At 43.4% G+C, this 144,179-nt stretch overlaps 1 protein-coding gene across 1 annotated transcript; it reads left to right on the top strand.

The window, feature by feature from the left end:
• The first annotated feature begins 32,368 nt into the window (after window positions 1-32,368).
• On the top strand, window positions 32,369-111,527 carry kif6 (kinesin family member 6). Its single transcript, XM_038969533.1, has 13 exons — window positions 32,369-32,428; window positions 40,350-40,459; window positions 44,089-44,163; window positions 50,951-51,098; window positions 52,902-53,011; window positions 60,571-60,700; window positions 72,094-72,300; window positions 72,661-72,804; window positions 74,141-74,227; window positions 88,555-88,658; window positions 92,439-92,544; window positions 109,173-109,332; window positions 111,019-111,527. The coding sequence occupies exons 1-13, from the start codon at window positions 32,369-32,371 to the stop codon at window positions 111,525-111,527; spliced, it is 1,950 nt and encodes a 649-aa protein (XP_038825461.1).
• The last annotated feature ends 32,652 nt before the right edge of the window (window positions 111,528-144,179 follow it).

The raw sequence follows: 144,179 nt of genomic DNA, 5'->3' as shown, positions 1-144,179 counted from the left end.
ATACTTGTTATCACCATCACAATCGTCATTATTTACAGAATTTCTATTTTAGCTTTTTATGCATTTGCTTCACAAAATATGAGCCCACATTTGTATTAAGAAGGTAACTTTACAGTTTTAAAATGTACACTTGCATGCAATTGAATTTGAATGAAAAATACCCTGTATGGGTCATTGACTGGGTTTAAACGGAACATTCAGAGCTGGTGGCAGAGCTATGATTTTTTAACAATTGGTAAATATTAATCTGTAGCCCCCCTCAGTTCCAAACCAAAATGGACTTTCCAGACTCACTCACCAAGATAAAGTGAAATATCATTTTATTCTCTTTAACACACTGAACCCGTAAACCACACTGTTTTTGCACGCAGATGCTCATACGACACAAATGTCACAAGCCGAGTCCCCAAACAGTACAACTCAAGCCATACCGGGTTAGGGTAGTGGGGAATGTGCTGATGAGACAACCTTGTTAAAAACACGACATAAGCCTCTCATTTGAGCCAGTCCTTTTCGTGTAACCACCCCACAATGACAAAACTGCCCTTACAACTTAAGTAACCACAAAAGTCTATTGGGCCTGTTTCCTGGGTACAGATAAATCTAGTCCAGGACCAAAGAACATGCTAGGCTTAATTTGTGTCCGGGAAACTGCCCCATAGACTGAACTACAGTCTATCTCTTACTGAATGTACTGGTCTTATTTTGCAGGAACTGTACAATTCAAGGATATGTTGATTGTACATATTGTTCTGCCCTATGTATAATTAACAGAAATTAAAACGCAACAAGCAATTATTTCAAAGATTTTATAAGTTACAGTTCATATAAGGAAATCAGTCAATTTAAATAAATTCATTAGGTCCTAATCTATGGATTTCACATGACTGGGCAGGGGTCAGCCATGGGTGGGCCTGGGAGGACATAGGCCCACCCACTTGGCAGCCAGGTCCACCCACTGGGGACAGGCCCAGCAAATCAGAATGAGTTTTCCCACAAAGGGACTTTATTACAGACAGAAATACTCCTCAGCATTGTGTTGCGTGACAAAACTGCAAATTTTAATGTGTCCTTTTATTGTCCCCAGCACAAGGTGCACCTGTGTAATGACCGTGCTTCTTGATATGCCACACCTGTCAGGTGTATGAATTATCTTGGCAAAGAAGAAATGCTCACTAACAGGGATATAAACAAATTTGTGCAAAAACATTTGGAGAAATAAGCTTTTTGTGCATATGGAAAATCTGGGATTTTTTGATTCAGCTCATGAAACATGGGGCCAACAATGTTGCTTTTACATTTTTGTTCAGTGTAGTTGCAGAGAGAGGGTGACCAAAGTGGATGTGGCTGTGTGCGCACTCGTGCATGTTTGTATGTGACGTATGCCTCAAGGAGACAGCCTCTAATGGTCAACCATGAAAACAGATGCGCAGCCTGGCAGTGCATACTGTACATCTCTACATCCCTGTGGCCACCCTTAGTCCACGGACAACTATGACACAATGTTGGGAGAAACATGAATGTGTTACTTATTTGCATAGTTAACTTACTCACAGCTCTGACACACACATGCCACCAGGGGTCTTTTCAGTCCCCAAATCCAGAACAAATTAAAGAAAGCGTACGGTATTATATAGAGCCATTATTGCATGGAACTCCCTTCCGTCTCATATTGCTCAAATGAACAGGAAACTTTGTAAAAAAAACAAATAAAGCAAAACCTCATGGCACAATGCCTCTCCCCTATTTGACCAAGATAGTTTGTGTGTATGTATTGATATGTAGGTGTAACGTATATGCTGGGAGTCAGAAAGCAAGGGCAGGTGGTGAGTTTAAAAGTAAATGGAATATTGAACAATTTAACAAACACAACAAGCATATAGACATGAAACACGTACACAATACTGACTGGGGAAAGAACCTAAGGGAGTGCCAGAAATAGGGGAGGTAATAAGTGAGGTAATGGAGTCCAGGTGTGTCTGATGACGTGCGGCTCCAACCACAGAATGATGCCGACCAGAGGGACGGCCCCGAGGAGAAGGAGCGGGGCGGTCGGCGAAGGTGGAAATCACAGACGATGTTGGGATCCAAAATGTCCTCCAACGGAACCCAACACCGCTGCTCTGGGCTATACCTCACCCAGTCCACCAGAAACTGGAGCCGTCCGCCACATCAAGAGTCTAGTAGAGATCTGATGGCATAGGCTGGGCCCCCCTCGATGTCCAGGGGGGTGGAGGGGTGTTGTGGGGGACAGCATCAGCTAGGGGACCGGGGACCACCGGCCTGAGAAGGGAGACATGAAAAGAAGGTGAGATACGGTAGTCACTGGGAAGCTGTAAGGTATATGTAACCTTGTTGACCCTCCGCAGAACCTTGAACGGCCCCACAAACCGGGGGCTCAGCTTCTTGTAGCGCAGGTGGAGTGGGAGGTTCCTGGTAGAAAGTCACATGATCCCCAGGGTGGTACAAACGGGTCTCACTGAGGTGGCAGTCTACCTGCTCCTTTTGACTATGGATGGCGAGCTGAAGTCTCACGTGAGCGTCGCTCCATACTTCTGCATGCCTGAACCACTCATCAACCGCAGGAGCTTTGATCTGGCCTGGGATCCACGGAGCCAGGTCCAGCTGAAAACCCAGAACACACTGGAAGGGGTCAACACAGTGGAGGAGTGGCATAGCGAGTTCTGGGCGTACTCCGCTCATGACAGGAATTGAGCCCAATCTCCCTGCCAGTCCTGACAGTGACTCATCAGGAACCTACCCAGCTTCTGGTTCATCCTCTACATCTGCCAATTGGACTGAGGCCTAAACCCGGAAGTGAGGCCGACCGTGACCCCAAGCTTCTCCATAAAGGCTCTCCATACCTGTGATGTGAATTGGGGGCCACGATCGAGAGACGGTGTCCTCCGGAAAGCCATATTGCTGGAGGACCTGCTGGAATAGTGCCTCAGCAACCTGGAGTGTAGTAGAGAGACAAGAGAGGGATTAAAATGACAGGATTTTGAAAATATATCCACAACCACCAACATGGTGGTAAAACCATCAGAGGAGGGGAAATCAGTAACAAAGTCAATGGAGGCACAGGAAGGGGAAGGAGTTTCCCTGCTGGAGCATTCCGAGGGGGGGGGGGGGGGGGGGGGGGGGTTGGTTTGGGCACATACGGACCAGGAGTTGACGTAACGAGTGACGTCCTGCACCAAGGTGTGCCACCAGTAATTCTCAGAGATGGATTGGGTAGTGTGAGAAATACCTGGATGTCCAGCGATGACAGCTGTGTGTCCAGGTGAACAAGCCGATCCCTTATCCCGGTGGGAATGTAGATGCGCTCGGGAGGACAGTTAGTGGGTGCGGGCTCCCTCTCCAGAGCCTGGCGAATGTCCACATCTACGTCCCAGACCACATGAGCTACTCGGGAGGGCGGGATTATAGGTGCATTCTGGACAGGACCCTCTCCCGAAACAGAGATGGGACAGGGCATCAGCCTTTGTGTTTTTTTTTAACCTGAGCCATAGGTCAGCATGAAGTCGAACCTTGTGAAGGGCCCGGTGAACCTCAAATATGTTCCTTTGACTTCTAACAGAGATTTTGGAAAGCTTGTTATAACCAAACAAGAATGACTTGAATCTTGAGTCTTCATTGGCGCAAATTCCGCCTCCTCGCTGTCCGTATGTACGCCAGGTTCCGATGGTTGGTGAGGATGACGAATGGTTCCTTGGCGCCCTCCAGCCGGTGTCTCCACTCCTCTAATGCCAACTTTCCCACCAGGAGCTCTCCATCATCGTAATTCCTCTGCAGGAGACAGTTTCTTAGTAATATGCACACGGATACAATTTCTGTGGATTACCCTGTCGTTGAGACAGAACTACCCCCACGCCCACCTCTGAAGCTTCCACCAAAGGAGATCGTGGGCTCTGGGTGGTTGAGCAATGGGGTGGAGGTGAAACGTCCCTTGAGTAGACGGAAGGTCCCGTCGGCTGCTGAGCTCCACACCAATCTACGGGGATCACCCTTGAGGAGAGAGTTGAGGCGACTGAGCTGAAGTTCCTGATGAAACAGCGGTAGAAGTTGGCAAACCCCAAAAACATTGTAACCCCTTTATGGTGTTTGGAACTGGCCATGACCTGACCGCATCTAGCTTATTGTCTTCCATCCTCACTCCCTGTGGGCTGATTTGGTAGCCTAAAGAGACAGTCTTCTGATGAAATTGGCACTTCTCAGCCTTGTCAAACAGGTGGTTAGCCAGGAGGCGTTCCAGGACTACTCGAACACGAGTGATTTGATCCTCCAGGGTAGCCGAGTAGACCAGGATGTCATTGATATACACGACCACCTGGCGTCCGAGCATGTCCCTGAACACCTCGGTAACTAATGCCTGGAACACTGACGGAGCATTGGCTAAGCCAAATGGCATCACCAAGTACTCATAGTGACCAGACAACATGCTAAATGCAGTCTTCCATTCATCCTCCTCCAGATCCGGATGAGATTGTATGCACTCCGCAGGTCCAGTTTTGTAAAGAACCGGGCCCTGTGGAGCTGTTCTGTGGCTGCCGGCACCAACGGGAGAGGGTAACGGTACTTCGTGGGGATTTCATTGAGTCCTCTAATCTATACATGGACGTAATCCTCCATCTTTCTTGTCCACGAAGAAGAAACCAGCCGACGCAGGAGAAGTGGACGTGCGGATGAAACCTTGTTGGAACGCCTCTTGGATGTAATCCTCCATGGCCTGGGTCTCAGCCGCCGACAGAGGGTAGATGCGTCTGCGCAGAGACGCAGACCCTTCCAACAGAATGATGGCATAGTCCCAGGGGTGATGAGGAGGTAGACAGGTGGCGTGGGTCTTGGAGAATACCTCCCGCAGGTCCTGGTATACCTCTGGGATGTTGGGCTGAAGGGCAGCCATAAGGACTCTCAACTGACGTGGAAGCACAGGGGATGGGTTGCAGGTCCTCCTGCATTCAGGTGACCAGTCTGTGATTCTCATCCTCGACCATGAGATGGTGGGGTTATGGCGTTGAAGCCAAGGAAGGCCGAGGATGATCTTGTGAACTGGTGCACTGGTGATGAAGGGGATGTTCTCCTGATGAATGGGCTCCATGGTGAGGGGGAGTGGTTGGGTGATGTGTGTGATGGTTCCAGATCATAATGGCTGATTATCGAGTGCTTGATCCGGTGAAGGAGAGGAGAGCGGGTATGAGATGTTAAGAGAGGAGGCAATGGTCTGGTGGCACCGGAATCCACTAACGCTGTAGACACAGTACATGAAGGACAGTCAACTAGTGTGATGGACAGCAAAAACAGCTTAGCAGAAAGTGATGAAGATGGAACTCACTCCTGCCCCCAGGAGGTGGGAGATCATGAGACCGTCCCTCTGCTCTTGTGGATCCCAGAGTGGGAAGGCGTGTGACCCTTACCTCCATGGGTTCAGCCTCTGATCCAGAGTGTTCACTGAGGGAGGGAGAGAAGCAATGACAGTACCGACGCTCCCGAAGTAGGTCACTGTTGGAGTTAGTATTCTGTAACGTATACGTTAGGAGTCAGAAAGCAAGTGCAGGTGGTGAGTTTAATAATAAACGTAAACTCGAACAATAGAACAAACACGAGTAGCGTATAGACATGAAACACATAAACAACACTGACTGGGGAATGAATCTAAGGGAGTGACAGATATAGGGGAGGTAATCAGTGAGGTAATGGAGTCCAGGTGTGTCTTGATGTTGACGCGCATGTGCACGTAATGCTTGATGCAGGTGTGCGTAATGATGGGTCCCAGGACCGGCGGTAGTAAACGAACTCCAGTTAGGAGGAGCGGGAGTAGACATGACAGTGACTACGTGTGCCATTTTTAAATTGATAAGGAATAGGATGCCATTTGGGACCATTGATAACAGGCCGTCACAAAGGAACGAATAGGAAGCGCAGCCCAACCGCCAACCCTCTAAAATGCTTCAATCGGAGGCATCATCTTCTCCTAGTCTGTAATAAGAGCAAACTGATGAAGGGCAAATCAAAAACAGCTCTGTTTGAACCAGGAAGCCAATCAGACTTTGTAAGGGATTGATTACGTCTTTTGACCAGGGTCCATGGGAATGTGAGGACTTTGGGATGTAACCTACGTCTGGAGCTTCCCAGGGCACTCTTTGTAATGTAGTGCGGATATGTAGACAGGTGAGTTACAAAGTGATTCAGTACATAATGACAGAGGTGGTATAAGGCACCCTAAACCGAGGTTCATGTGCGAAAGTCACTTTGTCACAAATCTTCCATAGACATCGCTCAATGTCAGATTTTCGGTCATCGTTTCATATGGTATTAAGTACAATTCCAAGATTATTTAAATCAGGGATGGGCAACTTTGATGGGATGGGGGCGACAAAAAAACTGAACTCCTCATGAGTACCCACATCCATACTCACCTTGCGAGTAAAACATTTTAGCGTCCCCACTCGTAAAAGTGATGAGAAAATTGTTCTGTTTTGCAGTTAAATCAAATCAAACAAATTTTATTTGTCACATACACATGGTTAGCAGATGTTAATGCGAGTGTAGCGAAATGCTTGTGCTTCTAGTTACGACAATGCAGTAATAACCAACAAGTAATCTAACCTAACAATTCCACAACTACTACCTTATACACACAAGTGTAAAGGGATAAAGAATATGTACATAAAGATATATGAATGAGTGATGGTACAGAACGGCATAGGCAAGATGCAGTAGATGGTATAGTGTACAGTCTATACATATGAGATGAGTAATGTAGGGTATGTAAACATAAAGTGGCATAGTTTAAAGTGGCTAGTGATACATGTATTACATAAAGATGGCAAGATGCAGTAGATGATATAGAGTACAGTATATACATATTGTCACGGCTGTCCTCGCTGACAGAAGGTGTGGACCAAAACGCAGAGTGGTTAGTGTTCATTCTTTTAATAAAAGTCAACAAAACACTTCAAAATACAAAAACAACCAACGTGATAAAACCGAAACCGTCCTGTGTGGCAACAAAACCTCCACAGGAACAAACACCCACAAAACACAAGTGAAACCCTGGCTGCCTTAGTATGATTCTCAATCAGGGACAACGATTCACAGCTGTCTCTGATTGAGAATCATACCAGGCCGAACACAAAATCCCAACATAGAAAAACACACATAGACAACCCACCCCAACTCACGCCCTGACCAACTAAATAAATAAAAGGAAAAAGGAACAATAGGTCAGGAACGTGACATAACCCCCCCCCTTAAGGTGCGAACTCCGGGCGCACCAGCATAAAGTCTAGGGGAGGGTCTGGGTGGGCGTCTGTCCACGGTGGCGGCTCTGGCGCTGGTCGTGGTCCCCACCCCACCATAGTCAACCCCCGCTTCCGTGGCCTCCTCCCAATATCCACCCTCCATGTCAATCCCACTATTCCAAAGAGCAGTAACAGACTGAGGGGTAGCACCTGACTGAGGGGCAGCACCGGACTGAGGGGCAGTACCGGATTGAGGGGCAGCACCGGATTGAGGGGCAGCACCGGACTGAGGGGCAGCACCGGACTGAGGGGCGGATCCTGGCTGGCTGGCTCTGGCGGATCCTGGCTGGCGGAAGGCTCTGGCGGATCCTGGCTGGCGGAAGGCTCTGGCGGATCCTGGCTGGCGGAAGGCTCTGGCGGATCCTGGCTGGCGGAAGGCTCTGGCGGATCCTGGCTGGCTGGCTCTGGCGGATCCTGGCTGGCTGGCTCCGGCGGATCCTGGCTGGCTGGCTCCGGCAGCTCCTGGCTGGCTGGCAGCTCCTGGCTGGACGGCTCTGGCTGGTCCTGGCTGGACGGCTCTGGCTGGTCCTGGCTGGACGGCTCTGGCTGCTCCTGGCTGGACGGCTCTGGCTGCTCCTGGCTGGACGGCTCTGGCTGGTCCTGGCTGGACGGCTCTGGCTGGTCCTGGCTGGACGGCTCTGGCTGGTCCTGGCTGGACGGCTCTGGCTGGTCCTGGCTGGACGGCACTGGCTGGTCCTGGCTGGACGGCTCTGAAGGCTCGGAACAGACGGGCAGCGCTGGGCAGGCAGACAGTTCAGACCACGCTGGGCAGGCAGACAGTTCAGGCAGCGCTGAGCAGGCAAGCAGCGCAGGCGGCGTTGGGCAGACGGCCGACTCTGACCTGCTGAGGCGCACAGTAAGCCTGGTGCGTGGTGCCGGAACTGGAGGCACTGGGCTGGAGACACGCACCACAGGGAGAGTGCGTGGAGGAGGAACAGGGCTCTGGAAACGCACTGGAAGCCTGGTGCGTGGTGTCGGCACTGATGGTACTGGGCTGGGGTGGGAAGGTGGCGCCGGATATACCGGACCGTGAAGGAGGACACGCGCTCTTGAGCACCGAGCCTCCCCAACCCTACCAGGTTGAATGGTCCCCGTAGCCCTGCCAGTGCGGCGAGGTGGAATAGCCCGCACTGGGCTATGCAGGCGAACCGGGGACACCACCTGTAAGGCTGGTGCCATGTACGCCGGCCCGAGGAGACGTACTGGAGGCCAGATATGTTGGGCCGGCTTCATGGCACCCGGCTCGATGCCCAACCTAGCCCTCCCAGTGCGGCAAGGTGGAATAGCCCGCACTGGGCTAAGCACGCGTACTGGGGACACCGTGCGCTACACCGCATAACACGGTATCTGACCAGTACGACGCCCTCTCACTCCACGGTAAGCCCGGGGAGTTGGCTCAGGTATCCAACCCGGCTTCGCCACACTCCCCTTTAGCTCCCCCCCAAGAAATTTTTGGGTGAGCCTCTCGGGCTTCCGTGCTAGCCGCGTACCCTCATACCTCCGGTTCCTCTCTCCGGTTGCTTCTGCTCTCCTCGCTGCCTCCAGCTGTTCCCATGGGAGGCGATCCTTTCCAGCCAGGATCTCCTCCCATGTGTAGCAACCCTTGCCGTTCAAGACGTCTTCCCATGTCCATTCCTCTGTCTGTCTCTGCTGCTGTCGCTGCCCTTCTCCACTCCGCTTGGTCCGTTTGAGGTGGGCGTTTCTGTCACGGCTGTCCTCGCTGACAGAAGGTGTGGACCAAAACGCAGAGTGGTTAGTGTTCATTCTTTTAATAAAAGTCAACAAAACACTTCAAAATACAAAAACAACCAACGTGACAAAACCGAAACCGTCCTGTGTGGCAACAAAACCTCCACAGGAACAAACACCCACAAAACACAAGTGAAACCCTGGCTGCCTTAGTATGATTCTCAATCAGGGACAACGATTCACAGCTGTCTCTGATTGAGAATCATACCAGGCCGAACACAAAATCCCAACATAGAAAAACACACATAGACAACCCACCCCAACTCACGCCCTGACCAACTAAATAAATAAAAGGAAAAAAAAACAATAGGTCAGGAACGTGACACATATACATATGAGATGAGTAATGTAGGGTATGTAAACATTATATTAAGTGGCATTGTTTAAAGTGGCTAGTGATACATGTTTACATAATTTCCATCAATTCCCATTATTAAAGTGGCTGGAGTTGAGTCAGTATGTTGGCAGCGGCCACTAAATGTTAGTGGTGGCTGTTTAACAGTCTGATGGCCTTGAGATAGAAGCTGTTTTTCAGTCTCTCGGTCCCTGCTTTGATGCACCTGTACTGACCTCGCCTTCTGGATGATAGCGGGGTGAACAGGCAGTGGCTCGGGTGGTTGTTGTCCTTGATGATCTTTATGGCCTTCCTGTGACATCGGGTGGTGTAGGTGTCCTGGAAGGCCGGTAGTTTGCCCCTGGTGATGCGTTGTGCAGACCTCACTACCCTCTGGAGAGCCTTACGGTTGTGGGCGGAGCAGTTGCCGTACCAGGCGGTGATACAGCCCGACAGGATGCTCTCGATTGTGCATCTGTAGAAGTTTGTGAGTGCTTTTGGTGACAAGCCGAATTTCTTCAGCCTCCTGAGGTTGAAGAGGTGCTGCTGCGCCTTCTTCACAACGCTGTCTGTGTGGGTGGACCAATTCAGTTTGTCCGTGATGTGTACACCGAGGCACTTAAAACTTTCCACCTTCTCCACTACTGTCCCGTCGATGTGGATAGTGGGGTGCTCCCTCTGCTGTTTCCTGAAGTCCACAATCATCTCCTTTGTTTTGTTGACATTGAGTGTGAGGTTATTTTCCTGACACCACACTCCGAGGGCCCTCACCTCCTCCCTGTAGGCCGTCTCGTCGTTGTTGGTAATCAAGCCTACCACTCTAGTGTCGTCCGCAAACTTGATGATTCAGTTGGAGGCGTGCATGGCCACGCAGTCGTGGGTGAACAGGGAGTACAGGAGAGGGCTCAGAACGCACCCTTGTGGGGCCCCAGTGTTGAGGATCAGCGGGGTGGAGATGTTGTTACCTACCCTCACCAGCTGGGGGCGGCCCGTCAGGAAGTCCAGGACCCAGTTGCACAGGGCGGGGTCGAGACCCAGGGTCTTGAGCTTGATGACGAGTTTGGAGGGTACTATGGTGTTAAATGCTGAGCTGTAGTCGATGAACAGCATTCTCACATAGGTATTCCTCTTGTCCAGATGGGTTAGGGCAGTGTGCAGTGTGGTTGCGATTGCGTCGTCTGTGGACCTATTGGGTCAGTTACTTTCCTGCATTTCTATACATTTTTTCATGGGGCGGAGAGAACTCTGCAATTTTATAACACATTTCATGCAATTCTACAAATTTTTCCATGGGGTGGAGGAAAATGTTTGCAGTTTTTAATATTATAACTGATGATCAATGGGCCCCACCCCAGTCGGTAATTCGGCCATGCTTACTACAAGTCTAGATAGCTGGTCGCTAGAATAATTTATCAATCAAAAAATGTTAAGCTGACATGGACTAATTAAGTGACTGCTGATGCAAAACCACATTTCCAAATGGCACCTTGTGTATTCTATTATTCTAACTCTCAACAGTAAGTTGAGACCCCACACCTCCCAAAAAAGCGTTTTATTTTTATAGCAATTTTTTTCATTGGTTCGCGGGCCTACAAAAGGGGGTCAGTGGGCCGCATGAGCAAAATATAGAGAAACATGGAGAGTAGCATAGGAGTCAATTCACATTAAGAAACATCATTGATGATAATGATAAAGTAATAATCCTGACTGGCACCATGAACAAATAGACTGTTCATAGCAACATGGGACACATACTGTAAGTCAAATCAAGCTGTATTGAGCTGCCCCGGTTACTACACCATAGTTGCTGGAACCAAAGCATTAGAACAGGGAAGGACAAAGTGAAATTAAAATATGCTAAGCCAGCACAGTTTGGTTTCGGGTCAACACGACAGTGTGAAAAGGTTCAGAGTTGGTTGTAACAATATAACCTCATTCTTTGAAATCAGAAGAAACCTACAGTACAAATATACTGTTTTTCAAATAGTGCTAGTCTCCGTAGGTGAGGGTTTCACAGACTTTCAGCCAAGTTCAATTCCTTTGACGCTGAGCACACTTTTTTGATTGTGTGTATGGCTGTGTGTGTGCATGTCTATTTGTGTCTGTGTGCTTGTGTGTGTGTGCGTTCCTTTGGCTTCGCTGCATTTCTAGGAGCCTTGGTGTTATGCAGTAGGAGGCTGTCTTAAAGAACATTGTATCATGACGAGGACCGCCGCTGACAAGGCCCGCAGTGTGTTTGTGCGCATATGTATTTGTTTGTGCGCATATGTATTTGTTTGTGCGTATTAAAAGCACCTTGATAATTACATGCGTCTGCTCAGTGGGTTCTTTTCATCAGAGCCAGAGCAGAGTGCCAGTCTCCATGTCACATGACTTATTTGTGAACAAAAGCACCAATCATACAAAATTTGACACTGGGTCATGTTTGTACTGGGGAAAGTGTTGCCTAAAGTGTCAGTAATAACGAGTAGCACACTTGCCAAGGGGAGGAATGCAGTCTGCAGTACAACTAGGCATGCAAAACTTTATGTGCATCCCAAAAAGCACCCTATTCCCTATATTGTGCACTACATTTGACCAAGGCCCATAGAGCTTTGGTCAAAAGTAGTGCACTACAAAGGGGATAGGGTGCCATTTGGGTTGCACCCTTATGGTGCTCCAACAAAGAAAAGGCTGACAGACTGTCTATCATTCATTGTTCTGGATGAGACGTTTCATCCTAGTTTGAAATCTACTGATCGTTTAATTGACGGTTGATGTTGCCTTGGTCGAAACCACAGCTATGTCAATGCTTAGCTTAAGACAACATTGAGGCCAAAAAAGGATATAAAAAATGGTAGGGCTTCAAAACAAGCCCTGCGAAGCTGGGAAGAAGTTTACCGGTATTGGGTGAGTTTCACAAAAACATAAAGATCAACTTTAGCAATAAGATTATCTTAAGTGAATGGCGCCGGAGGGAATGCTGGCCATTTTTCGTGCTCCTGAACAATAGTGCTATTTTGTGTATTTTTTCATGCTGATCTTAACATAATGTTTCCGCCATCGTTTCCTATGACCGAAAAGAGCTTCTGGACATCTGAACAGCTATCACTAACTTCGATTTATAGGATTTCTACTTCAATGTGTCGGAAGCGAAATACATATTGATTATCCCGGACCAGGGCCTAATCCCAGACACTCGTAGAAGGTGAAGACTGCGCGGGCACCCTGGTGAGACTACAGTGGCAAATTAATAACTTGCCTCTACCTTCTGTTCTATTGGCGAATGTGCAATCGCTAGAGAATAAACTGGATGAGCTCCGTTCGAGACTATCCTATCAACGGGACATTAAGAACTGTAATATACTATGCTTCTCGGAGTCATGGCTGAACAAGGACATGGATAATATCAATCTAGCTCGTTTTTCTATACATTGGCAGGACAGAACGGCAGACTCCGGTAAGATCAGGGGTGGTGGTGTGTATGTCTTTATTATTTATTAACAGCTGGTGCGCAATCTTTAATATTCATAAGGAAGTCTCAAGGTTCTGCACGCCTGAGTTATAATACCTCATGATAAGCTGCAGACCATACTATTTACCATACCATACCAGACCATACTATTTATTTTTCGTAGGTGTCTATTTACCACCACAAACCAATGCTGGCACTAAGACCGCACTCAATGAGCTGTCTAGGGCCATAAGCAAACAAGAAAATGCTAATCCATAGGCTGTGTTCCTAGTGGTCAGTGATTTTAATGCATGAAAACAAATCCGTTTTACCTCATTTCTACCAGCATGTCACCTGTGCCACTAGAGCAAGAGGGGGGAAAAGTACGGCCCGCCGCACACTTCAATCTGCCCCGCGAGACATTTACAAGAATACATTTTTCTCCCCAATTTCATGATATCCAATTGGTAGTCTTGTCCCATTGCTGCAATTCCGTACAGACTCGAGAGAGAGAAGCGAAGGTCGAGAGCCGTGCGTCCTCCGAAACACGACCCAGCCAAGCAGCACTGCTTCTTGACATAATGCCCTCTTAACCCGAAAGCCAGCCGCACCAATGTGTCGGAAGAAACACCGTACACCTGGAGCTGTGGCAGCATTCATGAGCCTAGCCCGCCACAGGAGTTGCTAGAGCTCGATGGGACAAGGAATTCTCGGCCTGCCAAACCCTCTCCTATCCCGGACGCTGGGCCAATTGTGCGCCACCTCATGAGTCTCCCAGTCACTGCCTGTGACACAGCCTGGGATCTAACTGTCTGTAGTGACACCTCAAGCACTGCAATGCAGTGCCTTAGACTGCTGAACCACTCGGGAGGCCACCGCAAATTGATTTGAACAAACAATTGGTCCCCCCAAAAATGCGGACCCTCCGTTGAATTTCAAAATTCCGATGTGGCCCTCGAGACAAAAAGTTTGCCCACCCCTGCACTAGAGGGTTAAAAACTCTAGAACACCTTTACTCCACACACAGAGACGCATACAAAGCTCTCCCCCACCCTCCAATTGGCAAATCCAACCAAACCTCTATCCTCCTGATTCCTGCTTACAATCAAAAACTCAAACAGGAAGTACCAATTACGCGCTCAATACGGAAGTGGTCCGATGAAGCGGATGCTAAGCTACAGGACTGTTTCGCTGGCTCAGACTGGAATATATTCCGCGATTCATCCGATGGCTTTGAGGAGTTTACCACATCAGTCACCAGCTTCACTAATAAGTGCATCGACAATGTTGTCCCCACAGTGACCATATGTAAATATCCCAACCAGAGGCCATGGATTACAAGCAACATTCGCACTGAGCTAAAGGCTAGAGCTGCCGCTTTCAAGGAGCAGGACACGAACTTATAAGAAATCCTACTACGACCTCCGATGAACCATCAAACAGGCTAAGCATCAGTAGAGGACTAATCGAATAGTACCAGACCGGCTCTGATGCTCATCGGATGTGGCAGGGCTTGCAAACTATCACGGATTACAAAGGGAAACCCAGCCGAGAGCTGCCCAGTGACACAAGTCAACTAGATGAGCTAAATGCCTTCTATACTCAATTCGAGGCAAGCAACACTTAGCAATGCTTGAGATCAACAGCTGTTCCAGGCAACTGTATGATCACACTCTCCATAGTCGATGTGAGTAAGACCTTTAAACAAGTTAACATTCACAAGGTCACAGGGCCAGACGGATTACCAGGACACATACAAAGAGCATGCGCTGACCAGCTGGGATCTTTAACTTCTTCTGGCTGCAAGCCCGAAGCCGGGCACAATATGACAACAGCCACTTCAAGTGCAGGGCGCGAAATTCAAAATATATTTTTTAGAACTATTTAACTTTCACACATTAACAAGTCCAATACAGCATTTGAAAGATAAACATCTTGTGAATCCAGCCAACGTGTCCGATTTTTAAAATGTTTTACAGCGAAAACACCACATATATTTATGTTAGCTCACCACCAAATACAAAAAAGGACAGACATTTTTCACAGCACAGGTAGCATGCACAAAGCCAACCTAACTAACCAAGAACCAACCAAACTAACCAAGAAACAACTTCATCAGATGACAGTCTTATAACATGTTATACAATAAATCTATGTTTTGTTCGAAAAATGTGCATATTTGAGGTATAAATCAGTTTTACATTGCAGCTCCCATCACAGCTACCGTCACAAATAGGACCGAAGCAGCCAGAGTAATTACAGACACCAACGTCAAATACCTAAATACTCATCATAAAACATTTCTGAAAAATCGATGGTGTATAGCAAATTAAAGACAAACATCTTGTGAATCCAGCCAATATTTCCGATTTTTGAAGTGTTTTACAGCGAAAACACAATATAGCATTATATTAGCTTACTACATTAGCCTACCACACTACCGCATTCATTCATCAAGGCACGTTAGCGATAGCAATAGGCACGTTAGCGATAGCGAATAAACCAGCAAAAGATATATAATTTTTGACTAACCTTGATAAGCTTCATCAGATGACAGTCCTATAACATCAGGTTATACATACACTTATGTTTTGTTTGAAAATGTGCATATTTAGAGCTGAAATCAGTGGTTATACATTGTGCTAACGTAGCATCTTTTTCCCAGAATGTGCGGATATTTTTATGGCACTCAACTATTCTGACCAAATAACTATACATAAACGTTACTAAAAAATACATGTTGTATAGGAAATGATAGATACACTAGTTCTTAATGCAATCGCCGTGTTAGAATTCTAAAAATAACTTCATTACGACATCCAGCTTAGGTATAGCGAGAGAGTACCCAAAATCTGGGCGCAAACGACTATTTCACATGTTCGACAGATATTTGAAAAAGCATCATAAAATGGGTCCTACTTTTGATGATCTTTCATCAGAATGTTGTACAAGGGGTCCTTTGTCGGGAACAATCGTTGTTTGGATTTAGAATGTCCTCTTCTCCAGTCAATTAGCACAGAAAGCTAGCAAAGTGGCGCTAAGCTCTCCTTCCTGAACAAAGGCACACAACGCAACACGCCTAACGTCCCGAATAAATTTCAATAATCTAATAAAGCTATATTGAAAAAACATACTTTACGATGATATTGTCACATGTATCAAATAAAATCAAAGCCGGAGATATTAGTCGTCCATAACGACAGCTTATCAGAAGGCAAATCCAGGTCCCTTCACGCGCTCTCCAGAAAACAGGAAACTGGTGACACGTCATGCCGAGAGCTTTTATTCGACCCCAGATCAAGTTACACACTCCATTTCTTCTCTCACTGCCTGTCGACATCTAGTGGAAGACGTATGAAGTGCATCTATACTAATAAATATCAAGGACATTAATAGGCAGGCCCTGGAACAGAGCATCGATTTCAGATTTTCCACTTCCTGTCAGGAAGTTTGCTGCAAAATGAGTTCTGTTTTACTCACAGATATAATTCAAACGGTTTTAGAAACTAGAGAGTGTTTTCTATCCAATAGTAATAATAATATGCACATTGTACGAGCAAGAATTGAGTACGAGGCCGTTTGAAATGGGCACCTTTTATCCGGCTACTCAATACTGCCCCTGCAGCCCAAACAGGTTAATGACATTTTCAACTTGTCTTTGATCCAGTCTGTAATACCTACATGTTTCAAGCAAACCATCCTAGTCCCTGTGCCTTTTAGGGCTCCCGAGTGGCACAGTGATCTAAGGCTCTGCATCTCAGTGCTAGAATTGTAACTACAGACCCTTGTTCGATCCTGGGCTGTATCACAACCAGTCGGGATCGGGAGTCCCATAGGGCGGCGCACAATTGGCCCAGTGTCGTCCGGGAGGGTTTGGCCGAGGTATGCCGTCATTGTAAAATGAGAATGTGTTCTTAACTGACTTACCTAGTTAAGTAAAGGTTAAATAAAAAAAATATGCCAAAGTTAACCTATCTAGATGAACACCTACGTGAGAATGCTGTTCATTGACTACAGCTCAGCGTTCAACACCATAGCGCCCTCCAAGCTCATCACTAAGCTAAGGACACTGGGATTGAACACCTCCCTATGCAACTGGATCCTGGACTTCCTGACAGGCCGTCCCCAGGTGGTGAGGGTAGGCAACAACACTTCCGCTAAGATGACCCTCAACACGGGGGCCTCTCAGCAGTGTGTGCTCAGTCCCCTCACCCATGACTGTGTGGCCACACACCATCATTATGTTTTCTGGCAACACGATGGTGGTAGGCCTGATCACCAACGATGATGAGACAGCCTATAGGGAGGAGGTCAGAGACCTGGCAGTGTGGTGCCAGGACAACAACCTTTCCCTCAACGTGGGCAAGACAAAGAAGCTTATCGTGGACTACAGGAAACAGAGGGCCGAACACCCCCCCATTCACATCGACGGGGCTGTAGTAGAGCAGGAAGTTCCACATCACTAAGGACCATTTCATGGTCCAATCACACCAACACAGTCGTGAAGAGGGCACGACAACGCTTTTTCCACCTCAGGAGGCTGAAAATATTTGGCATGGGACCTCAGATACTCAAAAAGTTACACAGCTGCGTCATTGAGTGCATCTTGACTGGCTGCATCACCGCTTGGTATGGCAACTGCTCAGCATCCGACCACAAGGTAATGCGTACGGCCCAGTACATCACTGGTGCCAAACTCTCTGCCATCTAGAACCTCTATACCAGGTGGTGTCAGAGGAAGGCCCTAAAAATTGTCAAAGACACCAGCCACCCAAGTCTGTGACCAAAAGGCACCTGAACAGCTTCTGCTGTTCAGGTGTCTGCTGTTCAGGAACAGCTTCTGCTGTAAGACTGCTGAACAGTTAATCAAATGACTACCCGGACAATTTACATTGACCCCCTTTATTATTAATTTCTTTATCATAATTGTTTTGCATTGAATCCCTTGCACTGGCTCTATTTGTCAACATGGGCCAGCATCCCATTCGACACCTTGTAGAGACCATGCCCAGACAAACTGAGGCTGTTCTGATGGCAAAAGGGGGTGCAACTCAATATTAGGAAGGTAATCCTATTAGGCCTATGCTCTTAAAATTTATGGCCATCTTATTAATTGGCATTGGACCCCAGAAAGATTAGCTAGCGTTACGGCATCAGCTAATGGGGATCCTAATAAAAATGATAAATGACAAAAATAGGATGAAACTCAGTAAAATAGCAGTAATATAGCAGTAACATCTAAGGCTATACATTACAGCGGGAACATACAAACAATTAAATCGAGTACAGGCTTAACTTTTTTAGGATAGGGGGCAGCATTCGGAATTTTGGATGTAAGGCGTGCCCAAAGTAAACTGCCTGCTGCTCAGGCCCAGAAGCTAGGATATGCATATAATTGGTAGATTTGGATAGAAAACACTCTAAAGTTTCCAAAACTGTTCAAATAATGTCTGTGAGTATAACAGAACCGATATGGCAGGCGAAAACCTGAGGAAAATCCATCCAGTAAGTGCCATTATTTTGAAATGGGTGTTTTTCCATTGAAAGCCCAGCCACCATATAAATGGTTATGACCCAGATTGCGTTCCCTATGGCTTCCACTAGTTGTGAACAGTCTTTAGACATTGTTTCAGGCTTTTATTCTGAAAAATGAGGGAGAATGACCACATTGAGTGAGTGGACCCTGGGATGTCCCCAGAGCTGGTTACTGCGTGCGACCGAGAGTGCGCCTTTCTTGTTTTTCTTGTATATTGACGACGCTATTGTCCGGTTGAAATATTAGCGATTATTTAGGCTAAAAACAACCTGAGGATTGATTATAAAAATCCTTTGACATGTTTCTACGAACTTTACGGATACTATTTGGAATTTTCGTCTGCCCGTTGTGACCGCATTTGAGCCATTGGATTACTGAACAAAACGCGCCAATAAAATGGAGGTTTTTGGATATAAAGAGGGACTTTATCGAACAAAACTAACATTTATTGTGTAACTGGGAGTCATGTGAGTGCAACCATACGAAGATCATCAAAGGTAAGTGATTAATTTTATCGCTATTTCTGACTTTCGTGACTAATCTACTTGGCTGCTAACCGTTTGTAATGTTTTGTGTGCTGAGCGCTGTCCTCCGATAATCGCATGGTTTGCTTTCGCCGTAAAGCCTTTTTGAAATCTGACACGGCAGCTGGATTAACAACAAGTTAAGCTTTATTTTGATGTATTGCACTTGTGATTTCATGAAATCGTTAAATATTTATAGTCATTTAATTTGAATTTGGCGCTCTGCAATTTCACCGGAAGTTGTTGAGGTGGGAAGCTATATGAAGTTTACTGAATGAACAACAAAGACGGAATGCAATATGACATTTTATTAAATAGTTCTGCGAATGGCCTCGTCTTCGAAGATGATGGCAGGTAGCCCTATGTGGGTCTGCTGGCATCAACCCCCAACCCCCCCAATGATGGGCCTTCAGGTTATTAAATCTGGTGGTGGTGGGGATGTAGATTGTTGTCAAACTGTTGCTAAAAACAGCAAGTTAGAGAACAAGAGTAAGTTGAAATATAAATACATGCCAAGATTTACGCCCATTGGTTGGAAAGAGGAAGGAAGGTGATAATTGCAAGAGTGAGCCCATAGGTTAAACAGGAAGGGTGAGGAATGCACATTGTGCCATGCTTATAGTCTATAAGGTAAACGTGAATGACATTCCACACATGGCTAATAGGAAAGAGGAGAAGAAACATGAGGCTATGCTGATGATGATAATGTATGTTGGTATTCACTCCCACTGTCACGTTCCTGACCTGTTTTCTCTTGTTTTGTATTTATTTAGTTGGTCAGGGCGTGAGTTGGGTGGGTTGTCTATGTGTTGTTTTCTATGTTGGGGTTTTGTGCATTCGGCCTGGTATGATTCTCAATCAGAGGCAGCTGTCAATCGTTGTCCCTGATTGAGAATCATACTTAGGCAGCCGGGGTTCACGTGTGTGTTTGTGGGTGTTTGTTCCTGTGTCAGTGTTTGTGCCACAGAGGACTGTTTCGGTTTTGTCACGTTTGTGGTTGTTTTGTATTTTGAAGTGTTTTGTTGACTTTCATTAAATAATGAACACTAACCACTCTGCGTTTTGGTCCTCTCCTTCTGTCAGCGAGGACAGCCGTTACACCCACTATGCCCATGGGATAGGAAACAAAGTATTATTATTTTATGCTCATTGGATGAAGTTTAGCATTCATACCAGCCTTCATGATTTAACCTTGTAAACTACATTTCAATCGAGTACAGGCTTAATAACTGAATGAACATCAAAGATGGAGTGCAATATGACATTTTAGTAAATAGTTAGGGGAATAGCCTCGTCTCCGAGCGAATGGCAGGTGGCCCACTGAGAAGCTGCTGGCATCAAAACCCCCCCAAATAATGTGTTACTTACCATGGAGAAGAGACACAACAAAGCTTCAACAGGATATAAAGATTGAAAACAATGCATAATTACATGTAAAAGAGATGCACGCTAGGAATAGAACAAAAGTGAGATTATGCTGTAATGGAAAGTATTCTATTACATTTTTCAACAAAGCATGGAGTGCTGAACACCAGAATCAAACATTTGCTGATGTTTTGAGATGAAGTGCTATGTATGCTTGTACGTAGAACCCAACCACACATGCTGTAATGCGATGTGTATGATAAAATGAGACATTTGCTTTGGTTCGAACACAGTCATGCATGCTGTCACGATGTTTGTCTGAGGAAGAAGGAGTAGACCAAAGCGCAGTGTGGTACGTGTTCATGATGTTTATTATAACCAGAACACTGAAAGCAAAAAGTGGAACAAAAACACAACAGTTCTGTCAGGTACTCACACAAAACAGAAAACAACTACCCACAAAACCAACATGGAAAATGGCAACCTAAATAGGCTCCCCAATCAGAGACAACGAGAAACAGCTGTCTCTGATTGGAAACCAATTCAGGCCACCATAAACCTACAATCCCCTAGACCATACCAAATCCCCATAGATAGACAAAACCCCTAGACAAGACAAAAACAAAAACTAAACAAACCATCCTTTTCTGACCTAACCAAAAAATAAAGAAAACAAATATAACTAAAGCCAGGGCGTGACACATGCGGTAATACGAAGTGATAGGGACACGTGCCAAAGACTGTCTGACCCAATGCTGGCCTGCCAAGTGCCTCGCGTTGACATTAAAATGCCTAGAGTGATGATTTACATGATGAGCAGTAGTAAGTCTACTGAGCTCATAAAGCATGAATGAAATATATACACTACCATTCAAAAGTTTGGTGTCACTTAGAAATGTCCTTGTTTTTGAAAGAAAAGCAATTTTTTCGTCCATTAAAATAACATAAAATTGATCAGAAATACAGTGCAGACATTGTAAATGTTGTAAATGACTATTGTAGCTGGAAACGGCAGATTTTTTAAATGGAATATCTACATAGGCGTACAGAGGCCAATTATCAGCAACCATCACTCCTGTGTTCCAATGGCACGTTGTGTTAGCTAATGCAAGTTTATCATTTTAAAAAGCTAATTGATCATTAGCAATTGCAATTGTGTTAGCACAGCTGAAAACTGTTGTTCTGATTAAAGAAGCAATAAAACTGGCATTCTTTAGACTAGCTGAGTATCTGGAGCGTCAACATTTGTGGGTTCGATTACAGGCTCAAAATGGCCAGAAACAAAGAACTTTCTTCTGAAACTCGTCAGTCTATTCCTGTTCTGAGAAATGAAGGCTATTCCATGCGAGAAATTGCCAAGAAAGTGAAGATCTCGTACAAAGCTGTGTACTACTGCCTTCACAGAACAGCGCAAACTGGCTCTAACCAGAAAAGAAAGAGGAGTGGGAGGCCCCGGTGCACAACTGAGCAAGAGGACAAGTAAATCAGAGTGTCTAGTTTGAGAAACAGATGCCTCACATGTCCTCAACTGGCAGCTTCATTAAATTGTACCCGCAAAACACCAGTCTCAACGTCAACAGTGAAGAGGCGACTCCGGGATGCTGGCCTTCTAGGCAGAGTTCCTCTGTCCAGTGTCTGTGTTCTTTTTCCCATCTTAATCTTTTCTTTTTATTGGCCAGTCTGAGATATGGCTTTTTCTTTGCAACTCTGCCTAGAAGGCCAGCATCCCTGAGTCGCCTCTTCACTGTTGACGTTGAGACTAGTGTTTTGCGGGTACTATTTAATGAAGCTGCCAGTTGAGGACTCGTGAGGCGTCCCACTCCTCTTTCTATTCTGAATAATCAATTGATAAAATAACCGTGATATTGCAAAGCACTACTTGTGAATAGGCTACAATTATGCATGTAAGCCAATTTTATAATGTCAAATATGAATGACTATGCTTACAGACATGTTGTCTCTGATTATTGTACGATACAAATCCATGATTGCTGGCAATGGAGTGTTGACGAGGCCGTTCGACAAGCTGCTCTTGGGTTCACCTTAGTTTGAGTCCACTCCTATGCAACCATACACTTTTAGACAAAAAGGTGCCATCTAGAACTTAAAAATGGTTCTTTGGCTGTCCCCATAGAAAAACCCTTTTTGGTTCCAGGTAGAACCCTTTTGGTTCCAAGTAGAACTGTTTTGGGTTCCATGTAGAACCCTTTCCACAGAGGGTTCTACATGGAACCCAAAACAGTTCTACTTGGAACCAAAAGGGTTCTACCTGGAACCAAAAAGGGTTATCCTATTGGGACAGCTGAAGAACCCTTTTGGAATGCTTTTTTCTAAGTGTACAGCTGTGAACAGCGCAGCAGCAATCGGCCTGTGTAGACCAGCGACGTTCCATGCATTCTAATATAATTAATAGAGGAAATGTTCTAACTTAATTCATAAATTTGATTGTAAACATTCTAGCATTGGGCATTCTGATGTAATGCATTTCATTGTAAACATAAACATGTGGTGTGGCGAGAACAGAGGATTCCCGTATATATTGCATTTTTTACCACCAGCCAATTTGATTACATCACACCAAGAGAAGAAATCACCATTCAAACTTCCCTGTCACTTCATTGTGAACGCTGTAGCCTATTTTATATCCAGCAAGCCAGAGCAAGCCAGGCGCCAACCCAGACAGGAAGACCACGTCAGTGACTCAACCCACTCAAGTGATGCACCCCTCCTAGGGACGGCATGAAAGAGCACCAGTAAGCCAGTCACTCAGGTTTAGAGGCAGAGAATCCCAGTGGAGAGAGGGGAACCGGCCAGGCAGAGACAGCAAGGGCGGTTCGTTGCTCCAGAGCCTTTCCGTTCACCTTCACACTCCTGGGCCAGACTACACTCAATCATAGGACCCACTGAAGTGATGAGTCTTCAGTAAAGACTTAAAAGTTGAGACCGAGTCTGCGTCTCTCACATGGGTAGGCAGACCATTCCAAAAAAATGGAGCTCTATAGGAGAAAGCCCTGCCTCCAGCTGTTTGCTTAGAAATTCTAGGGACAAGTAGGAGGCCTGCGTCTTGTGACCATAGCGTACGTGTAGGTATGTACGGCAGGACCAAATCGGAAAGATAGGTAGGAGCAAGCCCATGTAATGCTTTGTAGGTTAGCAGTAAAACCTTGAAATCAGCCCTTGCCTTAACAGGAAGCCAGTGTAGGGAGGCTAGCACTGGAGTAATATGATCAAATTGTTTGGTTCTAGTCAGTGTTTAGCACTAACTGAAGTTCATTTAGTGCTTTATCCGGGTTGCCGGAAAGTAGAGCATTGCAGTAGTCTAACCTAGAAGTAACAAAAGCATGGATACATTTTTCTGCATAATTTTTGGACAGAAAGTTTCTGATTTTTGCAATGTTACGTAGATGGAAAAAAGCTGTCCTTGAAACAGTCTTGATATGTTCGTCAAAAGAGAGATCAGGGTCCAGAGTAACACCGAGGGCCTTCACAGTTTTATTTGAGACGACTTTACAACCATCAAGATTAATTGTCAGATTCAAAAGAAGATCTCTTTGTTTCTTGGGACCTAGAATTAGCATCTCTGTTTTGTCCGAGTTTAAAAGTAGAAAGTTTGCAGCCATCCACTTCCTTATGTCTGAAACACAGGCTTCTGGGGCTTCACCATGTTTCATTGAAATGTACAGTGTACATTGTGTCATCCGCATAGCAGTGAAAGTTAACATTATGTTTTCGAATGACATCCTCAAGAGTTAAAATATATTGTGAAAACAATAGTGGTCCTAAAACGGAACCTTGAGGAACACCGAAATGTACAGTTGATTTGTCAGAGGATAAACCATCCACAGAGACAAATTGATATCTTTCCGACAGATAAGATCTAAACCAGGCCAGAACTTGTCCGTGTAAACCAATTTGGGTTTCCAATCTCTCCAAAAGAATGTGGTGATCAATGGTATCAAAAGCAGCACTAAGGTCTAGGAGCATGAGGACAGATGCAGAGCCTCGGTCTGACGCCATTAAAAGGTCATTTACCACCTTCACAAGTGCAGTCTCAGTGCTATGATGGGGTCTAAAACCAGACTGAAGCATGTCGTATACATTGTTTGTCTTCAGGAAGGCAGTGAGTTGCTGCAACAGCTTTTTCTAAAATGTTTGAGAGGAATGGAAGATTCGATATAGGCTGATAGTTTTTTATATTTTCTGGGTCAAGGTTTGGCTTTTTCAAGAGAGGCTTTATTACTGCCACTTTTAGTGAGTTTGGTACACATCCGGTGGATAGAGAGCCGTTTATTACGTTCAACATAGGAGGGCCAAGCACAGGAAGCAGCTCTTTCAGTAGTTTAGTTGGAATAGGGTCCAGTATGCAGCTTGAAGGTTTAGAGGCCATGATTATTTTCATCCACGTGTCAAGATATTTAGTATTTGGGCCTCCCGGGTGGCGCAGTGGTCTAGGGCACTGCATCGCAGTGCTACCTGCGCCACCAGAGTCTCTGGGTTCGCGCCCAGGCTCTGTCGCTGCCGGCCGCGACCGGGAGGTCCGTGGGGCGACGCACAATTGGCCTAGCGTCGTCCGGGTTAGGGAGGGTTTGGCCGGTAGGGATATCCTTGTCTCATCGCGCTCCAGCGAGGCGGGCCAGGCGCAGTGTGCGCTAACCAAGGGGGCCAGGTGCACGGTGTTTCCTCCGACACATTGGTGCGGCTGGCTTCCGGGTTGGAGGCGCGCTGTGTTAAGAAGCAGTGCGGCTTGGTTGGGTTGTTCTTCGGAGGACGCATGGCTTTCGACCTTCGTCTCTCCCGAGCCCGTACGGGAGTTGTAGCAATGAGACAAGATAGTAATTATTAGCGATTGGATACCACGAAAATTGGGGAGAAAAGGGGATACAATTTATAAAAATAAAAAAAAGATATTTAGTATTTAAAAACTTGAGCGTCTCCCTTGATCCTAGGTCCTGGCAGTGTTGTGCAGACTCAGGACAACTGAGCTTTGGTGAAATACGCAGATTAAAGAGGAGTCCGTAATTTGCTTTCTAATGATCATGATCTTTTCCTCAAAGAAGTTCATGAATTTATTACTGCTGAAGTGAAAGCCATCCTCACTTGGGGAATGCTGGCATGTAGGACCTGCCCTGTTGACAGTGCTGTTAAGAAGGTAGAAACTAGGGCCTGTAGCCCAACACCAGGGTTAACACTCCTACTCTTACGATAAGTGTAATGGGATCTTTAGTGACCACTCAGAGTCAGGACACCCGTTTAACGTCCCATCCGACAGATGGCACCCTACAAAGGGCAGATGGCACCCTACAAAGGGCATTGGGATATTATTATTTTTGACCAGAGGAAAGAGTGCCTCCTATAGGACCTCTAACACCTTTTCCAGCAGAACCTGCTTAAATTCAGAGGCAAGCCAGCAGTGGGATACATTGTTGTATGCTCCTGGGTAGGCAGCACCACATCCGCCATGCTGACCCTCAACACATGGTCCCCTCAGGGGTGCAAGCTTAGTCCCCTCCTGTACTCCATGTTCACCCATGACAGTGTGGCCGCTATCCCAGGCGGTGTCAGAGGAAGGCCCTAAAAATTGTCAAAGACTCCAGCCACCAAAGTCATAGACTGTTCTCTTTGCTACTACACGGCAAGCGGTACCGCAGTGCCAGTCTGGGACCAAAAGGATCCTGAACAGCTTCTACCCCCAAGTCATAAGACTGCTGAACAGTTAATCAAATGACTACCCTGACTATTTGCATTAACACCCTTTTTATTTGCACTGACTCTCTTGCACCGGCTCTATGCACACTCACTGGACTCACACATACTACATTGACACTTTTACCCCTACCTACATGTACATATTACCTCAACTACCTCGTACCCCTGCACATTGACTCGGTACCAGTACTCCTTGTATATACTGTAGTCTCGTTGTTATTTCATTGTTTTACCTTTTTTTTGCAAAGGTTTCTTTTTTAATTGAATATTAAAACATACACAATCTACTTGCAGTGAAGCCGCTCAGCATCTACATCACATTCAGTCATCTAACAGACTCCCAAACAGAGTGACCCACAGCAGCAACCAGGGTCAACACCTTGCTCAAGGGCACGTCGACAGCGACCTTTCAGCCATCGGCCAAAGCTCCCAACCACCAGGCCACCAGCCCTCCAAGTCCCCCCCCCCCCCACAAAGGTTTCGTACTTTTTAACTCTGCATTGTTTTTGCGAAAGAGCTCGCGAGTAAGCATTTCACGGTCTTCAAGTCTTCACCTGTTGTATTCATTTGATTTAATGTGATTTTCTCAAAAGCAATCACTTTTGTATGTGAAAACACAGAATCCTACTTATCACTCCAAATGCTTACAGTTTTTTTGTTGTTGCTTTGGTACCATTTTTACAAGTATGTGGGACATTATTTCAATTCTTAGTACAAAACTCCAAATTGGTCACATTGGCAACACAGCCGGTCTTTCATTCAAAACCTGGCATTGTGCATTCCTTTGGATTGTAAACATCTCACCACACAACCATTGATTCAAAATAAGTTTGTGAAATGTAATGAGAACATTGGTTTATTCACCAAAACACAACATAATGCTATATTTTCAATTTAGTAGTTTTAACTACCAGTTAATCCAATAGCAAACAATGCAAGATAAGTGTTTCAAATTGCCCTTAGAAGTGCTAAAAAGTAATATGCTACAGTACCGTAAAGTACAGTTTTCACATTAGGCAATACACTTACATTACTCAACAAAACTGACCGAGAATCAGCCATTTCCATAATATCTATGCAATGTGTAATCGTAGGTGTAATCAAAGAAGACATCCTCAATAATTAATGCAATTTCAAAAAAAAAGAAATTCAGACATAATTGCAACATAGGTGTACTGTCTAATTATCATCCACATCACAGTGAATGTCCTCACTGTTCATGCACTGCAGGAAAAACCTTTTTGCATGCGAATCATATCTTGACATTGGTCTGCATTGATGCCTCACCTATGGCCAGAAGGAGGGTGGCACGATCACCTCCATGCTGAAAAATAATTCCTCAATAGAGTTGAGTAAAGGAGAGTATAGAGGCAGGTATAGGGTCACGAATTGGGGATGGGCCCAAAACCATGCCTGAATTACCTCTGCATGGTGGAACCTGACATTGTTCCACACAATGATATAGGTGACCCCTTCCCCTTGACAAGCATGCTCAATTTCATTGAGAAACACAGCGTTGTAGCGTTGTAGGATCCAAGTAATGGTGAAGTTTCCCCCACGTTGTCCAGGCACTTGGACGGTCACCCGTTGGCCGATGAGGTTCCGAGTCTTGGCCAGGTTGAAGCCTGCTTCATCAACAAAGATATACTTGTGATGGTTCACAGCAGCATCAAGTTATTTTTAGCACACGGCCACGGCCACCACCATGGAGTCTCCTGTCAATTCTGAGGGTACAACAGATATACTGTCAACAGATTATACTAAGAATACTGTAACATATTTGGGGAATTTACATGCATTACAATGTAATTTACTGTAAATGTAATGGTAAAGAATAGTGCATATCCTGCAGACTTAAAGAATTTCTTGGCAAAATGTTCTCTAATTGACAGTTGATCTTTTCAGATTGGGGTGAACTAATCCGGTAAACGGACATGGTAAGGCCTGTTTACCACATGGTCAACGCCGATGGCCCGGACTTCATTAGACACAACAGTTCTCTGCTGTCTGCCTCCCTCTTTCTGATGTCCACCTCTTTGACAGTGCCCATGCCCACCTCTTGACCTCTGATGGGGCCCATCCCGACCTCTTTGATGGGGCCCATGCCCACCTCTGACGGGCCACTTGTCCACGAGCTCTTTCATTTCTTCCTCTCCCCTTCTGTCTATCCTGCTCCATGTTGAGAGAAATTGCAAGTGTTTTATATGGTGACCAGTTGTGGTTACCACTATGTGAAATCAATAAGCAATAACGAGTAGTCTTTATGTATGGTTATCATGTATCATACATTTTATTTCTGTGATTCTCAAAATCCATATATAGTAGACAAACCAGTTAAAAATATATAGGTTTACCAAACGGTTAAGTGATTAACCATTAAGAGCAGTTGGATTAAGTGATAGTCAAATGTAATTAAACAAATGAGAAGAGAATCATATGAAAAGTATTGTGAGCTTTGCATTGTGAAAGGCAATTACTTTATATGAAAAGGTATTTCTAGATGAAACACTGATTAGGTATGGTGAAAAAGTTACTGTGTGAATTTTGATTCTGTTTTGAGTTGTGACATTTTACCACATACAGTACCAGTCAAAAGTCTGGACACACCTACTCATTCAAAGGTTTTTCTTTATTTTTACTATTTTTCTACATTGTTGAATAATATTGAAAACATCAAAACTATGACATAACACATATGGAATCATGTAGTAACCAAAAATGTGTTAAACAAATCAAAATATATTTTATATTTGAGATTCTTCAAAGTAGCATAGGCGCGCACACACACACACACACACACACACACACACACACACACACACACACACACACACACACACACACACACACACACACACACACACACACACACACACACACACACACACACACACACACACACGATAGCATACGCACTATACACACACGTACACATGGATTTTGTACTGTTTATACAGTATGTGGTAGTGGTGGAGTAGGGGAGTTTTTAAAATTTTATAAACTGCCTTAATTTTGCTGGACCCCAGGAAGAGTAGCTGCTGCCTTGGCAGCTAATGGGGATCCATAATAAATACAAATACCTGGAATGCATTTCAATTAACAGCTGTGCCTTGTCAAAAGTTAATTTGTGAAATTGATTTCCTTCTTCATGCATTTGCGCTAATCAATTGTGTTGTGACAAGGTAGGGTGGTATACAGAAGAGTAGGAAGACCCAGAGTTACCTCTGCTGCAGAGGATATGTTCATTAGAGTTACCAGCCTCAGAAATTGCAGCCCAAGTAAATGCTTCACAGAGTTCAAGTAACAGACATCTCAACATCAACTGTTCAGAGGAGACTGTGAAGCAGGCCTTCATGGTCCAATTGCTGCAAAGAAACCACTACTAAAGGACACCAATAAGAAGAGACTTGCTTGGGCCAAGAAACATGAGCAATGGACATTAGACTGGTGGAAATCTGTCTTTTGGTCTTATGAGTCCAAATTTGAGATTTTAGATTGCATCCGTCTTGCCTTCGGGAGATGCAGAGTAGGTGAATAGATGATCTCTGCATGTGTGGTTCCCAACGTGAAGCATGGAGGAGGAGGTGTGATGGTGCTTTTCTGGTTACACTGTCAGTCATTTCAATTTGAATGCAAGGCACACTTAACCAGCATGGCTACCACAGCGCTCTGCAGCGATACACCAAACCATCTGGTTGCTCTTATTGGGACTATCATTTGTTTTTCAACAGGATAATGACCCAACACACCTCCAGGCTATGCAAGGGCTATTTGACCAAGAAGGAGAGTGATGGAGTGCTGCATCAGATGACCTGGCCTCCACAGTCACCCGACCTCAACCTAATTGAGATGGTTTGGGAGGACCGCAGAGTGAAGGAAAAACAGCCAACAAGTGCTCAGCATACATGGTAATTCCTTCAAGACTGTTGGAAAAACATTCCAGGTGAAGTTGGTTGAGAGAATTCCAAGAGTGTGCAAAGCTGTCATCAAGGCAAATAATCTCAAATATATTTTGATTTGTTTAACACTTTTGTGGTTACTACATGATTCCATATGTGTTGTTTCATAGTTTTGACGTCTTCACTATTATTCTACAATGTAGAACATAGTCAAAATAAAGAAAAACCCTTGAATGAGTAGGTGTGTCCAAACTTTTGACTGGTACTGTACATGTGAAAATAGCAAATGTTTTAATTATGTCACTTCTGTTTTGAGCCGACTTTGTCGGCGGTCAGAGTGGGGCTCCTGGCTCAGGCCCAGGAGGCAGCTCTGTTCCAAAAAAACTACACTTCTACACAGATATACACAAACACACACCAATAGTCATTCCCCTCAAATGTCATACTTTAAACAATATACTGTATGAAGTCAAAACAGTCAGACTTACCCTGATTCTAAAACTATATTCTCAACTTTGCACTCTCCCAAAAACGTACAGAAGCAAATCAGGCACAAAGTGTGCAGGAGAACCAGAATGGCTGGTCACGGTTCTGGTCTATGACTGAGTAAGAGGGACTTAATCGTTTGGGTACAAGGCTGCGACCTCATGGTCTCTCTTTGCATTCAACAGAGTATATATTTGTTCAGTGCTCCTCTTAGGTCTATTTCTACACACAAAGGTGGTAAGTAGCCTAGCGGTTAGAGTATTGGGCCAGTAATCATAAGGTTGATGGTTCAAGTACCTGAGCCAACAAGGTGAAAAATCTGTTGATACATCTTTGAACAAGGCTCCCTACTACTATGGCTGACCCTGTAAAACAACACATTTCACTCCACTTATTTGGTGTATGTGCAGGCACCTCACAATCACATGAAATGAAGGAAAACCAGCTCTCTGACCCTCTCTGACCCAGTTCCTGTTACCAGGATGCTTAAATTAGTTCCATTCACAATAACCGAAGCATAGCCCAGGGAGTTGGGTGATGATGAGGTAACAGAGGGGTGGGTTAACATAATGCCACATTTATAATGCACTGAAGATTCATTTAGTATAGAAACCCTGGGGAATGTTTCGAACAACCCCATAACAACAATGTTTAGCCGGTATATTTGTTAAAACAACTAATATACCTATATTTGCACACCACCTGCTGTTTCACTACCAGAAAAACCACACTTTAAAAATGTGTATTACTGAGTGAATACATTGTGAAGTATCAGGTGAGTAATGTTAACACTACGTTATCTCCTCATCATCCATATGCATCATTATCCCTTGAATGAGTCAGTGCAGCCTGTTCACAGACACTAAATAGACGATATCCTCACACATAAACAAAAATAGAAAGTTAGTCTTGTCGCACTATTCTCTTATATCACACAGCTTATCAACATAATGCAGTTTAACATAGTACACTTTGTTTTAACACATTTTACAGGTGTTGCACTCATTCATCGCTGCTTGCTCTATCAGAAAGTAGGATGGCCCTGACTAAACGTAGGTCGAAACACTGCGTTCTATTTATTTATAAAGCCCTTTGCAAAAACCCACATTACTAGACATCTTTACTCACCCATAGAAGTAGAAGTTGCCATACCCAATCACAGGGATGGCTAACTGGAAATGATGTCTGTTGCTACACATTTAGGAAAAACAGCTTTTAGTTTCTTTGCACCCCATGTATGGAACAATCTTCAGAGTTCGCCACACATGTATGTATTAGTGCATTTCGGGCAGTTCAGAGTGTTGATTGAGGACCTCTGCTGAGGAATGTGCTTGTTTTTTTTATTTGTTGTATTCTCTTTAAATTATTATAAAGTTAGGATTGATGAGATACCTTGTAAGAGCTTTTGTGCACAAGCCCCTTCAGTGTCATAAATGTAAAATATTTGGTCATGTGTCAAGTGTGTGCAGAAGGGAAGAGTATCTTATGGAAGTAATGGTAGGAGAGCCACCACGACCAGTGAAGGTTTCTCATCAATCAAGGGATAGTGAAATGCTAAATGTTAAAAAGGTGGACTTTGTATTATTTATTGCAATGGTCATAAACTGTACAGTACAAACGGAGAAGTATAAGAAAATTGTAATTATTGTGAACGCAGCTGTACATTTTTGGCGTCTTCGTGATTTCAGTCGAATGGTCTGCCATCACAGGAGCCTGTGATGGCGTTTTCCCCCAATACAGAAATGGTTTTTATTTTCACATTTAATACCCCGTCCAGCTGGAGGCGGTAATGCACCATTAACATTGGATACCATCCGCCGTTAAACCCATTGAAGAAGATACAGATGACCAATCACATTCCCTGTGTATTGCCCCTCAACATCACGTGACTCCTCACCTGGCAACAACTGCTACAACAAATCCAAAAGGCTTGACTAGAGTGGAGCAGTCATCATAAAAGTTTGTTTACCCAGACGTTATCCAAATGTGAATGCGTTTGCATGAAAACATATGATTCCCAGTTGAAGAGAAAATGGTAAAACAGTGCATCCAGATCTTTGCCCGCGTAAAACCCACAAAGAAAACGACCTCGGTAAGTGCATCTTATTTTGTGCAATGTTAATTTGGGTCACAGCATAGGCTAATTTGTGAAGTAACGCGTTACATCGTGGAGTTGAGTTTAACAGTAATTGACTATGCATAGGTCAGCTTGCTTTATCCCTCTGCGGTATCCACATGGTTAATTAGCCAAGCCAGCTAACGTACTTAGCTAGCAAACAGGTTACCAGTCAGAATTACCTGTTTCTGCTCAACTTCGACTAACATGAATAAAGGCAGGCTAACGTTAGTTAGCTAATTAATTTGCTAGCTATCGTACAGTAGGCGAATATTAATAATTATATATTTAATATAAGTAGACATGCACTCATAATTGACTGTAGCGCACATAAAGAAATCACAAGCTACCGGTGACTGAAAACACAATCATCGCGGGATGAACAAGTGACGAATTTCCGGCCAAGGCTGGTCCATTTAAAAAATAATTCCTTCCCCCTCGCCCCTTGCCCTGCAAGTGTTTTTATTTAATTTTTTATATTAACAACAAATCAATACAGGAAGTACATGTGGGAACAGAAGTGTGTATACTCGCCAGACATCATGAAACGTCATCAGAAGTGTCCAATTAATTTGAGGGCTGAGGGGATAGGGTGTAGTGATGGGCATTCCGGCTCTTTTCAGTGAGCCGGCTCGTTCAACTCAGCTCACCAAAAAGAGCCGGCTCTTTTGGCTCCCAAACGGCTCTTTAAAAAAATAGGTTTTGTATTTTTTCAAGTCAAACATTTTGCGATAGTTTGACTATGATTGGTGTTAAAACAATTCTAATTAAAATATTAAATGAAATCATACTCAACCTTAACCACAATGTATTTAAAAATGCATTGGTTTGTTATGAAAAATAATGCTATTAAACATTTGCATTTAAAGTATAACTTTTTAATGTATATAAACAAAATGCATATAAATCCAACCATTCAAAGTTATTACAATCTGAACAGCATAATAGAGTATTGCACCATATCAAAGAAAAATAAATAACAATGTGCAAAACTGCAGCATCCCACTTAAAACATTAAACTGGCCCCTCTTTTCTCTCTTCTTTATTGCCATGTTATAACCAGCAGCACACAGCAATGCTGTCCATATTTAGCTTTTATGAGAGATTTGCATTCAGAAATACAAGCTGCCTCACTTTCGAGGGGCTGATGCAGTTTCTTCTCTCAGTAATTATTTGTCCTGTTTTCGAGAAGACCCTGTCAGAGGGAACGGATGTGGCCACTATGCAGTCTTCCTTTCATGACTTTAGTAAGGCCTTGTTCTTCCACCAGCTCAGAGGATCTACAGATCTTTGGAGGAGGGGCTCCTCCAAATAGGATCAGACCTCCATTATGGCATCTGCTGAGGGATTCCTTCGTGCTGCGTGCCCAGTTGCTCTCTCGTCAAGCAGCATCCAAACAGTAGACGTTTGTGGCACTACTGCTGGTGCTTCTGCTCCATCTGCTCCCTCTTCTTCCTGTTGCCCTAGTGCCTGAGCCAGCTGACTGCTGGGGCTGTCCCTCCCTGCTGCTGAGGTTATTCTTTGAAGAGCCTCATCAATCGCTCTGGCATCACTGAAGGCTAACTTCTTAAACCTGTGGTCAAGTGCAGCGGTTTCTGATAGCATGTGATTATATTCCATTCTGTGGAACTTTCTGTCCATTGATGAACATAGGGTGTCCATCAACTCTGTCACATGTCCTGTGGTTACATCTGCTTCTCTCTGGTGGCTGGCTGTGATTCGCTGCAGACCCTTACACAACAGTATCATTTTTTGAGGCTGTCACATAGCTGAAAAGAGAGAACAGTAACTTATTAGTTCAGGTTCATGTTTTGTCTACTGATACTACATTCTCATCTACTGCTACATATATAATACTGGATTAAATAATGATGTAGTAATAACTGCTTACTACTCTCCACTGATCTCCACAGTGACCTGCTCAAAGGGTTCCAGGACTCTGCACACCTCCTCCACCACCTCCCATTCCTCTTGGGTCAGAGCATCAACAGGTGCATTGACAATGGCCAGGGTAGAGATGATGGCATCCTTTGACTCAAGAAACCGCTTCAACATATAAAATGTTGAATTTCACCTTGTAGTGCAGTCTTGTTTAGTCCTCAGCTCAGGCATCCCCATCTGGCATTGTGGAGACTTTTTTCAGCACCTACTGTGCTCCTGTGGAAGTATTCCACAGTTGCTTTCACTTTGTCCACAGTGGGCTTCATCACCTTCAGAGCATCTCTTACAATCAGGTTGATTGTGTGGGCAAGACATGGATGATGGGTCCATTTGAACATTTTCATGTCTTTGGTTATGTTAGCTGCATTGTTGCTAACACAGCAGACCACTTTTCAACCTACTTGCCATTCTCTGGCCACTCTGCCAAGTTCTCTGAGGTGTGTCTGTCACGGAAGTCAAAGCAGTCCAGAAGACATGGCCTTGTTTTACTACAGACATGGGCTTTGGCATAAACTGGTCCATAGAAGACTGCGTTGCTGTGGGTCGCGCCGTATCCACTCAGTCAAGTAGGCCTACTTCTCCACGTGTGGAAGTGCTGGCTCCACCACTATCACTAGCAGGCCGCTAGTTTCTCGAAGCTCCGCTACAGCTAGCTTCACAGTTGTGTGCACATTTCGCATATGCCGGTGTAGGTTGTGCGTAGAACCAGCTTTATATGAGATTTTGTTTTGGAAAATTCTACAATGTGCTCTAACATTGTCTACTTATTAAAATGCATCCAAATGCTACTATGCTTCCGACTCATTTTCCAGCTGTTGTTTTCACAGCTGTCCTTCCTCTCTCTCCTCGGCAGCTAAGTGTGTTACTGTGAGTGAGTTGGTTCGGCCCTCCCTCACGCATCTTTGGTTCATTGGTTGACACATCGTGTCTGATTGACAGGAACCACAGGTGAGGCTGTTAGTCTGAGCAGACAGTCAGAACGAATGTGTGTGCACTTGAGCATTTCGGCCTATATTATTTTATTTATTTTTCTGTTCTTTGAATTATTTAATTTTTTGAATCATTTAAATGTTTTGATATCTTAATTTTTTCATAAATAGATTCAGCTCTTCTGATATGCGAGCCGGCTCCCAACGTTCACCTACAAGAGCCGGTTCTTAGAGCCGACTCGTTCGCGAATGACCCATCACTAATAGGGTGTGTCTGTTAAGTGTTTGGACCGCAACCCTAGAGCTCGATAGTAGTAGGCCTAGCCACATGGCTACCTGGAATGCTTGTTGTTGTCAATCATTTGTGATTAGCTACATAGCTACATTTCTCCCATTATTATTTAATGTCCAACCCTCCTGGCCTTATTTCATGATGATTCCTTGGCTGCCTTTCAAACTCATAAAAGACGCACCCTCGTCCACTTACCCTCGCCTTGGGCCCGGGGGAATCTCCCCAGCCATATTTTTCGTTGGTTCAAAAGATTAGCCAAGCAACGTAAGCCCCTTAGCCCTCATTTTTTTAATGGAGTTTGCCAGTGTACAGTTCTGTTCACTTCGGGGCCTGAAACGCCCCATAATTCAATTCACGATGATTGTACACCCGCTAAGTAAAGTCAGCCAAAACTTAAAACGCCAATATGGAGTCAACATACAAGTGTAAGTAAAAACAAATGTAAATATTTTAGAAATTGTGCTACTAATGCACAAACACGTCTCGTAAAAGTAATGACGTTTTTGTTTCGCTAGCTTTTGGAAATTGGAGAAATAAAACATTTTCCTTCTTCAGAAGTAGCAAGGCAGGCTAATGTTAGTTAGCCAATTAATTTGCTAGCTATCATACAGTAGGCGTATATTAATAATGATATAGTTAATATAAGTAGACATGCAATCATAATTGACTGTAGCGCATATAAAACACCCACAAGCTACCGGTGGCTGAAAATACTATTGTCACGAACGAGTGATGAATTTCCGGGCAAGGGTGGTCCATTTAAAATTAATTACTTCCTTCCTCCCTCGGCCTTTGCCCTGCAAGTGTAAACTCATCAGATGTCATGATAGGTCATCAGACGTGTCCACTTAGTTTGAGGGGAGAGGGTGTGTCTGTTAAGTTTTTGGAATGCAGCCCTTGTCTCATACAACAATTCTGCCCCCTTTTTAGCTATGACCACACTGTCCTGTTCTATAGTATAGTACGGTATGGGTGTAGCCTAAAAGGTAGGCATTCAGCTCAGGGTTAGGCTAATCTCTCTAAAAGTCTAGAGACCTAGGCCTGTAGCTAGTACCATTTAGCCTATTATTGCAACCACCCACGGTATTGTGCGCTGCGCATTGAGTAGGCCATCAAACCTCAACCACACAACAAACCTTGCCCTGGATTTGAGTATTCAATGGTCTTCCCCATCAGTGTTCTCCCCTAATTACGAGAGTGCCTTTTATGTCCTTTAGACATTGTGTGTGTGTATATTTTGATAAAATACTTAGAATAGAAGTGTGTTTTCATTTCAATAAGTTAGCTAGGCCTATTTGTTTTCTCTTTACATTCCAATTCTGGCATGTCCCACGTTTGTGTCCAAATTCTAGGAAGATTTTAACCCACTTAACCCTACATCTTCACCATCATTGTAATGGACTAGTTAGCTAGGCCTATTTTGTTGATTAGTGATTAATTTATATTTGTCCCTCAGGTAAAAAGGGCAAGCCTGTAATGAGAACTGACATTTGGTTTTAATTTGGTAAATCTATACAATTATTTTCAAAAGAAACATTGAACATCTGTAGTCAAATCATAAAGGCAGGTGAGCTGGTTCTACTCTGGCTATTTTCTGGTGTTTCTGTGGTGGAAAACTGAGCGCGTCAAGCATAACATAGGCCTAGATAGGCTAGAAATGGATAACAAGTTAAATTTTGGTATTTTGTTAAAGCTTGCATTCAATTACCTTTCCATGTGCCACACAACAAGCTTCCATTCGCCCTGTCACGAGGAGTCGTGGCTGATTTTAAGAATAAGGTGTCAACCCTTTCACTTTAAATGTCCCCTTTTAACCTCTTGAGATGGGAAAGCATGTTTATGACAGAAGGTGACATACAGTGCCTTCGGAAAGTATTCAGACCCCTTGACTTTTCCCATATTTGTTACGTTACAGCCTTATTCTAAAATGGATTAAATAAAAGAATCGACACACAATACCCCAAATCAAAAACAGGTTTTTAGAAATGTTACCAAATGTATAAAAAAAATTGAAGACCGATATACCTTATTTACATAAGTATTCAGACCATTGCTATGAGACTCGAAAATTGAGCTCAGGTGCATCCTGTTTCCGTTGATCATCCTTGAGATGCTTCTACCTGTGGTAAATTCATTTGATTGGACATGATTTAGAAAGGCACACAACTGTCTGTAAAAGGTCCCACAGTTGACAGTGCATGTCATAGCAAAAACCATACCATGAGGTCGAAGGAATTATCTGTAGAGCTCAGAGACAGGATTATGTCAAGGCACAGATCTGGGGAAGGATACCAAAACATTTTGCAGAATTGAAGGTCCTCAAGAACACAGTGCCCTCCATCATTCTTAAATGGAAGAAGTTTGGAAACACCAAGACTTCCTAGAGCTGGCCGCCCGGCCAAACTGAACAATCGGGGGAGAAGGGCCTTGGTCAGGGAGGTGACCAAGAACCCAATGGTCACTCTGACGGAGCTCCAGAATTCCTCTGTGGAGATGGGAGAACTTTCCAGAAGGACAACCATCTCTGCGGCACTCCACCAATCAGGCCTTTATGGTAGATTGGCCAGATGTAAGCCACTCCTCAGTGAAAGGCATATGACAGCCGGCTTGGAGTTTGCCAAAAGTTACCTGAAGACTCTCAGACCATGAGAAACAAGATTCTCTGGTCTGATGAAACCAAGATTGAACTCTTTGGTCTGAATGCCAAGAGTCACATCTGGAGGAAACCTGGCACCATCCCTACGGTGAAGCATGGTGGTGGCAGCATCATGCTGTGGAGATTTTTTTCAGCGGCAAGGACTGGGAGAATAGTCAAGCTCGAGGGATAGATGAACGGAGCAAAGTACAGAGATCCTTGATGAAAACCTGCTCAAGACCTCAGATGGGGGCAAAGGATCAACCTTCCGAAAGGGCAATGACCCGAAGCACGCAGCCAAGACAACACAGGAGTGGGTTCGGGACAAGTCTCTGAATGTCCTTGAGTGGCCCAGTGAGAGCCCGGACTTAAACCCGATCGAACATCTCTAGTGATGATGCAGCCACCACTACTCTTGAAAATATCCAGAGTAGTTCTCAGTAATGTATTGGATTTGCCCCAAACATAACATTTTGTATTCAGAACAAAAAGTTAATTACTTTGCCACATTTTTTTTACAGTATTACTGTAGTGCCTTGTTGCAAACAGAATGCATGCTTTTGAATATTTTCATTCTATACGCACTTTCTTATTTTCACTCTGTCAATTAGGTTAGTGTTGTGGAGTAATTACAACAAAGATGAGGTAGTCATAAAAAAATTATGTTAAACACTATTATTGTACAGAAAGTGAGTCAATGCAACTTATGTGAATTTCTAAGCACATTTTTACTCCAGTACTTATTTAGTTTTGCCATAAGGGGGTTGAATAATTATTGACATTTCATCTTTTCATTTTTTATTAATTTGTAAACATTTAGAAAAAATTAATTCCACTTCGACATTATGGGGTATTATGTGTAGGCCAATGAAAAAAATCTATATTTAATCAATTTCAAATTCTGTCTCTAACTCAACAAAATGTTGAAAAATACAAGTGGTGTGAATACTTTCTGAAGGCGCTGTATATGATTTAGGTCTAGGTAGTCTCAATAATAAACATTTCCTGACCCAGCAGTCTCAATAAATGTGATTATATTTCCAATTGTTGGATATTGTCACGCCCTGACCATAGATTGCTTTGTATGTTTCTATTTTTAGTTTGGTCAGGGTGTGATGTGGGTGGGTATTCTATGTTGTAGGTCTAGGTTTTCTATTTCAATGTGTTTGGCCTGGTATGGTTCTCAATCAGAGGCAGCTGTCTATCGTTGTCTCTGATTGAGAGCCATACTTAGGTAGCCTGTTTTCCCATTTTGAGTTGTAGGTGATTATTTTCTGTTTAGTGTTTTTTTCGTCACCTTACAGGACTGTTCGTTTGTCGTTTTTGTTGTTTTTGTTCAGTTGTTGTATTAAAAGATGAACACTTGCCACGCTGCACCTTGGTCCCCCTCTCCTTCTCCCGACGACAATCGTGACAGATATCCTCACTCTGGCTAGATTCCAATAGGAATTACACATTACGTTGCATGCAGGCTTGATGTGGCCTGTAAACCAAGAGTTTCAGACCACTGCATATGTAACTAGGCCTTAAAATAATTGCCTAACCAGACTCACTTGGTGAAGGCTACAGGACTGAAATGCATTGAATACAACAACCATGTCTCTGTTGCTAACAATACAGTTATGGATGGTAATAATTCACTCGAAAGGCAAGGCACACTGGGAAATATGCAAACAAGATCCAATAAATTCTCAAGTTGAATTGTATGTTCACTCAACCTCAAAGTTGAGTGAACATATAATTTTACTTAACTTAAGAATGAGGCCTGTGTTGGTTTAGCTATATAAAATATTGAGCGAACTCACAATTGACTCACAATTGTACATTGAATCAACCCCCCCCCGTAATTTATAAATGCCTCATGAGTTTAGTACAACCGCCTTAACCTAAACTTTTCCATTGTTTGTTTTTGTCATCATTTGAGTCTACACTGCATATGGGGCCAAGCACTGTGTGACCACAATGCATTTCTATTCTCTGAAATAGCCCTATGTCTATTGTTAACAAGCTAGCCTTGCAAACAACTGTTTAGGCCTAGCTACAATACGTAATGATGTCTGGCAACGCAAGAATAACAAGCTAACACTGTTCTTCTTTCAGGTATACTGTGTGGACAATGAGGAGCCGACGGGCTCCATACTGGAGTTCCTGGTACCCAAGGACCTGGCTGACGGCTTCGTAAACAACAAGAAGGAGACCTACAAGTTCAGGTGAGCACCGGGCGAACACACATCACATGCATCACGGATCATGGTATTTCTGTTGTCATTAGGCTTAGAGCCTAAAGGCTCAGGTGTAGGGCTTAGGTTATGACTTTCAACACGTTTTCTACCACAGCGACATGCTCTTAAGTTGAATGAAAATGCACTGTATGGTCATGCTGGGAAGGATTTAACCACTAGCTCTAACCCTACCCCTGCGCTTAAGCCTGTCTCTAAATAGCAGTTGCTCATCAATTCCTTCTGGTTGTTTTATGGGATATCCACAGAACTACATAAGGGCAGAGTGTCTGTGCAAAAGCATTTGCCCGGCTACCAAGACTCCTTGGTCTGGCCAAACGCTACGCCACGAACACGGATGTTACTTTCTTCTTCGCAATGAGTCTGGATCTGAGTACCTCCCACGACCCTTCACCGAATGCAAAAAAAAAAAAGATATATATAGTCCATCAGATTGGTCCAGAAAACAATGGTTTGGCTTTGATCATTGGCTTTGATACTCTGATTGGGTCGTCTCTAACCAATTGCAAATGACTTTGTTTTGTAAAACGCCCCTCGTCACCACAAACAACTTCAATGATGACAGTCTCAGACTAAAGTGTGTAGTGAACGACAGAGCAGCGGAATAATTTAGTGTGCGTAACAGGCAACAAAAGCGTAGACATACTTCTCTTTTCACATAGGCCTACGTAATGGCAAAGATACAATGTCTGATTCACTGTGGCGGTGAAGGCCGCTGTCCTTATAATACAGGGCAGTGCCCTTCATGCCACGCTTCCAAGCCCTCAATTCATAGTTTTGTAGTCAACCGTGGCTATTGAGAGGCCTCTTAACCACAACAGCCTTTTAATAGATTGCGGAAGTTCCACTGCGCCTGTTCAGCCAGACCTGTTGCTGACAGGTGTATACAATTTTGCGCACAGCCATGCAATCTCCATAGAGGAACATTGGCAGTAGAATGGCCTTACAGTGACAGACACTTTCAGTAAATCAGGAGACGTGTAGGAGGCCGTCGGAGGTAGCAGGACCGCTACCTCCGCCTTTGTGCAAGGAGGAGCACTGCCAGAGCCCTGCAAAATGACCTCCAGCAGGCCACAAATGTGCATGTGTCAGCATATGGTCTCACAAGGGGTCTGAGGATCTCATCTCGGTACCTAATGGCAGTCAGGCTACCTCTGGCGAGCACATGGAGGGCTGTGCGGCCCCACAAAGAAATGGCACCCCACACCATGACTGACCCACCGCCAAACCGGTCATGCTGGAGGATGTTGCAGGCAGCAGAACGTTCTCCATGGCATCTCCAGACTCTGTCACGTCTGTCACATGTGCTCATGTGCTCAGTGTGAACCTGCTTTCATCTGTGAAGAGCACAGGGCGCCAGTGGCGAATTTGCCATTCTTGGTGTTCTCTGGCAAATGCCAAACGTCCTGCACGGTGTTGGGCTGTAAGCACAACCCCCACCTGTGGACGTCGGGCCCTCATACCACCCTCATGGAGTCTGTTTCTGACCGTTTGAGCAGACACATGCACATTTGTGGCCTGCTGGAGGTCATTTTGCAGGGCTCTGGCAGTGCTCCTCCTTGCACAAAGGCGGAGGTAGCGGTCCTGCTGCTGGGTTGTTGCCCTCCTACAGCCTCCTCCACGTCTCCTGATGTACTGGCCTGTCTCCTGGTAGCGCCTCCATGCTCTGGACACTACGCTGACAGACACAGCAAACCTTCTTGCCACAGCTCGCATTGATGTGCCATCCTGGATGAGCTGCACTACCTGAGCCACTTGTGTGGGTTGTAGACTCCGTCTCATGCTACCACTAGAGTGAAAGCACCGCCAGCATTCAAAAGTGACCAAAACATCAGCCAGGAAGCATAGGAACTGAGAAGTGGTCTGTGGTCACCACCTGCAGAACCACTCCTTTATTGGGGGTGTATTGCTAATTGCCTATAATTTCCACCTTTTGTCTATTCCATTTGCACAACAGCATGTGAAATTTATTGTCAATCAGTGTTGCTTCCTAAGTGGACAGTTTGATTTCACAGAAGTGTGATTGACTTGGAGTTACATTGTGTTGTTTAAGTGTTCCCTTTATTTTTTTGAGCAGTGTATTTATTGACTGTATGTTTGTTTATTCCATGTGTAACTCTGTGTTGTTGTATGTGTCGAACTGCTTTGCTTTATCTTGGCCAGGTCGCAGTTGTAAATGAGAGCTTGTTCTCAACTAGCCTATAAAGGTGAAATAAAAATAAAATGGGACCGCCGAGTGTTGAAGCGCGTAGTGTGTAAAAATTGTTGTCCTCGGTTGTAACACTCACTACCGAGTTCCAAACTGCCCCTGGAAGCAACATGAGCACAATAACTGTTCGTCGGGAGCTTCATGAAATGGGTTTCCAAGTCCGAGGAGACCCACACAAGCCTAAGATCACCATGCTCAATGCCAAGCGTCGGCTGGAGTGGTGTAAAGCTTGCCGCCATTGGACTCTGGAGCAGTGGAAACGCGTTCTCTGGAGTGATGAATCACGCTTCACCGTCTGACAGTCTGACGGAGGAATCTGGGTATGGCAGATGCCAGGAAAATGCTACCTGCCCGATTGCATAGTGCTAACTGTAAAGTTTGGTGGAGGAGGAACAATGGTCCGGTGCTGTTTTTCATGGTTTGGGCTAGGCTCCTTAGGTCCAGTGAAGGGAAATCTTATTGCTACAGCATACAATGATATTCTGTGCTTCCAACTTTGTGGCAACAGTTTGGGGAAGGCCCTTTCCTGTATCAGCATGACAATGCCCCCGTGCACAAAGCGAGGTCCATACAGAAATTGTTTGTCGAGATCGGTGTGGAAGAACTTGACTGGCCTGCACAGAGCCCTGACCTCAACCCCATCGAACACCTTTGAGATGAATTGGAACGCCGACTGCGAGCCAGGCCTAACATCAGTGCCGACCTCACTAATGCTCTTGTGGCTGAATGGAAGCAAGTCCTAACAGAAATGTTCCAACATCTCATGGAAAGCCTTCCCAGACGAGTAGAGGCTGTTATAGCAGCAACAGGGGCACCAACTCCATATTAATGCCCATGATTTTGGTATGAGATGTTCTATGAGCATGTGTCCACATACTTAGTTAGTTAAGTAATGTAGTGTACCTTAAGCTTAGTTCATCTGTATGACCTCAAATCATGATTACATCTATAATGTTGATCTCATGGATGGTCAGTTCTTCCATTCATAGCTCTGTCTATGAATTTTAGAGTGGTTACATTTCTCTATCCCCATCCCTCAGCTGTTTACCAAATCAGTGGCGGGTGACCGATTGCCCCTTTAAGGAGTACGCTCTTCAGTCCACGTTTTGGGTTTATTTAATAAGATATTCGTCTCAAATATTTGTCTCAAAATCCTTTTTTTGCTTGTCCTTTGTATTGGCCTACTGGAGATCATGGGCTGGTTTCCTGGACTCCGATTAAGCCTACATTTAGACTAAAAAGCATGCTTAGAGGAGAATCTCTACCGAACATTATTTTCAGTCCAGGCTGTAACAAAATGTTAATTTACTGCTGTGCATAGAAGTAATGATTTCCCCTCTATTTAAAGTGCAGTGTGTGGAAAGTCCTTTATTTTCCCACTTCCCTTCAGGTTCCAAGAGGTGTTTGATCAAACAGTCAAGCAAGAGGACATATTTGAAGCCATCGCCAAGCCAGTGGCAGACAGGTGAGACACCCTCTAACTTGTTTTAAACTTCAAGGTTAGAGTGAATCTTTGAAATGTTTTGTTCTAATTTCACGCTAACCATTTTAACAAGCTACTGTGTTGGATATCTGACATTCTCGAAGGTAGACCTAATAACTGGACGACCAAAAGAAAACTACCAAAAATTGTAGGCAGGCACTGTTTTGGCAGTGTGAATCCCTATTGGGGTTTTTCAACACAAGTACAGTTGCTTTCTCCATTGTCTGTGGTCCATTCTATTCTAAACTGTGCTGCCCAGTCAAGATTACTACTTAGACTTATAGATACAGGTGACATGTTTAAGGTGGGCCTAACTTCTCCACCAAAAAGAGGTTGAAAACCGATAGCCACTAATGACAGATCTAGGATCAGCTTCCTTTACCTCAAACCCTAAAAAAATGAAAGGAAAGCTGATCTTGAGACAGTGCTCAGGAACAATGTTCACCTACACACCATTTGTTCAATGTTGCAGCAAGGCCCGGACCACACAGACTTCGCCAGGCATGTTGACGGGTAGCACGTTGCTCTGACAGTAAGCTGAGCTAGTGCGACGATGGAAATGAAGGGAGTCTGTGATTTTTGGTCCAAACCACAAAGTGGTGAGCTAGCAGATGGGGTCGCACACGCTGCTATCCTGTGCATGCGATAAGCCTCTCGCCGCAATGCAGCTGGTATCCTTCGCCGAAGCTCATCATCATTTTTGCTCTACTATATGTAGATTTCCCAGTTTTTGGGCTACCCCTCCCTAATTTGTAGTGCTCTTCAGTAGTAGTTGTGACTAGGGTTGGAAAGGGAGGGTATATTACTGGAAATGTTCTAAGTTTACCAGTAAACTACCATTACTGTGCTATTTGTTCGTTTTTTCGCGTTGTTTGTAACTTATTTTTTTACTTATTTTGTACATAATGTTGCTGCTTCCGTCACTTATGACCGAAAATAACTTTCGTGATTACTCACCTCGAACTGGAAGAAGATTTTTTCTTTAACGAGTCCGACGCGAAGGATATACTGTTTTCTCCACCATTTGCGTGAAGAAAAGACGGAGAAAAGGGGTCGGAGGTCGGGCTGCCTTCTGAGAATTTGTAGGCGAGTGCGTAAACCCCCTCTACCATCAGTCCTATTAGCCAACGTGCAATCATTGGATAACAAAATGGATGAGCTCTGATCAAGGATATCTTACCAACGGGACATTAAAAACTGTAATATATTATGTTTCACAGAGTTGTGGCTGAATGACTACATGGATAACATACAGTTGGCGGGGTTTTGGTTCCTTCTGCAAGATGGAACAGCTGCGTCCGTTAAGACAAGGGGTGGCAGTCTGTCTATTTGTTAATAATAGCTGGTGCACAAAATCTAATATTAAGGTTTTGCTCGCCTGAGGTAGAGTATCTCCTGATAGCTGTAGACCACACGATTTACCAAGACTTTTCATCTATATTTTTTGTAGCTGTCTGTTTACCACAACAATCCGATGCTGGCACTAAGACGGCACTTAACAAGCTGTATAGGGCCATAAGCAAACAAGAAATACTCATCCAGAGGCGGTGCTTCTAGTGGCCGGGTACGTTAATGCATGGAAACTTAAATCCGTTTTAACTCATTTCTACCAGCATGTTAAATGTGCAACCAGAGGGAAAAAAAACTCTAGACCACCTTAAATCCACACACAGAGACTCGTACAAAGCACGCCTTCCATTTGGCAAATCTGACCGTAACTCTATCCTCCTGCTTTCTGCTTACAAGCAAAAACTAAAGCAGGAAGTACCATTGACTCGCTCAATAAGGAAGTGGTCAGAGGATGCAGATGCTAAGTTACAGGACTGTTTTGCTAAATCAGACTGGAAAATGTCCCGGGACACTTCCGATGGCATTGAGGAGTACACCACATCAGTCACTGGCTTCATCAATAAGTACATTGATGACATTGTCCCCACAGTGACCGCACATACCCCAACCAGAAGCCATGGATTACAGGCAACATATATAAGCTCCCACAGTTGACAGTGCATGTCAGAGCATAAACCAAGCCATGAGGTCGAAGGAATTATCCGTAGAGCTCCGAGACAGGATTGTTTCGAGGCACAGATCTGGGGAAGGCTACCAACAAATGTCTGCAGCATTGAAGGTCCCCAAGAACACAGTGGCCTCCATTATTCTTAAATGGAAGTTTGGACCAGGCAGTCCAAATAGCTCTGCAAATAGACTATTGCAGCGTAGATACAGGAGACTGGGATAGGGGGGCTAGGTTACATCCACAGTTAGACCAGGACAGGGACAACCAGGCAGGAAACCCCAACCACTTTGACAAAGCACAGCCCCCCACACCACTAAAGAGATATCAACAGGCCACTAACTTACTACCCTGAGACAAGGCCGAGTATAGCCCACGAAGATCTCCCCGCGGCACGAGCCCGAGGACAGGGAGGATGGAAGCGCGAAGAGCAAGCCAGTGAGTCAGCCACCGTAATGGGGTCAGAGGCAGAGAATCCCAGTGGACATAGTCAGAGACCGCACGGGTATTTCGTCACTCCACAAGGCATTTCACAACGACTAGTCATTCAGCTCCGCTGGATTGTTCTTTTTTAGAACTGGTCGGATCTCAGTTGTCTTCAAGAGTGAGGGAACCATATGTTCTGATAGGGAGTTATTTAAGAGAGTACAAAAGATGTCTGCCAGTACATCTGAGCATTCCTTCAGTAGACTTTGTTGGATTTGATTCTCTTGAAGACCTGTCTCACCTCCTCCTTCTCAATGGTTGGCACCTCCACTCCATCCAGGGACTGGAGCGCCAGTTTTTCCTGTCAGGCTTTCTGTTACAGTGGAGAAGTCGTGATTATCAAAACAGTTAAAAGTAATGAGTTCATTGACAAACTGTTCCTCTTCCTTCATGTTTTTCCTTTTGGTTTTCTTTTTGGCTTGCTCGGTGAGGGTTGCCAGACTTTGCTAGGCCTGCCTGAGATTCCCCGTGTGGAACATGTTTTCCACTTTCTTTTTGTAGTTGCCCTTAGCCTGGGCTATTTGTTGTTTTACTGTCCTCTACAAGGTTTTCACATCCTGTTTGTTGCCAGCAGAAAAAGATGTGTGTTTAAGATCTGCAGAAATGTCTTGTTATTTGGATAGCATTTCACCATCTTTGTAGGGGCTAACATGCCCTCAGAGAAATGGATATAGACAGTCACTACTCATACGGACTCAAGGGTATAATCCATTATAAAACTGTCCCAGTTTGTACAGGACAAACAGCTTTGCAGGCTTTCTATAGCTTTCTCTTACCATATCTTGACTGCCCTTTCCTTAATCTTTTCAAGTTTCACTTCCTTTGAATGTTGGCAGTAATTGAATTGCATAGTGGTCCGATGTCCTCACTGGGGGCTTCAGTAACTTATATTCCCCTTTTTATTATTGTCTTAACACAAATCCAATTTACTATCTCCCCATGGGCTACAAGTAACATTGTTCATAGTTCGGTAGGACAGTATGAAGTGAGAAGGAGTTAAAATACAGTATAAATAAAGAGGTGTGGAGGAAAATTGAGAGAGTAGAGAGGAGCAGGTCTAAGGGATGGTGAAGTGCCCTTAGAAGGGCTTTGTCCGTCTCCAGGAAGACTGGCGTGTAAACAGGAAGAAGTGTTTGGAAACACCCAGGCTTAAGTGGTTGAGCCCAGGCCGCATTATTATGCCTGTCGTTATGACACAGAACCATTGTCCGTCTTTCCTCTTTTCCCCATTGCAGGCATGAGCCACTCTTGTTAGGGATAAGCTGTTTCCAAAAGGGCCTCTATTTCCTATTTAGTGCACTACTTTTGACCAGGGCCCATAGGGTTCTCTTCAAATGTAGTGCACTTTATAGGGAATAGGGGGACACTTGCAACGCAGACCATAGTGTCTGCCCAACAACGTTCATCCCAGCCAGAGCAACCCACCCTTCTAATGAATGGATGTAGTTTTTGGATAGACTGATGAATGAGACCATTTTTTCCTTTTTTGTAGATGGTACAGCAGGTTTTCGTAGAAGGCGTACAGGAGTGGAACAGCTAATGCTCACCGCTCTAAAATAAGGGTTTGAATGTCCCAAACAAAACTAGCTTGAGGCTGAAATCTTTGGAAAGATTTCAATTCAATGATTCACAGTGTAATACTGTTGCTATAGGCCTATAAAGTGTATTAACTGATATCTTGTTCCTTAAATTTGACATCATGGAGAGGACAGAATGTATGCCTGTGCAGTCATTTGTAATTTCGCAATGAAGAGCCCGGTTTTCTGCCAACCTACCCCAGACCTTTCTTTCCTTCCCACGGACCTTCGTTAGCAATCCATTTGGATGTACATTTCATTCAATTACAGGTTCAGGTCCCTTCAAAATGGTTTCCATTCCATGTCGCTCTTCTGTACGTGTGGTGTCTTGTTGAATGCCAAACCAAAATATAGTCTCACTAAGACACCAACCAGACACAAAACCCTGCTGACTGGGTTTGGGCCCTCCATCACTCAACCAAGACATTCCTGCTCACCGGCAGATCAGTCTGTCTGTGGCCATCGCTGTGTGTCTTTCGCTACAATCTTTTCCTGTAGATTTATAGTGTCAGCTTCAATTCAATCAAGTGTCGGGGAGTTTTAGGTTGGTTTCCTCTTAACGGTGGGATAACGTTGGCTTGACAGGGGTGGTCCCTCCCTATCCGCCACGTAAACCAACGTGTCTTGAGTGCCTGAGGCTGGTCTAGCGGGTAACGCCACCGCCTGCAGCACATACAGATTTACGCTCTTAATTGGAGCCAATTTGCTACAGTAGGAAAATAATCCTGCAGCAACAGTGAATTATTATGTGGATTATAATTAATGGACATTGCTGTAGGGGTTGACACATCCAAGCGGAAATTACAAACTTCAGAAGCCTTTTTAAACCTCAAATATACTACAAGTTTTACACTACCGTTCAAAAGTTTGGCGTCACTTAGAAATGTCCTTGTTTTTGAAAGAAAAGCAAATTTTTTGTCCATTAAAATAACATCAAATTGATCAGAAATACAGTGTAGACATTGTTAATGCTGTAAATGACTATTGTAGCTGGAAACGGCTGATTTTTAATGGAATATCTACATAGGCGTACAGAGGCCATTATCAGCAACCGTCACTCCTGTGTTCCAATGGCACGTTGTGTTAGCTAATCCAAGTTTATCATTTTAAAAGGCTAATTGATCATTAGAAAAGCCTTTTGCAATTATAGTAGCACAGCTGAAAACTGTTGTTCTGATTAAAGAAGCAATAAAACTGTCCTTCTTTAGACTAGTCAGTATTTGGACTAGTATCTGGAGTATCAGCATTTGGGGTTCGATTACAGGCTCAAAATGGTCAGAAACAAAGAACTGTCTTCTGAAACTCGTCAGTCTATTCTTGTTCTGAGAAATTAAGGCTATTCCATGCGAGAAATTGCCAAGAAACTGAAGATCTCGTACAACGCTGTGTATTACTCCCTTCACAAAAAGCGCAAACTGGCTCTAACCAGAATAGAAAGAGGAGTGGGAGGCCCCGGTGCACAATGAGTGTCTAGTTTGAGAAACAGACGCCTCACAAGTCCTCAACTGGCAGCTTCATTAAATAGTACCCGCAAAACACCAGTCTCAACGTCAACAGTGAAGAGGCGACTCCGGGATGCTGGCCTTCTAGGCAGAGTTCCTCTGTCCAGTGTCTGTGTTCTTTTGCCCATCTTAATCTTTTCTTTTTATTGGCCAGTCTGAGATATGGCTTTATCTTTGCAACTCTGCCTAGAAGGCCAGCATCCCGGAGTCGCCCTTCACTGTTGACGTTGAGACTGGTGTTTTGTGGGTACTATTTAATGAAGCTGCCAGTTGAGGACTTGTGAGGCGTCTCTTTCTCTGTACTTTATAGAATAGTTACACCATTGTATTTGCATCTCATAATGGTGGGCAAATGTTTATTTGGGTTCTGTCTTACCTGCTAGTTAAAAGAACATTACACTTTCGATCCGAAGTTTGTGAGATGTTTTCAGATTTCCAAAGTTGACGGATGTCACGTTGAAACCATGTCCCATCACATTGGTTGTGTAGATCCATCTAGCCTATATGTTTCAATCCCGAATGGAAAAAATATGGACCACATTAAACTAGGAAATTAGACAGTACTCATATTTTCCATTTAGTGGTTAAGTGAGGCATACAGCTAGATCTACACAATCGATATCATTAGATGTGGTTTCAGCTTGACATTAGTCTACTTTTGAGGTCTGAATACATCTGAATACAAACTTAAATTTTTTTGTGAAATGTCCCTTTTAAGTTCTCCCTCCAGAAGCCAAATTGAGCTTGATGTTGTTTTTTGTTTGTCTGGGCAGTATTTGGGCTGGATGCAACAGTATCAAATCAAATCAAATTGTATTGGTCACATACACATGGTTAGCAGATGTTAATGCGAGTGTAGCGAAATGCTTGTGCTTCTAGTACCGACAATGCAGCAATATCTAACAAGTAATCAAACAAAATCACAACGACTACCTTGTACACACAAACGTAGGGATGAATAAGAATATGTACATAAAAATCTATCAATGAGCGATGACAGTGCGGCATAGGCAAGATGCAGCAGATGGTATAGAATATAGTATATATATAGGAGATGAGCAATGTGGTACAACAACACCTGCTCTTTCCACTCTTATGATTTAAAGTCAGCAGAATAGTGTTTTGTGTACGATTACCTGTGTAGTTACTGTGAAGTGTGTTTGTACTGTGTTCTTGATCTTTCTGGACAGTGTGTTGTCGGGATACAATGGTACCGTCTTTGCCTATGGCCAGACTGGTAGCGGGAAGACCTTCACCATCACAGGAGGCGCTGAGCGCTACAGTGACCGGGGCATCATCCCTCGCACACTCTCTTACCTCTACCAGCACTTCAGCCAGGTCAGTCGTGTGATGGGCCTAACGCCGTGTAATTTTGGATTATGCCGATTTACTCCTTTAGGGGAGAATTTTCACTTTGGACAACATTTTCCCCACACAAAAAACAGCTGTGCTGTGAGCTAACACACTGGAAAATTCTAAATAGCGGGAGTTTCGATACTGTACCTCGCGATTCACATTGTGTGTGGTGCATCTGTCACGCTGTCATCTCTTGTGGACAGAGGTAGGTAACATAAATGATATCTAATGTGGAACTTTTATTCAGGCGTAGTGATTTTTTTTTTGACACTGATCATTTGGACAAATCACGATTTCGCCAGTGCTTGCATCTTTCACATTTTGCAAGGAGAGGGGACATGTGACCCATAGACTTGCCCAAAACTTGCAGAGAGAGGGGGTGGAGCTACCTCCCTACATCTGCTCCTCGTTCTAGTATCACGTCTCCCCCAGAACATAAATTGAGCTTCTGATGTAATTATGCAAGATTTTAGTTGTGGGTTGCCAATATTAATCACTCTGTAATTAAATCTTCTTTTAAGCTAAAGTTTCACCTCACGGAAATTGTTAAATAAAAGTTACAACATAAGTCACTCTGCAGATTATAATTTCACTTGCTGTGCGTTCGCTCACAGCGCAGTGTCTTTGTAGGAGGACAATATCAACTTCAGTCAGTGGTGTAAAATACTTTTAATTACTAAAGTAGTTTTTTGGGGTATCATTACTTTACTTTATTATTTATATTTTTGACTACTTTTACTTCACTACATTCCTAAAAAAATTATGTACTTTTTACTGCATACTGCATACCCTGACACCCAGAAGGACAGGAAAAGGGTCCAATTCATCACACTTATCAAGAGAACATTCCTGGTCATCTCTACGGCCTCTGATATGGTGGACTCACTATACACAAATGCTTCGTTTGTAAATGATGTCTGAGTTTTTGAGTGTGCCCCTGGCTATCTGTAAATAAAAAAAACTAGAAAATGATTTGCTTAATATTAAGAATTTGAAATAATTTCTACATTTACTTTTGATACTTAAGTATATTTTAGTTATTACATTTACTTTTGATACTTAAGTATATTTTTAAACCAAATACTTTTAGACTTTTAGTCAAGTAGTATTTTACTGGGTTTCATTTTTACTTGAGTAATGTTCTAATATCTTTACTTTAACTCAAGTATGACAATTGCATACTTTTTCCACCGCTGCCTTCAGTCTCCCATCGACATAAATGCACGACTAAGTGAAAATTAAACCTCAGGAAGCATCTAGGCTGTTAACAAATTTCCTCCATCTCACTCACAAGTTTTTCCAGGTCACTCCAGTTGAGACTGCTTTTATCATATAACTGCTTTGGGTGCCTGTAAATAAAATACACCCATTTTCAGTCAAGTTTAGGCTGTTGCACACATCCACTAGTGTGTAGGCCAGCTTTAGCCAGAGGATGTGAGTGACGTAAATGCAGAAAATGGCATGATATCCAATTTAATCATACCCAGAAGAAGCCAAGAATGAACGTGTTAATTGGCTTTTGATATATCGCCTCTGTAGCTTGATAAGAGAGATAAAAATCTAACAGTCATTACTAACTTATATTTGCAACTAAATGAGTTCGGATATCCCATACACTACAACTATTTTATTAGCAGTGGATAATACATTTTTTAAAATCGTTTACATACCTATGTTATGTATGGCTTATGAATGTGTTAAGTCCTTATGAAGATACCTTCTAATGTGTTACCATAACTACCTAAATGGGTCATTGTCTTGTTTTGCTATAATGGACATCTGCAGGACAGCAGTATGGTGTACACCACCCACATCTCTTACCTGGAGATCTACAACGAGGTGGGCTATGACCTGCTGGACCCCCGGCACGAGGCCTCTCGCCTGGAGGACCTACCGTCAGTACCTCCTTCTTTCCTTTACTCTACTCTAATTAGGCCTGTACACTTAAAGAAGTCCTCCAGTGATTTTTTTAAACTTTTCCCGTTGAAAAGTATAAATGCAGTAAAGTACACACACGAAGGGGTAAAAGCATTTTTTTGAGCAAAATAGTGTTTTTAAGACACAACTGCAAACTTCATGGAGTAGGGCATTCAAGGAGTTGGGCTGATGGGAAGACGTGATGTCATCGACCTCCCCACTTGCTTAACGAACAATAGAAGAGCAATGAAGAACAAAAGAGGGAAGGCCCAACCCCCCCACTTGTGTTATGTCATGATTTACCGAGACCACCTATTGAGATGTCCCCTTTGTTAAGTAAATCAGGTGTTAAATTAGGTGAAAAGAGACTGGAGTGCCACTCAATACAGGCTTGGTACATCCATGACTTTTATATTTAGCCATTGAGTCTTGAAGAATTTATAAATGCCTCATGCGCTTTGTTCAACTGTCGTATCCCATCAGATCCCAAAATGTAGACCTGTTTTAGTACATTGTTTGTAAACAATGCAATTGTAAACAAACACTGTAGGCTTAAACAATACTTTTGATCTCATGGACGGTCAGCCCTTGCATCCATAGCTCTGTCTCTGAATTTGAATGGTTACATTTCTCCAGCCCTATTGCTCATCTGTTTAACAAAACAGTTTTTGGTCACCTACAAACAAGCAAGATTTCTGGCTCTCACAGACGTGTAACTTCTTCTTTAAGAGGCTCCTCTGTCCTCCACTCGTTACCTGTATTAATGGCACCTGTTTGAACTTGTTATCAGTATAAAAGACACCTGTCCACAACCTCAAACAGTCACACTCCAAACTCCACTATGGCCAAGACCAAAGAGCTGTCAAAGGACACCAGAAACAAAATTGTAGACCTGCACCAGGCTGGGAAGACTGAATCTGCAGTAGGTAAGCAGCTTGGTTTGAAGAAATCGACTGTGGGAGCAATTATTAGGAAATGGAAGACATACAAGACCACTGATAATCTCCCTCGATCTGGGGCTCCACGCAAGATCTCACCCCAGATGAACCTGCTTTCATCTGTGAAGAGCACAGGGCGCCAGTGGCGAATTTGCCAATCTTGGTGTTCTCTGGCAAATGCCAAACGTCCTGCACGGTGTTGGGCTGTAAGCACAACCCCCACCTGTGGACGTCGGGCCCTCATACCACCCTCATGGAGTCTGTTTCTGACCGTTTGAGCAGACACATGCACATTTGTGGCCTGCTGGAGGTCATTTTGCAGGGCTCTGGCAGTGCTCCACCTGCTCCACCTTGCACAAAGGCGGAGGTAGCGGTCCTGCTGCTGGGTTGTTGCCCTCCTACAGCCTCCTCCACGTCTCCTGATGTACTGGCCTGTCTCCTGGTAGCGCCTCCATGCTCTGGACACTACGCTGACAGACACAGCAAACCTTCTTGCCACAGCTCGCATTGATGTGCCATCCTGGATGAGCTGCACTACCTGAGCCACTTGTGTGTGTTGTAGACTCCGTCTCATGCTACCACTAGAGTGAAAGCACCGCCAGCATTCAAAAGTGACCAAAACATCAGCCAGGAAGCATAGGAACTGAGAAGTGGTCTGTGGTCACCACCTGCAGAACCACTCCTTTATTGGGGGTGTCTTGCTAATTGCCTATAATTTCCACCTGTTGTCTATTCCATTTGCACAACAGCATGTGAAATTTATTGTCAATCAGTGTTGCTTCCTAAGTGGACAGTTTGATTTCACAGAAGTGTGATTGACTTGGAGTTACATTGTGTTGTTTAAGTGTTCCCTTTATTTTTTTGAGCAGTGTATATATATATATATATATATATACATGGGTAAACTCAGCAAAAAAAAAAAAAGTCCTCTCACTGTCAACTGTGTTTATTTTCAGCAAACTTAACATTTGTAAATATTTTTATGAACATAACAAGATTCAACAACTGAGACATAACCTGAACAAGTTCCAAAGTCATGTGACTAACAGAAATGGAATAATGTGTCCCTGATCAAGGAGGGGGTCATAATAAAAAGTAATAGGCAGTATCTGGTGTGGCCACCAGCTGCATTAAGTACTGCAGTGCATCACCTCCCATGGACTGCACCAGATGTGCCAGTTCTTGCTGTGAGATGTTACCCCACTCTTCCACCAAGGCACCTGCAAGTTCCCAGACATTTCTGGGGGGAATGGCCCTCACCCTCACCCTCCGATCCAACAGGTCCCAGATGTGCTCAATGGGATTGAGATCCGGGCTCTTCACTGGCCATGGCAGAACACTGACATTCCTGTCTTGCAGGAAATCACACACTGAACGAGCAGTATGGCTTGTGGCATTGTCATGCTGGAGGGTCGTGTCAGGATGAGCCTGCAGGAAGGGTACCACATGATGGAGGAGGATGTCTCCTGTGTAATGCACAGCGTTGAGATTGCTTGCAATGACAACAAGCTCAGTCCGATGGTGCTGTGACACACCGCCCCAGACCATGACGGACCCTCCACCTCCAAATCGATCCCGCTCCAGAGTACAGGCCTCGGTGTAATGCTTCGACGATAAAAGCGAATCCTACCATCACCCCTGGTGAGACAAAACCGCGACTCGTCAGTGAAGAGCACTTTTTGCCAGTTCTGTCTGGTCTAGCGACGGTGGGTTTGTGCCCATAGGCGACTTTGTTGCCGGTGATGTCTGGTGAGAACCTGCCTTACAACAGGCCTACAAGCCCTCAGTCCAGCCTCTCTCAGCCTATTGCGGACAGTCTGAGCACTGATGGAGGGATTGTGCGTTCCTGGTGTAACTCGGGCAGTTGTTGTTACCGTCCTTTACCTTTCAGTGTGATGTTCGGATGTACCGATCCTGTGCAGGTGTTGTTACATGTGGTCTGCCACTGCGAGGACGATCAGCTGTCCGTCCTGTCTCCCTGTAGCGCTGTCTTAGGGTTCTCACAGTACAGACATTGCAATTTATTGCCCTGGCCACATCTGCAGTCCTCATGCCTCCTTGCAGCATGCCTACGGCACGTTCACGCAGATGAGCAGGGACCCTTGTCATCTTTCTTTCTGTGTTTTTCAGAGTCAGTAGAAACGCCTCTTTAGTGTCCTAAGTTTTCATAACTGTGACCTTAATTGCCTCCCGTCTGTAAGCTGTTAGTTTCTTAACGACCGTTCCACAGATGTTCATTATTTGTTTATTGTTCATTGAACAAGCATGGGAAAAAGTGTTTAAACCCTTTATATATATATCATGGAAATACAGTGTCATATATAATGGAAATACAGTGTCATACTCAAAAGTCCTATTACCAAACAATATAAAACACTTTCACCTAACCATACTACTCGCTTTGTCTTAATCAAGTTTCATTTCAGAGGCAATACCCCCATTTGAGTTTGATTATGTTTTATACCTAGATTTATACATTGAGCCTTAAAATCCTTGTCTTAGAACTTATGACAGGTTCTCGTCTGTCAGGCTGGCTCTGTGAAGCCTCCGGTAGTGTTCCAACTGGCACTCTATTCCCTATATAGTGCACTCCTTTTGACCAGAGCCCTATGGGACTCCAGTATTAAATATCCCGCCACCAATTGTTAACTGATAAATGGCAATGTGTGACGGAAATGGATGTCCCTTTTCATCTTCTCAACGCTGCATGTGGGCGGGCATTTATGCAGAGCTTCGTTCGCCAGCTGCTTCCTTTTGTGGTGTCTCCCTCTTTCTTTATCTGTCTACCTCTCGCTCCTTTATTTCTTTCTTTCTCTCTCTTTCTCAGTTTTATGATTTTTTTTTGCATTGCATGCATTGTGTGGCTTTGTGCCACCCTGGGAATATTGTGCTACACTCACTGTAAAAAGGCCGAACAGGGTTTGTGCATTTAGTCACTGTCCATGTTTTTCTTTTTTAACTTCTCTTGCCTCCTCTCTTTCCATTCGTGGGAGATTCGGCTCTCGGTTTGAGGACCCACAGATGACAGCCGTTGTTAAATAGACTGTGCCCACTGTTGACCTCGCTGGCCACACTCCTGTTTCAAGGAGAAGCTGTCTGTGCTCTCTCTCTCTTTTTCTCTCCCGCTCTCTCTGTTTCTCTGCCTTTTGATCTTTGTTTTTCTGTCTTTCTCTTTTTTCGTCTGTTTCTTTCTCTTTTTTTCTTGATTTCTCTTCTCCAACTTTTGGAGTGGCGTTTGTGCGTGCGGTACTTAACACCCTTTGGTTTCTGTTTCTCTCTTTCTTTGTCCTTATCTCTCTCTTCTTCATTTCTCTTCTTTCTCTTTTCTCTCTGCCTGATTTGTATTCTCTCCATCTCCTGAGCGATGTTGACATCATGGGTCTGTGGCTTGAAGAACCTCCTGGTGTCTCTTTCGGCTTCTCCCTCACTCCCTTTCGCTCTCTCTCTCTTTCTCTTTTCTCTCTCTGCCTGGTTTTTATTCTGTCCATCTCCTGAGGGATGTTGAGATCATGGGTTTTAGCAACTTCCCTCATCCCGCCTTCATAGCAATGTCTCTAGGTTGTACTGTAGCACACGAGCCAACAGACGTGTGCAAACCCCCCCATCCCGAGTAGAGAGATTTCCCAGTCCATTTGAGTCATGTGGAGGTTTTGAAAATGTTTCTTTCAGTCGGGCCCTCCATTCAGTGAGTTGGCTTGTTTATTTACACTGACGGGAGGCAGAGAGGTCGGGCACTAAGTAGCCTCACGTCAAGGAAATGCCAAACAATGTCTAATCTGTCAATGGTTGCAATCAATTTACTTCACCATGGTTCAGCTTCTCCTACAGCAGCGGTTATCAAACAAGGGGTCGCGACCCAATGTGGGGTTGCCTGATATGTAAATGAGTTGCAGGAGAATTTCTAAAATCCAAAAGTTTGGACACACCTACTCATTCCAGGGTTTTTCTTTAGTTTGACTATTTTCTACATTGTATAAGAATAGTGAAAACATCAGAACTATGAAATAGCACATATGGAATAATGTAGTAACCAAAAAAGTGTTAAACAAATCAAAATATATTTTATATTTGAGATTCATCAAAGTTGCCACCCTTTGCCTTGTTGACAGCTTTGCACACTATAAGAATTGATGCTATTGCGATCAATCAAGAAGGAAACTGACTGAACAAGAAACTCCCCAGCTAATGCTCTCCAAATGGATGTTAGCTTTGAGAGCCGAGATCCCCATGCATTGTCTATTGCTCACTATACATGTCGGCGGATGCTATTCACGAGACATATTGTTATGTCTCATGATTCATGAGCATGAAATGGCGCTTGGGATGTTCAGTGTGCTACGTGACTATATTGACAAAAAACACATCGCATGGGATCGAATGGTGGGCTTTTGCACAGATGGGGCTCCATCTATGGTGGGACTGCTGGCACGCCTCTCTGCGCTCTAGTGCGTCTCCCTCTGCCATATGAATGCGTTGCATGACACACCGAAAGAAACTGGCGGCAAAAGAGCTGAGCACAGAACTCTGAGATATACTGCAGCAGGTAACTTCGATTACAAACTACATCAAACCACATCCACTGCGCGCACGCCTGTTTGCAAAACTATGTGGAATTATGGGATCAGAGCATGACAACGTTCTATTTCACACCGAGGCTTGGTGGTTATCAAGGGGGAGTGTTGGAAAGATGTTTCGCATTGAGAGAGGAAACGTTGTCATTCACAATGTATGTAAAAAGACAGACTTGGTTGACTTTCTGTGAAATAAAAATAATATGTGTCTCCTTGCCTACGATATAACAGACATATTTGGAAAACGGAATGCAAGCATGCAGGGGAAATACTGAAATATTCTACAGATGAGTGACCGATTCAGAGAGGAAAAAAGTATTGTTGGAGAGTCTTTCAAAAGCTGTGCATGTTTCTAACATGAACAGCATTATATTGTCAGCTCATATCTGCATGAAGCTGGATTCAATGCTCTCGTCTGCATTAAAATCAAATATCTATGTAGGTTGGATGTGACAGCAGAGATGAGGTGCGCACTGTCGACCACACCCCCTGACTTTGAGAAGCTCCTACGAGACGTGCATCAAGCACACCCATCTCATTAGTGGTGGTGAGAAGATACATTATGTTAGACTAATTTGCAATTGACTGTCATAGCCCCACATTAGAAATATGTGATGGTGAGTTGAGAAGACAATCAGTAATACTGTTAGATTCCAATTGACTACCATAGCCCCAAATAAAATAGTTAACATTGGCTTTTAATTTCTTTTTTTTTCCCTCACATGGTTGGGGTTGCGATAATTTTCAGATACTCTATCAAAATGGGGTCGTGGGCCAAAAAGGTTTGGGAATCCCTGTCCTACAGTGTTCCTTGTCATTGCATTCTGACTCAGTAGTCATGTCCATTTTCACATTTGTGAATGTTGTAATGAAGAATCAAAATGCATTTCACAAGTGAAACAAGATCCCACAATGATAACCCATTTCCAACAATTTCCAAGGTACGATCATGGATTGGTGTCAGCAAGCATTGGTTGGAGGTACTATCCACCATTGTTTAATACATATTTTATTTTTTAATACAAGTGAATCGGGACACAGTAATATCCAGTGGGAGCTAAGAAGGATAGCACCCCAGTAAAGTCATCATGACCGTTGATGACCGAACATTAGCAGGGAAGGTCAAGAACTATCCTACATTGTGTGACGTTGTACCAACAACATGTCAATCACCCATTTGCATGATTTCAAACTTTCACTCAGCCCTCTCATCCTCTTCGACCCTGTCAGTCAATCAATCCTGTGGGATGTTTTTGCCGGTGGTGGCCTAGGAAGTGACACCCAGCATCTGTACAAGCCATCTCTATTTGATGTCACTTGATGTGGGCAATAACTCATCCACTGTTTGTTTTTCAGAGTATGCGTCCTAAATGGCACCCTATTCCCTACATAGTGCACCCATAGGGCTCTGGTCAAAAGTAGTGCACTATACAGTAAAGGGAATATGGTACCATTTGGAACGCATACAGATTGTGTCTGTCTATCACATTATAATCTGGGAATGGGGTAGACACAGCATGTGTACAGCAAGCTAGGGTAGCTGTAGCCCAGTGACTTGGGCTGCGTTCCAAATGGCACCCTGTTCCATATGTAGCACATTACTTTTGAACCAATAGTGCACTATATAGGGAAAAGTAGTGTACTAGGGAGTAGGGTGCCATTTGGGGCAGATGCAGTTTGTTTGGATTGAAGGCTGGCCACTGGGGGGGGGGGGGGGGGGTGATGTAACCTTATTAAATAACCTCAATGTGGAGTTAGTGTCATTAGGCCAATTTTTTATGATGTATAAATCACAGATATTTAAGATATCACAAATTCACATAAAGCTAAAATTACAGTAAGCGAAAAGGAATACGTTATATACTCGCATTACTCACTATGGATCCTTTTTGGAGTTTGAGTTTTGAACAGATATTATGAACAGCCTATTGCAAGCCCTCTTTTTGTTGATTGGAGGCACTTTTTTCATATAAACATTATCTCGGGCTGGTGAAATATGTGTGTGTGCTTGCCGTCTTGCCTCTATAGGAAAGTTACCATCATGGAAGACCCGGACCAGAACATACACCTGAGAAACCTGTCACTCCATCAATCAGCCAACGAGGAGGAGGCTCTCAACTTGCTCTTCCTGGGAGACACCAATCGCATGATTGCAGAGGTAAGGAGATGGAAGCAAGGGCTTGGAGGACTGCAGCTTTACAAGTATATATATCCACTAACATTTAAACTTTGATGGAGCTTGTCATACTATTGGTCATACTACTTCTTCGCTGCAAACAAAAATAAGTCATTAGGATGTATGTATAAAGCCCTTTATAAAGCTGGTGTCACAAAGTGCTGTACAGAAAGCCAGCCTAAAACCCCAAACAGCAAGCAATGCAGGTGTAGAATCACGGTGGCTAGGAAAAACTCCCTAGAAAGCCCAGAACCTAGGAAGAAACCTAGAGAGAATCCAGGCTATGAGGGGTGGCCAGTCCTCTTCTGGCTGTGCCAGGTGGAGGTTATAACAGAACATGGCCAAGATGTTCAAATGTTCATAGATGACCAGCAGGGTCAAATAATAATAATCACAGTGGTTGTCGAGGGTGCAGCAAGTCAGCACCTCAGGAGTAAATGTCAGTTGGCTTTTCATAGGCAATCATTCAGAGTATCTCTATCGCTCCTGCTCTCTCTAGAGAGTTGAAAACAGCAGGTCTGGAACAGGTAGCACGTCCGGTGAACAGGTCAGGGTTCCATAGCCGCAGGCAGAACAATTGAAACTGGAGCAGCAGCACGACCAGGTGGACTGGGGAAAGCAAGGAGTCATCAGGCCAGGTAGTCCTGAGGCATGGTCCTAGGACTCAGTTCCTCCGAGAGAGAGAAAGAAAGAGAGAATGAGAGAAAGAAAGAGAGAATGAGAGAAAGAAAGAGAGAAAAAGAGAGAGAGAATTAGAGAGAGCATACTTAAATTCACACAGGACACCGGACAGGAGAAAGACAGGAGAAATACTCCAGATGCAACGTTTGAATTGAACACAATCAAAGTTAACATAAGCCCTAGATGCCTTCAATTGCCGAATTTATAGGCATGCCCAATTTAGGCATATTTTTGGACAACGTGATATTGCACTCCAAAGCGAGAACTTGAAATATAATGTAGGTCATTAAATAATCGAAAGAAAAACATGTTTATTTATTAGCGTAGTGGTTATAAGTATTTATGCAATTCATGTGAAATAAGCATCATGTGAAATCATTGTCAAATGCACAAGAGTTACTGTTGCATGTAGGTCTAGATTATTTATTGATCAACTCCAAAGCAATCGCAAGTGGCGTAGGAACCACTGACTCCACTGAGATTTTTCTATTATCACGACACCTGCTGGTAACTCTTAACTGGTTAGTAAAGCTCATGAGGTGTCAATAATATCTGTCGACTAGGTGGGACTCACGACTAAAGAGGCTTCATGCATAGTTTTTATTTTTACCCATAGGAGTAGGAGTAAAATGTCTCTATTCTCAGTATTTACGACCAATTTTCTACTCTGAGACGCTTTGTGGATTCTGGCCCTGGATTGTGCAACATTTGCCCACTATTTTGCACACCAGTTCTGTCAAAATGGTTGTTAATCATTGCTAGACAACCGTTTTCAGGTCTTGCCATCGATTTTCAATCAGGTTTAAGTCAAAACTGTAATAACTCTGCCACTCGCGAACATTCACTGTCTTCTTGGTAAGCAACTCCTTAGTAGATTTGGCCTTGTGTTTTAGGCTATTGTCCTGCTGAAAGGTGAATTAATCTCCAAATTAATGAACCAGGTTTTCCTCTAGGATTTTGCCTGTGCTTATCTCCATTCTGTTTATTTTTTATTCTGAAAATCTCCCCAGTACTTGACGACCAGAACCGTACCCATAACATAATGCAGCCACCACTATGCTTGAAAATATGGAGAGTTGTACTCAGTAATGTTTTGTATTGGATTTGCCCCAAACAAAACACTTTGTATTCAGGACAAAAGGTTAATTGCTTTGCCATATTTTTTGAAGTATTACTTTAGTGTGTTGTTGCATACAGGTTGCATGTTTTGGTTATATTTTTATTCTGTGCAGGATTCCTTCTTTTCACTCAATTAGATTAGTATTGTAGAGTTACTACAATGTTGTTGATCCATCCTCAGTTTTCTCCCATCACAGGCATTAAACTCTGTAACTGTTTTAAAGTCACCATTGGCCTCATGGTACAATCCCTGATTGGTTTCCATCCTCTCCTGGCAACTGAGTTAGGAAGGACGCCTGTATCTTTGTAGTGACTGGGTGTATTGATACACCATCCAAATTGTAATTAATGACTTCACCATGCTCAAAGAGATATTCAACGTCTGCTTTTGAAAGTTTTACCCATCTACCAATAGGTGCCCCTCTTTGCGAGGCATTGGAAAACATCCCTGGTCTTTGTGTGCGTGTGTGTATAGTGTGTATGTTATTGTGTGTTTGTATGCATGTGTCTGTGCCTATGTTTGTGTTGCTTCACAGTCCCCGCTGTTCCTTGAGGTGTATTTTTATCTGAGTTTTTTTTCAATCTAATTTGAAGGTTTGCATGAGTTACTTGATGTGGAATAGAGACCACATTCCATGTAGTCATGGCTCTATGTAGTACTGTGCGCCTCCCATAGTCTGTTCTGGACTTGGGTACTGTGAAGGGACCTCTTGTGGCATGTCTTGTGGGGTATGCATGGGTGCCAGTAGTTCAAACAAACAGTGCATTCAACAGGTTAATACCTCTCACAAATACAAGTAGTGATGAAGTCAGTCTCTCCTCTACTTTGAGCCAGGAGAGATTGATATGCATATTAATGTTAGTGCTCTGTGTACATCCAAGGGCCAGCCGTGCTGCCCTGTTCTGAGCCAATTGCAATTTCCCTAAGTACCTCTTTGTGGCACCTGACCACACGACTGAACAGTACTCCAGGAGCAATGAAACTAGAGCTTGTAGTACCTGCCTTGTTGAAAGTGTTGTTAAGAATGCAGAGCAGCACTTTATTATGGTCAGACTTCTCCCCGTCCTAGCTACTGTTGTATCAATATGTTTTGACCATGACAGTTTACAATCCATGGTTACTCCAAGCAGTTTAGTCACCTCAACTTTCTCAATTTCCACATTCATTACAAGATTTAGTTGAGGTTTAGGGTTTAGTGAATGATTTGTCCCAAATACAATGCTTTTTGTTTTTGAAACATTTAGGACTAACTTATTACTTGCAACCCATTCTGAAACGAACTGCAGCTCTTTGATAAGTGTTGCAGTCATTTCAGTCGCTGTAGTAGCTGACGTGTATAGTATTGAGTCATCCGCATACATAGACACACTTTTTTACTCAAAGCCAGTGGCATGTCATTAGTAAAGTTTGAAAAAAGTAAGGGGCCTAGACAGCTGCCCTGGGGAATTCCTGATTCTACCTCGATTTTGTTTGAAAGGCTTAAATTGAAGATATGGCAAATAGGAGTGACAACACAGGAAAAATTGCTAAGAAACTAAAGATCTCGTACAACGCTGTGTACGTCTCCCTTCACAGAACAGCACAAACTGGTCCTAACCAGAATAGAAAAAGGAGTGGGAGTTCCTGGTGCACAACTGAGCAAGAGGACAAGGAGATTAGAGTGTCTAGTTTGAGAAACACCTCACAAGTCCTCAACTGGCAGCTTCATTAAATAGTACCCGAAAAACACCAGTCAACAGTGAAGAGGCGACTCCGGGATTCTGGCCTTCTAGGCAGAGTTGCAAAGAAAAAGCCATATCTCAGACTGGCCAATAATAAGAAAAGATTAAGATGGGCAAAGGAACACAGACACTGGACAGAGGAATTCTGCCTAGAAGGAATATGAAGGTCATCTGTTACTAGCAAGTTATTGATTTCATCAACCTTGTTTCTTAAGCTACATATCTTAACATGGGCTATTTTTAACACTTTTCTGGGTGTGCACTAACAGGACTTCCTGTTAGTGCACACCACATCAGTACTAACAGTATTACTGTGGTTCATAGTTATATGATTTCTGCAGACAATAGCTGTAGGCATTCAGGGCAGTAAGAGGGACATAAATTAGGTGACTTACATTGTGTCTTCCAATGTCCCTGGGATAATGTACATTTGCTGAAACATTATGACAACTCAGCGACACAATGGTAGGGATTAAATGATCTGTACTTGGCTCACTGATAAGTCATTGTCTCAACGCATCCTTAAAATGCTGTGAAAGGATTCAGGAACCCAAATTATTTGGGTTGATCCCAACCCCCTTGTGATGCGAGCTTTGTTTCCAGAAGGTATCAAAATTGTAAATAAATGTTACACCCACGGAGCTGCAATTGTCTCTTAGCCAGTTATGGAGGGCTAAAAGTCTGCTGAACCGTTCAATGCCACGATTTAGTGTGGGCGGAGGTCCAGATATTATGGGGCATTTGTTGGTGTCGAGTAGTGACCCAGTCAGTTCTTTAAAATCCATCTTCAGTTGTTCTGAGCTGTCCTTCATAATGTCATTCGACCCCACATGAACCATAACAGTCTCAGCCCCCAGTGACTGACGCACAGCCCCAAGTACAGATATATGTCTTCTCATCGAACTCCCTATCACAATCGCCGGGAATGATCCGGCCTCTGCCGTGTCTCAAAGCAGATTGCGAGGCCAGAGCCGCAGAACTCACCTGAAAAGAGGGCTGCTTAGACGCCGGCTGTGTGCAGGCCACAACAAAGGCTCGGGTGGTTTCCACCCATGTTAACCTCTTTGGATAATTTATACACTTTTTTTTCACAGGCGATTCTGGCTGATGACCTGTCTACATAGCTGAGAGAAGCCGAGGAAGAATATCACTTTGTCCCCAAAAATACTACTAATATTTATAACTGTACCGATAAGATGGAGAGCAGACTCATCCATTGTCGCTGAACTGTGTTCAGTCAAGTTTATAGTGCAAATTTGGGCCTCCCGAGTGGTGCAGTGGTCTAAGGCACTCCATTGCAGTACTAGCTGTGGCTCTAGAGATCATGGTTCGAGTTCAGGCTCTGTCGCAGCCGGCCGCGACCAGGAGCGCCGCCATGGGGCGCCGCACAATTAACTCAGCGTCGTCCGGGTTAGGGGAGGGTTTGGCCAGCAGGGATATCCTTGTCCCATCGCGCTCTAGCGACTCCTGTGGCGGGCCAAGTTTATAGTGCAAATTTGTTACCAGACACTAGTCACATGTTCATGGTATTCTGCAAATAGAATTAAAATACAGACATGTTCTTGCACTTTAGTGAAGTTCTGCCAATCTTATGTTTGAAAGCATTATCAAGGAAAATGAGTTGAATACTTTGTGGAAATTGTAACCTGTTTCTTGAACACCCGTGATTCTTCAATGGACAATAATAACGGTTAACTGTTGGACACTGTCTCTATCACAGTTCTCCAAGTGTACAGTAAGGGTATATCCTTAATAAAATAATTTGTGGTTGTTTATTGTGCAGACTGATTGCCATGGACATGACTAATCAATTAACTAATTAAACACATCTTCTTTATGCTTGTAATTTTCCAGTTGACATTAGCAAGGAAAAGCTATATGCATTAATTCCCATAGAACTCCCTATCACAATCGCCGGAATAATCCGGCCTCTGCCGTGTCTCAAAGCAGATTGCGAGGCCAGAGCCGCTTTAACAGTATTGAGTCAAGCAACAGCTTTGTTAACTCTCACCAAGGGTTAACGCAAAGAATGTTAAGGAAATGTCATGTCCATCTACTTTGTCTCTTCAAATTGATGTGTTTAGAAAAAGTTTATTTTTTGCTTTGGTTATGTTGCACTGTAGTTCTATCATCTAGAAATGACCACAGTAATTTGTGTGACTCAATTTGCTACCTAGCTTCTTAGCCTGATTGCTAGCTAACATAGTTAGGTGCTGAAGATAATAGTTCAGGGGATACAATTGACACATTTAACTTCTGGAATTAGCAATCAAGCTAGTTTATACAGTAACAAACAAGTTGCTAGCAAGTTATCCGGCCCACTCTGGGTCTTCCATTCCTGTGGCGGTCCTCGTGAGAGCCAGTTTCACGGTTGATGGTTTTTGCAACTGCACTTGAAGATACTTTCAAAGTTCTTGAAAATTTCCGTATTGACTGACCTTCATGTCTTAAAGTAATGATGGTAGTTTTTCTTTGCTTATTTGAGCTGTTCTTGCCATAATATGGACTTGGTCTTTTACCAAATAGGGCTATCTTCTGTATACCCCTCCTAACTTGTCACAACACAACTGATTAGCTCAAACACATTAAGAAGGAAAGAAATTCCACAAATTAACTTTTAACAAGGCACACCTGTTAATTGAAATGCATTCCAGGTGACTACCTCATGAAGCTGGTTGAGAATGCCGAGAGTGTGCAAAGCTGTCATCAAGGCAAAGGGTGGCTATTTGAAGAATCTCAAATATATAATATATTTTGATTTGTTTAACACTTTTTTGGTTACTACATGATTCCATATGTGTTATTTCATAGTTTTGATGTCTCCACTATTATTCTACAATGTGGAAAATAGTAAAACTAAAGAAAAACCTTTGAATGAGTAGGTGTTATACATTTTTGACCGGTAGTGTAACCAAATAAAAAATTATAGGCAAAGAGGGAAGCGTTTCATCGCAATCGTGCAATCATTGCAATGGTTTCACATAATTTTTTTGTTGTTGCATTCATTTGCAATTAATTTGTTTTTGTCTTTCAAAATTATTTATTTGCAATATTATTTAGCTCTCAAAACTTTTGGGTTAATGTCTTTCTGTCTATCAATATTTTTGTTTGGAGTACTAAGAATTTTCTCAAATTCAAAAGGTTTGCTTGGTATTAAAGGGACAAAAGTAATTCCATATCGGACGTCCACTGTTTGCTTGGTGCTGCATGAAATTAAATTGCATTATTTTCGCCCGCTGTCTACACAACCTACCCCACAATTTCAATTTCGCTAGTGAATGATATGTCTCCTTCATGACATTTCCGATAAAAATGTCTGAACGCGGTGTAACTCAAAACCTCCGAGCAAGCCTCTTCTGTATCCCAAATCAAAATGAAATAACATTTAATTCATCACATGCGCCAAATACAACAGGTGTAGGCTCTACAGTGAAATGCTTACTTCCCTTTCCCAATTATGCAGAGTTAAGTAGTATAACAATTAGAGGAATAAAAACATATTTTTTAATGTTTTTTTTAAATGATCACATAGGGAATATGGGTGCCATTTGGGACACAATCTCTGACAATCATTAGGAATCTTCTGTGTTATTGACAAATGCACTATGTATACCTTATGACAGTGTCGTATAGTCTAATTTAGATGCTCTGTAGTCTCTGGAAACACTTTTTCCTTAGTAAATGCCCTGAGGTCCCACTGTCCTTATGTTCACAACCTGTTGGAGCTGGGTTTCGAACCGGAAACCTTCTGGTTACTGGTCTGCTTCTCTAACCTCAACAAACTGGCTATGGGGGAGTACTGTATTGGGGAACTCCTATTGGGCACAAGGATACTCTTGCAATGTTCCGAGCTCGACAACCTAGAGTCACTGTCTTAAATTGAAAAAATTCACTGCATCTTGTTTTAGTCCTCTGGCAATCAAGCACAGCTGGGGAACACTCTGTGTATAACCCATGTGTCCATTCATAACAGTCCACCCACACAAATAACCTTTTGTTAAAGGTTCCTCTTTGGGGCTTGATCCTTCATTAGAAGCCCCTCGTGCTTCAAGGAACCCAAATAATTGCTGACATCATTTTATCCACATCAGATGGATACTGTATTCCAGTTCCTCAAATTCTTTCATTCTTTATTTTCGTTCCCTTGTTCTCTCACTCTTGAGTATTCACGCCAACACTCAGAAGACCATGATCTCATTGGCTCTGAGATTTGGTAGGTCAGTTTTTTTTTTACATCGGATAGGAAATACACCTCTTAACCAACCTCCACCCCACCAAGAAGTCTTTCCTTTCATCTGGTCTTTGTCCCTCCCTCTATCCCTTCGTCCCTCACCTCTGGTCAGCCCACATGCGGGCCTCGCCTCTTTAACGGCATAATCACTCCCCCTCACTGCTAGTGGGATTTACTGTTCAGTACTCTTCTCCTGGTGGTCCTCACGCTGCATGCTGTCAGGGGGTCCTGCTCTTGTTTTTTTAATATATTTTTTTTACCCAAGCCCAAAGCCCCTCATTTACAGCTTGCCGACTCATCGACCCATGCGCTCCATGTGTGGTCGACGTGTGGTCAGAGGCACACAGAGGGGGTGCAGGGTCAGCTCGCTAGTGGATAAACAGACATTGGTCTGGTGGGTTTGAGTCATCCCTTCGTGTTGCTGTTTTCCACGTGACGAGATATATTTGGGTAAAATAGGTCGGTACAGAGAGGGGGCAATAGGGGAGAGAGAGTGGAAGAGGGAGGGAGTGATGAGTTAGTAATGTGACATTGGAAGAGGGAGACTGGTGAGACAGAGAGAAGGAAGAGAGGGAATGAGGGAGTGGAAGAGAGACTGAAGATGATGAGAGCGAAAATGACCTTCCAGCTAAAGGATATGGCAATGGATTGGGCAAAGAGACAGAGAGGCAGTCCCTATCCTTTCCTATTTTCTATAGTAGAGAGAGAGTGTGATAATGCAGTCAGTCGGAGTCAAACCAATGTTTGCAGTGGTATAATCTAGAGGTCGACCGATTTATGATTTTTCAACACCGATACCGATTACTGGAGGACCAAAAAAAGCCAATACCAATTAGTCGGACGATTTTATATATATATATACAGTGGGGAGAACAAGTATTTGATACACTGCCGATTTTGCAGGTTTTCCTACTTACAAAGCATGTAGAGGTCTGTAATTTTTTATCATAGGTACAATTCAACTGTGAGAGATGGAATCTAAAACAAAAATCTTTAATTTAACTTAAATTTTTAAGTAATTAATTTGCATTTTATTGCATGACATAAGTATTTGATCACCTACCAACCAGTAAGAGTTCCGGCTCTCACAGACCTGTTAGTTTTTCTTTAAGAAGCCCTCCTGTTCTCCACTCATTACCTGTATTAACTGCACCTGTTTGAACTCGTTACCTGTTACCTGCTCCTTGCTGCACTCACGTAACAGGTGGTCAGCCTGCCACGCAGTTTCCTCGTGTAATGCAATGTAATCGGCCATAATCGGCGTCCATAAATGCTGATTACCGATTGTTATGAATTCTTGAAATTGGCCAGAAGCAGACTGCTGGAACACCCCTGGTGACATGAGGAATATTTTAACCGGTGTGCTGGTTTTTGCATCACTGATTATTTGGACTAATCACTATTTTGTGGTGGTGTACCTACATGTACACCTTTTGACTTTCAGAAAGGGGAGGGCTTCATTCGGCCCATAGACTTGGCTGAGATGATATCAGAGGAGTGGGTGTGGACTCCAAAGAGGATGGTTCCACCACTTGCACTAGGCCAAACTGTGTCTGTCTGTCTTGTCCTGTTCCCTGACTCTCTCTGGGCCCACTGCTATTTCTAACCCTCAGAAAATCACCCTCAGCATTTCTGTACATCCCCCAACCAGATGTTTATTGCTCGTCAGTCACACATGTCAGGGCTTTGATGTTGTCCTTCCCACTGAGAGGAAGGGAGGGATAGGGAGAGAGAGAGCATGCCCTTGTGGTGATGATGTACTAGCTGGTGTATACACTGAGTATGCAAAACATTAGGAACACCTTCCTAATATTGAGTTGCAGGCCCTTTTGCCCTCAGAACAGCCTCAATTTGTCGGGACATGGACTCTAGAAGGTGTTGAAAGCGTTCCACAGGTCAACAATTCCTTCGACCCCACAGGTCAACTGCTTCCCGCAATTGTGTCAAGTTGGCTGGATGTCCTTTGGGTGGTTGACTATTCTTGATACACACGGTAAACTGTTGAGTGTGAAAAACCCAGCAGCGTTGCAGTTCTTGACGTAAACCTGTGCGCCTGGCACCTACTGCCATACCCCGTTCAAAGGCACCTCCATGTTTTGTCTTGCCCAACCTCTGAATGGCACACATACACAATCCATGTCTCCAATTGTCTCAAGGCCTAAAAATCCTTCTTTAAGCTGTCTCCTCACCTTCATCTACACCGATTGAAATGGATGTAACATGTGAAATTAATAAGGGATGTCATGGAAAGAGCAGGTGTCCTTAATTTTTTGTATATAGTGTAGATCACGGAGGTATAATAAGAACTGGAGCCTGCATTCAAGATATCCGCCCGTCGTTTTCAAGGTAATCTACTCACGTTCGCATATGCCGATTCATGGACCGTCTATATACGGGTTGCATCCGGTTTATTCTGACCAACATCACATGCGCATTAGCACTTGGGAGCTGCAACAACATCATCACATCATCCAAAAACAAGGCAGACATTAGATTAATTTTTAAGGTTGATATCTTAATGATGATGATGATGAATGACGAAGAAGAAAAAAAAATCGGCCTCCGCAACAGTTATAATTCAATGGATGTTTTGTTCACAAAGATGATGAATAAAGTGTCTTATTAGGAATTTTCTAGTCTGACTTCTCTATGTGGCTGTGAATGGAAATGGTCTTTCTGGGCTGAGCGTCAGTTGAACTGCAGTACCGAAGCAAAACTGTAGGAGCAGACGAAACCATGCTTCTAGACCAGAACCCTGGTCCCTTGATATAGATGGGGAAATACACCGTCCCCTGTCTTTTGGTCTGGTATAAGCGGAAGTCGTCTTTCTAATGTCAAACTGATTTGCTTTCTGTGAGGATGACCATGGGTGGCTTTCGACAAACAAATAAAAATATTCCTCATGTCTTACTCCGGTGGAAGAAGTTTGATCCAAATTGGATGTTGGTACTTTACCGTATTTATTGAATATTACATGAATTCTTTAAATTTAAATTGCCAATTTGGGTGCAATCAATTATCTTAATTTCTCCAAGATAAAATTACATTTCAACAAAAGAATGTTTCAGGAATGCTAATCTTACCAATTTCATAGCAATCTGATATGGTGGGTGTCGTGGCTTGCTGAAATGACATGGAATGACTGTAGTAAGATGGTAAGATGCCTCTTTCTCAATTCGTCTTTCTGCGTTTCCTCGCTCCTATCTCCTCGCCTCCTGTTTAACCGTATTGGAGAAGGTCCAATGTCCCTCTACGCAGAACTTCTCATCAAATGCCTTTTTGTAAAGGAGGGGTTAGGAGAGAGGATGCGAAGAATCGAGGAAAGATGAATTTAGAAAGAGCTAGCTAGTGTCATTTCAGGCATTTTAATGTTGTGGGGGTGTTTTTCGACAGTACCTACTGGAGAGCGCATTGCAGAAATGATTGGTGATTAGGCCTAGATGCAAAGTGTGGGTACCGTCACTATGCCGGCCTCTTTCTCTTTCTCCCTTCCCTCTATCTCCTCTCTCTCGCCTCTTCTTTCTCCGTGTCAGTTTGCATACCTTTTATTTTGAAGAGGAGTAAATACTTACATTTGGGTATACAACCTCTCCACCTCCCCCTCTACTTCTTCCCTCCCCAGACCCCTATGAACCAGGCATCCACACGTTCTCACTGCATTTTCACCATGCACGTGTGTGGCCGTGAGCCCGGCTCGGTCACCGTGCGGCGTTCCAAGCTACATCTGGTGGACCTGGCGGGCTCGGAGCGCGTGGGCAAGACAGGCGTGTGTGGGCAGCTGCTCACAGAGGCCAAGTACATCAACCTGTCACTGCACTACCTGGAGCAGGTCAGAGTTCAGAGGTCACATGGGGTTTAAGCAGGGAGGGGAACAAGGTCATACAAGGGGGAGAGCAGGGAGGAGGAGGAGGGTTGTTGTGGGTTTTATGTATGCTTCCTCACAGACATAGAAGTTGTGTCCAGGTGTCGTAAGAAATGTTCCTTGCCATTCTACTATGTTTGAATGCACCTTAAATCTCTGAACAATTCATAGTTGTATTTCTGTCTATCAGCCGAAATGCTTGTTTTTGCGCTTGTTGCCTCTTAATGAATAAAATAGCATAAAAGAATGCGGAACCTGTATACATCTGATCTAGTACTCAAATTCCTCTTCGTCTTCCCCTTTCTTCCCTCTCTCTCTCCGAGTCAGGTCATCATTGCTCTCTCAGAGAAGAACCGCTTGCACATTCCCTACCGAAATTCCATGATGACGTCGGTGCTGCGGGACAGCCTGGGAGGGAACTGCATGACCACCATGATCGCCACTGTGTCTGTGGACAAGAGAAATGTTGATGTAAGAGTTCCCCATTCACTCACTTTGCTGTCACCACGGGCCAAATCCTATAGTTTGTAACCAGGGAACATTTGGTGCAAATCTCCCATTGACATGAAAGACCCGGATTCTTTGTTCTGAAAAGCGGCTGCACCTTTAATGCATGATTTATAGAAGAAGTCGAACTGTTAGATTTCGAGTTAGGTTGTGGAAAAAAAACGTGGAAACAATTGGGTAAACGAGGGACGAGAAAATGACAATGCCTTGCAACATTTACCTGGAGCTAACTCTGCAGGTAGCACTACTGGGTGATTTGAAAGTCATAGTCAATCGATCAATAATATAATAATACTTTTACCAAAAAATGTTTATCTATAATTTACAATCTGTAGAAACTCTGAGAATAGAAAGGTTATTTTGTGAAACGTCACAGAACCGTTGAAAAATATATGACAAATAGAAATCCAATATGGATGGTGTTAAGAGATATAGATGGGAGGGGTTGAATGGAGCTGAAGGGTGGGACTAATAACAACAAGATAACTAATGTAAAATATACTGTGTCCGTAAAATGTATATTGGTTCAGAACGTTTGTGAAACAGCACAATTAAAAATATATGGCAACTGGAAATCAAACTGGATAGTCTTCAGAAATAGATTGGAGGGGTTAAGGGTAGCGGAAGGACATGAGTAAAAACAAACAAAAGATAACTATTGTAAAATAGATTGTGTCCGTTAAATGTATATAGTATGCATAAGCTGGAAGTAAGTGTAGTTTTTCATTCGTTTACTCTAATTATGGGAGGGGTGGAAGGGTTTGTGGAAAATAGTAAAGGAAAATATATTTACATTTATAAAAACCTGTTTTCGCTTGGACATTATTGGTCAATGTGTGTAGATCGCTGAAAAAATTATAATATTTAATACATTTTAGAATAAGGCTGTAACGTAACAAAATGTGGGCAAAGTCAAGGGATCTGAATATATAAACTTTTTTTTATAGGGGTTTGGACATGATGCAGGCAATTACGTTGATAGAAGTTACAATCTATCTACAATATTAAAGCTGATGTACCCCCCCCCCCCCCCCTCCAAAAAAAATATATATATGACAATGCCTCCATCTACAGAGCATAGTATTTATGACCTTAAATGCTGTCGCAGGGACAGTTGTTGTCTTTAGTTGGATGGGGTTCAGATCAAGTCTGGGTTAGGGAAAGCTGATCTTAAATTAGTTGTTTAGTTCATTAAGGAACTGTAATTGGAAATGGGGAAATTATAGCCATCCAGATTCAACTATCTCACCGTCTCTCTCTTTCCCCCCTCTCTTCCTCTCCTCTTTCCTCCGTCTATCAGGAATCCATCTCCACGTGTCGCTTTGCCCAGCGGGTCGCTCTGATCAGGAACGAGGCTCTGCTGAATGAAGAGATGGACCCTGCCCTGGTCTGTCTGTCCGTTCATCCGTCTGTCTGTCTGTCCGTCTGTCTCTCAGTATTTGTCTGTCTTTCTGTCTGTCTGTCCACCTATTCGTTAGCCTGTCTGTCACTGTTGGCCTGTCCGTCCATCCATTCTTACATTTGTCCGTCCTTATGTTTGTCCATCTGGTGTGTCCTCTCCTGGCTTCCGTCACCCAGGATGAGTCTTTCCCCCCCCTCTTGCTCGTCTGTGTGGTATTTAGACTGTTGCACAGGGCTGTTTGTGTTCTACCGCTGTGTGTATACTAGAACACATATTTCAGCCCAATACCTCAAGTCACAGCCTTTTCTTTGGATATAGCCAGTTGGAGAAGGAACATACTACCGCGTGTGTACACATTAACACACACACACACACACACACACACACACACACACACACACACACACACACACACACACACACACACACACACACACACACACACACACACACACACACACACACACACACACACAGGCTTGCCGCTTGATGAAGATTAATTAGAGGCCATATTTTCTGTTGGTGCTGTTTCAATGACAAACAGATGTATGAAAAGAGACAATGTGTGCTCATTGATTGCTTTTCTCAAAACCTTGAGGGGATATTTTGGTGCTCCAAGTAATTTTTTTTTAACTGTACAGAATTATATAGCAATTCAAGTCTTCTTTCTGTGGAAACAGTAGGTCAATTGGGGTACTGTGGATGATCTGTGCTCCCCCCCACAACCTTGAAACTATAAGTATATTTTCAAACATCTCTTTCTCTCATTTCCCTCTCTTCGCCCTCCTTCCCTGTTTCTCGCTCTCTATGTTGCCCCTGCGCTTAAAACAATGACGTCAATTATGCATCTTTAAATAGGCATATCTGTTGGCAGACCCGGTTGTCTCTTCATAGGCGTCTGCACCCTGCCCAAAGGACAAACCTAGAGGAAACACTGACCATGATATCCCCTCCCGTATGCTATGAGGATATAGTTCTGTGTATTATTGTACGGGGCTTGGCTGGCATTACCAAACCCTTCAGAGGTATTTTTAAGAGAGTCTGCGGCTGGCCGTTAATTGAGCTGGTGTCTGGGCTGGCTGGTTTAAGTTGGGGAGTAGCTGCCCTTTCAGCTCTGGGTAGTAGTGTACTAGTCTGCAGGTCTTTTCTCCAAAGAAAGCTATCTCACTCTCACTCACTGGACACACTCACTCACTGGTCACACTCAATCACTGGACACACTCAATCACTGGACACACTCACTCACTGGACACACTCACTCACTGGACACTCACTCACTCACTCTCTGGACTCACTCACTCACTAGACACACTCACTCACTGGACTCACTCACTCACTAGACTCACTCACTCACTGGACACACTCACTCACTGGACACACTCAATCACTGGACACACTCAATCACTGGACACACTCACTCACTGGACACACTCACTCACTGGACACACTCACTCACTTACTCTCTGGACCCACTCACTCTCTGGACTCACTCACTCACTGGACACACTCACTCACTCACTCTCTGGACTCGCTCACTCTCTGGACTCACTCACTCTCTGGACTCACTCACTCTCTGGACTCACTCACTCAATAGACTCACTCACTCACTGGACACACTCACTCACTCACTCTCTGGACTCACTCACTCTCTGGACTCACTCACTCACTCTCTGGACTCACTCACTCACTGGACACACTCACTCAATAGACTCACTCACTCACTCACTGGACACACTCACTCACTCACTGGACACACTCACTCACTCACTCACTGGACACACTCACTGGACACACTCACTCACTGGACACTCACTCACTCACTCACTCACTCACTGGACACTCACTCACTCACTGGACACTCACTCACTCACTGGACACTCACACACACACACACACACACACACACACACACACACACACACACACACACACACACACACACACACACACACACACACACACACACACACACACACACACACACACACACACACACACTCACTGGACACACACACAGTGGTGAAAAAAAGGTTGTAGTTGAATTTGCCTTGCAGATGATCAGAATGTTGTCATTTGTGTTGGTTTAGAGCTGCCTTTTTGGCCCTACTCTGTCCCTGCAGACACGTTGCAAGTTGGACTCTCCTATCTGTTAAGTGCAGTTATACATTGTGGGGAACAACCTGCTTTTGTACAGTTGACAGTTTTGTACAGTTCAATGTATTTTAGTGAAGGGGAGGAACCCAGGATTTACTAGGGGATAATTGAAAGGCACACATTTTGGTGTTGGAGATGGTGGGCTGCGAGTTGGAGAAAGCAGGACAGTTTAGACAGTAACTTTGGCAACCCAAAACCAAATCTTACGTAAGTGATATTTGGACTAATGCGAGTGGTGGATCCTCTTTGGTTGCAGATTAGTCCATGCCCCCATCGTGCTGTTTGGTGAGAGCCAAGAATAGTCTGATCCACATTTGAGAATTAAGTTAAGGTTAAGTTAATGCCTTCAGAAATGATTCATACCCCTTGACTTATTCCACATTTAGTTGTGTTATAGCCTGAATTCAAAATGGATAGAATCTTTTTTTATACATCTCACCCACCAACACAAAATACCCCATAATGACATGTTTATATAATTTTTTTGCCAATGTATTGAAAATAAAATACAGAAATATCTACTGTAATTTACATAAGTATTCACACACCGTAGTCAATACATGTTAGAATCACCTTTGGCATCGATTACAGCTGTGAGTCTTACAGCTGTGAGAGCTTTCCATACCTGGATTGTGCAATATTTGCCCATTATTATTTTCAAAATTCCTCAAGCTCTGTCATATTGGTTGTTGATCATTGCTAGAAAACCATTTTCAGGTCTTGCCATAGATTTTCAAGACGATTTAGGTCAAAACTGTAACTAGGCCACTCAGAAACATTCAATGTCATCTTGGTAAGCAACTCCAGTGTATATTTGGCCTTGTGTTTTAGGTTAAGGTGAATTAATCTCCCAATGTCTGTTGGAAAACAGACTGAACCAGGTTTTCCTCTCGGATTTTGCCTGTGCATAGCTCCATTCCATTTCTTTTTCATCCTGAAAACTCTCCAGTTAACGATTACAAGCATAACATGATACAGCCACCACTATGCTTGAAAATATGGAGAGTTGTAGTCAGTAATGTGTTGTATTGGATTTGCTCCAAACATAACACTTTGTATTCAGGAGAAAAAATGCTCTGCCATATTTTTTGCCCTCTGTAATGGGACTTTTTTTTTTAAGTCACCATTGGCCTCATGGTGAAATCCCTGAGCGGTTTCCTTCCTCTCCGGCAACTGAGTTAGCAAGGACGCCTGTATCTTTGTAGTGACTGGGTGTTGTCATACACCATCCAAGTTTAATTAATAACTTGCTCAAACGGATATTAAAGGTCTTCTGTTTTTTTTTTTTTTTTCATCTACCAATAGGTGCCCATCTTTGCGAGGCATTGGAAAACCTCCCTGGTCTTGCTGATTTGAATCTGTGTTTGAAATTCACTGCTCGACTGATGGTCCTAACAGATAATTGTATGTGTGGGGTACAAAGATAGGTATTCAAAAATCATGTCAAACACTATTTTTGCACACCGAGTAAGTCCATGCAACTTAGTATGTGACTTAAATACATTTTTACTCCTGAAGTTATTTCGGCTTGCCATAACCAAAGGGTTGAATACTTATTGACTCTAAACATTACATTTTTTATTGATTTGTTAACATTTCTAAAAACGTAATTCCACTTTGACATTATAGGGTACTGTGTGTAGATCAGTGACACAAAATCTCAATTTAATCCATTTTAAATTCAAGTTTGTGACTCAACAACATTTGACAAAAGTCACGGTACGTACTGTCATTGTGGACATGATGTTGTCGATGCACTTATTAATGAAGCCGGTGACTGATGTGGTAAACTCCTCAATGCCATCGGATGAATCCCAGAACATATTTCAGTCTGTCTATTTCAGAAACAGTCCTGTAGCTTAGCATCTGCTTCATCTGACCACTTCCGTATTGAGCACGTCACTGGTACTTCCTCTTGGAATTGTTGCTTGTACGGCCTTCCGAGTGGCGCAGTGATCTAAGGCACTGCATCGCAGTTGCTAGCTGTGCCAATAGAAATCCTGGTTCAAGTCCAGGTTCTGCAGCCGGCCGCGACCGGGAGACCGATGGGGCGGCGCACAATTGGCCCAGCATCGTCTGGGTTAGGGGAGGGTTTGGCCGGCAGGGATGTCCTTGTCCCATTGCGCTCTAGAGACTCCTGTGGCGGGCCGGGTGACGCATGCACACTGACACGGTTGCCAGGTTCCCGGTGTTTCCTCCGACACATTGGTGTGGCTGGTTTCCGGGTTAAGCGGGCATTGTGCCAAGAAGGTTGGGTCGTGTTTCGGAGGACACATGGCTGTCGACCTTCGCCTCTGCCGAGTCCTTACGGGAGTTGCAGCGATGAAACACGACTGTAAATACCAATTGGATACCACGAAATTGGGGAGAGCAAGGGGTAAAAGTAAAAAATAAAAATAATTGTTGCTTGTAAGCAGGATTCAGGAGGATAGAGTTATGGTCAGATTTGCCAAATGGAGGGCTAAGATGTGATATATGGTTAAACCACATTTTTAAGATCGTAGATATTTAATATGTAACATGTTAAATATTATTAGACTACATTTGTAAGATCATTGAAGAGCTCTTGCACATATGAACATAATTCCATCCACTGATGCTGCAGACACACTTCCGTTCAAAGGTTTGGGGTCACTTAGAAATGTCCTTGTTTTCGAAAGAAAAGCGATTTTTTTTGTCCATTAAAATGACATCAAATTGATCAGAAATACAGTGTAGACATTGTTAATGTTGTAAATGACTATTGTAGCTGGAAACGGCAGATTCTTTTCATGGAATATCTACATAGGCGTTCAGAGGCCCATTATCAGCAACCATCACTCCTGTGTTCCAATGGCACGTTATGTTAGCTAATCCAAGTTTATCATTTTAAAAGGCTAATTGATCAATAGAAAACCCTTTTGCAATTATGTTAGCACAGCTGAAAACTGTTGTTCTGATTTAAAGAAGCAATAAAACTGTCCTTCTTTATACTAGTTGAGTATCTGGAGCGTCAGCATTTGTGGGTTCGATTACAGGCTCAAAATGGCCAGAAACAAAGAACTTTCTTCTGAAACTCGTCAATCTAGTCTTGTTCTGAGAAATGAAGGCTATTCCATGCGAGAAATTGCCAAAACCTGAAGATCTCGTACCACCCTGTGTACTACTCCCTTCACAGAACAGCGCAAACTGGCTCTAACTAGAATAGAAAGAGGAGTGGGAGGCCCCGGTGCACAACTGAGCAAGAGGACAACTATATTAGAGTGTCTAGTTTGAAAAACTCACAAGTCCTTAACTGGCAGCTTCATTAAATAGTACCCGCAAAACACCAGTCTCAACATCAACAGTGAAGAGAAGACTGTCGTTTCTCTTTGCTTATTTGAGTTGTTCTTGCCATAATACAAACTTGGGCTCCCGAGTGGCGCAGCGGTCTAAGGCACTGCATCTCAGTGCTGGGTTGAATCTGACACCCTGGTTCAAATCTAAGCTGTATCACAACCGGCCGTGATTGGGAGTCCCATAGGACGGTGCACAATTGGCCCAGCATCGTCTGGGTTTGATCGGTGTAGGCTGTCATTTTAAATAAGAATTTGTTCTTAACTGACTTGCCTAGAAAGGTGAAATAAAATTTGAAATGATCAAATAAAATATGGACTTGGTCTTTTACCAAATAGGGCAATCTTCTGTATACCACCCTACCTTTCCTTAAGAAGAAAATAAATTCCACAAATGAACTTTTAAGAAGGCACACCTGTTATTTGAAATGCATTCTCGGTGACTACCTCATGAAGCTGGTTGAGAGAATGCCAAGAGTGTGCAAAGCTGTCATCAAGGCAAAGGATGGCTATTTAAAGAATCTCAAATATAAAATATATTTAACACTTTTTTGGTTACTACATGATTGCATATGTTATTTCGTAGTTTTGATGTCTTCACTATTATTCTACAATATGTAAAATAGTTAAAGTAAAGAAAAATCTAAATCTAAAACTTTCAAACGGTAGTGTACATCATCACATGTACAATCTTTCACAGTGAAACTTATGTTAGGATCTCAGTCCTGCCATTGGTCAATTGACAGGTCTTAATCCTACATGGCTCCTTGTTAACCAGCAAGTGAATAGACCACTTATCCAAAAAGAGCTGGGGGAAAGTTGGAGGAATTGGTATAGGGGAGGGAGGTGAGGTACTTTTTGAACGGTCTTTTCATTCCCCGTATACAGTAGATCACCACCATAAGCCTTTGCAAGTGTTAAATCTGCATAAATATTGTTGATTTGCTGTTACCTTGAGACAAGATTGCCTATCTCTAGACCCTTTGTAAATGGGGGTGGTGTGTCTGGAATTGTAGCTGTCGCATGGTTGTGAGTCTGGGTGGTAGATGTAAATGAGGAGAAAGGGGGTTACATGTTAAAGTGGATATTGTCTGATGGTACCAATGTTGATAACCTCAAAGTCTGGGTTCACATAGAATTTATTAATGCTGTAACTTCAAAATATAAAATGGATGTAAGGGTAAGTGTACATACAAATACCAGTAAATACTTTGAACATTTCACATTTAAAATATTATTCAATTTTTAAGATCACAAAGGATCTTTTTGGATCTCACACACACACATACACACTGAGTGTTCAAAGCATTGCCCTTAAATATGTTGTCTTTCCCATTCACCCTCTGAATGGCACACATACACTATCCACGTCTCAATTGTCTCAAGGCCTAAAAGTCATTTTTAAAACTCCCTGACTGAGTCTATAATACCAACATGTTTCAAGCAGACCACCATAGCCCCTGTGCTAAGAACACTAAGGTAACCTCCCTACATTACTACCGACCCATAGCACTCATGTCTGTAGCCATGAAGTGCCATGAAAGGCTGGTTATGGCTCACATCAACACCATCATCCCAGAAACCTTAGACCCACTCCAATTTGCATACTGCCCCACAGATCCACATATGATGCAATCTCTATTGCACTCCACACTGCCCTTTCCTACCTGTACAAAAGGAACACCTATGTGAGAATGCTATTCATTGACTACAGCTCAGAGTTCAACACCATTGTGCCCTCAAAGCTCATCACTAAGCTACTGACCATGGGACTAAACACCTCCCTCTGCAACTGGATCCTGGACTTCCTGACGGGCCGCCCCCAGGTGGTAAGGGTAAGGAACAACACATCCGCCACGCTGATCCTCAACACAGGGGCCCTTCAGGGGTGCGTGCTCAGTCCCCTCCTGTACTCCCTGTTCACTCATGACTGCATGGCCAGGCACGACTCCAACACCATCATCAAGTTCTCCGATGACACAACAGTGGTAGGCCTGATCACTGACAACGATGAGACAACCTATAGGGAGGAGGTCAGAGATCTGGTCGTGTGGTGCCAGCACAACGTGATCAAGTGAAAGGAGATGTTTGTGGACTACAGGAAAAGGAGGATGGAGCACTCCCTCATTCTCATCGACAGGGCTGTAGTGGAACAGGTTGAGAGCTTCAAGTTCCTTGGTGTCCACATCACCAACAAACTATCATGGTCCAAACACACTAAGACAGTCGTGAAGAGTGCACGACAAAGCCTTTTCCCCCTCCAGGAGACTGAAAAGATTTGGTATGGGTCCTCAGATCCTCAAAAGGTTCTACAGCTGCACCATCGAGAGTATCCTGACGGGTTGCATCACTGCCTGGTACGGCAATTGCTCGGCCTCCGACCGGAGAGCACTACAGAGGGTAGTACGTACGTTCCAGTACATCACTGCGGCCAAGCTTCCTGCCATCCAGGACCTCTATATCAGGTGGTGTCAGAGGAAGGCCCTAAAAATTATCAAAGACTCCAGCCACCCTAGTCATAGACTGTTCTCTCTGCTACCGCTCGGCAAGCGGTACCAGAGCGCCAAGTCGAGGTCCAAAAGGCTTCTTAACAGCTTCTACCCCCAAGCCATAAGACTCCTGAACAGCAAATCAAAGGGCTACCCAGACCTCTCTTTTACGCTGCCGCTACTCTCTGTTCATAATCTATTCATAGTCGCTTTAACTCTACCTACATGTACATATTGCCTCAACTAACTGGTTCCCCGGGCACATTGACTGTGTACCGGTACCCTCTGTATATAGCCTCGCTTGTTATTTTACTGCTGTTTAATTATTTGTTACTTTTATTTTTAATTTTATACTTATCTATTTTTAACATATTTTTTTTCTTAATTTCTTAAAGCATTGTTGGTTAACGGCTTGTAAGTAAGCATTTCACTGTTAGGTCTACACCTGTTGTTTTCGACGCATGTGACAAATACAATTTGATTTGATCAATATGCAAACCTTGTCTCAGATTTTCAAGCAAATTTAAGTCAGGCCTGAGACTGGACGATTCAGGAACACTCAACACCTATTGGAAAGCCGGTATGGTATGTCTTTGGCATAAAAATGGGTGTAATTGTCCCGCTGAAAAAGAAAACTATCCCTTAGGTATTCCGAAGACTGAGACAGGGTTTCCTCTAACTTTTTATTTGGGGTTTGATCCTGACAACTCCCCAGTCTGTCACGACTCCTACCGAAGGTGGCGCCCCTTCCTGTTCGGGTGGCGCTCTGCGGTCGTCGTCACCGGCCTACTAGCTGCCACTGATTTTTTTCCTCCCCCTCCTTATTTGTTTATTGGTTACACCTGTTTTTAGTTGGGGTGATTAGTAGGGCTTTATTACCCAGCAGGCCCGCCTGTTGGGTGTGCGGGATTGTTTTGTGTACTGTTTGTACATGCGTGTATGTCACGGTTCGTGGTAGTTTTATTTTCGGAACTATTTTGTTCCCCTTGTATGTTGGGCATTTGGTTGGAGTGGCGTCGTGTTTCACCTTTGTGGTGATTAAAAGTTACGCTACTCTGAACTCTCTGTCTCCTGCGTCTGACTCTTTCCTCCACTACACCCCGGGCATTACACAGTCCCTGCCGGTGGCATGCATACCCAGAACATGATGCTGCCACCACAATAATTGAAAAGGTTTCACAACATTGCATTCACTCCACATTACTGACCGGTATGACAAAGTGAAAAGAATGAAGTCTGGTTTAAAAACTCCACTCCAATTCATCCGTTCTGTTTGCAACAAATATATTTGATTTTTGGCCTAAATTAAAAACTACATGATTGGGTCAAATCCAATACAACACAATACATAGTGAAACCCTCTGTATTTTCAAGTATTCTAGTGGCAGATTCATGCTATGGGTATGCATGTCACTGGCAAGGACTGGGGAGTTTGTAAGGATACCAATTAAATAATGAAACGAGCAAAGACTAGGCAAAAAGCCGAGGAAAACCCTCCTCGGTCTTCTGAAAATCTAACCCTGGGATAGTTTTATTTTTCAGCGGAACAATTACAAAATGGTTTATGTCAAAGACACACCAGAATGGCTTTCCAAGAGGTGTTGAGTATTTCTGAATGGTCCAGCCTCAGTCCTCACTTACATTTGCTTCATAATTTTAGACAAAGTTTGAATATTGCTCTCCATCAATGACTCCCACCCAGATGTACTGAGCTTGAGCAAGTTTGACAAAAACAACAGATCAATCTTGTCCTAAGAGTTGTGCAAAGTTGTGCAAACTCACAATTGTCCAAGTGTCACAATTGTCCAAGTGTTTGCCTCTTAGATTTTCACCTTTTCACTTTTCTAACTCTGTTTCCACGTTATTCCCAATTCCATCCCTGGTTATAAGGCTATGTATTTTATCAATATACGTATGAGATGTGCGTTATTGGTTCTTCATGAGAGAGGATTGTGTCCAAGACAGTTTTCCTCTCCGTGGTGGTCACTCAAGTTCCTTTTTTATCTTAGTTTACCTATCAGCAGTCAGACAGTAGCAGCATTCCTTTCCCCTCCCCCTGTCTGACCAGAGAGGGCTGATTTGCACATACCCATAGCTCAAACAACCAGCCCTGCTACCAGACCTGTGTTCAAACACTACTTGAAATAATTTCAACTACTTGGAATGGTTTTGATTGAGCTATTCTGTTGCAATGGAATCAATAGAATGCTCACAAAACTGCAAACCCTGCCCATCTGGCACACATGGGAGGCTAAAATAAAATCTACAAGTATTTGAAAGATGCAAAGTAGTATTTGAACCCAGGTCTGCCTGCTACCGTCAGCCAGAGAGAGAGAGAGACATGTTTGGGAAATGGGTGTTGAAAATTCCTGAGGTTCCCCTCGTCTCGCCATCATTAAAGAAGGGAGGGGAAACGGACGATAGTGCCTGTTGGTGATGGATTCCAGGGTCGTATTCATTAGTGAACACGTAGCAAAAACATTTTGCAACGTATAACAAGAAACGTTTGTCTTTGTTTTCCAAGTTCAGGAAGTCCTTCTCGGTTTCTGTCCGTTTTGCCATTTTGTGTTTAGCGAACACAATCCAGTACAGAGCAGCGCAGGACATACTCAGCGTCATTGTCTGAAGGCAGCTATGTACCAAGGGTTCTTCTTTGTGCTTTAGCCAAAGGGTGGTGTTCAGTAGGCACAAAACTGAGTGAAACATGCCAGTCCGTATGAAAGTGTTCCCATAATAGCACCTTACAGGGAATCTTGGGGGTGTAGCCCAACATGTAGCCATTACACCAAGAGGCTCGGACCCCTGTTGAGGTCACTAGTTGTTGTACTAAGGTCACTACAATACTGTGATATGATCAATATTATCCCATAGGCCTATCACAAATGTACAGTTGTGGCCAAAAGTTTTGAGAATGACACAAATATTAATTTTCACAAAGTCTGCTGCCTCAGTTTGTATGATGACAATTTGCATGTACCCCAGAATGTTATGAAGAGTGATCAGATGAATTGCAATTAATTGCAAAGTCCCTATTTGCCATGCATGAACTGAATCCCCCAAAAAACATTTCCACTGCATTTCAGCCCTGCCACAAAAGGACCAGCTGGCATCATGTACAGTGCCCTAAATATTTCATCTGACCTTACACCCGAGTAACTGTCACCGAAGTTACTTTCTGGCCACTTGTTGTGTGTAATTTATGTATAACACTTTTAGGCTGAGTGCATCAAGTTTCATGGAGTGTTTGCATGACAATAGCCTTCTGTTGCACCAGCCTGACCTAGTGATCTGTAGCTATGTGCTGACATCATGGATCACATGGCCTCGGCCAGGCTTTATTCGGGGCCTATGGGAGACGATTTTGGCCTTGCGGTAGCAGCGTGGGTTCAGGCTCCGAAATAGAACCAAACCATTCCCAGTGACCAATGACCAGTGGTCAAGCTTTGAGGGCACAGCTGGGAATATCACATAAGCTTAATGGGTAAAAAGAGATTGGGAGCAGCTTTTAGTGCTCTTGTCACTTTGTCTGACCGTCTGGTTTCCTCAGGCTTTTGTAAGATGTCATACTGCTTTATTAAGGTCTGTTCATCTGACCTTTGCCCTTCACTTGACTTTCAATGACCCTAGGCGTCTAACAACTGTCGAGAGTAGTTGCAAAATTGGCACATAGTTGTTGCTCTTGATTGTATTTCTCTACTGCTGCTGGAATAGTTAGTGTCCGAATCTGCCTTGTGATTTGGGTCACACTTTATTTGGATAGCCTGAATTGCTCTACAGATGGTCATACTATCAACAAACTATCTGTTGATAAGCAACTGCTTGCTAAGGTTATGGTCAGGTTTAGAATAAGGGCTAGGGTTAGGGTTTATTTATATATATATATTTTAAATGTAACCTTTATTTAACTAGGCAAGTCAGTTAAAGAACAAATTGTTATTTACAATGACGGCCTATACCGGCCAAACCCGAACGACGCTGGGCCAATTGTGCGCCGCCCTATGGGAAGCTAGGGTTAGGGTAAGTAGATAGTTGAAGTCTGTAGAGCATCTACTATCCAAATAAAGTGTTACCGTGATTTGTCCCCAAAGACTGGTCACACACACACACACACACACACACACACACACACACACACACACACACACACACACACACACACACACACACACACACACACACACACACACACACACACACACACACCCACCCGCTGGAGATTACACTGTCTAGATATTATTGCTTAGCGTCAAAGTGGAAGTCATGTCTAGCCAGGTCATCCCTGACCCTTAATAACCTCTTAGCCCCTGCAATAGACCAGAGGCTTCAGGAGATTTAGCCCTAATCGCTCAGGTTGCCCTAATGTGGAGGCCGGGGCTGAAGCACAGATGGGAACAGACTGTAGAAAGAGAATAGTAATAAATGAGGAATGCCCTCCATGTGTTTCAACAAAATAGTGCTGAGCGATTAGTGCTTTTTTTGGTCTGTTTGGTTTCAGTTTGATTTTTGGAAAAATTACCACGGTTTTGATTTCTGTTTTGATTATACATGTTTTTTACACTAAATGCACACATCGGGGGCAAACGACCTGCCCTCCATGACACCTACAGCACCCGACGTCACAGGAAGGTCAAAAATATCATCAAGGACAACAACCACCTGTTCACCTCGCTATCATCCAGAAGGCGAGGTCAGTATAGGTGCATCAAAGCTGGGACCGAGAGACTGAAAAACAGCTTCTATCTCAAGACTTTTAAATAGCCATCACTAGGCAGCTTTCACCCGGTTACATAACCCTACACCTTAGAGGCTGCTACCCCATATACATAGACTTGAAATCACTGGCCACTTTAATAATGGAACACTAGTCACTTTAATAATGTTTACATATTTTTGCTTTACTCATCTCATGTGTATATAATGTTTTCTATTCTACTGTATTTAGTCTATGCCACTCTGACATTGCTCATCCTAATATTTATATATTCCTCAATTCCATTATTTTACTTTTAGGTTGTGTGTATTGTTGTGAATTGTTAGATATTACTGCACTGTTGTAGCTAGAAACACACACATGTTTAGCAGATGTTATTGTGAAATGTTTATGTGACAAATACAATTTGAATTGATGCATTATGTGGGTTGAATGCTGTAACGACACAGAATAAAATCATTTATAAAAGTCCCATGATGTTAGTGACTGCCCATTACTGCTTATCACTTATTAACAATCATTTATTCACATTACTTTTAATAAAATATTTCAGTTGTGTATATATTACATTTGTTTTATTTGATGACTTTATTTTAATGCCAAGTCATCTCATCTCTATAAAGCTGCTGCCTATGCTGGGGTTTGCTATTTATTACTGAAATGTAGCTGACGTTAGCTTTAACTAATGATAATCAAGCCAAACATGCAGACTTTGCTATCACAGCTAGTGCAAATTTCAGGGAATTAAGTAATGCAGCAGGAAGTAGATTCCACATGATCCTTTTTGATGTCCGCATTTTGTGACGTCTGAAAAATATTGTGGATACGTTTAAAGATTCGAATCTGTGTTTTTACATTATATTTATCCCATTTTCAGTTGTAACAATTAGACTAGGTATAGTCCTGTTCTTTTGCAAATGAGCGAAGTCTGGTCCAAAAGGTGGTTCGAGAAGTCATGTCTACATAGCGAGAGATTTGGCCTTTTTATATTTAGAATGTGTCTCAAATGACACCCTATATAGTGCAGTACTTTTTTTACAAAAGCCTTGTGGGCCCTGGTCAAAAGTAGTGCACTATAAAGGGATTAGGATGCCATTTGGGACACAAACATATAGTACCAGCCCAGTCAGTGCTTCCTGAGGGCAAGCGGCACATAATGTCTGTCCCAAATGGCACCCTATTCCCTACATAGTGCACTACTTTTGATAAGAGCCCTATGAGCCCTGGTCAAAAGTAGTGCACTATATAGGGAACAGGGTGCCATTTGGGTCATAACCATAGGCTCCGCAGGCTTTGACCAAACGCGTGCAGACAGAAACAGGAGATTTTATGTGTTGTCTTTCTCCCGTAATAGGTTAATGCTATTTTATGTTTTGGTGAGGTACCAGAGCTTCCTGTGTTTTCTCACTAGAGCATCCAGTTGTCTGGAACTGGTTAGACTGTCCTTAAAAAACATGCCGCCGCAAGTTCATTTTTGAGATTATTCTGTCATCAATTGGCAGTGGCAAAGTGTTGTGTGTGTATGGGCCAACGTGGCTTTATTTCTAAGTGGGTGAATGTGCTATCTTCTGCTCTGACAAAAATTGTGTGTGCATGTTCTCCTGCTGACCAGTGTGTGTGTGTGTGTTCTTTTGTGTCTTCCAGCTAATTGTGCGTCTGAAGAGGGAGATCCAGTCCCTGAAGGAAGAGCTCTCTATGGTGACCGGGGAGAAAAGAGAGGACCAGCTAACTCAAGAGGAGATTCATAAGTACGCTCCATTCATATTTGCCTAGAGTCAATTATATGTCATTCAAATCCACCGAAAGAAAGCCTCGTAGACTAAAATCATAGGCTGCCTCCCAAATTGCACCGTATTACCTTTATAGCGCATTACGTTTGACCAGCACCCATAGGGGTCTGGTCAGAAGAAGTGCACTATATAGGCAGGGCTCTCCCACTCTGTTCCCCAGTTGTAGCTAACCTGATTCAGCTGATCAACCAGCTATTTATTAGAATCAGGTGCGCTAGATTAGGCTTGGAGTGAAAACTTACAGGACTGTAGCTCCGTAGGAACAGGGTTGGAGATCCCTGAAATAGGGAAAAGGGTGCTATTTTTGATGCGTCCATGATGTTTAGGGGGGTTCATAGCATGTGTCTTCAACTAGGAAAACTATAGCAGGAATTCAATCGAACCCGGCCTAGCAAAGTTTACACCGTTTCTTAGTTTACACATTTAGAGTATCATGGAAGAAGAAAAAACGCTCAATGTTGCAAAATACATTTACAAAGTTCCGGAGAATGCAGCAGCAGGCATTCGGCCAGTGCAGCATTGGTTGTGTGTCCGTAATGATCTGAGCAGCAGTTAGACCTCACTGAGGCAGTCATCTCAGGACAGTGAGAACAGGAACAGTGCTGTGCTGGCCTCTGTCCTGCTTCCAGGATGTTTACACCACGCACCAGACAGAGAGAAATTCTTCATTTACACAGCTATTTATTCTAGCGAGTTGTAGCCGCACAGTATATGATCCATCATTTTGACTGTTATTCGGGACTGTGCAATGGTGCCAATGTAGCTAGTAGTTGCCAAGATGTTAAAGCCACATTATCTTCTGCTTACTTTGAACTTCAGGGGTTCCCCCAAAGGAGTGTTCTTGACAATCTGGGCTGGGTTTAATCAAATATATTTATGGGGAAATTGTTTAAGGGCGTAAGTTAAGGAAACGTTTAAAGTGACCCTAGCGCTCTTAACAGCAGGAAGACCCGGGTAGTGTTCATTAGGACATGCGCAGATTCGTTTTTTTACGCTTTGGAATGTAAAATGAAAATTAGTTTCTTAATGGATGAGTCCGGGTATTTTCGGGATGTGCTTCAGTCCGCTTTTTTCCATTTGGTGCCTAAGGAACTCGACCGTGGACGGGCCCAGTGTTCAGACCCCAAGGGTTTCACCTAAACTCCTGGCAACACTTCCCTCCAGTTCTGATCTCTTTACCTCTCCCAGCTTCCTTGATGCAATGTTTTTACAATTTCCCCTCTCTCCTCGGCTGATTATCCCTGGTTTCCCCTATCTGTGGTCAAACTTACGCAGAGGGAAACATAATGATGTCTGCTGTGACCGCACAAACCGACGGCCACCTCTTTATTTACTTGTTTATGCATTAAATTTATCCGCCCAAGTCAAATCATCCTCCAAGCAAACTTTTCCTGGCTTTTTCGTTGTAAAATTTCCAGATCTACGAGCATACAGTTGAAGTCGGAAGTTTACATATACTTTAGCCAAATACATTTAAACCCAGTTTTTCACAATTCCTGACATTTAATCCTAGAAAAAAATCGCTGTCTTAGGTCAGTTAGGATCACCACTTTATTTTAAGAATGTGAAATGTCAGAATAATAGTAGAGAGAATGATTTATTTCAGCTTTTATTTCTTTCATCACATTCCCAGTGGGTCAGAAGTTTACATACACTCAATTAATATTTGGTAGCATTGCCTTTAAATATTTAACTTGGGTCAAACATTTTGGGTAGCTTTCCACAAGCTTCTCACAATAAGTTGGGTGAATTTTGGCCCATTCCTCCTGACAGAGTTGGTGTAACTGAGTCAGGTTTGTAGGCCTCCTTGCTCGCATGCGGTTTTTCAGTTCTGCCCACACGTTTTCTATAGGATTGAAGTCAGGGCTTTGTGTTTGCCACTCCAATACCTTGACTTTGTTGTCCTTAAGCCATTTTGCCACAACTTTGGAAGTATGCTTGGTGTCATTGTCCATTTGGAGACCCATTTGCGACTAAGCTTTAACTTCCTGACTGATGTCTTGAGATGTTGCTTCAATATATCCACATAATTTTCCTCTCTCATGATGCCATCTATTTTGTGAAGTGCACCAGTCCCTCCTGCTGCAAAGCACCCCCACAACATAATGCTGCCACCCCCGTGCTTCATGGTTGGGATGTTGTTCTTCGGGTTGCAAGCCTGCCCCTTTTTCCTCCAAACATAACGATGGACATTATAGCCAAACAGTTCTATTTTTGTTTCATCAGACCAGAGGACATTTCTCCAAAAAGTACGATTTTCGTCCCCATGTGCAAACCGTAGTATGGCTTTTTTATGGAGGTTTTGGAGCAGTGGCTTCTTCCTTGCTGAAAGGCCTTTCAGGTTATGTCGATATAGGACTCGTTTTACTGTGGATATAGATACTTTTGTACCTGTTTCCTCCAGCATCTCCACAAGGTCCTTTGCTGTCGTTCTGGGATTGATTTGCACTTTTCGCACCAAAGTATGTTCATCTCTAGGAGACAGACCGCGTCTTCTTCCTGAGCGGTATGACGGCTGCGTGGTCCCATGGTGTTTATACTTGCGTACTATTGTTTGTACAGATGAACGTGGTACCTTCAGGCATTTGGAAATAGCTCCCAAGGATGAACCAGACTTATGGAGGTCTACAATTTTCTTTTTGAGGTCTTGGCTGATTTCTTTAGATTTTTCCCATGATGTCAAGCAAAGAGGCACTGCGTTTGAAGGTAGGCCTTGAAATATATCCGCAGGTACACCTCCATTTGACTCAAATTATGTCAATTAGCCTATCAGAAGATTCTAAAGCCATGACATCATTTTCTGGAATTTTCCATGCTGTTTAAAGGCACAGTCAACTTAGTGTATGTACATTTCTGACCCACTGGAATTGTTGATAGAGTGAATTATAAGTTAAATAATCTGTCTGTAAACAATTGTTGGAAAAATTACTTGTTTCATGCACACAGTAGATGTCCTAACCGACTTTCCAAAACTATAGTTTAACAAGACATTTGTGGAGTGGTTGAAAAATGAGTTTTAATGACTCCAACCTAAGTGTATGTAAACTTCCGACTTCAACTGTTTAGTGGTCATACTGTATGGTTGCTGGTGGGAGTACCTTTCGGTTTCTTAATACATAAGCACATGTACTACATCATGCAGTACTATAAGTTAGACCAAGGATAATCTTTTGCTCCCTTCAATATTAGCATTTGCATTGAGGAACATTCTGAACATGTAGTTTGAGCTTAGCACTTAAAATATATGTGATGACTTGCAGGGCCTTCAAATAAGAGCACCAGGTTTGTTTTAGGTCCTTACACCTATAAACTTTGCAGGTTTTTGCACCAGCAATGTTTTAGCGGAAATGGAACTGTGTATTGTCTTGAGTACATTGGATCTTTGCCCCGCGTCTTTTCCTGTGGCCAGTTCCAATGCAAACCAATGTTTGGACTATCATCTAGCGATGGTTTATCCCAGTGGAACTGTTGCACGCATTTAAGTAAATAGTTGTCTTTGACTCTACCCAATCTTTAAACATTGCTGTTGAGCTCAAACATAGATTTTAACCCTTTGATTGCTCAAGTTTTAAAAGAAACTAATGGAGAACTTGGAGAAAGGTTTGCGAAATGATTTAGTGCTGTAAGCTTTGGTAGTATTGTGTGTGTTTTACGTCAACATGTATTCTTTGTGCGCACTTGTGTGTGTACATTGTGTTCTTTATGCTGTTCTTCCATGTTTTTTTGCATTTCTCCCAGGATGGAGGAGCTGGTCAAGGTCTTTCTGGATGACCCTGATTGTGAGGTCACACTGGCGTTGGGACCTGACATGAGAAAAATCCATTACTGTTTCTCTCTGCTAAAGGTACTTTCAACTCGCTCTCTCTCTCTCTCACACACAATTTCTCTCTGCTCAGCATTTCTCATCACCTACTTCTTTTAGTCTTAAACTCTCTTTTGATAGGTTTGTATTACCTCATAAAAAAATGTCTCTCCTCCTCCCCCGCCCCCACACCATAACTATCATCATGTATCTCACAGTGTATACCCATCATTATCATTCCCACAAGGGTGTTCCCTCAGGTCTACAGTCGTGGCCAAAAGTTTTGAGAATAACACAAATATTAATTTCCACAAAGTTTGTTGCTTCAGTGTCTTTCAAAAAAAATTTTGTCAGATGCTACTATGGAATACTGAAGTATGATTACAAGCATTTCATAAGTGTCAAAGGCTTTTATTGACAATTACATGAAGTTGATGGAAAGAGTCAATATTTGCAGTGTTGACCCTTCTTTTTCAAGACCTCTGCAATCCGCCCTGGCATGCTGTCAATTAACTTCTGGGCCACATCCTGACTGATGGCAGCCCATTCTTGCATAATCAATGCTTGGAGTTTGTGGGCTTTTGTTTGTCCACCCGCCTCTTGAGGATTGACCACAAGTTCTCAATGGGATTAAGGTCTGGGGAGTTTCCTGGCCATGGACCCAAAATATCGATGTTTTGTTCCCCGAGCGACTTAGTTATCACTTTTGCCTTATGGCAAGGTGCTCCATCATGCTGGAAAAGGCATTGTTCGTCACCAAACTGTTCCTGGATGGTTGGGAGTAGTTACTCTCGGAGGATGTGTTGGTACCATTCTTTATTCATGGCTGTGTTCTTAGGAAAAATTGTGAGTGAGCCCACTCCCTTGTCTGAGAAGCAACCCCACACATGAATGGTCTCAGGATGCTTTACTGTTGGCATGACACAGGACTGATGGTAGCGCTCAACTTGTCTTCTCCGGACAAGTTTTTTTCCGGACGCCCCCAAAAAACAGAAAGGGGATTCATCAGAGAACCCAGTCCCCAGTCCTCAGCAGTCCAATCCCTGTACCTTTTGCAGATTATCAGTCTGTCCCTGATGTTTTTCCTGGAGAGAAGTGGCTTCTTTGCTGCCCTTCTTGACACCAGGCCATCCTCCAAAAGTCTTCACCTCACTGTGTGTGCAGATGCACTCACACATGCCTGCTGCTATTCCTGAGCAAGCTCTGTACTGGTGGTGCCCCGATCCTGTAGCTGAATCAACTTTAGGAGACGGTCCTGGCGCTTGCTGGATTTTCTTGGGCGCCCTGAAGCCTTCTTCACAACAATTGAACCGCTCTCTTTGAAGTTCTTGATGATCCGATAAATGGTTGATTTAGGTGCAATCTTACTGGCAGCAATATCCTTGCCTGTGAAGCCCTTTTTGTGCAAAGCAATAATGACGGCACGTGTTTCCTTGCAGGTAACCATGGCTGACAGAGGAAGAACAATGATCCCAAGCTCTACCCTCCTTTTGAAGCTTCCAGTCTGTTATTCGAACTCAATCAGCATGACAGAGTGATCTCCAGCCTTGTCCTCGTCAACACTCACACCTGTGTTAACGAGATAATTTTTTTGTCCTTTTGGTCCTTTTGTGGTATGACCATCTGTAGAGCAATTCAGGCTATCCAAATAAAGTGTGACCCAAATCACAAGGCAGATTCGGAAACGAACTATTCCAGCAGCAGTAGAGAAATACAATCAAGAGCAACAACTATTTACCAATTTTGCAACTACTCTCGACAGTTGTTTGAAGCCTAGGGTCATTGAAAGTCAAATGAAGGGCAAAGGTCAGATGAACAGACCTTAATAAAGCAGTATGACATCTTACAAAAGCCTGAGGAAACCAGACGGTCAGACAAAGTGACAAGAGCACCAAAAGCTGCTCCCAATCCCTTTTTACCCATTAAGCTTATGTGATATTCCCAGCTGTGCCCTCAAAGCTTGACCACTGGTCATTGGTCACTGGGAATGGTTTGGTTCTATTTCGGAGCCTGAACCCACGCTGCTACCGCAAGGCCGAAATCGTCTCACATAGGCCACGAATAAAGCCTGGCCGAGGCCTTGTGATCCATGATGTCAGCACATAGCTACAGATCACTAGGTCAGGCTGATGCAACAGAAGGCTATTGTCATGCAAACAGTCCATGAAACTTGATGCACTCAGCCTAAAAGTGTTATACATAAATTGCACACAACAAGTGGCCAGAAAGTAACCTCTGTGACAGTTACTCAGGTGTAAGGTCAGGTGAAATATTTAGGGCACTGTACATGATGTCAGCTGGTCCTTTTGTGGCAGGGCTGAAATGCAGTGGAAATGTTTTTGGGGGGATTCAGTTCATTTGCATGGCAAAGAGGAACTTTGCAATTAATTGCAATTCATCTGATCACTCTTCATAACATTCTGGAGTATATGCAAATTGCCATCATACAAACTGAGGCAGCAGACTTTGTGAAAATTAATATTTGTGTCATTCTCAAAACTGTATGTTCTCTGGGCCCTATGTTCCCTGGATCCTGTGTTCCCGAAATCTATGTTTCCTCACCAGGCCCTAATTCCCAAGGGCAGAAAAATAAATATGAGGCGTAAGATAGGCTGACGTGTGGGCATCCTAACGAAATTATGTCGGCGAGTACATAAAATGACTCTAACCTATTTTTTATTTTTTTTTACATATATATTTTTTTATCCCTTTTTCCCCCCAATTTTGTGATATCCAATTGGTAATTAGTCTTGTCCAATCACTGCAAATCCCCTACGGATGGAGAGGCGAAGGTCGAGAAACACGACCCTGCTGGCTTAACCATGAAGCCAGCCATACCAATGTGTCGGTGTAAACATCGTCCAGTCAGCTTGCAGGTGCCCGGCCCTCCACAAGGAGTCGCTAGAGCGCGATAGGACAAGGAAATCCCAGCCGGCCAAACCCTCACCTAACCTGGACGACGCTCTGCCAATTGTGCGCCACCTCATTGGTCTTCCGGTAACGGCCGGCTAATACACAGCCTGGGATCGAACCTGGGTCTGTAGTGAAGCCTCTAGCACTGCGATGCAGTGCCTTAGACCACTCGGGAGGCCCTTACCCTCTGTTATATTGGTGAATGTGCAATCACTGGAGAACAAACTAGACGAGCTCCGTTCGTGACTATCCTTTCAACGGGACCTGACTAACTGTAATATCCTATGTTTCTCGAAGTCGTGGCTGAACAACAACATCGATAATATACATCTAGCTGGGTTTCTATGCATCATTTAGACAGGACGGAAGCCTCAGGTAAGGCAGCAGGTGCGCAATCTCTAATGTTAAGGAAGTCTCAAGTTTTTGCTCGCCTGAGTTAGAATACTTCATGATAAATTGCAGTCCCTACTATTTACTGAGAAAGTTTTCATCTATATTTTTCGTAGCTGTCCACAAACCGATGCTGACACTAAGACTGCACTCAACAAACTGTATAGGTCCATAAGCAAAGAAGAAAATGCACGTCTGCTTCTCGTGGACGGTGATTATAATGCATGGATACTGAAATCCGTTTTACCATATTTTTACCAGCATGTCACCTGTGCAACACTTTACAAAGTTTAATTTATATGCCTTTTGATTTTGGATCCCGCAACGTGGTTAGCCTCAGTTGTTGTGACCACTACCATCTGTCCCAGGATCATGCCAGACCAAAAAGTTGTTTCTGTAGCCAGCTACTAGCCTACCTGTTAGCTATCAGTATCAAGATAGCAGGGTTTTCCACAAACAGCTGGGACCGCGGAGGTGTCCCACGCTATTTGTGGCTGTATTCCCTGCAACCTGACCTGGCTGGAACTACGTTGTATAGCTACCAACGTTAGCCAATGCTGCTGCCAACAGTACATGCAAAGACACTGCTTTCATGCTTACCGCTGTGAGAGGATTTAAACGAGGACACATATTTCTGCTTTTAGAATTTTGTAATTTGTGTGAGCTCTTTTTGTTCACTCAGTTTAGAATTCCCTGTAAGGAGAGAGACACGGAAGCCCAGGTAGCCTAGCTGGCCAGCAGTCTCAAATGGAGGTCGCTATTGAACGTTTTCAACGCTGCAGGACCTGTGTTTATTTTTGCTTTATTCCGGGACAATGTGGACCACCTGGACTTTCAATGTAGCAACTGTTTGCTTGCAGAGGACTACAGGGGCGAAGTGGCAAAAATCCTGTGCTATCCTCGAATACAGGACATTACAAGGCTGCTTCCGAACATTCTACTACAGATGCCGGGAGCTGACGCTGTCGTAGTCCATGTGGGGTCAAACGACATCAGGAGGGCTTGCTCGGAACTTCTGAAAATATATTTTAAAGAACTGATTCTAGCACTGAAAGATTCCAAAAAGCGACCAATTGTTTCATGTCCGGTACCATTTTTGTATCGCGGGTGTGAAATATTCAGCAGGCTACTGGCATTACATACCTGGCTAAAAGATTACTGTAGCACTGTTGGAATCACTTTTACAGATACCTTTGGCACCTTCTGGAAACAGAAGACGCTCTACAGGAATGACAGAATCCATCCAAAAAATCTTGGCTCCTGGAGTCACGTATTTCAAGGCTGCGTTGAGACAATGACTTATGAATGACCCAAGACCAGCTCAGTTAACCTCTAACGCCTACCAAACCCGGATCCGGGAGCCACCCCATCACAAAAGCTGACTAGCATAGCCTAGCCTAAAGCCACAGGGATATCATATAATAAAATGTTCATGAAATCACAAGTCCAAGACACCAAATGAAAGATACAGATCTTGTCAATAAAGCCATCATTTCTGATTTTTAAAATGTTTTACAGGGAAGACAAAATATGTAAATCTATTAGCTAACCACGTTAGCAAAAGACAACTTTTTTTTTACTCCACCATTTTCTTACTGCATCAGTAGCTATCACAAATTCGGCCAAATAAAGATATAAATAGCCACTAACCAAGAAACAACCTCATCAGATGACAGTCTGATAACATATTTATTGTATAGCATATGTTTTGTTAGAAAAATGTGCATATTTCAGGTATAAATCATAGTTTACCATTGCAGCCACCATCACAAATCGACTAGAATAACTACAGAGAGCAACGTGTATTACCTAATTACTCATCATAAAACATTTCTTAAAAATACACAGCGTACAGCAATTGAAAGACACAGATCTTGTGAATCCAGACAATATTTCAGATGTTCTAAGTGTTTTACAGCGAAAACACAATATAACGTTATATTAGCTTAGCACAGTAGCAAACCAAACAACAGCATTGATTCCAGCCAAACATAGCGATAACGTATTCACCACCAAAATAATAATTTTTTCACTAACCTTCTCAGAATTCTTCAGATGACAGTCCTGTAACATCATATTACACAATGCATATAGAGTTTGTTCGAAAATGTCCATATTTAGCGGCACAAATAGTGCTTATACAATGAGAAAAGTTGCCAAGCTCCCCAGAAAATTTCGGGCGCCATCTTGGAGAGTCACCTAGTCTAATCAATAAATAATCATAAACTTGACTAAAAAATACAGGGTGGACAGCATATGAAAGACAAATTAGTTCTTAATGCAATCGCTGAATTACATTTTTAAAATTAACCTTACTGCGCAATACTGGGTGCAATACAGGGTGCGATAGCGCAAGGCTACATGGAAAATAATGTCGTCTTATGCATTTTACTTTTTCAACAGAACAACGAATTATCAGCATAAATAGTACTTACTATTAGCTGAACTCCCATCAGAATCTTGGGAAAGGTGTCCGTTGGCCAAAATAATCGTTGCTGGGTTGGAGAATGTTTCCTTCAACGTTTTCCTTCGACTGCAATTAGCAGTACACAATGGCATTCGAGAGAGAGACACCCAACTCAATACGTCAGAAAATGAAATGCCCGAAAATCGCAATATACTGACATAAACTGAAATAAATCGGTTTAAAATAACAAGATTATGATGTCTTTAAAGCCTATATCGAATAAAAACAGAGCCGGATATTTCTAGTTTCTAAAACCAGAGCTTCTAAAAAGACATTCCAAGACCCTTTTTGCGTCAGCGCGAAGGTCCAAAAGGCTGGACACCTCGATTCCAACCAATTTATCAACTTTCTGAACTGCGTAGAAACTCCATTTCAACTCTCCCTATTCGCTAACAACCAGGGGAAGGCGTATGCAGTGCATCTCAACCAATAGAAGACAGTCAGGGTTATCTACAGGTCTGGGAACAGCGTGGAGATTTCACCATTTTCAAATCCTCATAGGAGAATTGCTCTAAGTCGAGTTCTGTTTCACTTACAGACATAATTCAAACGGTTTTAGAAACTAGAGAGTGTTTTCTATCCAATAGTAATAATAATATGCATATTGTACGAGCAAGAATTGAGTACGAGGCAGTTTAATTTGGAGACGAATTTGTGCTATGTCGAAATGGCACCCCCCTAGTGGCAAGAAGTTAATCGCTACCATTGTCGCTGAGTTGTCGTAATGCTGCAGCAAATGTACATTATCCCAGGGGCTTAATTTATGTCCCCCTAACTGCCCTGCCCTGTTGATCCTACAGCTATTGTATGCAGTAATCATGTGCCTATGAACCAGAAATATACTGTTAGCACTGAGGTGGTGTGCCCTAGTAGGAAGTCCACTGTTTGCAGCTCACCATGCACTTTCAGATCAAATATAATAACATGAGCATGTCTACTTCTGATAAGCTTCCAAGTAAAGCAATAAAAACAATCAAGCATAGCCCACATTAACATATGTAGCCTAAGAAACAAGGTTCATGAAATCAGTAACTTGTTAGTAACAGATAATAACATGCTAGTAACATTCATATTCTCTGAAACTCACTTTGATGATACAGTGGTAGCAATACAAGGTTATAAAATCTACAGAAAAGACAGAAATGCCAATGGGGGCGGTGTTGCGGTCAATATTCAGAACCACATTCCTGTAAAGCTTAGATCTCATGTTAACCTCTAACGAGTCACAAACCCGGATCCAGGATCCCCCCCATCAAAAAAGCTGACTAGCATAGCCTAGCCTAAAGCCACAGGGATATCATATAATAAAATGTTCATGAAATCACAAGTCCAAGACACCAAATGAAAGATACACATCTTGTGAATCCAGCCATCATTTCTGATTTTTAAAATGTTTTACAGGGAAGACACAATATGTATTTCTATTAGCTAACCACCATAGCAAAAGACACAACTTTTTTCCCACCATTTTTTTGGTGCATAGGTAGCTATCACAAATTCGACCAAATAAAGATATAAATAGTCACTAACCAAGAAACAACTTCATCAGATGACAGTCTGATAACATATTTATTGTATACCATATGTTTTGTTCGAAAAATGTGCATATTTCAGGTATAAATCATAGTTTTACATTGCAGCCACCATCACAACTCTCACCAAAGCAACTAGAATAACTACAGAGACCAACGTGAATTACCTAAATACTCATCATAAAACATTTATGAAAAATACACAGCGTACAGCAAATGAAAGACAAAGATCTTGTGAATCCAGACAATATTTCAGATTCTTTAAGTGTTTTACAGCGAAAACACAATTTAGCATTATATTAGCTTACTACAATAGCCAACCACACAGCAGCATTGATTCATGCACGTTAGCGATAGCGAATAAACCAGCAAAAGATATTCCATTTTTCACTAACCTTCTCAAAACTTCATCAGATGACAGTCCTATAACATCATATTACACAATACATATATTGTTTGTTCGAAAATGTGCATATTTAGAGGCACAAATCGTGGTTATACAATGAGAATAGTAGCCAAGCTGCAAAGAAAATGTCGGGAGAAATCTTGGGAGAGGCACCTAATCTAATCAATAACTAATCATTAACTTGACTAAAAAATACAGGTTGGACAGCAAATGAAAGATACATTAGTTCTTAATGCAACCGCTGTGTTAGATTTTTAAAATTAACGTTACTACGACATACAGCGTGCGTTAAGCGAGACCGCACCGAAATTAATGGCGGAATAGTAGTTTTACATTTTTCAACAGAACAACGAATTAACATCATAAATAGTTCTTACTTTTTGATGAGCTTCCATCAGAATCTTGGGCAAGTTGTCCTTTGTCCAGAAGAATCGTTGCTCGGTTGTAGATTGTCGCCTTCAACTTTGGAATTAGCAGTAAACATTAGCCATGTGGCGAAGACGTGTCCAACTCACTATAACGCAGCACTAAGAAAATTCCGAAAATCGCAATATACTGATATAAAATGATATAACTCGGTTTAAAATAACTACATTATGACGTTTTTAACACCTATATCGAATAAAATCAGAGCCGGATATATCTAAGGCCTATAACGAGAGCTTTCCAGAATGCCATCTTGAGGTCTGTCTCGCGTCATGGCGAACGTTGAAAAGAGTGCACCCCACGTACCAAGACCCTTTATATGGCCTCAGATCTGCCTAGCAACTCCATTCCAATTCTCACTGCTTGCTGACATCTAGGGGAAGGCGTATGCAGTGCATGTCGACCAATAGAATACATGCAAATTAATAAACTGACCCTAGAACAGAGTGCCCAATTTCAGATTTCTCACTTCCTGACAGGAAGTTTGCTCCAACTTGAGTTCTGTTTTACTCACAGATATAATTCAAACGGTTTTAGAAACTAGAGAGTGTTTTCTATCCAATAGTAATAATAATATGCATATTGTACAAGTAAGAATTGAGTATGAGGCAGTTTAATTTGGGAACGAATTTTTACAAAGTGAAAACAGCGCCAACTACCAACTACGCAATTCTCTGTTCATGTACGCAGGTACGAGATCCAAGTTAAAAGTGCACAGTAATGAACAGGGCCTGATTTTTAAATTATTACATTTTTTACAAATAAAAAATGTAGCCACTGAGTAAACCTAACATCCCGATTCTCGAGCTGCAACACACAGACATGTATGGAGTTTGTGTCAACGGACATGGAGATTAATACATCAGTATTCGACGTAGCGACCCCGTCTGCCACTCCTCCTGTTTGTCGTGATGCTGAGTTTGCCGACTGTCAGCTGTACATAAACACATGGACAAATCCCTTTTCGACTCTGTGTGTTGTGGAAAGGTAAACACTAATTGTTTCAAGCTAGCGTCAGCAAACGTGAGATGGACATTCAGTGGGCTCTAAAGTGCCAGCAGTTCACTCGCATTTGCTAGTGAAAGAAATGAAATGCAAATCCGAAAAATAACTGGTCGCATTTGTGCGAGTGTGATATACATTTCATTCTGCGTCCCATTAGTTGTATTTTACACGTAACATTACGAGGATCACGCAACCTGTAACTGTAATTATGATCCACGTCACAAAAAGGATTCCAAAAGTATAATACAAAATAAATATAAACATCTTGGCATTAAATGGAGTCGGAGTTTAGAAGACTGTGCAATAAAGAATGAATGAGTGTCCTGTATTAGCTATAGAGGCAATGCATCTAAAATGCCTTTGCACTAGATTTGCGATTTTCTCAATTTTCGAAATTCTGAAATGGTGTATGCGCTGCAAAGAAATACAATAGGCACCTTTACATCGGCTGAAACACCAGACTCTTCTGGCGAACAGCGTTCAGATTCCCATTGCGGTAGCCTACTTTAGCTTTGTGTAGACAGTTTGCGATCATTTGTTTTTGTTTTTATGTTTTCAAAATGATTTTGCTTTTAGCGTTGATTAGGAACCGTGTCTAAAAAGCCAATACTTGTGAGCTGGCCTTAGTGACTGGCCCTGTTTGAGAGGTACCAAGCGTTCCTCTACTATAGAGACTGAACTTGGGGGCCAAGGCAAGCTGGATCTGAAGACTTTCTATGCAGATGTCAGAAACATATTTTCTTCTGCAGTAGACTACATGTTGCTGGAATTTCCATTTGCAGATGTGCTCCTCCAGCATGCAGTGGTTGCTGACTTTGCCAATAGGCAGACTGACAAGTTCTCAAACCTCAAACCTCTTTCCCTGCATTATTCCTGTTGATCTAGTGGAAGATGAGTTTAGACTTTATCAGGCAACAACCTTTGAGCAGAGTCTGGTCAACATGCGCATGGATCAGGCCTGGAGAGAAATCGGCACAATGGAAAGGCGGGGCAGCCTGGTCTACTCCCACCTTTTGGCTGTGATGCTGGGGATGTTGGTCATATTCCACAGCAATGCAGACTGCGAATGAATATTCATTTCTCGTTTCCAAGAACAAAACCCGGTACAGAGCCTCCCTCAGTACAGACATGCTGAGTGCCCTCGTTAACCAAGAAGGTGTCAATGATTACCAGAGGAACTGTTTGCCACAGAGAAGTCTACCCAGATGTCCCCCTGCTGCTAGCTATCAGGCAAATCTGTCTAGGAAATGATTTCCTGAACAGTTTTTTTTGAGACAACTGTACAACAATCAGGATTAATTGTCAGATCCAACAGAAGATCTCTTTGTTTCTTTGGACCTAGAATTAGCATCTCTGTTTTGTCCGAGTTTAACTTATTATGGCTGAAGGGGCAGTATTGAGTAGCTTGGATGAAAGGTGCCCATATCAAACGGCCTGCTCCTCAGTCATAGTTGCTAATATTTGCATATTATTATTAGTATTGGATAAAAAACACTCTAAAGTTTCTAAAACTGTTTAAATTATGTCTGTGAGATTAACAGAACTCATATTGGCAGGCAAAATCCTGAGTTGAAATCAAAACAGGAAGTCAGCAATCTGAGCTTGTATGTATTCACCAGAGTCCCTAAAGAAATCCCCTTGAGCTATTAATGATGTTGCACTGCCTAGGGGTTCCACTAGATGTCAACCATCAATAGAAATTATAATGAGACTTCTATGATGTTGTGGGAGAGAATGATAGCAGAATCAGTCATGTGTCCATCAAGCATCCATTTTCTGATCATGCTTTTTCCTCGTGGAAGTCACTTACGTTCCATTGCTCACGAAGACAAGAAGGAATACTCCGGTTGGAACTTTATTGAAGCAATATGTTAAAAACTTCCTAATGATTGATTGTGTACTTAGTTTGAGTCTCTTCGACCGGTAATATCACTTTTTGAAGTTTTTGTCCGATATAACGCTGACCAGAATTAGCGTTTGGATATGTAAACCAGACGCGCTAACAAAAGAAGGTATTTGGACATAAATAACGGATTTTTTCGCGCAAAACAAACATTTATTGTGGACCTGAGATTCCTGGTGAGCTTTCTGATGTAGATCATCAAAGGTAAGGGAATATTTATCATATATTTTCTTGTTTATGTTGACGCCATCTTTGCGGCTGTGGTGTTTTACTTTTGAGCGCCGTCTCAGATTATAGCGTGGGTTTCTTTTTCCGTTAAGTTTTTTTGTAATCTGACACAGCGGTTGCATTAAGGAGACGTATATCTATAATTCCATGTGTATAACTTGTATTATCATCTATATTTATGAGTATTTCTGTTGAAACGATGTGGCTATGCAAAGTCACTTGATGTTTTTGCCACTAGTGAATCTAGTCGCCTCAATGTAAACTCATATTTTTTGATATAAATATGAATTTAATCAAACAAACATGCATGTATTGTGTAACATGAAGTCCTATGAGTGTCATCTGATGAAAATAATCTAAGGTTAGTGATTAATTCTATCTCTATACTGGTTTTTGTGAAGCTATCTTTAGCTGGAAAAAATGGCTGTGATTATTGTGGTTTTGTGGTAACCTAACATAATCGTTTGTAGTGCTTTCGCTGAAAAGCCTATTTGAAATCGGACACTTTGGTGGGATTAACAACAAGATTACCTTTAAAATTATATAAGATACGTGAATGTCTGAGGAATTTTAATTATGAGATTTCTGTATTTTGAATTTGGCGCCCTGCACTTCGACTGGCTGTTGTCATATCGATCCCGTTAACGGGACTGCAGCCATAAGAAGTTAAAAGTTAAACATTTACCGCCATTCCCTTCCTTTTGTCTGAAACACAGGCATCCAGGGAGGGCAATTTTGGGGCTTCACCATGTTTCATCGAAATGTACAGCTATGTATCGTCCGCATAGCAATGAAAGTTAACATTGTGTTTCCGAATGACATCACCAAGAGGTAAAATATATAGTGAAAACAATAGTGGTCCTTAAACGGAACCTTGAGGAACACCGACATTTACAGTTGATTTGTCAGAGGACAAACCATCCACAGAGACAAACTGATATCTTTCCGACAGATAAGATCTAAACCAGGCCAGAACTTGTCCGTGTAGACCAATTTGGGTTTCCAATCTCTCCAAAAGAATGTGGTGATCGGTGTTATCAAAAGCAGCACTAAGGTCTAGGAGCACGAGGACAGATACAGAGCCTTGGTCTGACGCCATTAAAAGGTCATTTACCACCTTCACGAGTGCAGTCTCAGTGCTATGATGAGGTCTAAAACCAGACTGAAGCGTTTCGTATACATTGTTTGTCTTCAGGAAGGCGGTGAGTTGCTGCACATCATCTTTTTCAAAATTCTTTGAGTGGAATGGGAGATTCGATACAGGCCGATAGTTTTTTATATTTTCTGCGTCAAGGTTTGGCTTTTTCTAGAGAGGCTTTGTTACTGCCACTTTTAGTGAGTTTGGTACACATCCGGTGGATAGGGAGTTGTTTATTATTTTCAACATAGGATTGCCAAGCACAGGAAGCAGGTCTCAGTAGTTTAGTTGGAATAGGGTCCAGTATGCAGCTTGAAGGTTTAGAGGCCATGATTATTTTCATCCACGTGTCAAGATATTTAGTATTTAAAAACTTTAGTGTCTCCCTTGATCCTAGGTCCTGGCAGTGTTGTGCAGACTCAGGACAACTGAGCTTTGGAGAAATATGCAGATTTAAAGAGGAGTCTGTAATTTGCTCTCTAATGATCATGATATTTTCGGCGAAGAAGTTCATGAATTTTTCACTGCTGAAGTGAAAGCCATTTTCTCTTGGGGAATGCTGCTTTTTGGTTAGCTTTGCGACAGAATCAAAAATAAATGTTGGATTGTTCTTATTCTACTCAATTAAGTTGGAAAAATAGGATGATCGAGCAGCAGTGAGGGCTCTTCGATACTGCATACTTTCCAAGCTAATCGGAAGACCTCCAGTTTGGTGTAATGCCATTTCCGTTCCAATTTTCTGGAAGCTTGCTTCAGTTCTCAGGTATGTTCTGTATACCAGGGAGTTTCTTATGACAAATGTTTTTTGTTTTTACGGGTGCGACTGCATCTAGGGTATTATGCAAGGTTCAGTTTAGTTCCTCAGTTAGGTGTTTAACCATTTTTGTACTCTGACGTCCTTGGGTAGGTGGAGGGAGTCTAGAAGGGCATCTAGGAATCTTTGGGTTGTCCGAGAATTTATAGCACGACTTTTGATGATCCTTGGTTGAAGTCTGAGCAGATTATTTGTTGCGATGGCAAACATAATAACATGGTGGTCCGATAGTCCAGGATTATGAGGAAAAAACAATATTAATTCCACTGGACAACACTAGGTCCAGATTATGACTGTGGAAATGATTATGTTGGACATGTTGGACAAAACCCACTAAGTCGATGATGGCTCCGAAAGCCTTTTGGAGTGGGTCTGTGAACTTTTCCATGTGAATATTAGTCACCAAAAATGTGAATATTATCTGCCATGACTACAAGGTCCGATAGGAATTCAGGGAACTCAGTAGCTATAAAAAAAAGTGATTGAGTTTGCTGCATAGATTTCATGACTAGAAGCTCAAAAGATGAAAACGTCGTTTTTTTTTGTAAATTGAAATTTGCGTTCGTAAATGTTAACAACACCTCCGCCCTTTGCTGGATGCGCGGGCGATATGGTCACTAGTGTAACCAGGAGGTGAGATCTCACTTAACACAGTAAATTCATCAGGCATAAGCCATGTTTCAGTCAGGCCAATCACATCAAGATTATGATCAGTGATTCGTTAATTGACTATAACTGCCTTTGAAGTGAGGGATCTAACATTAAGTACCCCTATTTTGAGATGTGAGATATCACAATCTCTTTCAATAATGACAGGAATGGAGGATGTCTTTATTCCAGTGCGATTGCTCGAGCAAACACCGCCATGTTTAGTTTTGCCCAACCTAGATCGAGGCACATACATGGCCTCAATGGGGGTAGCTAAGCGGACTACACTGACTGTGCTAGAGACAGACTCCACTAAGCTGGCAGGCACCATTGTTTCCTCCGCTGCACCTGACAGCAGAGACTGGGGACTTACTGACTTTTACTACTCTGAGTCTGGGGGAGTTTGCTAAGGTGGGGGAACTATACATTCTCAGTGTCAAAGTAAGGAATGTCAAAATCTTAGAGTCAGTGAATGGGCCGGCACCAGTGGTAGGGTGTCCTGGGGGATGAGAGCATGGCAGGATTCCTTTGAAGGGTGATCTACAACCACCCAGGGGCCAAAAAGATCAGGGGACCTCCAGTGGAGTGTTATTCATGATGCCCTGGCCACTAATAGCTGGCTGTTTTTTCGTATCCTGAGACTGTTCGGCATGTTTTCTATTTGTGCTAGGCTGATGCCGTTACTGTCTTTGTTAGACCTTCTGTATTCTAGGTTGGGCTTTTCATTTTGTGGGGATGTTGGTGTTGGGGCCAAGACATTCTCACAGCGATAGAGCTAAGTGTACGTTGTTAAAAAAATTTACCGGGCCAAATGGCTAACCATACAGAACCGGCTCAGAGGGAGGGGGCAACTGAATCTGTAGATTTTGGGCGCTTCTTGTGTTGTTTTTTCCCTTTGAACAAAAATATGAGCTGAGCCCTGAGCAGCCTTGGGTTGGCCTTCTGGACAAGCGATGTCTTTGCACAAAATCATCACTGGATGATTATTTTTAAGTTTAATATTGCGGGTAATGGAGTTGCCAATGACTAGGGTTTTCAATTTGTCAGATCTAATTGTGGGAGGCTTCGGGGGCGTAAAGACCCCGTAACGGGTGGAGGAGAGACATGAGAAGGCTCGGCCTCTGACTCCTTGCTTAATAGGGAGAACCCGGTTGAAAGCATTTCTTTCCAGAAGCCTTGAGAAAATTGGCCGGTTGCGGGGACTGTGCAGGGGAGATTTATATTCATATCTGTACTTACTGGTGGCACAGACACTGTTTCATCCTTTCCTACACTTAAATTGCCCTTGCCTAATGATTGTACAGGCAGACCATCTACGGGAGGAAGGATGTCAGCGTTGTGCAGCGGCTGAAACCTGGTCCAGACTGAGTCTGAACGCTCCTTGGTAACAACAACACCAGGCGCCAGAGCATCGAAGCTGTAAAACAGGAAATAACAACAACAAAAAATGTGAAGACATTACAACCTTGCACAACATCAATTCACCACCCTAGTTTCGATAAAAAGAATAACCTCATACAATGCAATGAAAATGACATTCACCGGAAGTGATGGTACTGCGTGCCAGGTGTTGTTGTCAGCAGCTGAAGTGCTGGTACTGCTTGTCAGGTGTTGTTGCCAGCCATAGCTTTCCACCAGCACTGTACCATCCTCCAGTCCAATCAGCTGTGGGATGTTGACCCCTGTCACAGTGCTGTCCTTCACAACACCCGCAATCTCAGACAAAAGTGTTCACTCTGGTCTTTCTGAAGGCTGCTTGATGAGGCCAAAGCACCAGTCGGGGGCAAACTTGGTGTGGCCTGTGATCAGGAAGTGAAGGTCCAGAGTGTGGTTGAGCTTGTGCATGGTCCGCCAGGCACAATACCAGAGCACAAACTTGTTCTTGTTTTGGCCACTGCAGTTATCACAATTCAGATGCACACGTGTTTCCCCAACTCCGTAGTTGGTGAAGAAATGGTGCATGTAGTTGATGACTGCGCTGCTGCCTTTGTTGGATGACATGCCTTCATCAATCAAGTAGTTGACTTGTTGTGGAATTCCTTCACAGCAGACACCAAAGAAGCCACACTTGCGAGGAGTTAAAAAGTAGATGGGACCTGGCTGCATAGGGTCAGAAGGATAGTGCACCTGCAAACAACAAAAGAACATTAAGATAAATTACAATTAATTGTCTCACCCCTGTCAATCTGTCTTCATACTGCTCAGTGAAATGTATTTGAACACCTACTCATTCAAGGGTTTTTCTTTATTTTTCCTATTTTCTACATTGTAGAATAATAGTGAAGATATCAAAACTAGGAAATAACACAAATGGAATCATGTAGTAACCAAAATAGTTTTAAACAAGTCAAAATATATTTTATATATGCCTATGTAGATATTCCATAAAAAATCTGCCGTTTCCAGCTACAGTAGTCATTTACAACATTAACAATGTCTACACTGTATTTCTGATCAATTTGATGTTATTTTAATGGACAAATAAATAGCTTTTCTTGCGATAACAAGGACATTTCTAAGTGACCCCAAACTTTTGAACGGTAGTGTACCTTAGGGTCGAGTTTGAGATGGTCAATAATGTGAAGGGTTTTCAGAACGTATGGGGGGTCAGGGAGAGGGTGGATTGAGTATGTACTGCTAGAGAGTGCGGGTTGAATGTACATTTGTGATTGGATTGTGGAATGTGAATTGCATTTTATTGAACTGTGTAATGTGGTTGTGTTGATGTTGGGTGGTGCGCAATTCGTTTTTAGAGGGGAGGTTAATTTTGTGTTTTTGTTATATGTGTCCCCTTCTACAGGTAATGATACGAGAGAGGTTGTCTATTGGAGACGGGGGAGGCGACCACCCAAGCCCTCCCCCACCTGTGGTAGTCCCCAACCAAAAAGACAGCCCCCAGCTCCAGCCTGCAGACCTGACCAAGCTGAGGGAAATGTTGACTCAGCGCGATAACGAGATCTGTATCCTTCCTATGCTGCAACCTTACAAGTATTACTCAAGTTCATCTCTGTCATCTGTTTGTGACTACAAATCGGAGAAGGATCTGGCAAACGCATATTCTATTTCTATTGAAGTCATTATTGATGCGCCAATCAAAAAACAATTAAGCTCAAGGAAAGGCCACTTTCTACCCGATCACCAAAAGGGTCCACCTGATAGTGGACACCCAGTTCCTACTTCAAATGTTTCATGTGCTTACTCTTTTCTGCTAAGTTTATTTAGTTATTTAGCATTTATTTAGCATTTATTTAACCAGGCACAGTGTCTTTAGAAAGTTTTCATACCCCTTGACTTATTCTACACTTTGTAGTGTTACAGCCTGAATTCAAAATGGATTATGTAGATTGTTTTTGTCACTCATCTACACAAACTGAAATCATGTGTTTAGAAATGTTTGCACATTTATTGAACATTAAATACATAAATATCTCATTTGCATAAGTATTTACACCCCTAAATCAATAAATGTTAGAATCACCTTTGGCAGTGGGTAAGTCTCTAAGAGCTTTGCACACCTGGATTGTACAATATCCGCACATTCTTTCAAAAATTCTTCAATCTCTGTCAAGTTGGTGGTTGATCATTGCTAGACAGCCGTTTTCAAGTCTTGCTGTAGATTTTCAAGCCAATTTTCAATCCTCTAGGATTTTTCCTCTGCTTAGCTCTATTCCGTTTTACCCCATTTTTCTCCCCAATGTTGATATTTTCTCATCGCTTCAACTCCCCAACGAGCTCGGAATGTGAAGGTCGAGTCATGCGTCATGAAACATGACCCGTCAAACCGCGCTTCTTAACACCCGCCTGCTTAACTCAGAAGCCAGCTGCACCAGTCAGCCTGCAGGCGCCCGGCCCACCACAAGGAGTCGCTAGAGGGCGATGATGGTGCGCCGCCCTATGGGACTCCCGATCACGGCCATTTGTGATACAGCCCGGAATCAAACCCTGGTCTGTAGTGACGACTATAGCACTGCGATGCAGTGCCTTTGACCATTGTGCACCTCGGGAGGCCTATTCCGATGACAAGTATACCCATAACATGATGCAGCCACCACCATGCTTGAAAATATGAAGTGGTATTCAGTGATGTGTTGTGTTGGATTTGTCCCAAACATAACGAGTTGTATTCAGGGCATAAAGTTCATTTTTATATGTTTTAACAAAGTTAATTGCCAAATGTTCTACTTTAGTGCCTTATTGCAAACAGGATGAATGTCTGTACAGGCTTCGTTCTTTTCGCTCTGTCATTTAGGTTAGTATTGTGGAGTAACTGTTACGACTTCCGCCGGAGTCGGTCCCTCTCCTTGCTCGAGCAGCGTTTGGCGGGCGACGTCACCGGCCTTCTAGCCATCGCCGATCCACTTTTCATTTGTATTGTCTTTGTTTTCTACACACCTGGTTTAAATTCACCATTACATGTTCATTATTTAACCCTCTGGTTTCCCCCATGTTTGTTTGCGTGTTTGTTTTATTGTTCAGGTTGTTACTGACGGCTGGTATTTTGTTGCCGGGTTTTATTATTACGCCCGTTTATTTCGTGGTACCGGTATTTTTCCCGCACCATAGTATAGTGTTTATACTGGTGTTATCTTGTATTAAATACCTTGTCCACGCATCTCAGCTCTCCTGCGCCTGACTCCTTTTACCAGTTACCCACAGCCTTGACAGAAACGCGCACCCACTCAGAATGGAGTCAGCAGGAGCAGGTGCCCCTGCAGTAGGGGTTGAGGAGCGAGTCCAGCAGCACACTGCCATGCTACAGCATCTCGGCAGCGCCATGGATCGCATTCTACAAACCATGGAGCGCTGGGAGAGAAGAGGAGTCCCTCCAGCGTCTCCACCAGCATCACCAGTCTCACCATCACTCACCCCTCCTTCACCCCCTCCTTCGCCCAGTGAGATTCGGCTCGCCCTCCCGAGGGAGTATGATGGTACGGCGGCGGGTTGTCAGGAGTTCTTGCTCCAGCTAGAGCTCTACCTGGCAACCGTCCACCCGGCTTCTTCGGGCCATGAGAGCGTGGCCGCCCTCTTCTCCTGCCTCTCAGAGAAAGCCCTGGAGTGGGCCAAAGCCGTATGGGGGGAAGAAGAAGCGGTGTTGGACCACTTCGAGGATTTCATCCGCCGCTTCATCCGGCGGGTGAAGGTCTCGTCCACCTGAGGCAGGGGACGAGGAGCGCACAGGAGTTCGCGTTGGAATTCCGGACCCTGGCCGCCGGCACAGGATGGAACGACAGGGCCTTGATCGATCACTACCGGTGCAGTCTGCGCGAGGACATCCGTCGGGAGTTGGCCTGCAGGGACACCACTCTTACATTCCACCAGCTGGTGGACCTGTCCATCCGGCTGGATAACCTGCTGCTTACACGCGGACGTCCAGATCGGGGTCTGTCGGTTCCATCCCCCAGCACCACCGCTCCGACGCTCATGGAGCTGGGAGGTGCTGCACTTAGGGCGACCAGAGGAGGGGCCTTCCATGCACCATCTGTGGCCGCAGAGGGCACACTGCCGGTCGGTGCTAGGGAGGTTCCTCTGGGAGTCGAGGCAGCAGGCAGGGCACTCTCGTGTCACCCCAGGTGAGTTGGCACCAGGCTCACCCCAGGTGAGTCGGCACCAGGCTCACCCAGAGCCCCCTGTTGCTCACATGTTTTTGTTTATTAATTTTCCTCGCATTCCCAGCATACGGCACTCGTAGATTCAGGCGCAGCTGGGAATTTTATTGACAGATCATTTGTACATAGTTTAGGGATACCCATTGTTCCTGTGGATATGCCCTTCCCTGTGCACGCCCAAGATAGTCGACCATTAGGGTCAGGGCTAATTAGGGAGGCCACCGCTCCACTGGGCAGGAGGGTCACAAGGAGAGAATCAGTCTCTTCCTTATTGATTCTCCTGTGTTTTCCGTGGTGCTGGGCCTACCCTGGTTGGCCTGTCATGACCCCACTATTTCGTGGCAACAGAGGGCTCTCACGGGGTGGTCACGAAAGTGGTCAGGGAGATGTTTAGGGGTCCAGACCAGGTCTCCACCGTGCGCATCTCTCTGAATATGCCGATTTGGCGAAGGCGACTCAATTACCATCCCATCGACGGGGGGATTGTGCGATAAATCTCCTGGTAGACGCAGCATTTCCCAGGAGTCACGTGTGTCCCCTGTCGCAAGAGGAGACGGCGGCTATGGAAACATTTGTCTCCGAATCTCTGGGGCAGGGGTATATCCGGCCCTCCACTTCACCTGCCTCCTCGAGTTTCTTTTTTGTGAAGAAGAACGATGGAGGTCTGCGCCCGTGTATTGACTATCGAGGCATCAACCAAATAATCAATCAAATTGGATGTCAGGAGCGCTTACAACCTGGTGCGTATCCGGGAGGGGGATGAGTGGAAGACGGCATTTAGTACCACCTCAGGGCACTATGAGTACCTCGTCATGCCGTACTGGTTGATGAATGCTCCATCAGTCCTCCAGGCCTTTGTAGACAAGATTTTCCGGGACCTGCACAGGCAGGGTGTAGTGGTGTATATCGACAACATTCTGATATACTCCGCTACACGCGCCGAGCATGTGTCCCTGGTGCACAGGGTGCTTGGTTGACTGTTGAAGCATGACCTGTACGTCAAGGCTGAGAAATGCCTGCTCTTTAAACAGTCCGTCTCCTTCCTAGGATACCGCATTTCCACTTCAGGAGTGGAGATGGAGAGTGACCGCATTTCAGCTGTGCGTAATTGGCCGACTCCCACCACGGTAAAGGAAGTGCAGCGGTTTTTAGGGTTTGCCAACTACTACCGGAGGTTTATCCGGGGTTTTGGTCAGGTGGAAGCTCCCATTACCTCACTGCTGAAGGGTGGACCGGTGCGTTTGTGGTGGTCGGCTGAGGCGGACAGTGCTTTTGGTCACCTGAGGGCTCTGTTTACCTCGGCTCCGGTGCTGGCTCATCCGGATCCCTCCTTGGCGTTCATAGTGGAGGTGGACGCATCCGATGCTGGGATAGGAGCCGTGCTCTCTCAGCGCTTGGGTACGCCAACAAAGCTCCGCCCCTGTGCCTTCTTTTCAAAGAAGCTCAGCCCGGCGGAACGAAACTGTGACGTGGGGGACCGGGAGCTGTTGGCTGTAGGCAAGGCTTTGAAGGTGTGGAGACATTGGCCTGAGGGGGCTAAACACCCTTTTCTCATCTGGACGGACCACCACAATCTGGAGTACATCCGGGCTGCGAGGAGACTGAACCCTCGCCAGGCAAGGTGGGCCATGTTCTTTACCCATTTCGTTTTCACCCTCTTGCCTGGTGGCACCGGTGGTGTGGGAGCTGGATGCAGACATCGAGCGGGCGTTACGTACAGAGCCCAGTGTCCAGCTGGGCGTCTGTACGTTCCGTTTGCTGTCCGCGACCGTTTGATCTATTGGGCCCACACGTCACCCTCCTCTGGTCAGCCGGTTATCGGTCGGACAGTGCGCTGTCTTAGTGGGAAATACTGGTGGTTCACCTTGGCTAAGGACGTGAGGGTTTATGTTTCCTCCTGCTCGGTGTGCACCCAATGCAAGGCCCCTAGGCACCTGCCCAGAGGGAAGTTACAACCCTTACCCGTTCCACAACGGCCATGGTCGCACCTGTCGGTGGACTTCCTGACGGATCTTCCTCCCTCACAGGGTAACACCACGATCCTGGTTGTTGTGGATCGGTTTTCTAGGTCCTGCCGTCTCCTCCCTTTGCCCGGTCTCCCTACGGCCCTACAGACTGCGGAAGCCCTGTTCACACACGTCTTCCGGCACTACGGGGTGCCTGAGGACATAGTATCTGATCGAGGTCCCCAGTTCACGTCAAGGGTCTGGAGGGCGTTCATGGAACGTCTGGTGGTCTCGGTCAGCCTTACCTCAGGTTTTCACAGGTGGAGAGAGTAATCCAGGATGTGGGTAGGTTTCTGCGGTCTTATTGCCAGGAGCGGCCGGAGGAGTGGGCGGCATTCATACCCTGGGCAGAGATGGCCCAGAAAGAGGGAAAAAGGACTGCCTAAGTATGATTCCCAATCAGAGACACCGATAGACAGCTGCCTCTGATTGGGAACCACACTCGGCCAAAAACAAAGAAATGGAAAACATAGAAATATAGAAACTAGAATGCCCACCCGATTCATTGGTTTTAACAGGTATTTAGTCAAATCCCAAAATTTTGGTCACATAATTAAAGAGCAGCAGTAAATTAACACTAGCGAGGCTATATACAGGGGGTACTGGTACCAAACCTCTGGTACAGCATTTGAGTGAACTCGTAATGCGGCTTTCCTTTATCTTCAATTGATTATATCGGGGACTATGTTGTAGTTGAGTAACGTTCAGGGCCATGAGAGTTATGACACTGTTTTGGTTCCATTTAATTAGTTTTACACTCTTGTTCCCGATTACATCTGTACGACAGCTAAATGAGTAGTACTTTGCAGACGCCCTAAATAGGGTGGCATTTATCATCCTGACATAAACCTGGACATTTAGATAACTTGTTTGATTGAGAGATGTAAATCGTCTATCTATGTAGACTAACCTACTTTTGGTAGGTGTGAAAACAAGATGTTTGAAAATCTGATGAGGCAAAACTAGAACGGGCTCAGGGAACCAAATAATGTGGTGACTAAATTACTGGATGCCATCCCAGGCATCAGCAACACGGTACTCTTTTGTGAAACCACAGGCAGTTTTTGAAAATAAGCTATTTTCCATGTGTACTTTACTACAAGCCTTTGATTAAATATTGAATGTATATTTTGATGGAATGCAACCTGGTGCTTGTGTCGTAAAAAAAAAAAAGGACAGCGCCTAAATCTTGGAAGATCTTTTTATTTTTTGCTTTAGTCTTGAGTTATTTGAGCAGTCAGCACTTTATAGGTAAAAAAAAAAAGTGTACTTGACAGTCTGTATTTTATGGATTTACCTTCCCTGGCCCTGTTTCCTTTCTTCTTGGCAGTGCAGGGAACAGATGTGTATTCCCGTTGTGCAGTAAGCATGTCAGCCTATGAACAACCTTTTCATTTGGCAAATCAAGGGGCTTGGACTTTTCTTTTCAAGGACAGCCATTAAAAATAAAAATGAATGTAATGTTCATTTTGCATCTGTGTGCCTGTATATGCATAAACTACATATAGACTGTCAGCTTAAGTGCAAGGTTCTCCAAAACATTTGATTGATCCCAATGGATTGGGTTTGAAGTAGATGGGACAGAGGGAAACCATTACAGTAAATGTAACTAATGGGTTGAATAAGTTTGTGCTGTTCTGTTGCCAGGTGGAACATGTCGTGGGATTGGAAGTGTGAACAGGATCGGAGTGTTTTCATCTTTCACTCACTCTTTTGCACTCACTCACTCTGTCATACACACAAATGTGCACACACACACACATTTGTACGCAAACATACACTCACACATGTGTGCACACACAAATGCACACATGCACAAAAAAGACTCATCAGGAGAAGATGCTCTGGAATCTTGACACGCTCTCTCCAGCCTTCACGGCTCCTATTCTCTCCGGTAATTCATACCAGACAAGGGCTGCATCCCAAATTTACATTTAGATTTGAGTAATTTAGCAGATGCTCTTATCCAGAGCAACTTACAGTTAATGCATTCATCTTAAGATTGCTAGTTGAGACTACCACATATCACAGTCGTAAGTACATTTTTCTCAATAATGAAGTTATCAGCAAAGTCAGTGCTAGTGTAACAGTATAGCTTCTGCACACATCGACAACAGCCACCCTCGAAGCATCGTTACCCATCGCTCCCCAAAAGCCTTGCAGAGCAAGGGGAACAACTACTTCAAGGTGTCAGAGCGAGTGACGTCACCGATTGAAATGCTATTAGCGCGCACCCCGCTAACTAGCTAGCCATTTCACATTGGTTACACTAGTAGGAAAAGACGAGTGAAAGTTAAAACATTTTATGGGGCAGAATAAGACTGAGATGTCTTATTTAAGATACTCTTTGACGAGGTAGGTTTTCAGATGTTTTCACCCCCCAATGGTGAACCAAAGACCAGAGGTGGCAGAACGGAGTTCCCAAATGGCACCCTAATCTTTTGGATAATATTGACGGTACCAAATGGCACCCTATTCCCAGGACATCTCACTGAGCCGGTAAGGTCAGAGAACGCATGTGTCAGCCTGGCCCATATTAAAGACTACAGCGTGCTCGTGCCATTTCCTCCATGTCAAAGGAAACCATGGTTATTGCCCCTGTTGTCTTGAAGTATGTGTTGTAAGGGGAGCCGCATATCATATTCATCTCCATGTGATGTCCCTCACAGTGCAAGGCAGACCAGGGATATTCTTCAAAATATGTTTTGTCCTTTTCGTGGAAACTTAATTTCGTTTTTCTGTGATATATTGACAGATGGAAATTCCCTTTCTCTAAGACAGAATGACCTTTGCCAGTTGTGTTGAAATTGGAGTATCTATTTTGTCCCATTCCTTACCTCCATATGCCATCTAGGCCTATACCTTGAACTTTAAACCTACTGTTATCTCTACCTCAAACCAGACTGATGAGATATTTTGTTACACATTTGTGAGGATAGACATTTCCTCTCATGGCTCAGACACACTGCGGCGATGAATTGATAAAACCAGCTGGTAGCCATCCTATTGCTTGCAGTGTGTTATAGCAACCACCTGCTGGATGTCAACAAATGTGAAAATTAACTGAAAGTGACAGACAATCCTGGTCAAAGGCACTCAACCCGTAGCTCTGGTGTGTTTCCTCTCTTACTTGCTATGTATGGTACCCACCACCCGGCTAACTAAGGTGTGCGTTTTCAGTTTTTTTTAAAAAGTCTGAAAAAAACTAAGTTACCCATCAACCATTTCTTCCCAAAGAGGATGTCTATACATTTTCTTTAACCTAAGCATCACAGATATCCTGGTGAGCCTTCTGAAGAAGGAGAAGAGGAGATCCAAGGACGCTGCTGCTCAACTGGCCAACGTCTCCAATGGCCGTCCCTTGGACCCCCAGAGTCCTTTGAGGTTATACACAGCGTCACTGGCAGGAGACACCGAGGAAGTTGAGAATGACCATGGAGTGCCACCCACTCTTTATGGGGAAAGAGGTATGCAGATTTTCTGTCACCATCGGGTCAGGATGCAAATCCAGAAGTATGATAATTCATTTAAAAAATATGATTTTAATACTAATCTATACTTTAACCATACCGTATGACTGACCATAACCTTACATGGTTTAAATCTGTTTTTATAAATGTTCACTTCCCAGTATAGCCAATTTGTACTTTGCAAGTTGGCCATGTAGTGGGAATGCTTACTCACATTCTAGCAGAGACTCATGCTTACATGGTGTTTTTAACATGCTTTTATCACACGCACATTTGTGCAGAGAAACTAAACAGTTGTACGATTTTAGTTGTGTATTAGTTTTAAGTTGTATTAGTCATATAATTACGGGATAGGCATGGTATACATCGAAAGGCTTACTTGCAGGTTCCTTCTCGACAATGCAACAACAATAAGAAAATATAAGAATACGAACGTGATGCAAATGACGGTAGAATAGAATAAACATTTTAGCATAAGTAAAATACAGGAAGGCACAATTTGTAGTATACTATTTCCATGTGTATATGGGAAGGGGTTGGGGTATGTGTATAAATTGAGCAGTGTAATAGCAGTCTGGTAGCAGCAGTTGTGATGTGTGTGTGTGTGTAGCACTGAGTGTACAAAACATTAAGAACATAACATAAACATGACATGGACTGACCAGGTGAATCCAGGTGAAAGCTATGATCCCTTATTGATGTCACTTGTTAAATCAACTTCAATCAGTGTAGATGAAGGGAAGGAGCCAGGTTAAAACATTCGTTTTGAGCCTTGAGACAATTGAAACATGGATTGTGTATGTGTGCCATTCAGAGGGTGAATGGGCAAGACAAAAGATTTAAGTGCCTTTGAAAGAGGTATGGTAGTAGGTGCCAGGCACACCGGTTTGTATCAAGAACATCAACGCTGCTGGGTTTTTCACACACCACAGTTTCCTGTGTGTATCAAGAAGGACATTCAGGACAATTTGACACAACTGTAGGAAGCATTGGAGTTAACATGGTCCAGCATCCCTGTGGAACGCTTTCGACACATTGTAGAGTCCATGCCCTGACGAATTGAGGCTCTTTTGAGGGCAAAAGGTGAAGGTGTTCCTACTCTGTCTGTGTGTGTGTGTGTGTGTGTGTGTGTGTGTGTGTGTGTGTGTGTGTGTGTGTGTGTGTGTGTGTGTGTGTGTGTGTGTGTGTGTGTGTGTGTGTGTGTGTGTGTGTGCGTGTGCGTGCGTGTGAGTACATATGTGTGATGAATCAGAGCAGGTGGTCAGTCCAGTTCAAGTGTTCAGCAGTCTGATGGCTTGTAGATATAAACGGTCTCTTAGCCTGTTGGTATCAACAGGCTATACCGTCTGCCCGATGGTAAGGGAGTGAAAAACTCGTGGCTGGAGTGTGTGTGATGCTGCGTGCCTTCCTCAGGCCCCATTTCGAGTAGATGTCCTGGATGGGTGAGAGCACGGTCCCAGTGATGTACTGGGCCGTCTTTACCACCCGCTGGAGTGCCTTGCGGTCATGGACGGAGCAATTCTCGTACCAGGCTGTGAAGCAGCCGGTCAGGACGCTCTCGGTGGTGCGGCGGTAGTATTTGGAGAGGACAAATGGAATGGAAGCAAATCCCAGCCGCAATGTGCCTACATCTAGCAGAAAGCCTTACAGAAGTCAGGAGGCTGTTATAGCAGCAAAGGGACCAACTCCATATTAGGGACCAACTCCATAGGGACCAACTCCATATTAATGCCCATGAATTTGGAATGAGATGTTTGATGAGCAGGTGTCCACATACTTTTGGTCATGTAGTTTATATATACAGTTGAAGTCGAAAGTTTACATACACTTAGGTTGGAGTCATTAAAACACATTTTTCAACCACTCCACAAATTTCTTGTTAACATACTATAGTTTTGGCAAGTCGGTTAGGACATCTACTTTTTGCATGACACAAGTCAGTTTTCCAAGAATGGTTTACAGACATATTATTTCACATATAATTCACTGTACCACAATTCCAGTGAGTCAGAAGTTTACATACACTAAGTTGACTGTGCCTTTAAACAGCTTAGAAAATTCTAGAAAATTAGGCTAATTGACATCATTTGAGTCAATTGGAGGTGTAACTGTGGATGTATTTCAAGGCCTACCTTCAAACTCAGTGCCTCTTTGCTTGACATCATGGAAAAAAGCTAAAGAAATCAGCCAAGACCTCAGATTGCAGACCTCCACAAGTCTGGTTCATCCTTGGGAGCAATTTCCAAACACCTGAAGGTACCACGTTCATCTGTTCAAACAATAGTACGCAAGTATAAACACCATGGGACCACGCAGCCATCATACCACTCAGGAAGGAGATGCGTTCTGTCTCCTAGAGATGAATGTACTTTGGTGCAAAAAGTGCAGATCAATCTCAGAACAACAGCAAAGGACCTTGTGAAGATGCTGGAGGAAACAGGTACAAAAGTGTCTATATCCACAGTAAAATGAGTCCTATATCGACAAACCCTGAAAGGCCTCTCAGCAAGGAAGAAGCCACTGCTCAAACCCGCCATAAAAAAGCCAGGCTACGGTTTGCAAATGCACATGGGGTCAAAGATTGTACTTTTTGGAGAAATGTCCTCTGGTCTGATGAAATAAAAATATAACTATTTGGCCATAATGACCATCGTTATGTTTGGAGGAGAAAGTGGGATGCTTGCAAGCCGAAGAACACCATCCCATCCGTGAAGCATGGGGGTGGCAGCATCATGTTTTGGGGGTGCTTTGTTGCAGGAGGGACTGTTGCACTTCACAAAATAGATGGCATCATGAGAGAGGAAAATTATGTGGATATATTGAAGCAACATCTCAAGACATCAGTCAGGAAGTTAATGCTTGGTCGCAAATAGGTCTTCCAAATGGACAATGACCCCAAGCATACTTCCAAAGTTGTAGCAACATGGCTTAAAGACAACAAAGTCAAGGTATTGGAGTGGCCATCACAAAGCCCTGACTTCAATACTATAGAAAATGTGTGAACAGAACTGAAAAAGCGTGTGCGAGCAAGGAGGCCTACAAACCTGACTCAGTTACACCAGCTCTGTCAGGAGGAATGGGCCAAAATTCACGCAACTTATTGTAGGAAGCTTGTGGAAGGCTACCCGGAACATTTGACCCAGGTTAAACAATATAAAGGCAATGCAAACCAAATACTAATTGAGTGTATGTAAACTTCTGACCCACTGGGAATGTGATGAAAGAAATAAAAGCTGAAATAAATCATTCTCTCTTCTATTATTCTGAAATGTCTCATTCTTAAAATAAAGTGGTGATCCTAACTGACCTAAGACATTGCATTTTTACTCGGATTAAATGTCAGGAATTGTGAAAAACAGAGTTTAAATGTAGTTGGCTAAGGTGTATGTAAACTTCCGACTTCAACTGTAGGTGTATTCTAGAGCGAAGCGTGTTGATTTTTAATCAAAGGGTGTTCTGCTATTGACACACTTGTTGAATTATGCATCAGAACGTGAGAACAACAGTAATTAATGAGGTAGGCTAGACCACGCATCTGAGTGCAGGCAGGTCTAGACAGAGCAAGTTTTTGGTGGTTGCAGCCATCCTCCACTTTTTATGTTGATTTATTCATATGTGCAAATACGCCCACATTATTTACGCAAATAAGGCACATATAATTTTATTTTTTTTAACACAAAATATTTAAAAAATGATACAATTAGAAATGAACTTTTTCCACATTTTGTTACATTACAGCCTTAATCCAAATTTGGTTTAAAAAATAAATGTTCCTCATCAATTTACACATAATACACCATAATGACAAAGTGAAAACAGGTTTCTAGATGTTTTTGCTAATTAAAAAAAAAAAGTATTCAGACTCTTTGCTGCGAGTCTCAAAATTGCGCTCCGGTGCATCCTGTTTCCATTGATCATTCTTGAGATGTTTATGAAACTTGATTGGAGTCCACCTGCGGTAAATTAAATTGACTGCACATGACTGCACACACCTGTCTATATTATGTCCCTCAGTTGACAGTGCATGTAAGAGCACAAACCAAGCCATGGGGAGGAAGGAATTGTCCGTAGCGCTCCGAGACAAGATTGTGTCGAGGCACAGATCTGGGGGAAGGGTACCAAAAAATTGCTCTTGCATTGAAGGTCCCCAAGATCACAGTGGCCTTCATCATTCTTAAATGGAAGAAGTTTGGAACCACCAAGGCTCTTACTAGAGCTGGCCGCCCGGCCAAACTGGGCAATCGGGGGAGAAGGGCCTTGGTCAGGGAGGTGACCAAGAACCCGATGGCCAATCTGACAGAGTTCCAGAGTTCCTTTGTGGAGAGGGGAGAACCTTCCAGAAGGACATCCATCTCTGCAGCACTCCACCAATCAGGCCTTTATGGTAGAGTGTAGAGGTTGACCGATTATGATTTTTCAACGCCGATACTGAATATTGGAGGACCAAAAAAAGCCGATACCGATTAATCGGATGATTTTTATATATAATAATATTTGTAATAATGACAATTACAACAATACTGAATGAACAATTTATTTTAACTTAATGTAATACATAAATAAAATATATTTAGTCTCAAATAAATAATGAAACATGTTCAATTTGGTTTAAATAATGCAAAAACACAGTGTTGGAGAAGAAAGTAGAAGTGCATTGTGTGCCATGTAAAAAAACTAACGTTTAAGTTCCTTGCTCAGAACATGAGAACATATGAAAGCTGGTGGTTCAATATTCCCAGTTCTTCAATTTTCCCAGTTCAGAAGTTTTAGGTTGTAATTATTATCGTAATTATGACGCGTCGACTGTTTCTCTCTATACCATTTGTATTTCATATACCTTTGACTATTTTATGTTCTTATAGGCACTTTAGTATTGCCAGCCTAATCTCGGGAGTTGATCGGCTTGAAGTCATAAACAGCGCTGTGCTTCAAGCATTGCTAAGAGCTGCTGGCAAAACGCAGGAAAGTGCTGTTTGAATGAATGCTTATGAGCCTGCTGCTGCCTACCACCGCTCAGTCAGACCGCTCTATCAAATATCAAATCATAGACTTAAATATAATATAATAAACACAGAAATACGAGCCTTTGGTTATTAATATGGTCAAATCCGGAAACTATCATTTCGAAAACAACACGTTTATTCTTTCAGTGAAATACAGAACCGTTACGTATTTTATCGAACGGGTGGCAACCCTAAGTCTAAATATTGCTGTTACATTGCACAACCTTCAATGTTATGTCATAATTATGTAAAATTCTGGCAAATGAATTACGGTCTTCACACAGTTCGCAACGAGCCAGGCGGCCCAAACTGTTGCATATACCCTGACTCTGTTTGCACTGAACGCAAGAGAAGTGACACAATTTCCCTAGTTAATATTGCCTGCTAACATGAATTTCTTTTAACTAAATATGCAGGTTTAACAATATATACTTCTGTGTATGTTAAGTGGGAATGACACAGGGGAACCTAAGAGCTGACTCAGATGAGGAAACAGGGATGAATGAACCAAAATATTTATTGTTACACAGGGAGATATGGAGTGCAGATCCGGGGAAGCTCGGATGAGTTGAAGAAAAAGCAGATGTGGAGACTGAGGTTGGAGTTAGCTGAGTATAACAGGGTAAACAGGTCTTGAGGGGAATCCAAGGTAGTAGTGGTGAGTAAAATCCAGAGCAAAGTAGTTGGGTGGTGAGATGTGGAACAGGACACAGGAGCCAGAGACAGAGCGGTAAACTGCAATGAGAGGATACACGGTGTCAGGCAGGGAAACAGGCACAGCAGAGTAACAGGATCTTGAACAATCATAAATGGCTAGAATCATTAACTGACTGAGCAGAGATTACGATCTGGCAGATTGTAATTGGCAGGACTGAGTTTTTTTTTGTGGTCTTGATTATGGAACGAGTTGCAGCTGGTAGGGATCTGCTCCGACTCCAGCACACCTGTCCCCAACCACACAATCACACAGAGAGGGAGACGAAGAGAGAGAGAGTGTACAGGGGGAGTAACTGCAGGTCAAGAAGACACCAGATGAACACCAGACGGTGTAGCAGGAGCAGAAGTGACAGTGTATTGATTTTAAGAAATGCATTGATGTTTATGGTTAGGTACATTTGTGAAACGATTGTGCTTTTTTCGTGAATGTGCTTTTGTTAAATCATCACCCATTTGGCGAAGTTGAATTAGGCTGTGATTCAATGATAAATTAACAGGCACCACATTGATTATATGCAACACAGGACAAGCTAGTTAACCTAGTAATATCATCAACCATGTGTAGTTAACTAGTGATTATGTCACGACTTCCGCTGAAGTCGGTCCCTCTCCTTGTTCGGGCGGTGTTCGGCGGTCGACGTCACCGACCTTCTAGCCATCACTGATCCCTTTTTCATTTTCCAAATCCTCAGACATTACAACTTTGTTTCCCTGGCAAGGATGGACTGCATGACAAAGAAATCAGTAAATTGTTCATGTCACCTGTAGTATGGTGATTTGGTCAAAAGTGTCCAGTCAGTAAATAAGTTACAAGTTACTTATCAGTTACTCCCAACATCAATGTTGTTGAATGTCAACATGCAGCAAGCCACAAGCCTCTTCTCCATGGATGACAAAGTACTGCCTCCCATCTTAACTCTGTAGGCTTTGTGTTCCTACTTAGTACATAGCAAAGTGCCCCCAGACAATGTACACACAACCCATTTTCACCAACTTATAAGTCTGCTCTGGAATGTTCGAGCACTTTGTTTCACACTTCAGGAGACATTTGTCCTGCTGTCTTTACCGTATTTCAAGTGCACAGGAAGACTTCCAACAGCATCAACCATCAACCAGTGGAGAAATCATGATGTTCTCCAGGAGCACTTTGTGTTGGTGAAAACAAACAGTTTCAAACGCAGATTGAACAGATACTTGAGGAATGCTTGCTTGCTTCTTCTACAACTGTGAGTGTCCAGAGGGTTTTCCTTTTGTTAGAATTTGACTTTTTCATGGCTTAAAGTCCATTGAAGACTGGGTGGATTATATATATTTTTTAAATCGGCGTAAGTGCCAAGCACACGTTAGTTGTCAATTTCATCGTGTAAAAAACTGCCGCTCTGGCAGTTTCGTTTCAATTATGTTTTATTAAGAAGCCTAAAATCACATGGAGAAGTGTACACATCAAATTGTGGGATTCTGTTTTACATATAAGACAGTAATAATTTATATTTAAGCAAAATGGATACAAAACAACGCAAAAATTAAGTGAACTACTGTAACTCAGCAACATTTGTGGGCGACACACTGCATGTGACTGCAATCGAAAAAGTGATACTTTTGAATCATCTGTCGATAGAACATTCTTCCAAGAGTCTTGATGATCATCCAGGTGTTTACGGGTGCTTTTTGGAAAACTTGAGTCAACTTTTTTGCAGAGGAATTTTTCTTTTTGTAATAAAGCCCTTTTGTGGAGAAAAACTCATTCTGATTGGTTGTGCCTGGCTCCCCAGTGGGTTGCCCTGGCTCCAAAGTGGGTGCCTATGCATTCCCAGGCCCATCCGTGGCTGCGCCCCTGTATTCCCAGTCATGTGAAATCCATAGATTAGGGCCTAAGGAATTCATTTCAATTGACTGATTTCCTTATATGAACTGTTATTCAGCAAAATCTTTGAAATTGTTTCATGCGTTTATATTTTTGTTCATAATAAATAAATTAAGTAGAAATCATTTTTAAAATTTGTAAACTCAGGTTCCCTTTATCTAATATTAGGTTTTGGTTGACGATCTAATAACATTCAGAATCAAAAATATGCAAAAATAGATAAAATCAGAAAGTGGGCAAATACTTTTTTTATGTCAATGAATGTATTGTAGGCCTAGATTATTTTAGCCAGCTCCCATTTTGGATGTGCATAAAACCCCCTTCATGTAGGCTACATGTGTCCATATGCCCATTATGAAATGAGAGATGAGTTGATGCGGGTAACTTTTTTTTTTACTGTAGACGTTGGTTTCCTTTAACAATTTCTTATTTACTGTTTCATATGATTTAAAACCAAGCCCTGTGTAGGCTACCCTTACTTTAGGCCTATCATGTTGGTCTCCTTTCTTCAGCTGTCACCAGTAATAACACCTCTAAATATGCGGTGAAATGACTATTATGAAGTGCTCAGTCATTCCCATTAGACAAATATATAACATTGAATTAGACAGCCTAAGCCCCTCCCCACACAACTACAATAACAAAGAGACAAACATTTAGTATTGATACAGTTGTAACATCCATTGAGTGGTGAAACTGTACCTGACCTCTGGGAACGTAGGTTTCTGTGTTTTCAATTGCAGTCTAGACCCTGCGATCTGTTCTGAGCTGTCATACGCTTGGCCCCTTCTTACCTTCCACTCCGGCTTAATTTGTCTTTTGACTAACATACGACTGTATCTTCTTCCTCGCCACCCATATTGTTTTTTTTAGTGCATGAAGAAGAGAGACGGACAGACGGGGTGTTCCTGCTATATGGCAGGATTATGATGACTTGCGGTCTCTGCCTGCTGGGATGTCATGACATTTCAGAGAGTGGAATTACATCTGCGAGGCAGGTCCATTCTTTGCTGTAAGCCCTGCTCGCATGTAATAGCAGGTACCGATAGGGGGTTTATCGGAGCTGTCATTTGTGATTGAGACTTATACAAGTGTGCTTCAAAAACTACATTTGTGATTGCTAGGCATACAAATAGGACTATTTCTTCATACCTTTGAAACAAAGTCCAGTTGCAGACTTCCGGAAGTGACTTCCTCTCCCGGGTGCCTGTACCTCTGCTGAGTCTGAGTTGTGGGATGCGGAGATGGATTGAGTCATTGGTTGGGTCTAATGTCTCCCGACTCCTGTGCGCTCTGTCACCGTTTACAGGAGGCTACTCGAATAGAGAGGGCGACAAGGTTCTGTGGGTATCTCCCTGCCGCTTGTGTCTACCTTGGTTATGCACCGCTTGCCTCTCTTCCCAGAAGGGTCCCGGACCCACCTCAGTGAACCGGTCCTACGTAGACTTGAGAGACCAGGCTAGCTAACAAGCGCTACATAACGTGCTAGCTAGGTGGGCTATCTTGCCGGGGCGAGCTATCTACTGCTAGCTATTCCGGATTCCTCAGTGATCCGGTCCTACGTAGACTTGAGAGACCAGGCTAGCTAACAAGCGCTGCATAGCGTGCTAGCTAGGTAGGCTATCTTGCCGGGGCAAGCTATCTAATGCTAGCTATTCCGGATTCCTTAGTGATCCGGTCCTACGTAGAATTTGGAGACCAGGATAACTAACAAGCGCTGCATAGTGTGCTAGCCAGGTGGGTAATCTTGCAGAGGCAAGCTAGCTAATATTAGCTATCCCGGCTTCCTAACGGTGGAATTGCTTGGGTAGCTCTGTTGTTTAGTATACTTAGCTAGCGTTAAGTCGATTTGGTTATTCTAAACAGACCATGCGGTCAAAGAGACTAGCTAGACTAGAAGCGTCATCATGGCTAACGTTGGCTAGCATGCATAACTTGGGGCGAATTAAGTGTATTATCTTTCTATCAGCGTTATGGCAATCACATTCCTATTTCCAAATTCCTGGAGTTGAAAGGAGTGGAGCAAGCGGTGCTTGCAGGCACCTCCGATGAAGCAGCCTCCGAGCACTTGCCTCGGGTAACCCCGGAGCGAGTGGCCTTAGGACAGTTCTGAACGACCGGTGAGCCCCTCCACAAAAAAAGGATTACTGTGACATCATTACCCACACGTTTGATTAGGGCCCCCTGGGTCAATAAGCTGCCATGCTTCATCCAGGCTATATTGTCTCACAGAAACACAACTTAGTTTGGAAACTTGTCCATGTTTAAAGCCACCTATGTTACCCCGGGGTTCAAGGGGTATATCAAGCTCCCCAGGGTGATAGTAATAATTTGGCCGATTCAATCTCTGTCCACAAGGGGGCACTCCTCCCCCATATGTGGCTCATTACTGGGATTCATTGCTGACTCCTGCCTGTAGCTCACTAGTCCCTATGAGGTGCTTAGGGATACAGGTTATGGGTTCTATTGGTAATGTGTGCGGTCCAGCGCTAAGTGCCAGCCAGTTACCGGGACGCATCTTATTACATTTGTAGCTGAACAGAGCTGATAAAGCGCGAGTGAGAGGAGATGGAGGTGACGCTCTAGCAGGGGCCGTGCTGTGTTTGTAAGCTAGTGTGAGGGAGTGACACGGGGAACAGGAAGGAGGGAGGGAGAGAGAGACGAGAGACCGCAACCATCCAAGCCCACTCACCCCATAGTAGACTAATAGCGGCCAGAGCTAGGATATTTATCATCCAATATGATTACGTAGTACCTGTCTTGACTGCATCAAACTGGGAGACGCTAGTTAAGCTAGCTAGCTAGGCTAATTGAGGCTGCATGCGCTTTCTCATCCTACACAGTTACAAACAACTTCATTCAGAATATAAAGTAGCAGCCTACCTGTTGGCTCTTGGTTGTTGTTGCCTATCCTTCTCCTTTAACTTGAAATTCCATCATTTTAATTGCATCTTCCATTGATTAGATATCCTAACTTTTGCCCCACACGGAGGCTGTATGACTGTAGCCTGTTGCCGCTTTGATGACTTATGATTGGCCAAGAACAACAAGCTACACGCGCCACTCTCGTGAAAAGCAAAGAGCAGCAGCATAAATTATACAATTTCTCTCTACTGCAGCAGTCACATTCTGATCTATATGGGTCCTTCCGGACAAGTCAGTTAACATTACACATACCTGAGACCCATGACAATCAGATCTGACCCAGACCCGTGATATTATTCAGAATTCTGGATCTGAACCCGCTCGGTGTGGTGGATCCGTAAAGACCTCTAGAGGGAATATCCTCCCGTCTCCAGATGCGGGCAATCCGAGTGGTTTCTATGTCGATCAAGGATGGTTGGTACAGCTGGTATTTCATGGTTCCAAAAAGGGGTCAGAACTTTACACCCCGTTCTAGACTTATGTGTCCTCAGCAAACATCTCAGAGTTCAAAATGCTCAAAAACTAGCTGTCTGTTACAGTTCGTGCATCCCGGCGATTGGTTCACCACCATGGACCTAAAGGATGTATATTTTCATGTGTCCTAGTCATAAAGTTTCTGGGGTTCCATGACAAGGCCATAGACTACGTGTTTTTGGTCCTCCCTCTCGCCTCACATCTTTTCATGAGGGGCCAGGGGCTGAGTGTGTTGGCCTAACTGGACGATTGGCTGATAGTAGAAGAGTCAAGGGAACAAGCAGGCTGGTGTCCCATTTTCAGTCTCTAGGTTTTATTATAAACTAGAAAAAGAGCCATCTAAACCCATTGCAGCACATTCTATTCCTGAGTCTTCAGTTAGACTCATGTGTAAATTGTTCCAGTGCTGGAAAAATTACTAAATTGTCATACTTGAGTAAAAGTAAAGATACCTTAACAGAAAATGACTCAAGTAAAATTAAGTCACCCAGTAAAATACTACTTGAGTAAAAGCCTAAAAGTATTTGGTTTTAACAATACTTAAGTATCACAAGTAAATGGAATTTCCTAAAATGTACTTAAGTATCAAAAGTAAAGATAAATCATTTCAAATTCCTTATATTAAGCACCGCACAAGTTTATTTTATTTTTATTGACGGATAGCCAGAGGCGCTCTCCAACATAATTTATGAACAAAGCATGTGTTGAGTGAGTCTGCCAGATCAGATGCAGTAAGGATGATAAGTGTGTGAATTGGACAATTCAAGTATAGTTGGGTGTCAGGGAAAATGTATGGAGTAAAAAGTACATTAATTTCTTTCGGAATGTAGTAAAGTAAAAGTTGCCAAAAATATAAATGGTAAAGTACAGATAGCCCCCAAAAATACTTACACTACCATTTCAAAAGTTTGGGATCTGTCACGTTCCTGACCTGTTTTCCTTTGTTATGTATTTGTTTTAGTTGGTCAGGGCGTGAATTGGGTGGGTTGGTCTAGGTTTCTATTTCTATGTGGGGTTTTGTGTTCGGCCTGGTATGATTCTCAATCAGAGACAGGTGTGTATCGTTTGTCTCTGATTGAGAGTCATACTAAGGCAGCCAGGGTTTCACTGGTGGTTTGTGGGTGTTTGTTCCTGTGTCAGCGTTTGGGCCACACAGGACTGTTGCAGGTTAGTCACGTTTGTAGGTTTGCCATTAAATAATGAACACTTACCAATCCGCATCTTGGTCCGATCCATGCTCCTCCTCGTCTGAGGAGGAGAACGACATTGACAGCCGTTACAGGATCACTTGGAAAGGTCCTTGTTTTTTTTTTAAGCAAATTTTTTGTCTGTTAAAATAACATCAAATTGATCAGAAAAAGTGTAAACATTGTTAATGTTGTAAATAACTATTGTAGCTAGAAACGTCAGATTTTTTAGGTGTACAGAGGCCCATTATCAGCAACCATCACTCCTGTGTTCCAATGGCACGTTGTGTTAGCCAATCCAAGTTTCATTTTAAAAGGCTAATTGATCATTAGAAAACCCTTGTGCAATTATGTTAGCACAGATGAAAACTGTTGTTCTGATTAAAGAAGCAATAAAACTGGCATTCTTTAGGCTAGTTGAGTATCTGGAGCATCTGTTAAGCGGGAACGACACAGGGGAACCCAAGAGCAGACTCAGATGAGGAAACAGGGATGAATGAACCAAAATATTTGTTACACAGGGCGATATGGAGTGCAGATCCGGGGAAGCTCAGATGAGTTGTAGAAAAACCAGATGTGGAGACTGAGGTTGGAGTTAACTGAGTAGAACAGAGTAAACAGGTCCTGAGGGGAATCCAAGGTAGTGGTGGTGAGTATAATCCAGAGCAAGGTAGTTAGGTGATGAGATGTGGAACAGGACACAGGAGCCAGAGACAGAGCGGTAACTGCAATGAGAGGATAAATGGTGTCAGGCAGAGTAACAGGATCTTGAATAATCATAAACGCCTAGAATCATGAACTGACTGAGCAGAGATTACAAAGTGGCAGGACTGAGTATTTGTAGAGGTCTTGATTATGGAACGAGTTGCAGCTGGTAGGGATCTGCTCTGACTCCAGCACACCTGTCTCCAACCACGCAATCACACAGAGTGGGAGAGAGAGAGAGTGAACAGGGGGAGTAACTGCAGGTCAAGAAGACACCAGATGAACATCAGGGGGCGTAGCAGGAGCAGATGTCACAGCATCAGCATTTGTGGGTTTGATTACAGGCTCAAAATGGCCAGAAACAAAGACTTTCTTCTGAAACTCATCAGTCTATTCTGTAAACTTCCAGTGCGCATTTACTGTGAACACTGAGGCTGTACCCACTTTAAGTTAGTTTTAACAGTTGTCAAGTAGGCTACTGTGGCTGTTTGATCATAATGTGGGCCTACCAGATTGGCCTACCATAAAAACCAAGGAGAAAATTCATCCCATAACATTCTAACATTGAAATAGCTGTTCTGACGTTCAGCCTACAGTAGCAGCCAAAGTGTGGTTTTCAATGTAGGGCTACATTCCATGAGACTTTTGAAAAAAAAATGCAGGGCTTGACATTAACCTGTTTATCCACTTGTCCTTCAGATAAGGAGGTGACTGAAAAATGTTGTTGTGTTGTTTGATGCAAGAAACCACTTTACAAAATGCATTATTATTATTCCCATACCATTATTACAGAGAATCAGACAAATTATGTCACCCTTATGTCACCCTGGCTACGTAGCTTATTACAACCCCTTATTCAAGTCCCTTTCCTCCACTGACACGGACAAAAAGGGACACCGTCTTCCCAGCTGATGGCGAAACTCGAGTCGCACCGCATTATTTCTGCCTCATGCACAAATTCTCCTATGAACAGAGGAAGTGAAATATTCTGAAATATTTCGATATTAAAAAAGACCCAAGCTGCTAATAATAACAACGCAAGCCTATCGATACACGTTCCTACTCATTCATTACTGCTGCAGTGCTTGTTGTAGTGCTGAGTGGAAATAGGAAGAATGCACATTTTATGGCTTATACAAGTGTTTTATACAAAGTGTTGACAGTGCTGAGTAAGAACTTAAATATGAACTTACTTTTATGCCTGCTATGTTACTACAGACACTAACCTGAGCCATCCGGTTGGCCAGCGCTCCGGGCCCGCCGAGCCATCCGGTTTCGCTCCGGGCCCACCGAGAAGGCAGAGTATGTACCTTCAGACTCATAAAATGGTTCAAAATGACAACATTTTGGGCAGCACATCCTATTGGAGAGCTATTTATTTGGTCTCCCATACAGGGTTTTACCAAGCCCAACTTTGATATTTGTCACTGACTACTACCAATGTGTTATTGTGAGAATGGTTATTGAGAGATCTCTTAAGTAAATTGTTGCTATCAAAGTCATTCCAAAGGGTAGGTTTAACGGAATATATAAAATGTAACATACTTTATAAGTCATATCATCAATGATTGTAACGATGTTCATCTGAGGAAGAAGGATTAGACCAAGGCGCAGCGTGGTACGTGTTCATGATGTTTATTAATAACCTGATCACTGAAACAAAAAAACTAAAGTGGAACAAAACACAACAGTTCTGTCAGGTACTCACACAAAACAGAAAACAACTACCCACAAAACCAACATGGAAAATGGCAACCTAAATAGGCTCCCCAATCAGAGACAACGAGAAACAGCTGTCTCTGATTGGGAACCAATTCAGGCCACCATAAACCTACAAACCCCTAGACCATACCAAATCCCCATAGATAGACAAAAACCCTAGACAAGACGAAAAAACCCTAGACAAGACGAAAAAACCCTAGACAAGACGAAAAAACCCTAGACAAGACCAAAAAAAACTAGACAATACAAAAACTAAACAAACCACCCTTGTCACACCCTGACCTAACCAAAAAAATTAAGAAAACAAATATAACTAAAGTCAGGGCGTGACAATGATGCTGTTTAGGCTTACGGTATATACTGGAGCATTTGCAAAGTCATCAACAGCTTTTGTTTTTACTTAGGTTTTTTTGTTGAGATGGAGAGGTAAATCAAACTGGAATTAAAGCCTGACTAAGTCAGTGGCACAAAAGATACCTCACCTTCAAATGTTGATATTTGGTTGTGTTGACAACCAAACACAATCAATATCACTTTTGCAATACAGTAAATAGCCTATTTACCTCGACAAGTTAACACATTATACTGTATGTTGGATTCATGTCGCCAACTAAACCAAAAATAAAAGTTCAAGAATTGGATGAGTGGCTCAGATGAAACTATCCAATCATTAGATCTCCTTTAAATGTTGATATATGGTTGCGCTGTCAACCGAACACAATTCAACATTGCTTTTGTAATACAGTAAATAGCCTAAAGTTATCTTACAAACTCATTTAGCGGTATTTATTTCAACCTTTAAAATTAGTAACACATCCGTGGCCACATATAGAGGTTATAAATGTCTTCTTATGTAATCATAGAAAGGGTTCAAGGTAGCATGCAAAGGTCGCAGGTCTGTGGAGAGCTTCACAATTGCTGTAATAATCTGTGTCGAATCTGAATTGATCACTTGCACTGATGCATTGATCACTTGTAATGTAACCTCAACTGCAATCCAGGTCAATTGGAAGTGCTATTAGATTAAGCACAGTGATAACACATTACGTTGTTGTATAAATACAAAATATCTGACATTTTATTCCCATTTTAACTTTGTTGTGCTTTTTAGACGGTTGAAAGCCCAGTGAAAACACAGTGGGAATTCAGCAAACTTCTGGCTGTCTTTCTGAGTGTGTGAATAAAGGTTTAATTCTCATTGATCAACATCTTAACCAAATATTACCCACATTTCCATGTTGAAATGACGTGGTGTGCCCAGTGGGCAATGACATACAATGTAGGGGCATTGTATTTGTTTTACAAAAAAAGGTATTTTAATTTTTGTTGCTTGGTTTTGTTGCTTGGTTTTTATTGATTTATACAATATATGAAATGCTTATGTTTACTTTATAGCATTCCAAATAATAGATAGATATCTTTAAAACCATAAAAAAATGCCACTGCAACTCTACTCATCACTACTGGGACAAGACAATTTGCTTGCCCTAAGTACTTTAAACAAATCAAAAACAAAGGTTTGCAGTATACATGATTTGCATTATGTGTTATCGTTGGGAAACAGTTCCATATAACATGATTCATTATTTTTCCTTTTAAAGTTGTTGTTCATGGTTGCAAAAGTAAGGGACGTGTTTGAATGTATTAAAATATATAAAAAGCTGTGCATACACAATATCCAGTATTACTAATTTGTTTTGAGTCAAGTGCCAAAGTATTGGAAAGTCTTCTTCAGGACGTTTAAGAAAATAAGCAGTAACATTCAGACAATAAAGCTTATCCTATCTCATCATGTTTCAGCACGAACATTTTTGTGATTTCAAAATCAAGGGCAATATACGGTTATTTAATACCTGGGGTTCTGTCCCAAATAGCCCCCTATTCCCTATGTGGTGCACTACTTTCGACCAGGGCCCATATGGGATACAACCACAGATATGACTGGTCAAATGATATGTTACATTTATATCCCCCAAGAGTTTTGTTCTCATTACATTTTAGCAGATGCTCTTATCCTTGTTCCAGGGCACATCAACAGATTTTTCACTTAGTCGGCTCGGGGATTCTAACCAGCGATCTTTCTGTTGCTCGCCCAACGCTCTAAACGACTAGGCTACTGCTCTTTTCCCACCTCTGCTTTTTAATTGTAAAGCTGCATGGACATGTTGTTCCCACAAATCAAATAAGGTTTAGCTTCAGAGAAGGTTGCTTTAATATCTTTATATAGATTGCATCCCAAATGTGACACCCTATTATTCCCTATATAGTGCACTGCTTTTGACCATGGCCCATAGGCCTGTCTCTGTCTCTCTCTCTCTGTCTGTATGTCTCTCTCTCTCTCTCTCTCTCTCTCTCTCTCTCTCTGTCTGTATGTCTCTCTCTCTCTCTCTCTCTCTCTCTCTCTCTCTCTCTCTCTCTCTCTCTCTCTCTCTCTCTCTCAATTCAATTCAATTCAATTCAATTTGCTTTATTGGCATGACGTAACAATGTACATATTGCCAAAGCTTGTTTACAATGTAAAAATGAGAATCAAAATTGTCAACGGGACAACAGTAACAACAATAACCAAGGGTCAAAATAACCATACATTCAACAATAACAATAAATATACAGTAAAGGACATGTGCAGGTTGATTGGTCTGTCAGACACTGTCCCTCAACTTATGGCAGGCAGCAATGTAGTGCGCTGCCAACCCACAGCTCTCTGCGTCCTCCCCCAACAGGACGGGTAGCCTATCCTCATCAGAGAGGTCTTTGAAACCTTGAATAAGAGTTTCAAATTTGGGGAAATGACACTCTCTAATTGTTTTATATTTTTGACATTTTGTCAGGAAATGCAGCTCCGTCTCAGGTTCTGCTATTGTGCAGTGGTTGCACAGCCTTTCCTCTACAGGGAGCCAGGTTTTCCTGTGTCTACCCTTCTCAATGGCAAGGCTGTGCTCACTGAGCCTGTACTTTGTCAAGGTTTTTCTAAAGTTTTGATCAGTAACCATGGTCAAATATTTAGCCACGGTGTACTGTCGATTTAGGGCCAGATAGCACTGCATTTTGCTCTGTGCTTGTGCTTGTGTTTCCCAATAAGCAATATAGTTTTGTTTTGACTGTGTTGTAATTTGGTTTATCCTGATTGATTGGATGTTCTGGTCCTGAGGCTTCAGTGTGTTAGTAGAACAGGTTTGTGAACTCAGCCCCAGGACCAGCTGGATGAGGGGACTCTTTTCTTTGTTCAGCTCTTGGTATTGCAGGGCTTGGTAATGATATGAGAGGGGGTCACTGTATTTTAGATGTTTCCAAAACTTAATTGCTCTTTTTTGAGTTTTTATTATTAGTGGATATTTGCCTAATTCTGCCCTGCATGCATTGTTTGTAGTTTTCCTCTGGACATGTAGGAGAATCTTACAGAACTCTGCATGCAGGGTTTCAATGGGATGTTTGTCCCATTTGATGAAATCTTGTTTTGCAAGTGGACCCCACACCTCGCTGCCATAAAGTGCAATTGGTTCAATGACATATTCAATTAGTTTTAGCCAAATTTTAATAGGTATTTCAATTTGAATTTGCTTTTTAATTGCGTAGAATGCCCTGCGTGCTTTCTCTCTCAGTTCATTCACTGCTTCATTAAGGTGTCCAGTTGAGCTTATTTTTAAACCTAAGTAATTGTAGTGTGTGCAGTGCTCTATATATTTTGTACCAATTGAGAACTTTGGTCTAATTCCCTGAGATCTGGATCTTCTCTGGAAAATCATTATTTTAGTCTTTTTGGGGTTTACTGCCAGGGCCCAGGTCTGGCAGTACTGCTCTAGCAGGTCCAGGCTCTGCTGTAGGCCATGTGCTGTGGGTGACAGCAGGCATAGGTCATCGGCGAAGAGTAGGCATTTAACCTCTGAATTATGGAGACTAACACCAGGGGCTGAGGATTTTTCTAGAATAGTGGCCAATTCGTTGATGTAAATATTGAAGAGTGCTGGGCTCAGATTACAACCCTGACGAAGGCCCCGCCCCTGGTTAAAGAATTCTGTTCTTTTCTTGCCAATTTTAATGCTGCACGTATTGCCAGTATACATTGATTTAATTATGTCATATGTTTTACCCCCTACACCACTTTCAATAACTTTGTAGAACAGTCCTGTGTGCCAAATAGAATCAAATGCTTTTTGGAAGTCGATAAAGCAAGCGTATATTTTGGTATTATTTTGGTGGACATGTTTATCTATCAGGGTGTGTAGGGTGTAAATATGATCGGTCGTGCGATGTTTTGGTATAAATCCAATTTGGCTTTTACTCAAGACATTGTGCTTATTAAGGAAGTTTAGAACTCTTACATTTATAATACTACAGAAAACCTTCCCCAGGTTACTGTTCACACAAATGCCTCTGTAATTGTTAGGGTCAAATTTGTCTCCGTTTTTAAAGATTGGGGTTATGAGTCCTTGATTCCAGATGTCAGGGAAATAACCTACACTCAGGATCAAATTAAACAGTTTTAATATAGCCAATTGAAATTTTGCACTAGTGAGTTTGAGCATCTCATTTAGGATGCCATCAGGTCCGCATGCCTTTTTAAATTTGAGAGCCTGAAGTTTCTTATAGAGCTCCTGGTCAGTAATTGGGGAGTCCAGTGGATTTTGATTGTCCTTTATAGCTCTTTCTAATCCATTCAACTTCTCATGAATTTGGCGTTGTTCTGCGTTTGTGTCAATTTGAACGGTGTTGTAGAGTGTTTTAAAATGGGTTGTCCAAATGTCACCATTTTGTATCGCTAATTCCTCTTGTTTAGATTTTTTAATTTTTTTCCAATTTTGCCAGAAGTTGTTTGTGTTTATGGACTCCTCAATTAGCGTCAGCTGCTTTCTGTTGTACTGTGCTTTTTTGGTTCTGAGTGTACGTTTATAGAGTTTTAAAGTCTCACAGTAATGAAGGCGTAATTCACCATTATTTGGGTCTCTGTGCTTTTGGTTGGATAGTGTTCTAAGTTTTTTCCTTATAATTTTACAATCTGCATCAAACCAGTTGTCATCTGTGATCTTTTTTGTTTTGTTTTTTATCAATTTCAATTGTGCTTCTTTTGCCGTTTGCCTGAATATATAGTTGATGTTTTGTACTGCTAGATTGATGCCTTCTTTACTGTGAGTGAATGTGGTATCCAGAAAGTTATCTAAGAGTGTTTGGATATTTTGGTTCCAGGTTGCTTTCTGGTATTCTTCTGTGCTGTTTTGGGCCCATCTGTATGAATGTCTGATGTTGTACAGCTTACTGGGCTGTGAATGTGTGGTTGTTTCCATGTCTGTTCTTTTGAGGAACAATGTAATTTGGCTGTGATCAGACAGAGGTGTTAGTGGCTTGACAGTGAATGAGCTGAGAGAGAAGGGGTCAATGTCTGTGATCATATAGTCTACTGTACTGTGGCCAAGAGGTGAGCAGTAGGTGAATCTCCCCAAAGAGTCCCCCCGTAACCTACCATTGACAAAGTACAGACCCAAGCTTCTACAGAGCTGCAACAGATCCCTTCCGTTTTTGTTGACGGTGCTGTCACTGTTGTTTCTATTGGGGAGATTAAGACAGTTAGAAACATTATGGCCTGTAATAAAGCTGTCCCCTCGTGTGCTCGTTAGATCAGGTAGTGTTCCTGTGCGCGCATTTGTGTCCCCACAGATGAGCACATTTCCCTGGGCCTGGAAATGGCACGTCTCTTCCTCAAGGGTGGGGAAGATCTCCTCTGAGTAATATGGGGATTCTGAGGGGGGGATATAAATTGCGCAAAGGAACACATCTTTTTCTGTCAGTACAAGTTCTTTTTTCAGTTTTAACCAAATGTGATATTTGCCAATTTTGAGGGGATCAATTAGATGTTGTAGGTCGGATTTGTACCAAATGATCAGTCCTCCAGAGTCTCTGCCTCTATTGACAGAGCTGTGTTTTTGTGACGGCACAATTACCTCTCTGTAACCTGTGGGACAGTGAGTGACAATGTCAGCCTTACACCATGTCTCCTGCAGAATGATGACGTCAACATCTTTAAGATTTTTGTTGAACTCCAGTGCTAAACTCTTCAGTCCAAAGGTTGATGAGTTTAGGCCCTGAATGTTCCACATGCTAACTGACAGTGATTTCATGTTCCAAAAGAAAGAATAGCAGTCAGAAATACAGTAACTAACTATTAAGTTGTTAAGAGCGAGATAAACAGGATAACAGCTAACATTTTTTCTGTTATATATATAAACATTCCTATTCATTGAACAAGTACATTTTAGTACAATAGGTGTGTGTGTGTGTGTGTGTGTGTGTGTGTGTGTGTGTGTGTGTGTACATGCGTCCGTGTGTGTTTAGTGCAGTTTAGTGCAGATGTATTGGAGGAGCTGTTTAATCTCACTCAATCCCACAGGGTTCTCCTGTCCTCTGACGACCTCTGCGTAGCTGCGCTGGTCCTGCTGTTGGGCCCTGTGGAGTGGAGGGGGGCCAGGTCTGGGCCGTGGGGCTTCCTCTCTGGTCTGGTAGGGGTGGTGGTCTGGTGCGGGGTAGTAGGCTGGGCCCGGTCCGGTCTGGCTAAGCCGATGGAAGTGGTGATGGTCTGGTGGTGGGTGGGGCCTGTGGGGTGCGCTGGGTCTGGTGTGGCGTTGAAGGGGCCTGGGGCTCCTTGTTGGTGCAGTGGTCTGGTAGGGGTCTCTGGGTGGTCCTCTGTCCAGTGCGGCATGGGGTGTTTGTCTACCAAGTGCCACGTCCTTTAGAGACTTGACAAACATCCCTACTGTCTGCTTCCTCAGGTGGGAGTAGTCGTGCAGATGCTCTGGGGTGATTGTTGTGTGGTGAGCAACGTGTACGTTTGGGAGTAGGCCACACCCTCTGGTGATGTCAGCGTTGACTTTCTGAATGGTACGGTGATGGAAGTCTTTGCGGGGCAGCAGAGTGGAGATGGTGATGTGGGAGTTGGGGAACCGCTCAGAGGCCCTCTCTGCTACTCTGTTGACCAGCCTGCCTACTCTCTCCTGCTCCTCTCGTAGGTTGTTGGTGCCGGTGTGAATAATAATGTGGCCTGGTGTGCCAAAGTCAGGCTGGGACAGGATGTGGAGTGCATCCTGTGTTTTTGGGCACCATATTTTGCGCACCTTGTGTTGGGGGAAGAGTTTATCTTCTTGGATGAATTTCCCATTTGAGTCAATGAGGATGGCCACCTCAGTGGGTTTTACCAGATTAGTGTGTTTACGGTCTGGGGCTGGAGTACACAGGGCCTGTGTACATGGAGGGGTGTGTGGGGGTGTGTCAGGGGGGGCCAGAGAGCTTCTCTCTGTCGTAGGTGTCTCCATGTGAGCCTCCTTGTTGACTGGGTGTGTGGGTAAAGTGTTGTCGGTATGGGGGGGGGTTGTGGGTAAAGGTGGGTCGGTGGGGGTGTTAGGGGTGGTGAGGGGCTGCAGCTTCTCTCTAGGAGTCTCTACAGTCTGTTCTCTGTGCTGCAGCACCCTCTTGATGCCAGACAACTCCTTTGCCATCTCCTCCTTTACCTGCACCAGCTCTCTCCTCATGGTGGCCTTTACCTCCTCCAGCGCTGTGGTAAGGCTCTCTCTCAGCTCCTGGACAGAGTTCTTCAGCTGGGTCCTGCACTGGTTGATCTGGTCCTGTAGAAGCTCTGTGTCTGGACTGGTGGTGGTGTAGCTGGGGAGCTGCTCCTTCAGCTCAGTAACCCATACCTCTATCACTGCCAGCCTGTCTCTCAACAGGCTGATGGTAGTGGGGTCTTGGCTCTGGTGGTTGTAGGCAGGCAGGGGGGAGGATGGTCCTGCTGTTGGGGTGCCTGAGGTGAGGGGAGAGGTCGGGGTGCTGTCCTTTTCTTTTTTGCTTTCCGCTATCTTCGTTAGGGTGGGGAAGTCCTGCACAACAGAGCTGAGTGCAGCCTCACTGCCCTGGACCATGACAGTGCCGTTCTGATACATATTTACTGTCAGAAACCTGTTTTCCTGGTCCTTATCGCTGTCCTCAAAAATGTGGATTTGCCTTCCCTTGCAGATGCCTTTCTTCGTGGTATAGCTGAAATGCCTGGTTACAGCTGTATGCCAGGCAGTAGTGTGGTCTGTGTAAAATAACAGGTTTGTAACAGTCCTGTTTTGTGAGCAGTCGGCAAACAAAGTTTCTGGGTTCTCCCTCAGAATTCTGTGTTTAAAATTGATTCTTCCTTTCTCTGATTTGATTTCTGCTGGGTATTCAAAAAAAAGCGGGGAAAGTCTCTCAGTTTCTGTCGCTGCTAACGCTGCTAGCGCTGCCTCAGTGGCCATGTTGCTATGGTTACCACCAGTAAACAGTTAGAGCTAGACGTTAAGCTAACTGACCGATTTGAATTTGGCTAGCTACCACGATGAAGATTGGTCTTTTAACTCACTCTCTGTCAATTTTTTCCTCCTTTGTTGATCTTCAGTTGTACAATTTGATTACCTATACATTTTTTGCTAATTGAATCGTGTCAATCTCGCTCTTAACAAACAAAAAGTTATAACAAGTCAGGAGCTGTTCCTCTGCATGACTTCTCTCTCTCTCTCTCTCTCTCTCTGTCTATATGTCTCTCTCTCTCTCTCTCTCTCTCTCTCTCTCTCTCTCTCTCTCTCTCTCTCTCTCTCTCTCTCTCTCTCTCTCTCTGTCTGTATGTCTCTCTCTCTCTCTCTCTCTCTCTCTCTCTCTCTCTCTCTCTCTCTCTCTCTCTCTCTCTCTCTCTCTCTCTCTCTCTCTCTCTGTATGTATGTCTCTCTCTCTCTCTCTCTCTCTCTCTCTCTCTCTGTCTGTCTCTGTCTCTCCCTCTCTCTCTCTCTGTCTGTCTCTCTCTCTCTCTCTCTCTCTCTGTCTGTCTCTATGTCTCTCCCTCTCTCTCTCTCTCTCTCTCTCTCTCTCTCTCTCTCTCTGTGTGTCTGTATGTCTCTCTCTCTCTCTGTCTGTCTCTATGTCTCTCCCTCTCTCTCTCTCTGTCTGTCTCTATGTCTCTCCCTCTCTCTCTCTCTGTCACACACTACCTGTCTCTATTTTGCTCACTTAAAAAAAAGTAACACTATTTTACGGGTCCATAATAAACCATTTCTAAGGCATTTCTAATTGATTTGGCATTTGCAAACTGTTTGTTCACCATTATTTAATCATTACTTCCAAATTTGTAAATGTTAGTATGCTAGTTATTCACACATGTATATACACTCAGGGGCCAGTTTATTAGATAAAAACATCTAGTACCCACCTTTGCCTCCAGAACATGGAAACGTTGCTCATTTGATATCAAGGGACCCTAACATGTGCTAGGAAAACATTCCGTCAACATTGCGTCATGCCATCAGCATGACGCAACAGGAACCGGGATTTGTCAGACCAGGCAATGTTTTTCCACTTCTCATATGTCCAGTGTTGGTGATTACGTGCCCACTGGAACCACTTCTTGTTTTTAGGTAATAGGAGTGGAACCCGGTGTGGTTGTCTGCTGCAATATCCCATTCGTGACAAGGACCAACAAGTTGTGCGTTCCTAGGTGCCGTTCTGCACACCACTGTTGTACTGCGCTGTTATTTGCCTGTTTGTGGCCCGCCTTTTTAGCTTGCACGATTCTTAGCGTTCTCCTTCGACTTATTATAGAGCGGTTTTCGTCCACAGGACTGCCGTTGACTGGATGTTGTTTTGTTTGTCGCACCGTTCTCGTTAAACCCTAGACACTGTCGCGTGTGAAAAGCCCAGGAGGCCGGCCGTTTCTGAGATACTGGAACTGGTGCACCTGGCATCAACGATAATACCGCGCTCAAAGTCGCTTAGGTCTCTCGTTTTTTCCCATTCTAACGTTCAATCGAACCGTAACTGAGTGCCTCGATGCCTGTCTGCCTGCTTTATATAGAGTAGCAAGCCACGGCCACAGGACTCACCGTCTGTAGGAGTGAACCATTTCGTGAACGGGGTTAGGGTACCAAATAAACTGGCCACTTAGTGTGTATTTCCTTAAACGTCCTGTGTTGTGTCCTTATTCTTTTACCAGGTACTGCAGGAATGTTTACCAATGGCATGCCCATCTTTTTGTGAGAAATTACACTGGTCACTCAAACATTTATGAAGTATTTACAATGTATAAATAGCACTCACTTTAGATTAAGGACCGCAAAAGACTTTACTAATTTGAATTGAACTGAATTTATTTTGGGTAACAGACATATACAACAAAATGTGCAATGTGGACCCAGAGGATATCACTTGACAGTATTAATTAAAACGCTTGTTTCCGTAGTGGTCCTTGATGGTAAAAACAATAACACATATCATTTCTTAAAAGGCAAGACAAAATTTCAAACAACCATAAATACATTCATTTATATTGGCAACCTAAAAAGTGGCACTATTCACTGCACTTTTCCCTAACCTTAAGGATCTTAAAAAAAATGTTATATCTGAACTCTGTATTATTTCACCTAGAATTTGAACACAGCTGTCTGCCCAGTTGTTTAGGCATCGCTAATGATCGCCAGAAGCATGGTAAGGGGCCAGAATGCTTTGGGTCAATGACTCCTGTTGCAACTGATGCAACATTTGGTGGCATATTGTTTTGCACCGTGCAGACATGGTGGTAATCTTTACACCATAACACTCAAGCAAAGATTTCATAAATCTACCTCCACAAATACATTTTGGCTTGTGCTCCTTGAGGTAGGCCTATAGCAGTATTTACAGTGCCTTCGGAAACTATTCAGACTGCTTGACTTTTTTCCACATTTTGTTACGGCCTTATTCTAAAATTGATAAAAAATTTGCTTCGTCATTATGGTGTATTGTGTGTACATTGCTGATTATTTTTACTTTTTTCATAAATTTTATAATAATGTCACGTCTGTTCCCGCTCCCCCCCCTCCCCTGGCGCTTGAGGGCGCCAGGCTGCCCTGCATCACGCACTCCTATCATCCATTACGCACACCTGCCTTTCCTCGTCACGCGCATCAGCGATATTGGACTCACTCATCACCTGTTATTACCTCCCCTATATTTGTCAGTTCCCCAGCTCTGTTCGCCGCTTCTGCATTGATTGTCTTTTGTTTGTATTACTAGTTTGCTGACGCTGTTCCTGTCTCGTTCCATGTCCGTTATTTATTCAATGTTTTACCTGTACCTGCTTCGTCTCTCCAGCGTCATTCCATGTGACAGAATGCAGAAGCCATCACACGAAGCACCGGGGAGTACTGGCGTTCCGGTTGGTATGGTGGCATCGGCTCTGGGTCGCCACCGATGGAACCGGAGGTGCCTAGCCAGCCCGTCGGGCTTTCACGCCCAGGCTGGCTCAAGAGGTTTCCTTGCCTCGGGTTGGATCGGCAGCTTCCCATCCCACGTCACACTCCACCGGATCTTTGGGCTCCCTCTCTGCAGCGGGATCGACAGGCGTCTTGCCTCAGCCGGATCATCGGGCGTCCATGCCTCAGCCGGCTCGCCAGGCTCTCACGCTCCGGCCGGTTCGTTGGGCTTCCACGCCCCAACCGGCTTGCCCAGCGCCCATGTTTCGGCCGGTTCGTCCAGGTGGGACGCCGGGTGGTGCCCCTAGGGGGGGTAATGTCACGTCTGCTTGAGGGCACCAGACTGCCCTGCATCACGCACTACTATCATCCATTACGTGCACCTGCCTTCCCTCGTCACACGCATCAGCGATATTGGACTCACCTGGACTCACTCATCAACCATTATTACCTCCCCTATATTTGTCAGTTCCCCAGCTCTGTTCGCAGCTCTGCATTTATTCAATGTTTTACTCCCCATACCTGCTTCGTTTCTCCAGCGTCATTCCATGTGACAAATAAGGCTGTAACGTAACAAAATGTGGTAAAATTCAAGGGGTCTGAATACTTTCCGAAGGCACTGTAGCTGATTGATGACCAGAGATTGAAATCTGTTGAAAGGGGTAATAGAGATTTTTCAAGAAAATAATGTCTACACGCTGCAGTTTTGAGGAATGCCTGTCAACGTTATTCAAAGTCAAGGTATAATTTAGGTTTCCTTTGGAAATACATTGTAGATGGTCTAAATTGTAGATGGTCCAGACATGATATTTTAGAGTCAACTCAGGCAGCACGGGTTTAGACTAACCAGATTTGTGGAAATCACTGGAGTGAGACTGTCCTCATCTGTTTGTTTTCCACTGT

This window comes from Salvelinus namaycush, chromosome 30 (genome assembly GCF_016432855.1).
Source record: "Salvelinus namaycush isolate Seneca chromosome 30, SaNama_1.0, whole genome shotgun sequence".
Classification (NCBI taxonomy): Eukaryota; Metazoa; Chordata; class Actinopteri; order Salmoniformes; family Salmonidae; genus Salvelinus; species Salvelinus namaycush.
Note: the sequence above shows the minus strand (reverse complement) of the source record. Positions and strands in the feature narration are given on the sequence as shown.

Bases quoted from the DNA above. Each gene is read 5' to 3' on its own strand.
- kif6 (XM_038969533.1), top strand. From the start codon at position 32,369: ATGGTAAAACAGTGCATCCAGATCTTTGCCCGCGTAAAACCCACAAAG. The intron at 44,164-50,950 runs GTGAGACACCCT...CTTTCTGGACAG, and splicing joins GCCAAGCCAGTGGCAGACAG to TGTGTTGTCGGGATACAATG. The intron at 92,545-109,172 runs GTACTTTCAACT...CCCCTTCTACAG, and splicing joins ACTGTTTCTCTCTGCTAAAG to GTAATGATACGAGAGAGGTT.